A 117,609-nucleotide genomic window follows, 5' to 3' on the forward strand; every position below is an offset into this window, starting at 1 on the left:
TGGGAAACACAAGTACAAAGTTGTCATAAAAAATTATAGAAGAGCGAGCGCATGTTCCAGGTGCTGGAATAAACAAAGGATAGGTAAAATGTACAGTTATTCAGTCAAATAAAGTGATATAATGTTTTCTATACCAGGGATATTTTCAACACTCAATACAGTATTCTTATGAATGGTATTGGAATAAGAATCTATGAGCACATTTTTTCTATAAACTAATCTGTAAAAATATCACATTTTAAAAAATTTATTTTAAAACATAAAATAATTTTAATTTACGGACAAAACTTATTCTTATAAGTTTTGCTAAAGTTTCACGAAGTTCGAAGGGAACCTATCATCATGTGACACGTATCCACAATTATAAAAGCTTACTCTTCTTCTCTATCAATTTTTTGAAGACATCTATCTACCTCAACCTAAACAAAGACCAAACAATGTATGATCTTTCAGAAAAGCTAGACCAACAGCATTTGAAAAGATTGATTAATTGCTGCAAAAATATACTCTAAAAGATTGATTAAGGGAGACAAGATTATTTCTTACATCTAACATAAATAATTTATCTTCATAAAGTGGGATAAATATAAATGATTTGCGAGTTATTTTTACTGATAATAGGACATTGACACCCATATTGCATGTTTAAAATGTTTTGCTTTAAGTGTTGAATAAATTTTAACGTTTTTGATACACAACGATTTTTTGAAGTTAGAAAGTAAGAAATTTGTCATCTAAGTTCTATTTTTATCTCAAATAAAAAATAACCTATTTCATATTTATATTTGGTTTTCCTTTCTTCTATTCAAAATTTTCTCTTAGACATTTATATTTATTCTTTGATGAATCTACAGAGTATTTTTTATAATGATTAATAAAGGAGTTGAAGTGTGTAGTGTGTTAAAGTGAAAGTATTATAACTCGTATTAATGCTTAAAATATATTTTCCATTAATTTTCCTCATTTAAAACGTTATTTTTTAATCTTAAACAACATTACTTAAGGTAATCCAATTAAAGTGTTTAGCTTTGAGAAAACACACTAAGCAACTGTATTAAAAACTGAAGATATTTGATATCTTTCACAATTATGTACAATTCTAATCAAGTGATATATTGAAAGGAGATGTTTAGAACAAAAGCTTATGGAGCTAAGTAATATTGACCATAAATGTGCCCAAAAGGGTAACTGCCACCCAGCTTAGCTAAATTATAAGGAATATAGCCATAAAGTCTCTGTTTGAGGATAAACCAAGAAAAGGGATCCTCATAATTCTGCTTACAAAATAAACATTCCTCAATCTTATAACTGATTGTTATATACATGATTATCATACATTACAAATTTACAACCTTTAGGCTGCTTGCATGCTCACACTTGATTCATGGCTCAAAACCGCGGATTCGGCACCTTCCTCCTCCTCGGTAGGAAGATCATCGGAGTGCATTTCCGGTTGCTTAAGGCTCCGGACAAACTCAGTGAACAAAGGAAAATGCTCTGGAGAAAAGAAAGATGCTCCCATTCGCTGATATGTGAACAAGTCCAATACATTATCTCCAGATAGATTCTTCTTAATTTGTTCAAACCCCCCCGGAACACCAGATTCGGAAGAATTTTGAGCAGAAACCTTCACCTCATGCTTTCTGCAAGCTGCCATAATTTGAGAAAGCAGCAATTCAGGGCTACAATGGTTTTCCTTAGGTTGTTTTGCATCAGAAAGGTCTATGCCGGGTAATATCATTTTGCATGAGTTCTTAGCAAACATCTGTGCAACTGGTTCATAGCCATCCTTGTTAGCTGTGTTATAGAACCCTGCGGTTAGCTCTGAAGGATGAGATCGAGTTCCGTACCAAGAGTGCATAAGTGGGATTTTTCCATATACTGTCACTCCAGAGTCACCAAAAGTAGAAGATGCCATTGATAGGAGGCAGTCTCCATGAGCTATTAGCTTATTGGAATACCAGGAGAGGAAAAAGTCCCCATATGAGGACTCCCAAGAAGCCCCATCATTAAAGAAGCCACTGGAGAATGGTGACTGATCATAGGTAGGTGCATCATGTGGACCACCGAGCCCCCACAAAGGATTGCCAGATGCTTCAGCATGTTGCTTGAGAAAGCTAAGCATGTTTTGGTCATAACACTGGAATTCCCCAGCTCCTTGAGTTTTACTAGGTAGCTGATGGTGAGAGGGATAACGTAACTCACCATCTGGTCCTAAACCCATGGAAATGCTCTGCAATATGGCAACAGATGAGGAAATTGTCAGTCATGTATATTCTGAAAGACCATATAACTATTGGAATACATCTGGTACTGGAATGCAAAATATTTACCTTAATCGTAGAGCCCATGAATGGAGAGAATGAAGACTTGAAGCTCTCACAGAAAGCCTGGTACACTTGGACTGGTGTCTTTCCATCAAGAACAGGAAGATCATCAACTGCCAAGGACAGGCATTCTTTGTAATGCTGTCCTGACTTGTCTGTGAAGAAAATATTGGGTTGAGATTCACCAATCTGGGATACCCATTTAGGCAGGGGGATATTTGGCTTTTCAGACCCATGAAAGCATAGAGACACATGGAGATTGAGACCCACTTTCTGGACCATCTCAGCAATAGCAAGATAGCCTGACCAGTCATATTCTCCCATGGTTTCTTTCTCCACAATTCCCCACCATATAGGGAGCTCAACACCTTCAACTCCTAATAGCTTCAAAGCTTTTAGGCCAGCTGCAATGGCTCTAGCATGGTTTATTGAATTGCAATCATAAGAAATTGCATCTAGGGGCAGCCCCACAAATAATCTAACACCATCTACCTGCAACATATTATATTAAGCATGTCAGTTACTTTCTAACACCATCTCCAGGTTGATAACTGCATGTGTTAATAATTGCATGAGATTCAAGTAGAATAATAAATTGTTACTCGGACAGATGCAGTACTTAGTACTGACATCTAGAATTTAGTAAACCTCTAGCATGTAAATCCCCTTCGGATACAACCACCAAAAAAAAAAAAAAAAACTCATAGCTCCCTTAACAGTGATGATGATTAGGTTATGGATTATCAAGGAAATTTCCCAGGAAGGATGTCAAGAATCAAGATTTAAATTTTCCAGAATACCACTTCGAAGACAAAAAGGGAAAATCACACAAATTCACCAGATGACAAATTCAATGATTGACTTCATTATTTACCCCAACTATGTAACTGAACAAAATAATTCAGAAATCCTTGATATTTCGTGTAATTTAAAGTTAAAAGACAAAAAGTTCAAGTCAAAACTAAATTACAAAATTAATTAATTAACCGTTTCCTTCAGAACCAAACACAAAATAAAATTCCCAATTTCCCCCAGTCTCTCTTCAACCCAACACAACGTGAAAAACAACACACAAAACTCACCGTTTTGGATCTTGTTCCAGGCGCCGAACGCTTGTTCTCCTCTCTAACGGGTTCAGTCCGATGAGCCTTCAAAGTGAAGCTTATCCCAGCCTTCTTCCACCGATTATTCTGACCAAAACTAACTCTATCGTTCACAACCCTGAAATTCTTCAAATTACAAAGTCCCACTTCCCTAGATGGCAAATCGGAGGCTCCGAGCTTCGCTTGAGAGCTTCCAATCACCGAAACCTCCATAGCCAACAACAACAACAACAAGAAAGAAGAAGGTAATAATCACACCAAAATACCCGCTTAAGAAACAATCGAAAATCTAGTCTTTTCAGGATATCCGCTTAAAATTTGCAACAGAATTCACGGAGAAAATAATGGGATTCAAGGAAAGAAGAGATAATGAATATTGCAAAAGTAGCTGAGGGCAAGATGCATATATAAGGATGTGGAAGCTAAAACGCGCTTTTTCTTTTTCCTTTTTCTTTTGTGACCTTTGATTAAACTAAAGAAAAACAAAACCTGCAAAACAGCTGCCACGTGTCCACGTGATAGGAGACCAAAGTAGAGCCGCATAATAGTATTCTTGATTTTGTTTTACATATATAAAATTGAAAATAGCAAACTATTAAGGACCCCAAACAAATCATCATCATCAGTTTTATAAAACAAGAAACTAACATAAATTAATTTTATAAGTATAAAATAGCTCACATATGAGTTCATTTATAAAAAGTTATATCAACTTCTGCAAATAATTTTAATTTATACACAATCTAATTTTAGTTTATGAGTATGAAAAATTATTTAAATAGAATTGCTTGTGTGGGAGATTAGTTGGATAAAATTAGATGTAAGGCTGACACACGCTGATTAATATATAATTAGGAAACTTAATTATTAATTTGTGGTCCTTATAGTTGTGTACTTGCCATGGTAATATGTTGAAAATAAAATAAAAAAATACAAAAGATGATGTTTGGGACCGACACAGGGACATAAAGAGGTACATCAGTTATCCAAAAAGAAATAATTAAGCAGGAACTTTTAACTGTTGATTAAATATTCTTGTGTTAATTAATTTATGTGATTGCAAGAAAAAAATGGCGAGAGAGAATTGGATGGTTGAAAAGTAGGTGGTAACACAAAATTGAGAGTCACAGAATGAATGATAGGTTGTGGATTGACATGAAACATAGGCGATGCTGCGTGTGTGCTGAGTCATATATGGTATTATATGTATTATGTTCTATGTGGTGTGGTTTGGAACATGTCGTGTGGGGTCTTAAGTTTCAGAATCAGATTCAGTTCATTGGTCCATGTTTCAGGATCTGCTTCTGCTTCTGCAGTTCTGGTTTTGGATCTCTCCCCCTATGACTCAGATCAGAGTGGATAAGAGATAAATTGCTTTGGTTACAAACAAATCTTGCAAGTAGACACAACACAGCATCATTTTATTGGTTAAATAAACATGCACCTTAACATTGTGTCTGTTTATTTTTTGCGTATATTTATATATTGTGACACAAGTTGAACCTAAATCTTTTACGTGGCCATTGTAGCTTGTATATGTTCGAAATCCTCCTCAAACGTCTCTTGATTTTGAATTATTGTGGATAAGGTGAAGGTGATGAAATACTTACACAAATGATGATGGAAAGTGGTACTAGAAACTACTGAGGATAATGGTGATCATAGACATGTATGATTTTAACACTGTTGTTTCTCAGATTGATGAGGTTGTTATCATGATATGTCAGTCTAAGGTTTTCTAGATGTGAATTACTAAAGTTTTATATATCAACTTAATATTATTTACTTAGGCTTTAATCTAAAATCATATTAATTTAATTAAAATATTATACTGATTTAATCAAAGTATTGTATTGAAACAAAAAATTTAAGTGGTATATGTTTACATTTTTTACTATTATGACAATGTTGATAATTATTATCAAAATTTCACATGCCTTTTAGATTTATTGCAAGTTATATATTAGTTAAGACATATAGAATTAATTTATAATTGTTGGAAGTTTCTAATTAGCAGAGATAAGACTATCTTATACTAAAAATTATTTTACAATATTTTTTAAAGTTAAATTAAACTTAAAGTTCTCATCTTAAATTCATTTAAAAATTATTTTTTATAAAATAAGAAAAATTAATGGTATTAAAATGAAGTAGTTAAGAAAAAATATATATTAAGTAACAAAGCAAATTTATATTTTTGTTTATTAGGATTTTACTCTTAATTACAATTTAAATTAAATCATTTGACCTCCTTCTTCCAATTTTTTCATTTGACTTCAACATAACACTTAACAAATAATTTTTTTTTTAAGAAAAATAACTTTTCTTTTACATTGTTTTGTTATTTATTTAAGTATCAATTTGTAATTAAAAATATTTTTTAATAAAATAAAAGGAAAAAGCGGTATATGTTTTGAATACTTGAAAGGTATTTGTATTTGTCAAACTATTCTATAATTTTGAAAATAAATCTCTATTTGAATCGGTTAGCAAATATAATGTTCATTCTATTACAAAACGTTTTATTTTTTTTTTCAAACATTATTTGTCTTTGTGAAATAAGTTTAATAAAAACAAAAGTATTTATGTGTTAGTCACCACCGATCCTTACAAAACGTACACGCTTCATATATATCAATATTAATCGGTGATAGTTAATGAGAAGAAGAAGGCTAAGTTGCTTTTCTTTTAGGTATTTGCCAACAAAATATTGATGAGGTTAATTTGTCGTTTTCTTTTTATTTTATTTCAAAATTTGTGATTTTGTGAGAAGAATTACTTTGAGCCGAAAAAATTGAAGAGCATGTTGTAATTTTGTGACTGGTAAATTGACCGAATCAAAATGATAAACATGTTTCTTTTGTTTGTACTTTATTTTCAATCGGTTCATTTTGTACGAGAAAAAAAAAATTGAAAAGAAAAAGGTATTCTTGTAGATTTATTCTATCTAATTCATATGTTCATATTTTAAATTTCTTATATATTATTTTCATCCTTTCACAATTTGTCTTGTAGTTTAGATTGGGTTTAGAAGTTGCTATTATTTTCTTACTTAAATGCATTATTTGAATTACACTACTAGAAAGTACGTGTCTAAGCACACATATTTTTCTGATATATAAGTAAATAGTAGAATGTTATATAGAAAATAATAATATATAGTAGTTTAAATAATAATTATAAAAATACTTTTTTAAATATATATTACATATCGTAGGAGAACTTCATATTAAATATGAGATTAGTGTGAACATGGTGTGAAAAGTAATAATAAATAAAAATCTCATTAATAAAGAAGAAAGAGGTAGATGTTAAAAAAAAGTGTGAAGACAGTGACATTGATGCTGCCATATAAACAAAACAAAAATTAATGCTATTAATACTCATTTAAGACACGTTGGGTGGATAAAAAACGTTGTAAGAATAGAAATAAATCGTTGATGTACCCATTTAATAAAGGTTGTTGAATAGGAAACATTGTAAAATTAGAAATAAGTTATTTATACATAAAATTTGGATGAAGAGATTAAAGTGGGAATATATAGTATTTTGAATAAACTGGAGGTTTCTTACAGTAAACATTAATATATTATATAAAAAATTATAATTTTAATATAAATTTTAATTTCATTAATTTTGTTATAATTTTATTAATAATTAAAATAATAAAATATGTGTTTTGTTTTTATTAATTGTTATGCATATTTTATTAAAATAAATTATTTTAAATAGTAATTGATTTTAAAAGAACATCTGCAATTTTTATTTTGTAAAATATAAAATCTTTATTAGTTTATTGAACATTAATTAAAACTGCCATTTCTTTTAAGTGACAATCATTAAAAGTTAATTTTTTTAAATTGTTGTATTAAACACTAATAAATGTAAATAAATTAAAGACTTTATGTTAAGTTAATATTTTTTTATTATACTAAAAATAAAATTTATCAATATATATTTATATTAAACTAAGTATTTATCTTAAACTATTATCAGATTGATTTAATCTGTATGAAACAAAAGCACTTAGACTTTCTAAATATTAGATTGAAAAGATGTTGTAAATTGTTTCTGTTTTTTTATTATATTTTAAGAATTTAATTCAAAGTCATCAAGTGAGACATGTTGTTTCTATAAAAAAAAAATAAAAAATAGACTATACATATTTATATCATATAAGTTATGAAATTGAGGGTACAAGCTATAAATGTAGATGATACAAAATATGGACAATATATTCTAGATGATAAAAATATATTCAAATGATAACTATTTCAAATATCTTATTTTTTATAAACTCAAGATTTCATGCTTCAAATCAAGATTAGAAATTATATTCTAACTATTGTCACCAATACTAATTATAGATAAGTGAGATTGAATCCATCATAGAATGGTAAAATGATCAGAAGTATAGTATCTTACAAATACAAGAATAGTAGCATTATAACAAAACACTTTCAAATAATTGCATGTGATATAATTAACAAGGAAACGTATTCTTTCAGTTAAGTAGAGAAGTATACAACTAGTTCTTGTGTCTATACTCTACCAAAAAATACTTATGAGAAATAGGATAAAACAATTACATATTTTACATTAAAAATATAACATTTATTTTTCTTCTTATCGTTTAAGGACGGTAACATCAGACAAGTGTCCGTGACGTGTAGGGCATATAGGTGTCGAGTGAGATGACAACCCTAATTCATTGATACAATTCAAATATTGAATCATTCATGTAAAGGCCTTCACATTCTCTTCATCTAAACGTCACTACAACATGAATATGACTTCCACCTCCTACACATTTTATTTTATTTTTTCTTACTTTACCTTAAATATTAATTAAGATTTTAAAAAAATCATGACTACTTTAAAAATTCACGTTTCTTTTAACCTTAACCTTTTTAACGTGAATAAATTCTATTATAAATACTAGACTAATCATGTTAATAGTTTTTTTATTATTCATTACTATTATTATTATGAATTGTATATTTTAAAATGTTCAATGCAAAGATGATTTCAAAGTCTCGTGATCTAATGGTTCCATTCATGAAAACACTGGAATAGAAGAATAGAGATCTGAAATCAAGTTAATAGAAGGTTATACAATTTATAAATAATTTGATTCTTTTTAATCAATTTTAATTGAACATGTGATATATTTTAAATTTATTATTATTTATTATTATTATGGATTGTATATTTCAAAATGTTCAATTTATCTCATATGATGTCAAAATCTCATGCTTTAATGTTTGGATTCATGAAAGCACTGTAATAGAATAATAGAGATTGGTTAAGAAGTAGTTCATTTCATTTCTTCATCTGATTTTTGTAACCATATTTACGAAGTTGGTTGGAACAGATAAAAAAGAAAAATCAGATTTTTATTCTCAATAAGGATGAGGAAGTCCTGGTGGACTGCCCCTAGGAGAGCCCGGTGGGCCACTATTAGCCCACTCAGGATGTCCAATTGAAACAGCTAGAGGGTCAGGTGGAGACTGAAAAGGTTCAGAGGCTCGTGGTGGAGACTGAGGCTGAGCTTGTGGTGGAGCCACTCCAATTGGTGGTGGTGGTTGAGGTGGTGCACCGAAACAATCTTGCAGCAACCCACAACAGCATACTATATAGAAACTGTGAAAGCAGCACTGGATTATTAATGCACGCATATGCATTGTTTCTCTTAAATCGTAAATAGGAAGATAAGAAGAAAAAGCAAAGGTTTACATGATTTAGTATTATTTAAGGTTAGTTGTTGTTATTGATGTAGTGTAGGTCTTAATGCAGAGAAACATGTTACCAACCAAGAGGATATGGTACTACAGAGTCCACTGAAGAAGTTTCCAAGAACCGAAGGTGGTCCGGGACATGAACCTGGATATTCTGGAGGCCCAGCTCCTTCTGGTCGTCTCATTCTTACGTTGCTTGCTGAAGATGAACCAAACACACACACCTATTTACTATTGTTGAGGATGTCACGCACTTAAATTATCCTAAAGGAAAAGACAGGGTTGGATCTTAGACATTTTGCAATTTATATATAGACAACCAAGATATCTGATTGGTTGTTGCCACAGTGTTCTTAAAACACCTTAGAGAAAAAGTGGAGTCTAACTGTCACTCAGACAACTGTTATTCAACCTACCCTTTTCTGTGGCTGGGGGAGACATGAATTTTAAATGGCAACAAGTTTTGGCAATAATGAATGAAAAACTTTTTTTTGGTGTACGAAAGTTAAGAGATGAACATGATCATTGATCAAACTTGACGTGGAAGGGTAGCTGAATTCGCATAGGCACGTTCCTGTGTCTCATCCCACACCAACTCAAACAATGATTTGACCCAATGAACCCCACATAAAGGGAAGGTGGTAGGATTATGAGTTGGGAAAAGGAGAATAAAGCAATTCAAATCAGGAAAAAAAAGTAAGTTGGTGTCGGTTGTAACTCTAATATCTTGATTTCTCTGCACTGAATGCTGCGGACAATAGTCAATAGATTGTAGATATTCCATTACTTTTTCTTTATTGTTTCGTAACTCGATCGAACAAACCATTGGTATTGCATTTTTCACAGTATATAGGTCCACGTTATCATAGATTTTTTCGAGTTCAGAGACTACCATAGACTTTGCTTCATATTTTTAAACATTCTATATTTAAAGGTCAACTCCATCTTACAGGAAGTTTGATCTCACGAAAAAGCACAAGCTTTAGCAGACGATGAGTCTTCAAAAGGTGGAAACTTTAGCAACTCCATCTCTGAAAAAAAAGAGTCCATGACGGCGTGTGTATAGAAGACAAAAACTTTGCAATTCCACCAACTACAATCCAATCACATCTTGGGTTTTCTTCAAACTTAAACATGTTAAATTATACAAACCATTTAATTCCAATTTTACTTTTAGATTACATACGAGTACCACGTCCATCCAAATGCAGACATAACAGATACCATATCAGTATTCGTTGTCAAAAGACAGTATCACTATGTTTCTTTTAAGGTAATCGACAAAATTTGTAATTGGGAATTGCATAAAGAAACCAAAAATCATAAAGAACGTTGTGTATAAGTACTGCACAGTTCACAGGCTTCTGGAAAGTAGAAAATAAATGAAAAAAAAATTAGAAGAAATATAAACCGCCAACACTGTTCCAAAACCTATTTATTAGGTGTTCATCTAACCTAATTGAACTTTGATAAGAAACAAAAAATACGATATACAAGAAAGAGAATAAACCTCTGATCATTTGAGAAAGAAAAGGGAGCAGGAAAATACAATTTGGTTTACCTCCAATGCCATTGGCTTTTAGCAACTGGAGAGCAGACATCATGTCAGCAAGATTTGCAGCTTCATCATGAATACTTGTAAAAAATGATTGGTGTTATACAACAAGAATATTGTTTGACCCTTAAAGCATTCTTGGTTTTTCTTAAGTCCAGCTTTGATGAATTTGATGGTATATGATGGCATCATTTTCCATGTTTCTTCTTTCTCCTTGGTGCGCCCCCACTAGAAGGATCTACCAATGGGCCTGACCAGGTTTGAATATTTGCTTTAGGTTGTGAGAAGTTTGTGGAACTAAATGGAACATCAGGAGGATCAAAAACTGGATCCATGTGATGTGAAGAACCCAGTGGATAGCCTAGAGCTCCATCTTGGTGAGGAGGAGGAAACTTCTCACTCTTGCTCTTAGCATTTGCATGTGTGATCAGCCGCCGTCTCTACAGTAAGAGTTAAAGATTAACACACTTATATTTATATAAAAGTAAATCTGTCACATAACACAATTATCTTCAATAGCCCCAAAATGATGGTGTCAGAACATGCAAAATCTAAAGGCAACCAAAAGCCACAAATATAAAGCATTCAAAAAGATGGTGTCAGAACAGTTCAATCTGCCTGCACTTGATCAATACCAGTTATGGCTGCTGGCAAATATCTTTATTCAACATATAATTAGACAGGAACAATATCAAAATAGCCTTGTGCAAGTTCTTCTAAATATGGAAACAAAATCAACTGAATAAATTAATAAGTTGTGAAAATAAGGAGGATAAAGAAACAAGCTTCTACATAATTGCTTGCAGCCAATTGAAAAAATAAATAAGAAATAGATATTCATGTGTGTTTAAGTGAAAACCTACACCATTGCAGCTAATTGATAATTTATTAACTCATCACTTATAATTCAAGCAATATGTAACACTAGCTGGAGAGAAATAGGAGCCTTATCAAACATACATCAATATTTGCTTGTAGTTCAGCATTGGCCTCTGGAACTGGAACTCCCCGCCCAGCTCGCTCACGTGGACGAGATTTCTTGACACCGTCAGCATTAGCTTTACCAGCTGCTCTCAATCTACAAGATGACGATGAAATTAAATACTGAATTTTGTGCATTATATTGTCTTGTAAAAATATATATCTTCTGATGTACTTTCGTAACTTTTATGGAAATAAGCTTTTTATCGACCATTGATGAAATATCATTTAGATGCCAAAAGTAATTTAAGCCACCTTCTAGCTTCTTCATCCCGTAGCTTTGCATCCATCTCCTTGCTGGGAGGATATTTTGGGAGGCTAGAGGGGTCACAGGCATATGGTTTTGTTGTAAAGAACTGCAAAAGAGAACCAAATAACATTAAATTACGGTCTTATATTCAAATTCAGAGACACTTTAAGGATCACTAGCACAAATTTATTCGTCTCAAATTATAAACTTTATACAATTGATTTGACAGCACATGACACTCTAGTTATTGCTTTCATTTACTATGACAAGGAAGCAAGCCCCTTTCTAATGCAGAACGAAGACAAAAAAAAAAGGTTGTTCAGGGGGTGTCAAGTCAACACTCCACTGATTGAAGTGTAGTTCATCAGTCAGACATGGAAATGTTAATTTTAGTTTACCATGATTTCCATACCAAGTTTTACGTAATCAAGGATCATTGTTTAACAACCAAAAACAATGGCAACTCAGAAAGTCAGATAATCAAGCTTAAGTTCATAGTTGCTAGTTTTATGGTATAATCAAAGCAAAAGTGATCCATGCTACTAAAGTAAGCTTGAGTTAGATAAGGATTCTATACCCCAGGTTTGGTAAATTCGTACACAAGCACAACAGATTGACACAGGAAACTAGAGCCAATCAGGCAATTGAATTCAGCATATTAACCAGGACAAGAGAGAAGTCAAAGCTTGTTAATAAGCAAGCAATTTCGCTAAGCCATTCTTCAATACTTTTGAAATATTATACTCTAACTAGACAGGATGACAAATCAAAAATGGAACTACCTAGGACATGGACACTACGTAAGTTTCAGAGTTTAAGTTGAACATAAACCTTAGTGCATGGCTAAATAAGTGAATTGGACAGCAACTAGAACCTGGAAGATTCTTTTGTTTCTTCCTATTAGAATTTCCACAATCATGCACTTACAAGACGAACATTTTCATAAAAGCATGCAAGACATGTTCGAGAAAGAGGACAATAATGGAACCAAATTTCAGAGCTTCCAGTGTTATGACACTCATAACACCAATGTTAATTAAATAATTAGCAGAAAGATGCGCAGAGAGCACTGTATGTTGCATTTGGGTGGAGCATAATACAGAGCCTTAATGGGCATGACTTGAACGATTGTGTAGCTTCTTTGAGTAGGTTTTCTCTTTCTTTTGATGATTCTCATTCGTTCTCTTGATAAGGTGTATTCCTTTTTTTGAAAGTGATAAAGTGTGCTCCTAAATCTCCCTTCTATTGTTAACTTTTTTCTATTTGTCTTAATAAATTTCTTCTTTCTCCATGGTATATTTTGTTCTAGCTATGAGTGAAAACAAAAACACGTTAACTAAAAAAATGTGCAATAGGGAAATGAAGAAAAAAATCCAACTTATCTAAGAAGGCCTCTGCTGGTATAGTATGGAATATATATATTCATGGTTCTTGCATTGGAATATAAATATGACAAAAGGTGTTCTGTTATGCAGTTGTAGCATGGCCATGGAAGAAAAAAATGATAAAAGCATAAGAAATTAGGCGACTTTACAACCTTTACTCAATTAAATTACTATCTTACTTCACTATGCAACGCAGCAGTGGCAGTCAAACGTTCATCTGGATCAATTGAGAGAAGGGTGTCAATAAGTGGCAGGGATGATGGAGGAAAATCTTTAAATGTCTCTGCAATACACCGCTTGTATGACTGCTGGGGCTTAAAAATGGTAGCATGTGGCAACTTTGATTTCTTCCAATATTCGTCAGAAGGAGAACCACATAGCTTAAATATCTTGTGTAGTTGTTCCACCTACAAAATATGAAGCATGCTAACTATATTAGTAAAATACTACGCACAAATATCACGAACAAGTAGACGAAAATTGAGAAGCCTTGGACAACAAAATCTTGCTCATAGATTAGTCAACAGAATCTATATAATGTATTCACCATAGAGATTACCTCCGTTCGACCAGGCATAATAGGCTTTCCAGCCAATAATTCAGCAAGAATGCAGCCAGCACTCCAGAGGTCCACTCCTACACTATATTCAGTGGCCCCAAGAAGAAGTTCTGGAGGTCGATACCATAATGTAACCACTCTACTAGTCATAGGGTGCTTGTGATTAGGATCAAAGAAGGAAGCTAATCCAAAATCAGCAATCCTAAGATTTCCATCATTATCAATAAGAAGGTTTGACCCCTTTATATCACGATGCAGCACATGACGGTTGTGACAGTGCTCCAGTCCAGAAAATAGCTGATGCATGTAACATTTTACCTAAAATACCCAGATACAAACATATAATAAGGTCCAGCTCAAGTAAGTAATAACAATAAAATGTAAAAGACTTTTGAATCATATATTTTAAAACTAAAGATAAACACACCAATACCTGAGATTCTGTGAACTTAATTGCCGGGTTTGTGGCAAGTCCAGCCAGATCATGCACCATGTATTCAAATACAAGATATAAACTGCACGACATTCTAGAAGTCACTAAGCCTTCAAGTTTGATGACATTGGGATGATCTAGACGACGGAGAATCAAAATCTCTCTAGCCATGAACTTCACACTTTCAGGCTCCAAATTGTCAAAACGGACCTTCTTTAGAGCAACAATTTTTCCCGTCAAAGAATCCCTAGCTTTGTAAACATTGCTGTATGTACCTTGCCCGATCTGATTGAAAGATAGCAAAATCACCAACAAGAGATTTAATATTTGTCAGGCAAGTAGCGAGGAGAAATAACTTTTACACAATTTGTTGGAAGGTTTTTAAATTTACAAATCCCAACCCCAGGAAAAAAAAAAAAAAGGAGGCTAAACTCCAAATTATTACTTTACCAGTTGCCCTTGTTTGAAAAAAGATGACAAAAAACCCTTCTAAAGTGGGAAATTACCCATACTATGTTAAAACAGAAAAGGGAAACACAACAACATCAACACCTCGTTGAAGGAAAAGTGCAATGGAGAAGATAACAAGAGCTCACACATTGTCAAAAATCAAATCCAGTCAGCAAGAACATATCACCATATCAGCAAACTATAATTCGCAACAAAATTAAATACTGTTGAGTGAATCCAAGATGTTCTTCACCTTATCAAGCTTCTCAAAGGTGTCAGCTCTCCGGGGCGTCAATCCGTTGATGGCTTCACCGGCAACCTTAGAGAGCCAAGAGGGCCACCCTGCTGCAACCTGCTCACCATGAACATGGTTAGGTGGGTTGCTCAACCTCGGATTCGGCTTCGGCTTCGAAGATCGCCTCCTCTCTCCCCTTGCCCTTGTCCTCTTCTCCTCTCTTTCACCCTCCTTCTCCTTCTCCTTCTCAATGTTCTCATTCTCAACAACCTCTGCTCTACTCACCTCAGCTTTTGCCTCTCTCACTTCCCCTCTCCTTTCCTCCCTCAAAGACTCTTTCCCAAACGCACACCCCATCTCTCAAAATTTCTCATTTACTCCCCTCACTACCACCAGCCACATTTTTTCTCACTGTCTCGTCATCCAAACACTCACCACAACCATTCACCCCTCCAAAACCCTAATCATAAATCTCGAAAAGCTAGACTGTGCAAGCAAACGCTAATTCTAAAGACCCTAACTTTGGCAGACAAAAGTGAGATAGCAATGATTTGGAGACACCCCACAATTTGTGGTGCAGTCAAAGAGAACAAAACCACTGTTCCTTCTTTTCCCCTTAAGGTGGGTCTTTTTTAAATTTTCTTTCTCCCTTTGGCACTGTGATATGGAGGAAGATCAAAGTTGAACAGAAACAGTTGAAGTTGAGTCTTACCAGATTCAAAGATCAGTGAAAAGAAAGGAATGTTTTAGAGATAGAAAGAGAAAGAAAAAAAATGTGAGAGGGTGGATCTCCCTTCCTTTTCAACTTCTCTCTCATATCCATGATGGTTTCTGTATTTATTTTGACTAAAAGAAGAACCAAAAGGTTAGCAAAGACCTGTACCTATAAATAATACCCTGAGTTATGGTTGAGGTGTGTCAATGTTTCTCTGTGCCAAAGTTTTATTTTTTTCTTTTTTTCTTTTTAATAATGACCTTTGACAGTAGTTAATTAACTAATTTATTTATTGTATAAGTAAAATATAAAATAAAATATTGTTGGAAAACATTGGTGAGTGGTAGTAGTAGGAAATAAGGTTTTGTTTTACTTTTTGTGTCTGTTTTGGTGGTTTATAACTTGGAGGTTTGAACATTGCTTTCAGGAAGAAAATGGATTGTGAAGTTGGTCAAAATTTATGATAAAAATAAAGGAAGATCAAATCACGTGCTTACAAATAGTACCAACAAATACTATAATATATTTCTAGCTACCCCAATATTTTTTTCTTTTAATTTTTATATTAGTACTGTATATTCACAAATATATTCAGAAAGACTACTATGCAAAATTTAGGTACTTTTTCTTAAGATAATTGTTTTTTTTATATTAGTTTATTAAATTTAAAATGTTTCTTCCTCCTCTCAAAATGTCATCCGAGCGATTTAGACTTGTAGTTAGAAAACAACTATTATTCTAGGTATGAAATTACATATTCTAAAATATAATAAAAAATTAATTATAACATATTTCTTTTAACTATATATTTCTAAAATTTATTTTCAAAAACATATCTAAAAACAATTAACAAAATATAGAAGAAAACAAATTCAAAAACTCAATTAAAACTTCTTTGTCTTCACATATCACATATGAAAACTATTTTTTTAAATGACTGTTTTATTACATGTTTAATAGCTGTTATTTTGGGATAAATTTCAATAATTATAAAAGAAAAGAGAAAGTTTTAAGTAGTAAGATTAATTTGGTTTGGATGATAAGATTTTATTATTACTCAATATACAATATAGGAATTATGTAGTAATCAACGTCGTATAAATATCTTAATTTTTTTTTTCAGGTAGCACCCCGTGTAATGTTTTTCAAAGAAGAAATTATTTAGTTTATCTGTTATTTAGTTTTTAATGTATTATTTTTTCAATTATTCCTTTATATTTTTACTATGGACTGAAAATTACTCCAAAAAACCCGGAAAAGTTAAAATAAATATTTACTTAAAATTATCTAAAAAGTATATATATATATATATATATATATATATATATATATATATATATTCATTTTATTCAGTTGGAAGAACCTTAAACTATTATTATATTGGGAGATTGGAGTGTAAGTTTTAACGACGTTATTATATCTTGTATAAAAATTAATATGTTACATTAATCTAAAATATTTATGAATCTTAAGTTTTATAAATGATCCATTATCTGTTCTAGTAGAGATAAACATGTATGTATTATTAAATTTAATGCGATTTTTCATATAATAGATTTGGTGAATTCAATTATATATTCCTTGTAGTGGTTTTTAATATTAACCATATACACCTTATTCTGAGAAATCTAAATTTTCAGCTCCTAATTAATTAAGATGCATACAAAAAGAAGTTTTTATGCCAAAGAAGTCCAATTTAATTTATGATAATAAGAATGTGTAATTGTAGTTTCTTTAAGTGTGCATTTAATAATCCACCCACCACGAAAATAAAAACTCTACATGCACCTACCATTGCTTTAAGTAATGTATATTTATTTTTATTAAAAAAAGTAATATATGTTAGTCTCAATAATTTATTACTAAACCAGTCTTGATTATTTTACAGACAGTAAATATCATAAAGTAATAAAAGAAATCGAGTTTTTTGGGTAACAGTAACATCGTAAATGCATGAGAGTGAGAAGTGAAATAACTTGAGGTGAAAGAGAAGCAAAGATTATGAAATGGCTCCTCACACCAAATGAATGACCCAATTCAATCCTATGTATCAGAATTTTCACAATCATATCATCAAATCAATCAATGCCTTTAATCTTATCAAATTGTTTCACTCCCATACAGTTGCACCACACGCTAACAGTGACACTTCGTCAACGCCACTCATTATCTATCTTCGCTGCGCCTCTCACCCTAAACACCACCACCGCCGTCGCCACCACCACCACCACCATCATGGCCACCAGTTTCCAACTCTCCGATGCTTCTCACTCTCTTCCAATTTCACCGCACCACCTCTTGATCGTCGGTCCCGGCATTCTTGGTCGTTTGGTCGCCCAAATTTGGCGCCAGGTTAACAATAAACTTGCATTTTTTTTTATTGAGTTTAAGTGTACTGTAATTGTCAATTAAATTTTCAATTTTGTTATTAATTTATTTCTGTTCGGAGACTAATATGACAATATCTTCAAGTTTCGAAAGCAACATGACATTGGATGGACAATAACATGTGTTTATTTTGAAGCAGGAATATCCAGGTTGTGAAGTTTATGGACAAACAGTAACCACTAATCATCATGAGGAGTTGTCTAAAATTGGTATTAATCCGTCTTTGGAATGGACCAAAGGCTCCCATAAATTTCCCTATGTCATTTTCTGTGCTCCGCCTTACCAATCCTCAGATTACCTTGGTGATCTTAGGTTAGCAATCTTAATCGTTGAAATTTAAATTAAACTTTTTTTTTTGTAGAAAATAAAATGGGTATTGTAATTCATGTTTACGAGTTGTGTTTTTCTTCTGAACTTATGTGGTGGACTGTCTACCAATCAGGCTGGCTGCATCAAGCTGGAATGGTGAAGGTTCTTTTTTGTTTACATCAAGCTCTGCTCCATATGATTGTAATGATAATGGATTGTGTGATGAGGTTGGTCTATAACATTCTTTGATCGTTGTCTCACACTCTTTCATAGCTTAATTTGTGCCATTGGTCCTATTAGTTAGAAGCATAACATTGTAGAAGAGAAAAACTAAGGCTCTCTCTAACACATCACTTGTTTTCCTCATCTTTAGACGCTTAACATTGTAGAAAAGAAATGCTAAGATGCTCTCTGACAAATCGTTTGTTTTCCCCATCTTCAAATGCACGACATTGTGGGAGAAAAAGGCTAACACACGCTCTTACACATCACTTGTTTCCCTCATCTTTAGATACATAACATTGTAGAAGAGAAATGCTAACATTCTCTCTTACACGTCACTTGTCCTCCTCATCTTTAGATGCATAACATTGTAGAAGAAGAAAGCTGACAGACTCTCTCCAACACATCACTTGTTTTCCTCATCTTTGAATTCAAAACTTTGTTGAAGAGAAATGATAGAGTTAACACTTCCCGTCATACGCTTTCAAATATGTTCTCTGTTGCTTGTTAAGATTTATTAAAAGTGACAGAATTGTGTAACTTTTCGTTTCTTATTTAATGAGTCTTTTTTGGAATTTTGAGGACACTCTATAACGCTTACAGTGAATGTTGATAGCAGTCCTTGTTGTTTTCCATGTTTTAGGCGTGGGTGTGTCAACAATGTATCTTTTTCTCAAGGTTATGTATTTATTTATGTGCAGGATAGTCCAGTAGTGCCAATAGGGAGGAGCCCCAGGACCGATGTCCTTCTAAAGGCTGAAAAGATAGTGCTTGAGTTTGGTGGTTCTGTTTTAAGACTGTCTGGACTTTATATATCCTTTTTAGAATCCTGTTTACCAGGATTTTTCTTACTACCCATTTATCTATGTGGTTATTTCTATTATGTTTATGTCTACTGTCTGCTTCCAACCTTGACATAATTTTAAACAAAGTAGATAAAGGCCCACATATTTATTGGTTAGAGAAGGGGATTGTTGAATCTCGCCCTGATCACATCCTGAATCTAATTCACTATGAGGTCAGAATTTCAACCCATCTTATTCATTATGTAAATTAACATGATAGTGTTCATTTTAACATACATCGTGTCATAAAGATATTGAAGTTCATCGTATATGGGGGTTACCATCTAAGCCAATAGATGTTTCATTCATTCACGTGCTTTCTCACTTCCCATCGCACTTACATCTTTTGTTTCATATTTGGCATTTCACCATGAGACCAATTTGAGTTCCTTAACAAACTAAAACATTGCAATTGTAATCTTCTGATGGTCATTCAGTATTCGTTAATATGGAAAGTTGATTAGGTTATTTAATGTGCCGCTTTCCGAACCAGGATGCAGCTTCCCTCACAGTTGCAATTTTGAAGAAACAATTTCGTGAGCGGATTTTCTTGGGTTGTGATAATCATCCCTTATCCAGGTTAAATTACATTCTATCCCTTGAGTATGCAACTAATGTCATGGAGACAGTAATTGCTTCTTCCTATCTTAAATTTGTTCCTTTCTCTCCCTGACCCTTTCTAAATGTTGTGTTGTTCAGGCAAGAAGTGATGGATCTAGTATACAAAAGTGGGAAATTTAGTAAGAAGTTTGAGAAATTCACAGGTAAATAAATAACTACTCTTTTTATTTGTGATTGGTTGGTTTGAGATTGAAAACCAGTAGTAGATTAAGGAACCATAATCTTGCATTAATACAAAAATGGTAGTCATGATGACCTGTTTTTCTATCTATTTTTAAGTGATATGCTATCAATGTCACTCGTCATTGTCAAAGAATTGTTGAGCCTTTGTACATTTTCTTTGCAGGAACTGATGATCCTCTAGGCAAGAGATTAAACAACTCCAAAACCCGCCAAGAAGTAGGGTGGGAGCCAAAGTACTCTAGCTTTGCTCATTTCCTTGAGACCATTTGATTCTTCACGCAGTATTTTCTCTGTGATGACTTATCATTTATCACTTCTATACGAAATCACAAACACTTTATAGATTGATTGGTATCCATTTTTTTTTTTATTGTAAATTCGTACTTGACAATGAATGTTGGCCTTGCTGTTGTGGGGGTGATAAAAACTTGAAGGAGTGCATTTCCAGATTTAGATGAAAACTAGATTTTAAACGTGCTATATATGTTTTTATATATAGGGTTTAAAATATGTAGTAACATATTAAATAAAGGTATATAAATTAAAAAATACAAATAATATGTGTGTGTCTATATATATAATTTTAAAATCTAAGTATTCATTTATTTATTGTGAATATCTTTACATTTTTTTTTTTACTTTTTGTGCTTATAGTAAATAATTTTTTTATTTTATTTATCGTAAATAGTGAGTTTCATTTTTAAATAATATTTTTAATCACTTGAAAGATATTAGTTTTGATGGTGTTATTTTGTTAGAATTTTAAATTGGTTAATCTCACTTAAACTAAACACTCCCTACCACCACTGTAATAAGATTCTTAAAGTTATTATTATTATTATTGTTACATTTTTTTCATTTTAATTTCGTTATTTGTTATATTTTAAATTTATTAAACCATAATTTCTTAGAATAAATGGTTTATATGTGAAGATTATTATACGCTCCAAACTTTATTTTTTACAATTTAAATATTATAAATTATTTATATATAATACTTATTATTTATGGATTACTATTTTTAAGTATTATCACATCTTACACTGCGTATGTTTCTTCTTTTTTTCCTAAATAAAAGCAATTTCATTAATAATAATAACTGCATCACTATTGTGATTTAAAAAAAAAAGGCTTAGTCGAATAGTTATTATTTATATCAATTAACAATTGATTTAGTTTTAATTAACTTTTTTTTTTGTTAAATCTTTATCCTAAACTCAAATCAAACAATTTGTGTTCATAAACACCCAATAAGGGTATATTTCACAAAAAGTTATCTGCTATAGCTATGATATGAGAAGAGTGTATCCTATTGGATAGTGGATGCAACTGGAAAAGCCACGTCATCTCATCGGCACCATCCATTTGGATTCTCCTTCCTCTCTCTCACCATTTCCAGTTTTCCACTTCATTACCAAGTTAACCACCATCATCACTTTCTTTCCTCTTTCATTTCCCACCTCACAATTCTCTTCGCTCTATTTTGCACTCTTTTTCTGCTCCTTAATCTCTCTGTAAACTCCTTAACTTCCAAAATGTCCCTCTGCTACACTTCCAATTTCATCTCGCTGAACCATCAAAAAAGCCTTTCCTTCACCTTCTCGTCGGACTCTCCTCGCTTCATCAACCTATTTTCAGTTAAGCATCGGAAACCACACCACCCCATTAAGTTCACCGCTGAAAGATTCAAACTTTTTGCCTCTCTGACGCCATCTCCGCCCACTGAGACCGCCCCATCAAGTTACAGGAGCAAAAGTCCTAAAGATGTTAACGTCTTGGTGGTGGGTTCAACTGGGTACATTGGAAAGTATGTGGTGAGAGAGTTGGTCAAGAGAGGGTTCAACGTCACAGCCATTGCTAGAGAGAGGAGTGGAATTAGGGGTAGTGTTGACAAGGATCAGACGTTGAATCAGTTAAGAGGGGCCAATGTGTGTTTCTCGGATGTGACCAATCTGGATGCTTTGGAAGGGTCTTTGAACAGCTTGGGTAATTCTTTTGATGTTGTGGTGTCGTGCCTTGCAAGTAGAAATGGAGGGGTGAAGGACTCTTGGAAGATTGATTATGAGGCAACAAGGAATAGCCTTGTTGCTGGAAGAAAACGAGGGGCTTCACATTTTGTGTTGCTTTCAGCAATATGTGTGCAGAAGCCCCTCCTTGAGTTTCAGCGTGCCAAGTTGAAGTTTGAGGATGAGTTGATGAAGTTAGCTGAGGAGGATGGTGGATTCAGTTATAGTATAGTGAGGCCAACAGCATTTTTCAAGAGTTTGGGAGGTCAGGTTGAGTTGGTGAAGGATGGGAAGCCATATGTCATGTTTGGAGATGGGAAACTGTGTGCTTGTAAGCCTATGAGTGAGTCAGATTTGGCTTCTTTTATTGTAGATTGTGTGCTTAGTGAGGATAAGATTAACAAGGTGTTGCCAATTGGAGGGCCTGGAAAGGCGTTGACACCACTGGAACAAGGGGAGATGCTGTTTAGGCTTTTGGGGAAGGAGCCAAAATTCTTGAAAGTTCCAATAGGAATAATGGATTTTGCCATTGGGGTTCTTGACTTTCTGGTTAAAGTCTTTCCTTCACTGGAAGATGCTGCTGAGTTTGGGAAAATTGGAAGGTACTATGCGGCAGAAAGTATGTTGGTTCTGGATCCTGAGACAGGAGAGTATAGTGCTGAGAAGACACCCAGCTATGGGAATGATACATTGGAAGAGTTTTTTGCTAGGGTTCTCAGGGAGGGCATGGCTGGTCAAGAGCTAGGTGAGCAAACAATATTTTAAGACGGCTGTGGTTAGATATGTATGAACACAATAAGGCTAATAGAGAAACCAGTTTTGTTTCTGTAAATGCATGTATTCAGCTAGAGTCATTGTAATATTTCAAGTTCAGACACTGCTGAAAGAAATTCAAGTCCCTAGAAATGAATTGTTGAAGATTCATTCTTAAATCGAATTGCACTATCATTCCCCTGTCAATAAATCGTTTAGTGCTTTTGGCAGCTGAGTTTGATGTACTAAAACCAAGTTCATTTTAGTTTTGCATATGAATGTAGTGTTATATTTCCTTAAATATACTACTACATAAATTCGCCATGCCTAATTGTTATTGTCACTTTAATGTTCAATATATGAACATGGATGTACTAAACCCTATTTTAAAGCAGGCTAGGGGAGTAGGATTTGCACAATTAAATTTAGAAGCATTAACCATATCACTTGTGCTTGATTGATTAGTGATAAACATTTTTTGCTTTTGAGGGAGAAAGATAATCGGATAATTCTTTTCAGCACAAATAGAATGAAAAATACAACTGGGTCCATGGAGACATCGTTTACACTTCACAAACGGGAGAAATGCTAGATGCACATTACTTGACACAACTTTTCAATATGTTCATTATTACTAGATGGAATTCATATGAACTTGCTGAATATGGAGTCTAACTGCATCATTTAGCAAGACTCACATGAATTTCCTTCAATGACAAAGAATATGTGAAAAGAATGTGTTCCTATCATCCATTTTCACATATGGTCAACACCTTAGAAGAAACTCACAAAGACGAAAAGGGTATTCACACCAAGCTATGAATATTAACTCCACACACTGATTTAGTGAACAATGCGGCTCTTGAATGCATATGTATATGCTGAATGGTTCGTATTCCTTCCATCTACTTGGGAACTCGACTGTGAATGGTGAAAGCTGAAAGCCAGATGAGCAGAACAGTGACAATGCTGCCAAACAAAGCCACAGCTATGGAGCCAGCAAGATGCCTACAGAACTTGTCGTAGACATTGCAAACTTTTATCCAACCCAAATTACTGTTTCCCTTTAAACCAATATATGCTACACTTCCTGCTGCTCCTGTTGCTGAGGCTATTATCCCCAGTACTAGCTGTACCAAGTCATGGTGAACAACTTATCATAATTTCTTTATTTTGGTTTTGTATGTAAAGCAAGAAAGTTAAGAAAATAAGATGAATAGCAATGTGGAAAGAAAAGTTAATTGATCAATTACTGTATCCCAGAAGATAAAGTTGAGGAGGAACTTCAGTTTGAATTCTGGCTTCTGGATGACAGCGATAGAGGCTAGAGCAGAAACAAGGGCATAGAGGCCAGAGACACTGAATGCAGCCACAAAATATCTGCATGCATATCAATTTGTCGAGGTAAAATTCTCATTAAGTGATCTTTAGAAGACGTATTTGACAAAGAGAAGAAAAAAAACAAAGATAACTAGCCTTCATAACAAATTTATGTGAATGGAGACTTAGGACCTTTAAATTAAAAAACCAGAAAGAACATCTTGAAAAGAGCATAACACAGAAAAAAACAAAACGTATACTCACAGAGAAGGAAGGAGAAAAAACTTGACCTTGTGTTTGTAAAGCAGGTAATAAAGCCATTTGATCAAACAAGACCATTGTATTCCATTCTAATTATCTCCCAGAGCTCAATAATTTAACAAAAAACAAAGTAGTGAAGGGAAACTTTTATCTTAAGGTTGTTATGCTTCATATTCTCAGTGATTCCTTGTTGCCATTGATTCTTCTTCTGTATGAAGATACTTGATACCATATTACAAATAACCACAAATAGTAAAGCTGCAAAGAATTTGAATGATTCTCAACTTACACAAAAGCTGGTGTGTGTTTGAACTTGGCTGGCTGAGGTACAAGGGTACCTTGGAAGAACACTACCTCAGTTTGATCACTGGAGACAATCACTCCAAGTGCCACCACTGATGCCGCCAATAACAGAAATCTGAGGATTACATCAACTTTAAAATAATCCACTCCAGCCGGAGGGGGTGGAGTTGAAGATGATTTGTACTCAATGTCTGTAGAAGCCATGGAGTGGTGCTTATCAGCAAGGTGAGTACTGAAGTTGAGTAGACTTAGTGGGACTTGCAAATTGCAACTTTGAGAGATGCAGAGTGGAGATAATTGTGCAATGAAATGATCTATTTCCTTATATACACATACATAGATGGATTTGGCCTTTGTGGGAAGCCAATTGAATCAAAAAGATATAAAAGCAAATGAGTTGGAGTTCCCTGCAGACTAAGTGATATGGTTTCAACAGTTGCTTATTAGTTGTGCATGTGATTCAGTCTTTCTCCTAATAACATTAACATGACATGATATCATTCACATATAATTGTATTTTTTAAATTCTATCTGTCAAAGAGATTTTATGTTAAGTTGGTTTTAAATTTATACGTAAAATGTTAGCAACTGAACCTTGTTAAGATTACACAATTTGAGGTACAAAACAAATGTTGGCTTACATTTACCAAACAATGACCAGAATATTACTAAGATGGGTTATTCATATTTTCTTAACAGCTTTGATGGAAAGTTGAATGTTAGTTTTAACTTCCTTTCAAATGCTTAATCAAACTTTAGTGTTCTGCTTAGAAAATATTCAACACTAACAATGTTTTAATATATCTTTTTAAAATCGTGCAATCATAAATGGTCAATAAGTTCATTATCTTTTACAACAATCAATTGAAAAGAGACATTAAAACCTATTTTTTTATATTGAATCCTACTTGGTGCCAATTAATTTCAGCTCAATATATATTCATTGGTGGACTCCTATAGATTGAGTGTGGATAGTCCACATTCTATTGATTCTAGTAGGTTTTATGGTTTTCTCCCGTTTTAGGTAGGTTTTAGATTTAGAAGAAGGGTAGGTTTTTAAGAAAAAAAACTGTTTTATCCTTTCACTAACCCCTTTGTTCTGAAATTATTTGACCTACCTAGAAAGAGTTATATTTCCAATAGCATCTAGAAACCTACCACCCTTTTTCATGAAACCTAAGATATGTTTGGTATCTCATCCCATATGTATGTTAAAAAAACTTAATCAAACCTAAATACTTTATATGTGTTTAATTATACATATGCAAATAAACTTTAAAAAAAAGGTTCATATATTTTTGTCTCTTATAATGAAAATTGGAATTAGTCTATTTTTAAAATTTTAGTGTCTCAACTTTAAATATACATGAATTTAGTCTTTTTTAACGAAATTTTGTTAAGTTTATTTGTGATTTTAAACGTAGTATTTGAGTTGTTTACACTATTTAACACATTTTCACTTCAATGTTAACTCCAATATTATCATAAACCGTATTTGAAACGTCAAATCAACTTAAACAAAATATGGTTAAAATGATTAAATACACATATTTTTAAATTTAGGAGATTAAATTGGACAAAATTTTTGAAGAAAAAATAATTTTAATTTTCATTAAAAATTAAGAGATAAAAAACATATTTACACTTAAAAATATTCCATTGCTCTGTCTAAGTAAACAAGAATACAAGAATCTCAATTTTATCTCTCTTTATAAATTGATTGAACAGGAAATCTAAGCCTATGCTAATGTTAACCAACTTTCTATTATGTTTATGTAAGGGAATGATAAGGTAGTGAATATATTTAATTTTGTTACGTATTAGATTTAAAAATAAATAAATAAACATTACACTAAAGAAAATGACATTATTAAATGTCAGAAGATATATATCTGTTTTTTTTTCATATCAATTTAAAATAAAAGTTATAAAGGTATAATTACATAAATGTCAAAATAAGTTATTAAATAACAATTGTATAAATATGAAATGATTGTAGAAAAGTAAATGCAAGTGCAATATATAATTGTAAACCCTAAAGCGGTAATGTGGAAATAAGTGAATATCAATTTTATATTTTGCTTATTAGATTTCGAACCCTAGTCCTAGCTGTTACCAGACTTCTAGTAAACATATGCTCATAGTCAAAGCCCTAATTAATTTAATCATGAATTCTGGATTTTGTTGGCTAAATTCAAGTGCTTAATCATGCTCACTTCAACCACACAAAAAGTTTCAATTCATGTTTTTCTTCATCAATGCTGACCAACACTGATCTGCACTTACATGTATACAATAAATTAATCAAATTGTAATGTTGATTAAATTATTTCTATAGAGTTGGACTTTCAATAAATTAGACATCAATGTCTAAATTGTTGTATAAGATTGCAGTAAATTTAACCGGTTTATTATCCTACAATATTTTATATAATTTTTGTGAAGATGTGAAAAAAGGGTAGGTCATACAATTACAAAATAAAATCAATTAATTTGTTGAGCAACTGTGTGATTATTAAATAAAATTCAATCTTAAGCATTATATCATTAATTATATGGTCTAGATTTTTTTTTTCTCATTTTTAAGTACTGTTTCCAATTTATAAGTTCTGTACGTATGAGTTTGTTAATATACTCTGTTATTACCTTTATTTCAGATGAGGTATATGGTTTTGAAAAACTTTAATTTTTATAATGGATTAAAAATATTATTAAAACTAATATATGGAATAATTCTTATCTTATAAGTTAAGTTAATTTTATAAAATTTGGTTAAAGTTTCTTTTGATTTCTCATAAGTTTTTCTCAACAAGAAAATAGTAAAAAATAAATAAATCTTCCATAAATTAAGGTTAGTTTATACAAATATTTAAAAGAAGAAGTAATTAATTGTTTTATGTGATGAGCAATAATTTTAGTTTTAGAAGAGTAAAAAGGTGAACCATTGGCCAAAATCCCCAAAACGCCACCGTATAGAGGGTGCAATCCCACTTCCACCTAGTCTAGCCATTCCTTCCCTCTTTCAATCAGTTTCAATCCGTTGTGGAAGGAAAACACAACATAGCATAGCAAAGAAGAGAAAGAAGCGCGAAAAGAAGAAGAAGAAGAAAGAGTTGGAGTTTGTGGTCTGAAAAATGGGGAGCGAAGAGGAGAAGGGGGAGTTCTACCTGAGATACTACGTGGGGCACAAGGGGAAGTTCGGCCACGAGTTTCTTGAATTTGAGTTCAGACCCGACGGCAAGCTCCGTTACGCCAACAACTCCAACTACAAAAACGACACAATAATCCGCAAGGAGGTGTACCTCACTCCCGCCGTTTTGCGTGAGTGCCGCCGAATAGTCGCGGAGAGCGAGATCATGAAGGAGGACGACAACAACTGGCCGGAACCCGATCGGGTGGGACGCCAGGAGCTCGAGATTGTCATGGGGAACGAGCACATTTCCTTCACAACTTCCAAGATCGGGTCTCTCGTCGACGTTCAATCCAGTGCGGATCCGGAAGGCCTTCGCATCTTTTACTATCTTGTTCAGGTCACTCACATATCCCATTTTCATATCATTCTGTTGCTGCTAGGGTTTTACTTCAGTTTCTGAAATTCGGTTATAGATATCTAGGAAAAATAAAGTGAAATGGAATTTAGTGCGCCGGCTAAATAATTGCTTTGTTACCGGAATATTATATGCAAACATGGTGTTAATTGTATGGGCGGGTTATAGGTGTGGATGACTAAGGGCTGCCTGGAGAACTTCTCCGTAAACCTGGCTTATACATAATCTTTTCCTTATGCTAAACCTAGCTTATACATAAGCAAATATGTAAAATCTCGCTTGTTTGGCTTCTCCAAAATCGGATTTTTAAAGTAGACATATGTTTTTCTTGTGGAAGTTGCTTGTGCAGAAGTACATCCAAACAGACTGTAAAGGTTTTGTTTGTTAGACCTTTTTTTTTTATCGGCAACTAGTTTGTTAGACGTTTTTTGGCCTGAAGGAAACTAGTTTCTTCCAAACACATGTACATTAGACTCCCTCCTAATGGAAAAGCAAACATGCTATGTGTTTGTTTGGCTGCTTTCAAGAGTCACTTTCTGAAAGTGCAGTAGATTAGGTTGTGTCCCTGAAGAGTACACATAAGACTGTCAGAATTTTATCATGGATATGCTTAAAGCTTGGTGTGCATACCAAGAAAACCGGTATCCTGTACAAATTAACCTGCTTTGTTAACAAAACTTGATGGTAATCAGCCTGCCAAAGCATTTTCAGTTCTGCCACCACCACTCAGCCCGAGTTAAAATTGTTATGTCGGAATCTTGTTCCTTAGGAGAGCTAACTTTTGAGCTGAAGCTTTATTCCACAAGGTGAAACATGTTTTGAAGGTCCTTGCTAGCCATTTTAGTGGCTAGCAACCCCTCCTCACTACAGGAGCTATTGCGGTTTAGAGTAGTGGCTGTAATAAACCAAATAGTGTGCTATGTGTTGATTCCAGAAAAAACCCATCTGAATAGATACATTCACTCTAGGGCTTTTCATGGGGCACTGTTGCTGGGATTTCAATTTCCAAAACTAATTGTTGTACGAAATCTAAGGAAGCAGTATGACTATCTCTAATTGATATGTGCAATCTAAATACAGAAAATATGAAAGCATGTACTGAGCAATGCCCAATTCATTAGGATACAATGATATCAAAAGAGATTGTGCATATCTTACTGCCCTGCTTCAAACTCATTAAGTTCTTAGATTTCTCACTTGCATATAAACGAAGTGTAATTTTATGTTAAAGCAACTAAAATTTATGACTTCTATTGCTATACTTGCTGCCCTCTAACAGTTGCATGATGATAAAATATCAGAGCATCAGTTACGCTTGATGATCCACTTGTTTTTTCAAATCCAGAAAGCCTTTGAAATTATCAAATAGTATGTTAGAGTTACAAATTTTATCTATTTGTTTATTATTAAGAAAAGTTATCTTCATGAATCATTCTGGAATGTTATTCTGGGTCATAGCTTGCCCTTTGTTTTGTGCCAATTTTACATGTTTAATTGTAGTGAAATAAAGAACGTTTCTATTCAGCTGTGAACTTAAAGTGGTTTTAGGTTCGATCAAAAGACAACAGTCTTGTGGTTATGCAATTTGTAGTACTTTGAATTATTATGAAAGACCAAATTATTCCAGTGTTTTATGAGCAACCATTGATTTGTTCAGTAGTGAGTCTATGAAAGAATTTATTGGCATTTAGGTTAAAATTAGGACTCCCAACAACATAAATACTTTCCAAGTACAGTTATTGGTATCAGATTAACCTCAAAATCCCAAATGAAAAATAAAACAGCTTAAAAACCGAATAGAGCTATCAGCCTTTGACGAGGGTCTATGAAAATTGGTAAGATAGTTTTACTAGTATATAACTCTAAAAAAACTGGAAATAAACTCACCTGATATTAATCTATAAAACCGGCTTGTAAGGTGAAGTTTGCATCTACTTATATAATATGAAAGTTTTATCTCTAGGTGATGTGAGATTTCTAACACACCCTCTTATGTCGAGATATATACATCTCGTGCGTGGGACTAGGCATTAATGGGTGGTCCGATAGCGGTCTAATAACAAATGAAATTATATGTCCAAGAAACAAAAATATTGTTAAGATAGGCTTTAAACAATGGCTTTGAATGTTTTATAGTTCTTCATGATATGTTATTATTTTGCTTAGTCCGTGATCTTTAGTTTCGTAGAGGACACTCTGGGAAACAATAGCAGTTGCTCTGCTCATTAGTTTGATGAATGCTAGATTTTCCTTCTGTCAACCTGTGCCTTTGGTTTATTTTTTTTATATTTACTGTTTGCAGGATTTGAAGTGTTTTGTCTTCTCTCTCATTTCTCTTCACTTCAAGATCAAGCCTATATAAGGTGTTCGAAATATTATGAGTTCATCCTCAATGTGTACTTGTGTCACAACCATCAATTTTTTCGAATGGAGTTTGACATCTGATAGACTGACTTATAATCATGAATATGATTTGGTTCTGTATGAAGTGCTTATTTTGGATTTGAGGGTGTAACCCTTGTTGTACCAAAGTGTTGATTGGATTGTTTTATGCATGGCTTCGTTATTCTTTCTTTCCCTTGCTTCCACGTCTGAGGTTGGAAATGTTACATTTCGAAGTAATGCGTACTTTTTTTTATCAGGATTTATCGGCTCGGAATTGGGTCGAAATTTACACATTCTATTTGAATAAGATTTAAAAATATATTTTAACTGAAATCCATTTTTTAGACTTCATTCAAATAACTATTTATCATATTCTATCTCTCTATTTCTTTTTAAATGGGTTTACGGCAATAAGGTCATCGAATGCAAGGGTTGATCTTATTTTACCTTTTGTGAGTCGTGTTATCGTTTAGATTTACCTGCAAGCTTTGTTTTAATGCAATTACCTTATAGGTCTGCATATTTATAACTTTTTATTTACATTTTAGTTTAAGTAATGAGTAATTTTTATATGACTATGTTTCATTTAAGATTTAGAATTTTATTTAAGTCCTTCTTGTATCATATTAACGTACTTTAATTATATTTATATGTGATATGAGATATGGTTGGTTCAATTTCATAGATGATTAGCTGCATAATTTTTGTGTATAAATTAGTTAGATAAATTCTTGACCATCTTGTGATCAATCATGTATGAATATTCGTTTGATTAGCTTAGTAATATTTCTCCGGTGTGGGGGAATTTCCCTTGTATTCTTTAACTTAGTTTCTTCTTAAAATGTTGTTATTTCATCCAATTATAATTTGTTTTGAAACTAATTTAATTTCACAAAATTAGTTTTAAAACTAAGAGTATTTTCTCTCTCTCTCTCTCTCTCTCTCTCTCTCTCTATATATATATATATATATATATATATATATATATATATATCCTTAATCTTATTTCTAATAAATATGTATTTTGATTTTTTTAATACTCCTCTCCATCTTCAATATGGGGCATGGAACGTAGAAAATGTGTTAGATGATCGTTTCAATGTACTCATTAAAACAAAATCCATATATTCATCACAGTTTGAGTTTTAATTAGAAGAAAAGTGAATTAATTGTATAAGAAATAAAAGTATTTACTACTATAATTTGCAATTATGGTGTACTTACAAAAAAGAGTAGTAAATGTATGTTTCTTTCTCCCCCCTGAGTCCGATGATATAATACTCCTCTTTTTTAGTTGGAGTGTATCAGCAATTTACATAATAAAAAAAAAAAAACCCATGATTTATTGATTTTAATTTAACCATTTTGGGGATATAAGGAATTTGAAATTTAATTGAATTTAAGAAATAATATTATATAATATTTAAAAGCAAACACGGAACTTGTGAGTGAGTGGAATTTGTAAGGATGGGTGATGTTCATCCACCTCTGCCCATGCTCATCAATGCTTTCGAATGAAATATCGTTTGCTTGAAGGACCATCTTCTTATCATAATCTGTGACGTGCATGTTTGAGCCAGAAAACAAAACAAAAAAAAAAATGAATAAGAATACTCATAAATGATGTTGTTGAGAAAGAGAAATAACTAAACGGATTCGACAAAATCATAGTAATGCATCTAATTTTTACATACCAAGTGTCGTTTTTGCATTGTTCAGTTTTTCATTTGACATCAAAAGAGGCTTTAGGACTTTTAGATCCTCGTCCCCAGAAGCAACAAAAGAACCCACAATCTTTCACACACCAATTAAATGAATAACATGCTTACGTTATAATCTATAAATATGATACATATATAGTTTGATGAAATAGAAAAAAACTAAACCTTTTATTTGAAGTTAACAAGTCATATCATATATGAACATATATTATGGCCATATTTAAAGGTAGTGGTATTAATATAATCAGAGTGGCACACATGGTGTGTGGAACTGTTGTCTTATACTTTAGCATCAAGATGATGCATGGTGATGGATGAATATTGTCACCATTCGACAAAGCTTTTCTGATTTGGAGTGTAGCGTGTGCAACTGTTGCCCTACGTTTTTGTAGCAATATGATGCAACTTAGTCATGATTTAGCAAAGTTACTACGCATGAGTTTTGTCATGTATGAAAATAACTATTTCTCAGTTTTGAAAAATGATTCTTACAAAATTTTAGAACCACTTCAACCTAATGCATAGTGTTAAAATCAATTTGAACACATTCTAAACTATGCTTAAACAAATGAAAGATAACCCAATCTTAAAAGCTCACTTTTGAAAACTTAAGAAACACTCCAAATTCTCTTATGTATACAAATTTGAGTCCTCATGCATCTATTCCAAAATAGTCCTGATATATCTAGTCTAAAATGGTTCTGACACATCTTGATCAGGACAACCTACCAATTGTGTAAAGTTTTATACATTTAAGCCAAGATGATTTTGATATATCTTGGTCAGGACAACCTTCATAGTGCAGCCGTAAGATCACACTGATTGTTTAAAATATATAAAATCCTTTTTTAATGTACTAACATCTGTTGATTGTCCATTTGACATTAAACAAATCAAATTTTGCGGAGTGTAGAGTTATACAAGTACATATGTAATAAATGCATCAATTCAATTCTTGCTATGCATGGTGACTCTTCCATGCTGTCACAAATGTGCATACTTTTCCACGCCTTAATTGCCATTCCACACAAACTGTATGGGATAAATGAATGAAACCCTCATACCCCTTTTATCAGTAACATTACCAACTTCCCTTTTCCCACACTATTTAAAGTCATATATTTTCCCTTTGGCCAACACTTCACCACAAGGCTTCATTTTTGTTACTAGAATGGAGGGTCAGAGAAAGGGTAGTTTGAATGTAATGGAAGGGAGTGAGGGCAATGCCAAAGGATGGTGTGGATCAGTAGTGAGAACTTGTGATTTGTTTTTGAGGCTTTTTGCCATTCTACTCACTCTTGTGGCTTCTGTTGTCATTGGGGCAGATAAACAAACAGCTATTGTGCCAATCAAATTTGTGGAATCTATGCCACCTTTGTATGTTCCTGTTGCTGCTAAGTGGCATTACTTGTCTGCATTTGTGTATGTTCTTTCATTCCTCACTTTTTTCTGTCTTGTGTTTTCTTCTGTTAATCTTCATTCCAACAATGCCAATTACACTGCACTTAGTGGATTAGAAAATGTTAGTAATTAAATATTGTTGCTGTTGAAATTTGAATTTGTTGATTTCTTACTGTTTTAATTGTAGAAGCACCCTTATACAACAGTGTATTGTTAGCATGAATGTTCTTACATGTTGATTGAAGAGGATAATACTGATATTTTTGTTGAAGCTTGTCTGTCAAATTAATAGATAGATCAAAGTTGTGTAGATAAAATAGCAGTGAATCAAATTCATTGAAGCAACCAAATATTATATATTCTGTCTACAAATATTATGAAGAATTTAAGAAAATATTATGATTTTTTTAAAATTCCGTGTCGTTTGATTAGTAGTGCAAGATGATTGAAAATTTGTAACAATATCTAAAACTAAAAACGTGTTCTCTCTAGGAATTACAGAGAAGACAGAAACACTAGAATACAAATAAAACAGATGGAAGAAAATTGACATCGAAGTTGATTAGGTTAGGTGTTTGACACGTTAAAAACGCCCATACTGAAAGCGAATAATGTTGAAGAGAGAGGAATGAGTTAATGATTGTTATAAAAATAATATCCAAAATGTTTCTGCCAAAGCATGTTGTACCCATAAATAATCTTAGCAGTTCTATTTGACCTAAACCATACTGCATATAATTTCATTTTAAAATCTATTACCCATCATTAGGTACATTATACAAGAACATATCTATCTGAACTCTTCGTCCGAAAAAACTTTAATACACAGACTATATTGGACTTGTATGAGCCGATCACAAAGACTAACCATCAACTCTCATACCGCTAAACAAATATTGCAAACTTCATTTTTTTATCTGTATGTATCACATTATTTATTGTATTGAAATACCAGAAATATGGCAAATGCAATTGACACAAGTTTCATGTATTAGGTACTTTGTGGGGGCAAATGCAATGGCATGTGCATATGCAGCATTGTCTCTGTTGTTGAGACTTGGAAACAGGCGTAAAGGGATGGAGACAGTGATCACTGTGTTCGACACATTAATGGTGGCTTTGCTCTTCTCTAGCAATGGAGCTGCCATTGCAGTTGGCCTACTTGGCTTGCAAGGAAACTCACATGTTCATTGGAACAAAGTGTGCAATATATTTGGCAAATTTTGTGACCAAGTTGCTGCTTCTCTTTTCATATCACTCCTTGGATCGATAACATTCCTCTTGCTGCTTCTGCTTCCTCAACTTTTCAGACTTAAACAAACTACCTAGTTAAGGTGTCTTGGGGTCTTTACTAAATCAATAAGTTTGGTTAATTACTTATCCATTACTTTATTATATATTCCACGAGTGAGAATTGATGTTAGTTTGGTGTCACCCCAAGTCATAGATTTCACTGTGATGCGTGTTAAAAACTTCTTTAAGAATGTTTGATGGGTTTGTATCACATAGCTTATTAGTGCATGTTAGCAAAAACCTTCTTAACTTTCTATATTTGTCATTTCAGTATATTAAAAATCCATTTTCACTTAAAAAAATTAAGGGGAGGGAGCTCCCTAAAAAAAGGTGATTTGTGATTGAAATATTCGGAAAAAAACTATAGAAACATATTTTTGAAAAAAATTGTAGAGCAGTAAAAAGAGCAAGCAAGATTCAATTGACAGTACCAGTATCATGGTTCTCATAACACAAGAAAAACAAGATTCATATAACATCACAGAAGCAACCAAACTTAACCACTAAAAATTGTATTGTTTTCTGCATTATTGAGGATTTATGTAGATTAACTCGTGTACAAAGGTGGAAGAGATTGTTCTTACGGATAAATGAACAGTATCTTCACACACAAATCCTCTGTAAAATAATCTTGAGGAAGCAACATAACAATCAATTACAAGGAAGGTAAATGATTCATGCAATGAAGAAACCATATTGAGTTGTGTTGATTAGATTCAATAATGGCAAGACAAGCACGCTTACTATCAATATTGTGATGAATAAATTCAGTTCAATAACACAAAAACAATCAATTCCCCTACTTCAATACATCACTGGCAAGCACAATTACTAGCAACTCGGGATGTTCAAACACATTGCCCTATATACACATGTTTGTATCAGACCAATTAGTGGCTCATAACATTACCACTAGACCAAGAAAATTTAGGCCACAATACATCATTAATCTTGATGATGATGATGATGAATCAAATGAGGCTCTACAATAATTGAGCCATAAATCAAAAGATCTGTCTCCAAAATCAAAAGAATCTAGTCATTGAGGAAGAACAGGAGGAGCTATTGCACGAGTATTGTATGAGTTGCAGTGACCACATTTATGCCCAATGATGTGGAAGTAAACTTCAGTTGTGTCGTTGCAGTCATTACAGAGTATCCAAACCTGAAATGGATGCTGCTTAGTTTTCTAAATCTTCTGATAGAACCATGATATATATAAGCATGTCTATAAAAGGTGTATTCATACTTAAAAAGCAAGTTTCATGCCTAATTTGTAGATTTTCACAGAAAGCAATCAAATGAAGATAAATAGAAGTAGCATGTATTCAACATGAGTAAAAATCTACCTTTCTGTTCTGATAGTCCTCAGGCATGACAGTTGCTTCAATCTAATATACCAAGAAAAAAGTGAGAAATCATTATTGCAGATCATTTCTTTCATGTAAATAAGCTTTACCAGATAATTGCACATCATAAAAGCCAACAAAACAAGTGAAAAGAAAGCATTATAGGGTTAAATTTAACCAACTACCTCTTCATCGATTCTCTTCCATGTCCTAGACATGTCAATTACAGACTTGGAGCATATGGGACAACAATACCTGATCCATTTATATTACCAAGTCAATTCAATGATTAGGCATAGATATTGTTATGTAGAACAAAGAATTGTTGAATGGTTAATTCTCACTGGTCACGCTTTATCATCTCGTGGTAACATTCAGAATGCATTGTGTGGCCACATTTCATAACAGCAGTGTCTTTCAATGAGTCAAAAAGGTACTATACAAACAAAAAGAAGCCATGTCAGAAGCAAGACCCTTTTGTATTTCTAACGACACAAAAGTAAAAAATCGTTCTTTGATTGAAGAAATGAAACAATGAAAGAGGGGAACAAAGCACGCACCTCATAACAAATGGGACAATGATGCCTCATGGAGTTTTCCACACACAAATGATTATCCCGCAGACCATTTGAATAGCAAGACCCTGTTAGTAGTATTCAGCAATTGATTTGTTAAAAAATTTAGTAACTAATGTGTGATTGATTATTAGATATGACTCAAGATTCCAAAGAGAAGCAATGGTAATGTGATAATGAATGCATACCACACTTCTTGCAGTGGAAAAAATTCTCACGACCACCAACTCTGTTCCAAAATTCATCACCAAAATTAGTAGCATGTCATAAAGTTGGATGACTTAGCACATATGGGAGGATTTATTCAAACAAACAGCCAACGCACCTGCATATCCCACAATCATCACAATGAAAATGTTCTTTCCCGGTCTGCATAGTGTGTAATGGAAAACACTAGGATTAACAATCACAAGCCATAGAAGTAAAAACCAAATTCCATATCTCAAACATGTTCATCTCCAAGATACACGAAGAAACCAATGTAAAAGTAAAACAATCATATTAATGAGGCAAAATTAAAAATTTAATCATATACTACAGATTCATTCAGTGACCCCTTACCTCATCATCGAAGAATTTGCAGATGCTGCAAAAATATTCTCCCATTCTGACACCGCAGTTCGTACAAACTTGGGCAACCTTCAAAAGAAATAACAGAGGAAAACCAATATCACCAAAAAAAGAAAGAAAAACATACAGTTCCAAATCAAACTGGGAATAGGTATTAGATACACACTGGCTGCTCTGTATCGCAAACTGAACAAACAACCTGAAACGGCATCACAATGAAAAAACCATATCACCATCATTTCGTGTTAATGTCACAACAACAACGAAGGCAGTGTGGAAAACGACAATAAAGTTGGAAACTTACATGTTCAACATCCTGGCGAACGAGTTCGTGGCGATCGAGAGGTTTGCTCAGCATGCTCTGATGAGTCAGACCCATGTCAGATAGAAGAAAAAAAGATAAGATTTTTGAAATGAAACCCAGAAAAAAAAAAACCGAAGGGGTTGAACAAGAATACCGTTGCGTCGTTATGACAATGACGGCAAGAGTAGAGCTCATTGCAACATGGAGCTCGAATCCTGCATCTTCTTCTGTAATGCTTGCACCTACAAAACCCCACCAACATCATCAAAGGACAAAACTTAGTTCCTTGGATGTTTTTGTGCTATTTTCTCAAATAAAAAATCGATTTTTACTTCGATAATCCATGACATGAAAAGCTTGGATTAAAGAACTACACGAATTAACAAGAAAAACTTCAATTTTGATCGACAACAATAGAAACATCATCTAAGAAACTTTGTGTAGGTTTTATCTGAAATGGTGAGATTCAAAACCCAATGAAAGAATAAGATGAGGTACCCGTATCCCATCTTCCCAAAATCAAGACGTTCAAGGACAGAACGTTCCATGAGTTTTGGAAAAGAGAGGGTGAAGAGAAGGCTGAGAGGGGGGTTTCTGCAATTGGGAAGATTCTGTTTTTGATGATGTTGGTTTTGGCTTGTCTTGATATTGAGAAAGAAAGAGAAAGAAGGAGCAAGTCATTGCTGTTCTTGTTATTATTACTGTTACGATACGGTGTAATTTTTTAATGAAAAAAAAAGAAAAAGAATAAATCTTTGGCTACAAAAATGGGTAAGGAATAAAATAAAATGTATCCACTTGCGAAGAGAGAGGATAAGGTGGTGATGGTGGGAAGGATCGGCATGGCGGAAAGAGAAGATGATGAGTGTCAGCAATAATTAACCCAGAGAAATCTGACCGTTGGATCTTCCAAAACCAACCATCAAAACCGTTTTATTCTGTTGTGTTGTGTTATGATGTGTCATGTTATGTTATGTTTCAGTGTCTTTGGAACAATTTAACAGCAGTTGCAGTACCATGATGATACATCCAACTCAGGTATGAAATGTCAAATTCTTTTAAGTTATAAAAGTGAAAATGATTTTAAGAAAATAGTTTTTAATTTATAAGAATATTGGTTATAATTATCAAATATTAATAGAATAAGTTACCCAACATGATGGGCAATAATAATAAGCATCTCCACTTAATTCTGCATTGGAACTCGATCATGGCCGAAAATAATCCAAGTTTTTGGCCAAGTTCAATGCATATATGTAGGCATGTTCTTTCCACGTAAGAAACAAATCTATCATAACGTAAAGTGTTGGCGAGTGATGTCATATACAAGTAGTTTAAACTTTACTTTTAAAAATCCAATTTTCAAGATAAAGATTATTGTATGTTGCGAAACAATTTTATTTTCTTAAATATATTTCTGTTCCTTCATTTTTAATGAATTTTAAAATTAGTTTATTTTAAAAATTTTGATCAATCTAGTCTTTTATTTTTTGAAATACATAAATTTAATTATTTTAATCAAATTTTGATGGGTTATTTGATGTTTTGTAAGTATTTCAAGATTGTATTTGAGTTGTTTATATTGTTTGATATATTTTCGCTTTAATATTAAGTCAAATATTATTATGAAACGTGTTTGAAATGTCAAATAAATTTAATAAAATTTAATTAAAAAATCTAAATTTATGTATTTCAAAATATGAAAGACTAAATTAATTTAAGTTTCGAATGTACTAACTCGAAAGTTAAGGAACAAAAACATATTTAACATTTTTTTATATATTTATTGAATTAACTTATTTCAATAAACTTAGTCAATAATAAAACTGTAATAAATATTTTTTCCTAACTATTTTCTCTAGATTTTATTGAAGCTAGTACCTAAATCGAAGGGCAATTACTAAAGCAGTTTCTAACTGTAACCAGCTATTAAATTTTGTCGTTTTCTTCCATCAGTATATGCAAGTAGTTGTGAAGCTACAATTATAGCATACCTACAAAAATAGCGAATTCTGTCTCATCTAATTACACATACACAACACAACCCATTATTTTTTTCATCACTAAACCCTAACGATAAACATCTCAAATCATCGATGTCTCTTCTTCGTGTTCTTCTTATGAGAAAGAGATTTCTTCTTTGTGTTTCATACTGTCTCAATCAAATCATATAAAAGTAGGAAAAATAAACAAAGACATGGATCGTTAGTATGAAAAAAAAAAGACATATTTAATCATTTTAAATTGAAAATGAACATAACTGAAGGAACAAAATCATCCTATAAATGATTTCTCTTTTGGATCTTTAGTTTCAGTTCCTCTAACAAAATGTGGGAAAATAAGTAATAAACTATACAACTTTGGAGACTAATAACTTAGTTATTATAAATAAAAATGCACAAAAAAAGGAAAAATAATTGTATAAGTGCGAATAAAGAGGACAGAAAAAGTGTAACAATCTAAGTAGTCCCTACACTTATATTATCGTCAAATTTCTTAAAAATTCAAATAGAGTAAATATTTATAAAAATGGAATTTCTTACATTTACTATATATTAATTTGTTTCTTAACTTTTGGCATCTAACTTTTTCTTGTGCATTTCGTCACTCTCAATATGTTACATGTATTAACCCGACAGACAGATATTCCTATAGTGGAAAATATATTAGTTGTTATGATAGAAAAAAAAAAATCACTTATAAAAAAGTTACTCTAATAATAAAAGTAAAATATAAATAAATTGTTTTAGTATACCGATATTTATAGTTTAGAATTTAAGATTAAGAATAATTTAAATATATTTTCTTTCTTTAATTTTTAATGATAAAATTGTAATAGGAGTTTTAAACTCCAAAATGAACGATATTTCAAATGTGTTGATTAATCTTGATTATATTATTTTAACCGACTTGAGATATAAATATTGTTACCATTTGTGAAATATTATGAAAATTCTCGATTGGGAATACTCTCTGAGACTTAAATTTTAACCTCTAATAATACTTTAAGACCAGAAGAGAAACTTAAAACTAATAAGAATCTTGAAAAAAATTCTACTTAAACTAAATTTGTAAGATCATACAAAATATATATCCAACCTTTTCTTTTACGATCATCTCTAAATTCACAAAGTATGCAAACAAATAACATCTTAATCAAATACCAAAATTTGATATTTATTTACCTCGATATCTTTTGAGACAAAAATTTGGAATCCTCGTGGGACAAAATAGTTGGGTCAAATGCAATATATGAAAAATATATTTTTTTAAAATAATTTATGAAAAACCTCAAATTAAGCATTTTTATAATTTAATGAAAAGAGAAAAGGATTTAGCCATTTATAAAACCCATTAGGCGAAAGAATTTAAAAGAGTATTTTATACCGATCACACCAAATTCACATTCAAGGCAAAATGAACTGTTCATAACTCATTCTCCTCGTCATTTTCTTAAACTCAATATTAAATATATCAAATAGCTTTTATTTTTGTTTTTAAAACTATTATCTTAAACTTAATTTTAGAGCGAATGAGAAAAAAAAATGCACCATATTTGACTTTTACGTGTTTATGTTGTGTTCTGATTGTGATTACGGCCAACGTCCAACTAAATCCGCAAAGTATTTAAAGTGGTTGATAAAAAATACTGTCTCCAAACAAAAGATAAAAGGGAAAAGCCTAATAGACAAAGAAATGGTAAGGAGATAAAATGGAATAGGCCAAAAAAATGTGAATAGAAGTTTAAATAAAGGTGTAAAATTAAACTTTGGAAACCACAATGGGTAAAAGAATTATCACCCAAATAAGGGTTGAAATCAGTGGAATTTGAAAGTGAAATTATACAATTGTCAAAGTATGAAGAATTACTAATTATATATACAAGGATGCTAGGATGCATATATACAAGATTCCAATAATGTACAAATTCCTTACAGCCCTAGTCAATTTCAATAAAACTGTTCAGCTGCGTGGACCGTTAAGAAATCTGAAGTTTAATGTCCCGGGGCAAACCTCTGGTGCCTATCATATGTAAGAGATATTCACAGCCAATTTCAATCGACATTGATAGGATTTTTCTGATTGTCATTCTCTCCGCTCAATTTGATGAGAGGGGTAGCAAGATCTCTGGATAAGACTATGTTTCCTCTTGAATCTTTGATGCTAGCATCCTGAGTAGAAGGATTCATAACAATTCTGCATGAACTAGGGTCATCTGATCCCATGTCTACGCCATAATAGACCAAATGATCAGCAATGCTATTCCCAGTTACTGACCTGCATAAAATAGCCAAATCGGCATTGCATCGGCAAATTTTTCACAGCCATACAGCGGCAAATTTTTCATATACGTTTTCGTCAGCTTTATGACAGATCAAATAGACTAACCTGCTGCAAGTCGGATCCTCGCCAGATCCATCACAAATCTTCTCCACGCTGTATACAAGGCTACCTAATCCAATGTTATAAAGCCATACCTGCAGTCCGTAACTTCTCAGCTTCTTGAACGATAAAAACAAATAAACAGAAATGAAAAGCATTTCCAAATTCCAATATTCACAAAAATATCTAATGGTGGCCAAAGGACATACAGCAGATGACGTGGTCGTAGCTTTCCATAAACATGCAGACAAACATACATTAATTTAAAAACAATCTAACAGGTTTATTATACAAACTTCATCATTTCATTATGTCATGACTTACCTCTCTGGGGAAATGGTGGTATGTCTTCTGCGGTAAATAATAATAGTATGGAGGCAAATGCGGTACAATATCATGGTCATTTGTGACTCGAACTGTACATGGAACTAGTTCGCTGTAAAGAGAAGCAAAAACAGCATTTCCAACACGAGGTTGTCCAAATGTCATAACTTGGACATTTTTTCATTTTTATTTACCTGTAAGAATGTAAGAATGAAAAAAAAAAAAGAGTAACTACTCTATCCCAACAAAATAGGGAAATCTTAAAAATTGAAAAAAAAAAAAATAACACAAATTTGAAGTTTGAACTTTGGATGCTAATCTGAATAGGTTTCTGGGGTTATACAGAACAGAATTCAAATGATTACAGTGTAATTTATTGAAATGCCAAATTTTCAAAAAAGAAAGCTTTACAGCAAAGCCTTCATATAATGGTTTCTCCAGAAGCTTTTAGGCTTTTAACTCCTTGTAGTATCTTCCACTTGATCTCCTTTTATAAATTATTTTAATTAGAGTTTATGCTGGCCTTCTTCTCACATGACCAAATTAGTACTATACGAATATAATGAAAGTTTTTGTCATTTTCTCATCAAAAGATAATTGTTCTAATATTATTGATCCAAAACATAAATGAACTGACAAGTTTATAAATTAACTGCCGAATGCATAATATAACACTCCACTTTTACCCAAGCCTAGAACCACCTATATAAATTTTAAAATTAAAAAATAAAATGCTCCACAAATATGATAATTCTACAAGAAACTCAGTCCCTGCCAGAGGTGAAATTTAGACAACAATAATGGTGAAAAAAATTGAAAGGGGATTGAGACCATAAAGCTTGGTGTGTGGTGCAAAGAAAATTAAATTATAATTACCGTCAAATCAAGACCACAAAATGAAGCCATTGCCCCTCCCATTGAATGCCCTGTCACTATAATTTGAATATCTCCATAAAACTTCTTTGCCCTTTCTATAGCATCCAAAATTGCAGGACGTATTGTTGTGTTGTGGTATGCAGTGTAAAAACCACGGTGAACCTGGATACGGTTATATAAATATATCAAAACTGACACCAATACAGAGAATTACACAAGGCGAACTTTTACACACCATTGCATCACCCATGCCAGGATAATTTATATCATGCTGCTTCCAGTATAAATCTTCAATCCAATTCTGCAAGCTGTTTAAAAGTGGTTACAAAGAAATCAGTTCAAAAATAAATGGAGTCGTCCCAAAAGTGAGCCAAACAGCTGAAAGACTTGGAACTATTTTCCATCTTACATGTGTTTATGGCCATATTTTTCTCTATAGGAAAATTATTGGCTTTCTCTTTAGATGAACTATGCACTCTTATACTCTCAAAGATCAACAACATAAGTGAACATACGTTCTCTTAAGAAACAAAAATCAATATTTACAGGCTATCAAACATACCAAGCATTTTTTTTCACATGTTATGCTGCCCAGACATAAACATATGAGACCACATGTAACTTTAGAGACAGCAATCTATAATGTACTCGGACAATATTGGTCATAGGCATGACCATCTACAGTATTTCAAAACTAAGGAATGTTGCTACACATAAATATCAAAACAAAACCACCTATGCTTTCATTATTGAAGACACAATTGTGCCAATAATACATTGCACGTGCAGTAAATAAATCAAGTTAAATGCATTTTCTTGTCTAACAACTACATATGCATCCATGTATTCATATCAGTATATATGAGCATTACACAAAATTCACACTTATAAGCAAAAAATTCTTGTTTCTAAAACATAACAGCATCTGTGTCTAGGCATCACATATAACATTGCACAATTATAGATCCATTTTAATGCTGCCTATACAGTTGTGGGCCCACAATTCCATATAAGTAAAATTTAATCTGGTAAGAAAGTTCACCTATGTTCATTTGTTCCTCTGAATGCAATGATAATGGCATGAGGATCCTCGGCCACTCCAACAAATGCCTACAATAGGTAGTGACAATTATATAAAAACAAAGTATACTCGAACAAAATTTTGGAATATTTTTTTCTACGATGAGACTTCACCCACCTGTAAGCAATGCTCGACATCAACAACTAACTCTATCATGTCAAATCCCTGTTTCCATTTTAAAGATCTTTAGACCAAATAATTTAAACGAACAAACAGATTAGTAGGACACTAGAGCATAAATAATTCAAAGCATCCATGACACAAGTGAACATGTCCAGTTAAAATCATTATTCATAGTATCATCACCTTGGTCAAGCCATCACACCTGGTGCACGTCCATGTAAAAAGTTCTGTTAAATCTGACAAGTATACCTGCAAGAACCAAACCTGCATCAGCCCTTTATATAGTTCATACAGAATTCCCAAAGCACAAAAACACATTGGCTAATGCGTGTAACGAAACTTCAGATTCACTACATTGGGTAAGTGAAATTAGCTAAATTCTAAGTCCCACTTTGACCTATTTTGATCGTAGCCTGACCAAGATGGGGAGTATCTCCATCAGGATCGGCACCTCAATTCTTTGTTGTGCAAAGCAGATATGAATTCATTGAGTTTGTTTATCAATAAAAGAAAGTAGCTGAATTAAAGCCGTCTCCAATACTTGTCAATTCAAAATTTATAAAGAATGACAAATCCATATCAGACTTCTAATCAAAGCGATAATACATAATACTGGTCTAAAACCACTTGAAAAGAGATATGGAGTTAAAATACGAAAGTTAAATCACGATACCAATTCCAAAAGCCATGACTGATCCTCCAATTCCGTCAAAAAATTAGAATACAAACAATACACACTACCAATTATAAATGCTCTGCCTACATACATCTTAAAGTTTGAACATGTATAATTCCCATGGAAGTAAAACTCACCGCAGAAGCATATTCCACTAATATTGTAGCAAGAGTATGATTGTATTCGTAAGGATGATTTTTATGCCCAGACTTTAGCCCTGCAAATGGAAAGGGAATTGCATGATTGCACTACAGACGTGAATGACCCACAGTACACACAAAACTAAACAATTAAATGAATTTAAAGATAGAAAAAAGACACAAAAAAATAAAAACAATATCGTAAACCCTACAATAACATTAACACACGAGTAAACTCTTACCTCTGCCATTAGAGAATGCAAACAAACACAAAAGGGTAATCAATATCAACCACCTGGTTTTCCCCATATACTCTGCAATTGAAGTACAGAAAAGTAAATTTCCCACAAACAAAACGACCAATACCAACGAACCTTGGAGGAAATAATTAGGGATATTTTCCAGAATAAAGGCAAAATTAAGGGAGAAATTGAATAGTTTAATACATGTGTGAAAGGAGCGCGGTGGAACGGGAACCGGAATCGCAAACCTCAAAGGCTGAGGTGAGTTTTCCGGTGACAGGCTTTTCTCCAACGAAAGAGCTGAATGAGAAGTAAAAGAGTCTTAACAATAATTTGGGTTTGGAGAGAAGATGAAATACAAAAAGTAAATAAATAAAAGGAGATAAATAGCAAATACGACGCCGCAAGGGTTCCTTTCGTCATTTTCGTGTCGTACTGGAACAGTCTGTTCTGACTCCGTTGGATTAGATTGAATCCATGGATGTGAACTTTGCAGTGAGTTGTTTTAACTTTAAACGGATAACATAATAACGCGATTGTTAAAAAATAATAAATATAGTATTAAATAGGTTATTTGCAGTTCATCACCTCCATCATTCATTACTCTGTTTTTTGTTAGACACTCTGTTTATTTATTAATGGGTTAAATATGTTTTTGTCCCTCAAGTTTTAGCGAAAATTGGAATTAGTTCCTCATCAAAATTTTTGATCAATTTAGTCCTTCATCTTTCAAAATGCGTGAATTTAGTCCTTTTAACCAAATTTTGTTAAGTTTTTTTGACGTTTCAAGCGCATTTCATGATAGTATTTAAATTATTTACACTGTTTGACACATTTTTGTTTCAATGTTAACTTAAATACTAATGTGTTTGAAACGTCAAATAAACTTAACAAAATTTGGTTAAAAGAACTAAATTCACGCATTTTGAAAGATGAGGGACTAAATTGGTATAAAATTTTGATGAGGGACTAATTCCAAAATTTACTAAAACTTGAGGGACCAAAAACATATTTAACCTTTTATTAATTAGTGTTGTAATGGGTGTAATACAGAGAGATTACTACTCTTATGTTTAAATATGATGGACATTTTAATAAATAAGTATACACATAATTTTGAAGTAAAATACAACAATACTATATCTTATACCAAACCAATCAAACCTCATCACTTAAATTCAGACATATTATGTGGTTTTGTTATAATTATTAAGTATCACACTGACACTGTGTTTTTTAAAATGATTATTTAGTCTATTATGTTATTGTTGAATTATATTTAATTTAGTCTATGATTTGTGTCTGAAGTTGTATGATCGTTCATCCTATTTTAAATTGTTTTGTTTTATTTTTTTAAACTAAAAATTTATTTATTTTGTTTGTGTTTGAACTTTGATATATTGATGATAATTTATTTCTTTGTTTAATTACTTTTGTCAGTTTACAACTATTTATTTTCAATTTAAACATGATCAATTGTTATTTCAAATTATTTGCATCGTCTAATATTACATTTACTTCCTCAATAAATTTATAAAATAATATAGTGTCAGGTAAAGCAACTTATTAAATACATAAATACTACTTTTAAAATATAATTTAATTTTGTACCATGCTAAGTTTCTTTAACTTAAAATTATAAGTAGATGTATCCTATTGTTTAGTTTTGGTCAAAATATTTGATTGTGCCTTATCTTTTTTATTTATTTATCTTCAAACAAAATAGTTATATATATATATATATATATATATATATATATATATATATAAGTGGTTTTATTAGAACATGTATAAAAGAATGGTTCAAATAATGTATGGTAACTGACTATTTTCTTTTGGTTGCATTATATTGATTTCTCTTAATTTTTAGGTTTTATACAAATCTCATTTTGTTTTAAAAATATATAATTTTATTAATGCACTCTTTAAATATTACAATTATACTCTTTAAATTTAAATAGTATTATAAAAAATTCAATAACGGAGACCATTATGGTTTAAAAACAAAAATATTAATTTGTAAAAAATATTAATAATATTAAAAAGCGTTACTGTAGTTTATATAGTTTTTCGAAGAAGAAACACAGTGCCACCCCATTTTTTAACAGGCTTCATACTTTGGGCCTAGGTAGTTGGGCCTGAGCGGCAAAGTCCATTTTGATATCAATGGCGGGAAATTTCCCATTCCTCTTCTATGTGGTAACCGCACATTTACGCTTAATCGAACGGCTACGAATCCCGCAACTACCTACTTTCCCCAATCTTACAACTACACTGCGACTTCAAACTTGGAACCCTCTTTCAATTTATCTATCTATCAAACCCTCGTTATCGATTTCGGAATCCATGGCGAGACCTTCCAAGCCCAACTCATCTTCGGACGAAGCACTCTCCAATGCTTCGAGTTCATCCGAGGAAAAGGAGCTGGTCAACGAGCAGATCAACGAAGAGGAAGATGAGGAGGAGCTTGAGGCGGTGGCACGCTCTGCCAGTTCCGACGACGATGACGACGAAGGTGCTGCTGGTAATCCTCCGGATTCTGATGAAGATCCAGCTGGGGATGATGACCAGGTCAAACTCCACTTACTATGTTGTTCGTAGCTTGTAGTTCTTACTCCTTCTGCTTCATTCCTCTTTGCTCATACTCTAGTTGCTTCCGAAACTGTTGTTTATGTTTGAAGTTGTGCGTTTACTTGCCTTGTGGGACGGTGAAAAAGCTGTGCATGCTGGAGACCTAGAGGGAGGAGGATGTGCTCGCGAATTTAACTTGCTTTTGGTTGTTTTGTATGTGATTTTTTTTGTTGAACTAAGAGTTTGAGGACAAGCCTGAGCATTTGTTGTCTGACTTCAGGGTGAGGATAATGTTGATCCGGCAATTAGCAAGCGAGAGAAGGCTAGATTAAAGGAAATGCAGAAAATGAAGAAACAGAAAATCCAGGAGATACTGGATGCACAAAATGCGGCCATAGATGCCGACATGGTAAGTCTAGTTCTGGGATAATCCAACTTCTGTTTGTATCACGGTGTATTGATACGATTGTTAAGTAAATGAACTGACATACAATTTAATGCAGAATAATAGAGGAAAGGGGCGTCTGAAGTATCTCTTGCAGCAGACTGAGCTGTTTGCTCATTTTGCGAAAGGTGATCAAACTTCTTCTCAGAAGTCAAGGGGAAGGTATGTTCCTAAAATTCATGTGAACTAGGCCATGACAATTTCTCCCCTCCTTTCCCTTTGCCCTTACTCTGAATTTTATTATATTTGGCTTCTCGGTGACACCATAAATTATGTGTTAAAAAGTAAGGTGGTCAAAATAGAAAGGGAGAGACTAACAAAGTCGTAAGTTGTGGAATCTTAACACAGGGTAGTAGGATCTTACTGGACTTATAAATATCATATAAATTCTATGTATGCGTATAAAACAGCATAGATAATAAAAGTAAAAAGCCACACTTTAAACAATTAATCATATTTAAATCCATTATAAGTGTAAGAAAGAAAGCATCGTAACCAAGTCATAAAATAAATAATAAGTCACAACTCATAATTCATGAAGTCATAACTAACAAAACAAAACAACTTAAATGCCAAATACTTAAGTAGTCTGAAAAAAAAATACTGACCATGAAGGCAACTAGATGACTAAAGCGTAAACCTAACCTAACTCTAATACATACAAATCTTTCAAATCAAAACCAAAAGTCAAGGGATCATCATTTGCTCCACTTCATCTCCTTCACAAAGAACCTCGGGAAGAACATCCTTAACCAGTTTGTTGGAGGTCCCACATTGGTTATAGATCATCCACTTGTTCTCCAACTTGAGCTTGAATCAAGCCTTCATTATCATTTGAATTTGGAGTATTGTTTTAACCTTCATTGTCATCCTTTGGATCACCCTTTTCCATAATTCACTCATCATCGACTGGAAGATCTTCTTGCTCAATTTGGAATTAACCATGACAAATACATCATTCATAATATCCTGTTTTGAACAATCTGTTCTCTTCACGTGGACCTAATTAATTCAAATGCAAACATATAAACAAATACTAGTAAAACAAGCCTTTTTGTTATTTCAAATGTCAAAATTTTAAAATATTACCATTTCAAATCCACTCCAATTATGCTCACATCCAGAGGAGCTGCATGTTAAACTGAGAATGTGTATGACAAACATTTCAATTTCTTTATTTTCATCTCCATACGTGTCCCTCCAAACTGCTAGTCTTCTTCCCAATTGCATTAACAGCCAAGGGATTACCAAACAGCTTGTTTTAGTTCTTAAAATCTTCAAGTTGCATATCAATTGAATGTTGTTTCTCGGGATCAACCACCATCTTTTTTTGTATACATACCAAGAGACCAATTTTAACTCCTCTATTACTTTGAAATTAGGAGTATAGTGCAATTCAGGATTGAGAAAATAGCCTACTGAGTGCAAAGACCCATGGAGCTGCCTGTCCCACCTTTCATCAATAGTATTCTATTCATCTTCATATCTAAAAGTAGAAGAATAATTTAAGTTAGAGTTCAGTAATTCACCTCTCTCTATTAATTGAAGAATACTTTAAATTAGAATAATAGGTACCTTAACCCTATTAAAATGTTTTTGTATCTTTAGCTTGATCCATTGACTTATAGATGAAACCATGGCTGGTTTCTGTTTTGAATCAATCATTCATAACCCTTGAATTAAAGGGAAGGCACCCTTCAAACAATTGACAATATTCTTCCAAAATTATTTAGGCAAAACCACATCCTTAATTGATTTTCCATCTCTTGTTCTTGCAAACGACCATCATTCCATTCATCACTTGTAAGCATTCTAATTAAAAGACCCCTATTCTCATTAAGACCTCAACAAATCTCTTCCATTTTACAGTGTTGCGGCAGAGAAAAGCAGAGATGCTGTAGAACAAATATAAGTATTAATTTGTATACCTTTTGGGATCGTCAGTTGATGAACACGTATCTTCTCTCAAATCTTTTAGCATCAAATTAACGAAGTGTGTGCACGTGGGTCCAATCAAGCTTCTTTCGTTCTTCATCACTATCTCACCAATAGCTTTATAATTGGCTTTATTGTCCATCATAATTTGAACAATGTTCTCTTCACCAAACTCTTCAACAATGTTTCCATCATTTTTAAATAACTTATCAGTTGTTTGAAATGACAAATGTATCAATAGATTTCATAAAGACAATTTACTTCAGTCCACCCATCAGTCATTAATGATGCAACTTGTTTTATTATCATGCGTCTTTGTAAACTTCCGAAGCACTCTTTGCTGCCTGAACCTCTTCCTCCAAATATTTTATGCTGATCTTGGGGTATGAAGGGTCCTTAAATCAAGCATTCACCCAAACACTTTGCTTCTTGCCGCATGAAATGTTAACATTTTCGTAAAAAAACCTTGCTATGTCCTTTCAAGCAGTTTCTCTTTGATCCTTCTTAAATTGTTCCTTAATTGCGGCCTATGAGCTAATTCCCCTCTATCTGAAAATATTGTTGGTGCTGCCCACATCAACACCAATTCAAACATCTATTTTTTTCACTTCCGATACAATTTTGCAGGCACCCCCTTTTTATTTCCTACCAAGTGCTTGACGTTATCAACCACTGCGGTTAAGACTTTGCACAGTATTTGCTTTGAATTTTCCTTGGATCAGCACCAAGATATACGTCATGCTTACAAACCACATCTGTTTTACTGACAGGAGAATTCTTGGCACTGCTTTGAGTCAGTAAATTTTTTCAAAGGCACTGGCAATGCCATCATTGACAGCAGTATCTGTAGAAGGAGGATTAGAATGCATGTTGATGATGCAACAAAGTAGAATTTAAGACAGGACAGAATCACAAAGGGGACCTGAGCAACACAAAAATGCAGTGGTTTGACGTGAATGAGTGAAAACAAAGGGTTCAATTGAAAACAAATGTTTGAACAATGTCTGTGCCATATGTGTAGACAAATGCACATGCTGTTTGCATAATAGAAAAATGTGCGAGAGCAGAGAGGACAAGTACTTGAGGACGCTGAGATCAGTCCAAACCGTTTTTGTAGAGGAACAATGCCGCTAGCAAAGCAAAGAAGAAAAGGTGTCGAGGTTTCAAAGGAGCCAAGGGAGAGCAATTGATGAAGACATGGAATTGTTTTGTCCGTTTGTGAGTCCTTTACGTAGATGAAAAATCGCACAATGTGACTTTTATGTAGCCATTGGGCTGGGGTTTTAATCCAAAACCCATTTTATTGGATTCCAAAATTAGAACCACTTTCGTGCTCACTCAAGTTGGACAATGCCACCGTTTTTGTGCGTTAGCATATCAATCTCATCAATTCTGACATTTCATGATTAAATGTTTTTTTGGACTACAAAATCATGGAATTGTGCAAGTCCACAAGTAATCTCGCAATGTCTCCATTACTTCAAAGTTTGATATTCTTTTAAAGGGTATTTTAATATATAATTCCTGTATATTAGTGGGCTGTCTAGGAAATTTAGAGATAAACTAGCATATCTAATCAAATAATGATACGTAGTTCCTACATGCCCTCTAGGGATTTTGGTTAGAGGGAGGGTAGGAATTTTTATTAGAGATTATACTTGGCTAAGAAGAGGTGAAGGTAATGGTTTTACAAATTATTTTTCTTTTATATTCTTGAAATTTAAAATTTCAAAACATAAGTAGGGTATTTTAGTCATTATGGTTGAAATGTTTTAACTCCCTTTTCTCTCTTCTGCAAATCCCCTTAATATTGAATTGGGAGGAATTGGACGAGAAAGGGATGCTGATTTCAGATATGAGCCCTATAGAGTTGAAAATGACTTGGTGCTGCTTAAAAGGGTTTATTCTAACATTTGATTTGTATAATAAGGGGTCGCCATGCATCGAAAGTCACTGAGGAAGAGGAAGATGAAGAATACCTTAAAGAAGAAGAGGATGGTGTCGCCAGCACACGTCTGGTATCGCAACCATCATGTAAGTGCTATTTTTTATTTTTGAAGTTGTGCTTACTTGCATGGACTGAAGGCTCTACTCTTTAAATTCTGATCTTGTACCTGATGAATTGCATATTTGTTAGATGGTTGCATATTTGTTGTTGACATCTGATGAATTGCTCTTAAGTCAACACCTTTTGGTAGGGGGAGGTTGTTCATGTGACATGAACGTTAATTGCTTGTTTTTAATTTATTACAGGCATCCAAGGGAAGATGAGGGATTACCAACTGGCTGGACTAAACTGGCTCATACGATTGTATGAGAATGGGATAAATGGAATTCTGGCTGATGAAATGGTATGTGTTTTGTGGGCTTGCAGTTGTGCCAAACTGAATTAACTGTATTATATGCAACTGCTTTGTCATAAATAATTTGATATCTGATCTTACCCAGAGGAGTAAGGCTTTTATGTTACTGACGAGTTGGTTTAAAGAAGTCTTGACAAATAAATCTGATTTGTAGGGACTTGGTAAAACGTTGCAAACCATATCTTTGTTGGGTTATTTGCATGAGTTCAGAGGAATAAAAGGCCCTCATATGGTGGTTGCTCCAAAATCTACTCTTGGAAATTGGATGAATGAAATTCGGCGCTTTTGTCCTGTTCTTCGTGCAATTAAGTTTCTTGGCAACCCTGAGGAAAGGGTAAGACCGTCTTTTCAAGGTTGAATTATTTTGGACAAGGTTGACACTTAATTTTACCTGTTTTTCTTGGTTTTGTCTTGTTGCAGAGACATATAAGAGAGGAACTTCTAGTTGCTGGCAAGTTTGATATCTGTGTCACCAGTTTTGAAATGGCAATCAAGGAGAAGTCTGTGTTGCGTCGTTTTAGTTGGCGTTACATAATTATTGATGAAGCTCATCGAATCAAGAATGAAAATTCCTTGCTGTCAAAAACAATGAGACTATATAGTACAAACTATCGCCTCCTTATTACTGGCACACCACTTCAGGTATTACTTGTACTATCTGCATCACTGTAGTCATTTGAACAACTTTTTTTGTCATTGTCATTTTTATTTAATTTATTGGTGTATAGAGACTCTCTTAACATGGAGGTGGTGTGATGCCAGGTTTTTTCAAAATAATTGTAATTAGTATGGTCTCATTTGTATTCTGTACTGATTTCAGTAAGCTTCAAGTAATGAAACTGCTAGTCGTGATGGAGGGTTGGTCTGCATTGTTGAAATTCTTAGTTTGTCTTTTTGTAGTGATGGATGGGAGTGAATAACATCAGTTATGGAGATAGCTATTAGAGTAAGGAAAGTATTCAAAATACAATTTGTAATTCTTCTGGGAAACCTTGAATGAATGGTATGTAGCAAAATTTCATTAGAGATGGTGCACTGGGTATTATGTGTTCTGATTAGATTTTTCTTTAACAGTCAATTTAGATTGATTTAAACTGACTAAAGAGTTAGATTGTTCATAACTTTGAATTTGTTAAAACTTAAGTGCTGTTCTTTGATGTGTTTGGTTTTCAATTGTCTAGAAGCTTAGATTTCTTAATTATGTACCTTTTTTTTTGCTTTATTTTGAAATTTATCTTTTCTTTTTTCTTGTATATTTCATCAAGTATTTTCTGGTGCTTATTATCTCTTTTAATGGTGCAGAATAATCTTCATGAACTCTGGTCTCTTCTCAACTTTCTTCTTCCCGAAATTTTTAGTTCTGCTGAAACTTTTGATGAATGGTTTCAAATCTCTGGTGAAAATGACCAACAGGAGGTTGTTCAACAATTACACAAGGTTAGTTACAGAACCTTCTGTTTATATGTTGAAAGTCCTGAATGTTAATCTGGCAAATGACTGACATTTTCACTTTCTATGTTTAAGGTCCTTAGGCCATTTCTCCTTCGAAGGTTGAAATCAGATGTTGAGAAAGGGCTGCCACCGAAAAAGGAAACTATTCTTAAAGTAGGCATGTCCCAGATGCAGAAACAGTATTATAGAGCATTACTTCAGAAGGATCTTGAAGTTGTAAATGCTGGTGGTGAAAGGAAACGCCTCCTGAACATAGCTATGCAACTACGCAAATGTTGTAATCATCCATATCTTTTCCAAGGTGCTGAACCCGGTCCTCCCTACACAACAGGAGATCATCTCATTACAAATGCTGGTAATCTCATACCTATATTAAGAGGGTGCTGAAGTTCTGGTTTAGGTTGATCAATAAAATTTGAGATTATTTGATTTTGTAAAAAATTGTTTCCAGGTAAAATGGTTCTTTTGGATAAGTTACTTCCTAAATTGAAAGAGCGTGATTCTAGGGTCCTTATATTTTCTCAGGTCAGTTCTTTTTTTGTCAGAATGCGATTCTTGTCAGAATCCTTATATTTCCTAAATCGTTAATGTTTTACATTCTGCAATCTGTTTTTCTTTGCTCTCTTTTATTCCTGCCTTTCAAATATTCTTCTGTCCCTAAGTTTTTTCTTTTCTCCTCAGATGACGAGACTTCTAGACATACTTGAAGATTATTTAATGTTTCGTGGATATCAATATTGTCGCATTGATGGAAATACTGGTGGGGATGATCGAGATGCTTCCATTGATGCTTTCAACAAGCCAGGAAGTGAGAAATTTGTCTTCCTGTTATCTACTCGCGCTGGAGGTCTCGGAATTAATCTTGCTACTGCTGATGTTGTCATTCTGTATGACAGTGATTGGTCAGTATTTCAAATAGTCGTGGATGCAGTCATATGATTTATATCTGTATCTAAAAATTACTTTTACATGGTTGGTGGTTTACAACAGGAACCCACAAGTTGACTTGCAGGCTCAGGATCGTGCTCATAGGATTGGTCAAAAGAAGGAAGTTCAAGTTTTTCGTTTTTGTACTGAGGTTAGCAATTTTAAACTTCGTTTTGCTTTTCAATTCGTTATTCGCTCTATTTGTTAGCACCTCATCTCCTCATGGTGATGGTACAGTATACAATTGAAGAAAAAGTCATTGAAAGGGCCTACAAAAAGCTTGCACTTGATGCTTTGGTGATTCAGCAAGGGAGATTAGCTGAGCAGAAGAGTAAGGATTTGATGGATGATTTTTCTAGTTTCCTTGCTTCAAGATTTATGAATTGTCTAATATGATTCCATTGGCTTTCATGTGCAGCGGTAAATAAAGATGAGTTGCTTCAAATGGTTAGATTTGGGGCTGAAATGGTTTTCAGTTCCAAGGATAGTACAATTACAGATGAGGATATTGATAGAATTATTGCTAAAGGAGAGGAGGCAACTGCCGAGCTTGATGCCAAGATGAAGAAATTTACTGAAGATGCCATCAAATTTAAGATGGATGACAGTATGTACCTATGACTACCTATTTACTTAATTTTTCTGCTGTTAGTAGTTTAGAGTTACTAAAACTGATGCTTTCTTTTTGTAGCTGCTGAGCTTTATGATTTTGATGATGAGAAGGTAAAGATGACACTTTGTTTTAACTTTTGACTAATTTTTGTTGCTCTGTACTCAACCTTCTATCCCCGTCCCAGTTATCTATTCAACTGACATTGGTATGTCAATTTCCTTTTTTGTAAAGGACGATAACAGATTTGATATTAAAAAAATTGTTAGTGAGAACTGGATTGAACCACCAAAAAGGGAGCGGAAGCGCAAGTAAGCATTTCCCTTTACATTCTACACATCCATATTGATTTGATATTTTGTTTTTATGACATGGTATACTGGTTTTCTTTTTCTGGGCTTTCTTGCTCGTAGCTACTCAGAGTCCGAGTACTTCAAGCAAACAATGCGTCAAGGTGGTCCTACTAAACCAAAAGAGCCTCGTATTCCTAGGATGCCCCAGTTGTAAGCTTCTACACTTTCATTTTTTTCTTAACGTAACACCTCTGTTATGTACTTATAACTTTTTCTTCTTTGACCTCCAGGCATGATTTCCAGTTTTTCAACACACAGAGGTTGAGTGAGCTGTACGAAAAGGAAGTTCGCTGTCTCATGGTAGGTGTAGGAAAAATGAATTTGCTTGTTCACATTTTTAGGTTTTGAGTTTAGCTCAATGAGTTGGTATTGTTTGGTGCATTATTGTTTTAAAAATTTCAGCAAGCACACCAGAAGAATCAGATAAAGGACTCAATAGATGTTGATGAACCAGAAGGTAACTGGTCACTTTCTAGACTAGTACTTTGACTCCTCCTTTCGACATGTATGTCTTTAGTTTTAATTGTGATGAAATGAATGTTTAGAGGTGGGAGATCCGTTGACCGCCGAAGAGTTGGAGGAAAAAGAGCGCTTGCTAGAAGAGGTGAAAATTTTCTCCATCTTTTTCAAACTACACTTTGGTGGGGACTATTTTTTTAACATTGGTATTTTGTTTATATAGGGGTTTTCATCTTGGAGCCGGAGGGATTTTAATACATTCATTAGGGCCTGCGAAAAATATGGCAGAAATGATATAAAAAGTATTGCTTCTGAGATGGAAGGAAAAACTGAGGAGGATGTTGAAAGATATGCGAAGGTCTTCAAAGAAAGATACAAGGAATTAAATGGTATGTTACAGCCAATGTGGCCATGGAAGAATCTTTTGTTAAATATTTTAGTGTGTAAATTAGTTGCTTGTTTCATATACCCAGCTATTTGAGTGATTGAGATTTTTATTTATTTTATGCCTTGTGGTAAAATTCAGCACAAGTCTTTATTATTCACATAGTGGGATAAGACTTTGTTGTGTGCAGGTGTTGATGTATCAATTTTAGCTGGAAATTTGTCTGGAATGTAAACTGACTTGTGCATTTTGAATCACTGCAGATTATGACAGAATTATTAAAAACATTGAAAGGGGGGAGGCAAGAATTTCTCGGAAAGATGAGATCATGAAAGCTATTGGGAAAAAGTTGGACCGGTACAAGAATCCTTGGCTAGAGTTAAAGATACAATATGGGCAAAACAAAGGGAAGTTGTACAATGAAGAATGTGACAGATTCATGGTACACATTTTGCCTTTCAATTGTTTTTTGTTTCTAGGTCTAGCTCCACCATCCTTCTATGGGTTTCTAGAAAAGTTATATTTGCTGTAATTTTACAGATATGCATGGTTCACAAACTTGGCTATGGGAATTGGGATGAGTTAAAGGCGGCATTTCGAACTTCACCCTTGTTTCGATTTGATTGGTTTGTTAAGTCTCGCACAACTCAGGAATTGGCAAGAAGGTGTGACACCCTCATTCGTCTGGTAGAAAAGGAAAACCAAGAATATGATGAGAGGGAGAGACAAGCTCGCAAAGAGAAGAAACTTGCTAAAGTTAGTTTTCTTCATATTATGTGTAAATAGTATAGAATTCAAATATTAATTTTTTTTTCATACTTAAATTTAACAAATCTCGCAGAACATGACCCCATCAAAGCGTGGTTTGGCAAGACAGACAGATAGTCCATCTTTGAAGAAGCGGAAGCAGTTAACAATGGATGATTACGCTAGCTCGGTATGCATTTCTTCTAAGAGTTGTTACCTCTTGGATTACATAAAAGTTTTCTGCATTTCTTTTATTGAAGCAATCATATTTTTGTGGCAGGGGAAGAGAAGAAAATAAATGGACATGTGTTCTCTATATTAAATGGGATAAGCAAAGAATTGTAGGGTTTTACAGACATGACAATTGGCGGCTTGCCAACCTCTTTTTGATTTACGTAGGCTCCCAATATCAGTTGTATGGCTAGTTAGATAATACCATGTAGAAATCGGATATTGTAAGAATGTAAGTATGTATAATCTACAAACAAATCCTTAGATTTGAACAAACTAGTTCAATGAAATATATGTAATTCTTATTTGTACTGTTTTGAAGTTGACTTGCGTTAAGCTAACGTTTGGAAATTATTATTGTACCACCAACCCTTTCAATCTCTTTTCGTCCAGTAAATCAAAGAAGTAAAACTCCTTTGCATAGTAAATGATGAAAGCAAAGACTCATGAGAGATATCCATGATGTAACAAGCGGTATTTTTCACATTTCATTAATGTTGGTGTCAACATCTTCATCGAGAAGGGAGGGAGAAGATTACCAGACAAAAGGACGAGGGAATGACCCGAGTTATTGTTTATATTATTAAAAATATAATTATTATTTTGTAAAACATGTTAACCGTAAATCTACATGTTGGTTTGACCTGAGTTTATTTGGGTTTCGCTCTAAACAAGTAACAACATAAATTATTCAAAGCAATTTAAGTCACACTTCTTAATTTAATTTGATTCATTTTGCAAAATTATTGACCCATTGAACTGAATTCATTTCAACCCGTCTAGAAGGATAGGTGGGATAAAATAAATAATACAGATAAAAGGGGAAAAAATTCTCAATTATTTTTTTAAAATTAATACATTTAAAGGTTCGAAACATGTTCCACACAACAGAATGCGATGTCCTCTTCAATTTCAATTATAGCTTTTATCCTATAACGAACAATGATAATTTTCGCTCCCTTCTATTCCCACATAAGAAAATATCTAGTGAGTCACGTGTTGATGTCGTGCAAAATATCAGTTCAAATAATGACCATTTTCCTCGCTAAATCGCTTGAACCCTTTTGTTTTGTTTATTTGAGTGTGCGTGGGTGGGATTTTGTCACGAGGGTATCACAACCACACTGTTACATTACATGTGAATTTGCTTGTATTAGAATTTAATTAATTGTATTTTTTGGGTCAAAACTATGTCTAGATGAAATTAATATTCTGCATAAAACATAATTTATCATGAAAATTACTTATTTTGAAGCCCTTTTACCTTTATCCCAATAAACGCTATTAAAACATATATAATAATTGTATGATATCATTCTTCAATTTATCCACAGACAATTTTAAAGCGTGTAAAATATCCATGCTATTACTAATCACTAGAATTCTATTGAAAACCACTATATACTTTTTCCATATGAAAAGAAGCAGAAACAGTTCTTTAGATAACCTGCAAAATCTGAGGAGGACAAGTGATTAATTAAATGTGGATAAGAACAAACAATGGTTTAACTAATTAATTACTATGTGGTTGTTTACAAGTTTGGAGGTTTGCAAGAGATGAAGATAACAGAAGAGTGAAGTGGAAAATAATTTTTTTTTTTTGGTATAAGCCGAAAACATAGACTCAGACATACAACAGACAGTGTAGGAGTACATCATGTGACAGCAATCCACTAAGCTCCCCTCATCATACAATACAAAGCAAATAAGAGGGGCAAAAAATTAGAAGCGCCTTTGCTGCTCTAGCCACACATGAACCTAGAAATCGTTAGTACATAGACATGGCTCTTCAATTCACATTCTGCACCATCATCATTACATTTAAATACCCCAATCCACACTAACTTCTCCCCCAACCCCTATTTTTCTTCTTTTTTTTTTTGTCTTTTTCTTTCAACTGTGTACTGTTTTCCTTCACATGGTGATGACTAACAAGTTGCATTCAAGACACCCAACACAGTCTATCCTCTGACTCAACCATACATGATCAACAGCAAGTTGGTTGGTGTTCAGTTGTGTCTGTTCAGTCATTTGTAGCATCGAAGCTACCCATGGCATTTGCTTTCTTCTTCTCTCTCCAATTCTCGCCCCACACTTTTGCTTCGGCCACCGCACGCTCTCGGTCCAGGTCACGGTTCCACGGAGTCTCTCTGGCTCTTGCAGTATTTACAGGGCTGTCTCTCTGAGACTCCTGCCTTTCATAATCATCCAATCCCCATTTCCTCCCTGAGCCTCCACCGGTGTCCATCCTGCTGCCTGACTCAGTCCCGATGCTTGCATCCCTACCGTCTCTCTTCCTGAAGTCAGGAGAGTTTCGGTGCGTGGAAGGAGAACCTAGCCGACGGTCAGGACTATCCATGCCGTCGGCCAGGCTCCTTCTGTCATCCCTCATCCTGGGGGTTGAGGGACCAACCCTGTTGGATTGGTTGGCTGCATTTGGATCATATGTCTGTGAGGCCAGATATGTGAGAGCAGTCACCACATCCCCAATCAGAGGCCTTGTAGCAGCTTGCTCCTGCAGACACATTGCAGCAACTGCAAGCGCTTGATACAGTCCTCGCATCGGGTAACGGCCTTGAAGTAGAGGGTCAGCCATTTTCGGGAATTTCCGGCGGTCCTTGAAGAGAGGCCGTGCCTACAAAGTTCCATTTCCCAAGAATATGAAGACAAATTTGTTGTGTTAATTTAGAAGTGAATCACAATGCGAACATACAAACTGGTTTACATCATGTATGATTCAGAGAAATGATAACAACACACTATTTATCATTCAATGGAATGAATGTACTGGAAATTAAAAAAAAACTGGTGGGTGTTGTTGCTTCTCATTTATTGATCTCCATTCATGGTTTTGTAGTTTTCAACAAGCTTTTACCAACAGTAGAGTGCATTAAACGAAGGGTGATAGATAGATAGAGAGTGTTGTGAGCATTTCTTATGGCCTAAAACCACAAGGGTGATAAGATGTGAATACTTACCCATGCAACAAGATTGTGCTCTCCATGTGCACGTGTATTGTCAATAGCCTTGCGCCCAGTAATAAGTTCAAGGAACACAACTCCAAAACTGTAGACATCAGATTTCAGAGTTAGCTGACCAGTCATAGCATATTCTGGGGCACAGTAGCCGTATGTTCCCATTACTCGTGTCGATACATGAGTCTTGTCGCCGACTGGACCAAGTTTTGCCAGCCCAAAATCCGACAACTTGGGATGGTAACCCTCGTCTAGGAGGATGTTGGATGATTTTAGGTCTCTATATATCACTGGTGGATTTGCCTTGTCATGCAAGTATTCCAATCCCTTTGCAGCTCCAGCTGCTATCTTCATCCTAGTGTTCCAGTCCAGAGGCTCCTTGTCAGGAGGAAGATCTGGAAAAGGGAGTCAGAGTAAGAAATTTCTGACGTACAATATTATGAGAAAACACTTGAATTATGCGTAGTAAGATAAGTTGAAATAAAGTTAGAAAATCTCTTCAAAAATGCACCGTAATTTTACCAGAATTTTAACATACAGATGAATATTTAGCTTTCTTTATCTTTAACCAATTGGAAAAGTATTCAAGCCAAAAAATGACATTAAATTACCACGTATTGTACAATATTTATGTCTTAGCTAATGTGATTACTACAAAGAAGATTGATTGAATGAAAATGATTGATCAAGTTGATTGTGCAGAATACAAATACCATCCTAAACCATCTAATGTTGCCAGACCAAGCCCCCAGCCATGTTCAATGCTACCATTATTGAAACCAAATTCAACTAAAAACCTCATTACTCCTACAGTTCTACAATGGAATTTAAGATTCTGCTTCGAACTACATTACTAATTCCACACCAACAATCTAGTTTGAGGAAGAGAGCCATGCATCAAAGATTTTTCCTTGCCAATGAGAAATCATAAAGCATAAGTCTAAACGGTTTTCCTACTTCAATAACCATCAACGAATTAAGCTAATTAAAAACAAAAAATATCTATTTAGCTGCAAGCATGTTTGTCTATGCCCCAAAGCGAAACACTCCCTTACCCGAAGGGTGTAACGACACCTTGTGGTCTAATCCCAAAACTATGGAAGGCACACTAACTGTCAACCAATACAAACTTGTGCATCCCATAGAGCTAGAAAGATAGAGGCAAAAATGGAAGTCTAACATAGATTATTCAGAAACCTTTTTGAATTCGTATAGGGTAAAAATTCCCAGAATCCTCAAACTCAATTCAACCTAATAGTAAATTATTAGCTACAACCACAATTCTTACTATCCTACTCAAAATGTGGTATATGAAGAGATGACAGAAAATTTTGCGCATGAATGTATACTCCCTTTACTCCCCTTTCCATGATAAGTTAGATAAGCAATAGTAATATACTTCTCATTTGAGATCAACCACTTCTATCTGCAAGTAAGAAATTTAACTTCCACCGTAGATTTAGATCATTATTTTCCAAAACATTGAAAGGGTACCCTAATATAAGTGGCAGATTTTGAGGGCTATATTTTGTTAGCATATTTTGAAGAAACAATCTTTTTTTGCCAACATCCTGAGAAAACTTGTGAAAGAGAAGGTTAGTTCTATAGAAAAAAAAAAAAGGATCTTTTCCAAAACATGTGCACATAACCATTGCCATGTGGTTTTTGGAAAATAATCTGTCAAATTAATTTCTATCCCATCACCTAAATAAACAAAGTGAAAAGGATAAAAATCCAACAGAAAAGTGTTCAATACTCTAACAGTAAAAGACGATACATGTTTGAAGGTAATACCAAGTCAAAAGTAGTAAGAGAATTATGTGATAAAAATGGAATTTGGTTTATTTAACAGATTTCAACAACTGACAGAACTTACACCATGATTTTGCAAATCTAACCATTAACAATGTTCCCAAGTCATAAATCATAAAGTATCAACAATAGTGATGCACTAAAACATATTCATGGTAGTCCTTGAATCCTAGATGTCCACCCAATTTTACAGTAACAGTCGACTGCTCATGCCTTTGAACAATGCAACATCATGTAAACATGACACAATTTGCAAACAGTATATGTATAAGGCAACAAAAAGAATAGCATCCACCACACAATAGTTTAAGGTACCTATTGATAATCTATGATCTTTATAGGGGAATTCTATCATTCAATTGGAATCTATGATGTTTTTTCAACGATACATGATCTCCTGACATACACAACACACTTTCACTAGCTAAAGTAGAAGATAAACTGTTAGGTACCAAGAATAGAAATGGGAAGAGAAGAAATAGAACAAAAGAGGAATAGAATCTACAAATCTACAAGATGGAATAGAACAGCTTCCTTTTACCTCCTCCTCCTATTTATTTACCTCTAAAATCCAATCTAACTGTCTAGCCCTTCTACTCACAAATTACAGTAACTTTCCTAACTCCTAATATAAATTGATTTGTAGAAATAGAAACATATGACGCATTCTCTCTCTCTCTCTCTTTCAAAGCCTCAAGAATCATGTAATTTATTCCTTGAAGTTTGAACCACGTGATAACAATCTCATTTGTTTTCTCCCTGTTTTGTATCACATACAGTTCCCCCCATTTTAATTAGAAACGACACAGTCAAAGCACACAGACATAATTCTTTTGTTTGATAACAGTGAAATTTAAACCATAGAATGAAAGAAATTTCCCAAGCAACAAAGAATCCTACAATTCCCTTCTCTACTTTATCCTATGAGTTATAGCAGTTTTTTGACATTTAAAAGATTGAACCAACTTGAAATATAAAATTCAATACTTTTATGATAAGAAAGCATAATAGTTCAGGAAGCAATGATGACAATTAAAAAAGAATGCAATCTGACCGTGTAAATGATCCTCCAAAGACCCCAATGGCATAAATTCATAAACAAGCAGCCGTTGATCACCATCTGCACAATAACCAATTAAATTCACTAGATTGGGATGATGTAAGAGACTGAGCATGAGAACTTCCACCAAAAATTCTCGATTTCCTTGGAGACCATTTCGATCTAGCTGTTTTACAGCAACTACCTGCAAAGACAATTATTTCATTATTTCATCAACAAAAAGTCAGACAGAGGCAGAGTTATAGTAACAATGCAAAAATCAAATGGAAAAGCGACAATTGACAGGCAAATTTTGAAAGCTGCGCATGCAAATTGAAAAATGATAAAACCTTTCTACAAGAAAGCCATAATGCTGAGCTTCAGTATCTGTTAAATCCAAAATGTTCATAGCAGATGTCACAACTTACTTGTCCTGTGCTCTCGAGGCGACCTTTGTAAACACGTCCAAAACCCCCTTCGCCTAGCAAACATTCTGGCCTAAAATTCTTTGTAGCAGCTGCAAGCTCTCGGAATGTAAATGTTTGTGCAGCAATATGGGCTGTTGGGCCATCCTTTGGAACCGGTGCTTCCTTCTTAGCATCTGCACCACTTCGTGATGATTTCGATTTATCTGAATAGATAATCAAAGATAAGATCGAGCAAAAGCAACAGAAGAACATCTGATAAACTAGAGAATAAAAATATGTACTGAAGGTGATATCACAGCATTATACTGCTAAACTTATAATTACATGTAACACTTAAACCCAGCTTAAGTTTCACCGATTTAAGTTTCAAATTGCACAATGAAAAGGTCTACTTCGTTAAATCATGCACCGGATCCTGCCATAAGTTAGAATGTTATTCAACTAGTTCTGAAAATCCCAATTATCCAGCAGCACAAATGCCAGGCCTGGAAGGTAAAGTTTTCAGTACCTATCTTCTGAATGAACTAAGTTTTTCTTCAGACAAGGGCATTCTGTACAAATCATCTATACTAAATTTCTATAATAAGGTACCAGACTACCACATTGAACAATCTACAGAAAATGCAGCAATTGGACTGGACCAAGCATCTGTCTCGCATCCCAGAATTGTGAAAAGGGCAAAAGGAAAACGTTATGAAACAATGTGATATACTTGTCATATCCAAAGGCAAGGGCAGATCCCCAGAGATGTAACTAGAAGCCTCTGGTAGGAACAAAATTCAATTAAGTGAAGATAAAACATATCCACTGCCAACAAATCAGTTCACTGACTACACCAGTACGAGACAACCTCGGATGAACCAGATCAAAGCAACCAACGACTTGGATTGAAGAAGATGGCCAGAAAAGCCAAGAAAAGGCACTCAAAAGGGGAAATTGAGGACAATTGAAGCAAGCGAGGGTAGCAGTGGTTCAATCAAAGAGGCAACAGAAGTCTGAGAAGGAAAGTAGCAAAATTAGGAGCCAAACCTGTGTTTGCTCTGCTGGGGTGATGAGACTGAGGAACAAGAGAAGCAGCTTCCTTAAAAGAAGAATCCTTGTTGGGCACCTCCTTGACCCTCACCCCACCACTGTCCTCCTTGTTGGATGATCCAAAACAAGGAAAACACCCACCCATATCAAATCCAAGCAAATCAAAGCCACCCCTTACAAAACCCACCAAGGAATAATGCCTTTCATAACAACAAACCCCTCAAAATCCTGCAACACACTCCAACTCACACTCACACCCACACAAGACCAATCTCGGAAATCGCCACCAAGCACTTCCCTTTCCGCTTCTACAACTCACAGTGGATGCCTCAGAACGTGATCCTCATCGACACCAACTTGCCCCAGAAAGCAGATCAACCAATCGAAGAAACTGGTGAGGTGAAACACAGCACAAGGTAAAGGAAGAATAATAAATAATAAATAACTAAAATAAAAAGAAAAGAAAGGCCAAATATTTATATATATCTATGTGTTTTTGATATAATAATAATAAGAAGAAGAAATAAAAGTGTAAGGGAAATTTCAAATTTGGAAATTTGAAGTGGAAATGGAAAATTGTAATTGGGGTGGTAATTACTAATTAGGGAACACAGTTGCAACTCAACAATTGCGTTACACAATCTCTATTACGAGGTTGTCATTGGATTTTCGGTGTTGCTACGAAGTTTCACTTTCACCCTGCAACTCTCAATAATTACAAACATGTACATGTACATTTGTAGTTTTTAATAATCATCATCGCGGTCGGGAAGTGGGTCCCACCCTTACCATGTGTGATGGGCATTGCTAACACATGTTGAACTCCTCCAGCAACGACATACATCTTTGATTTTTCTTTTCCTTTTCTGTGTCCTTAAATTTTTAATTTTGACAACAGTTTTCATAATCTTTTTCTTAATCTGTTTCTGGGTTTTAAACTACAATTACTAATGCACGTTATTATGTTTGAATTTTTAACTATAAAAAATAACCACTCTCTATAGAATCAAAGAAAAAGCCAGTGAGGAGAGAGGAAAAGGATGGGGGCAACATATAATGGTTGATCTACCCACTACCGCAAAATTGTACTATTCCAATGAGTATTTTTATAAATTGTACTAAACTTTTTAAATTGAAAAAAAAATACTATATGTGTATGTATTGGAAATTCAAATTAACAATTTTTAATTTAAAATGGATATTTTAAACCGATGATATAATATGCAAAAAGAGTATTTTAGATGATTTCTTTCAAATATGGAAGGAATCAAATTGAGTAGCAGTTCAATTGGACCAACAATATCCATTCTATAATTAATAATCAAATGTGAAGAATATTCAAGGTACAACTTCAATGATTTAGTCTTGCATTACATTGTTTTAAACTTTAAATTAGTGTAGATATAAATTATAACTAAAATACGTGTACTTAAGTATAAATAAAATAATGCATTCATATATGAAAAAGGATTCAATATCAAACCTTCTAACTCGTGATATATAGTTTATCATGGCATGATTAACAATTTAAAACGTGTTTTTATATATTTTATCTATACAAACTTTTGTGTTGTTCTAAAAACAAAAAGGTCTAATTAGATTTTTCTTTAATTAATATATTCACTTCTCTTTCTTTTTTTTCGTAAGTGATGTGTGTATAATATGAACCTAAAACTGTCTTTGTCACTCTTGTATATATATATGAACCAAACTAATTCATGATAAATGTATTCATTTAAGGAATAAAATAGTTTCACAAGGTTTAAATATGTTATCTTTGCTATTATAATAATACATTTTTTTCAGGGTAAAAATCTCATTTATATAAACTCTTAACTGACATTTTAAAGTTCATATTTTCAACTTTTTTTTATTGAACATTAAAAATATATTGTGTTGATATTTTAAATATATTTTTAATATATTACAAATATATTACGAAGGTATAATAGAGAAACAACATACACAAAATCAGAAGAAAATCCAAATTCTTTTAACAAGGTAAAATCCTCTTGTGATCATAAACACATGCATTTTATGTGTCACACATTTCATAATATTTTTTTTCTAATACTTCTTCAATAGAGTAGTTAAAGAAAGGTGTGATATCATTTATGGCATACTATAAAATAAAAAAGGAAACTAAATTCATTGAAGAATATTGTAATATAGCATATCAGTATTATTTTTGTGAAGAACTATGTAATTTATACTAATTTCTCTCTCTGGTTTATTTTATTTTATTTTATTTTTGTTAAAATCCTTAGTGAGTTGTTGACCAGTCCTTTTGTCTAGGTTTGAAATGGTGAATTGATGTTGAGCATGAATGTGGCCACAACATTAAACAAGAAATGGAACTGAGAATTAGTTTTTTTTTTTTTTATTGAGAGGTTTTGGTGACCTAATTTGTTTGAGTTTGGTGTTTGCCCCATTAATTATTTCTTTTGTTTTGTTTTTTATTTTGTTTACGCGCATTGCATTAGGAGTCCACACGTGAATCACGGAGTTGTTCAGTTAACGTAGCTAGCTGTGAATTTCACAAACACAACTCTTCTTTTGCTATCAAAATTATAAATTATTTTAATTTAAGTAAATGATTCAATCTCGTGTTAAAAGAAGATGTAACCCATCATCTCCATATTTATTTAATTAATACAAGAAAAAATAAATTTAAAAAGTAAAAAATGTTAGAAAAGAAAAAGAAGTCATGTACAAATCCATTTTAAAAAAATGCATCCAAAAATAACTCGTGAAAATATAATTAATTGCAGTTCTTCAAATTTGACTTCATATTTTTCAAAACACGACTTACTTTATTTATTTATATATATATATATATATATATATATATATATATATATATATATATATATAATTTAATAAATTTAAATCAAGAATAGGGCACGACTTACTTTATTTATATAACTTTTTGAAATTTATCTAAGTAATATTGATTTCTAAGTAAACAATGATTTAATAATAATAATAATAATAATTCTAGAATGTAAATTGTATCGAGTTAGGTTAATTAAACCAAGCATTTATCAAGTTTACAATTAACTCGACTATGATTTGCTGGCACTTATGATTAGAACAATTAAAGAATCAAAAAGTACAAGCTACCAATATTTTAATCACTATAATCATTTACAATAGGGAGAGATTGTTGTTATTCAATTTTGATCCCATTCTATATATGCTTTCATGGCTTCTGTTTTATTCACCAAATAGAATAACATTTTCAATACAATATTTCATTTTAAACATATGGTTAATTTAACATAACTTAATCATTTGCAACATGTTTAGATAAATATATTAAATTATTTTCTTACGAATGTGCTCATTTAATACGTGCAAAATATTATTTTGGATTTTTTCTATATTATTCTCTCACGATTTCTTATAAAAAAAACACACACACGTACTCTTACTCATAGTAATACGTTTTAGAAAAAAATGTATATATAATTTTCTCCATTTAGTTATGTTTGTGATTCATTTATGCTATATTTGAAAACCCAATAACATTTATTTGTGCAATATATCACTTCAAAAGACATAAAAGTTGTTTGAAATTACTCATTAAAAATATTAAAAACTGTGAGCTTAAAACCAATAATTTAGTTATATTGGAACAATAAATTCTATGGTATGCCTTATAATATTATTTTTGCAAACTGAAATAGTGAGTTGCACATCTTAACTAAAATATATTATTGTAAAGGGCTGACTATAACTAAATAGTTGCATAATAAAACACAGATAAATAATATAAATAAAATAAACAGCAAAAAGCCAAAAGGATAAAAAAAACAGTTTAGCCGAAGAGGAAAACGGGGAAGAAGGGGTGAATATAAAGAACAGAGAGACCAAACAGTGCCCTTAACGAAGCCCAATATCATGCCGACATGTTTTCCTGTTACTGTTTTAAAGTCAATTTTGGACTTTCATTTTCCAATAATAAATGAAGAAGATTGTATCTATATCATCAATCATCATCAATATAAAAAAAATAGTAAAATTATATATTGAATTCTATTTTTTACTTCCATCTTTTATTTTTTATATGATTTAGTATAAATTATTATTATTATTTTTTAAATAATAGTATATTAATCAATAATTTATATCGAATAAAGTGAGAGAGTAAAATACGTGAATTTATTTATTGTAAAAAACAATTATATATATATATATATAAATATATAAATATATAAAGAGAATATATTTTTTTTACATTTCATTATTTCAATTTTATTCTTAATTATTTTATAAATAATTTATTTTTAATCATTATTCTAAAAAAATATTTTGTTTAAACCTTAATTTTAAAAACTTTTTATGTGTATATATTTTATTTTTTCAATTTTACATTTAATAACTAATTTAAAAATTAATTGTATATTTTTTATTGATCTTAACTTAAATTTTTATGAAAACTAAAAAATGCAAAGACGTGCCTACATGTTCTTTAGTATATACTAACGTAAACACAGGCGCGATAGCGCATGTGTGTACGCATTTTTTGAATTATATTAATAATTAATGATATTATAATGTTATTAAGTTAATAAACAAAATAAAAGTATATTTATATAAAATAAAGTAAAATGTATGGAGAAAATATAAAAAAAATAATTGTTGATGAATAGTAAGAGAAAAAATAAGAAAGAGATAAGTAAATAGTTTTATAAAAACTTGAAAAAATAACCGTTAATTTTTAAAAATTTAATAAATAATTAAATTATAAAGGGTAAAGTTTGAATTATGAGATGTAGACACAAAAGAGGGAATTCTCTTTATATATAGTTATAGATAAAATCAATAATAATTGCAGTTATTTTTTCAAAGATTGTATATTGGTAACCACTTTTTAAATTTATTATATGAATTTAATAATTATTATATATTATTTTTCTCTTTTATATCCTTTTTAGAAAAATCAATATATGATAAAGAATATTATACAATAGATACACTAATTTAAGAAAAACATAATAAAACGTGTAACAGACACAGATGCATGTATTTTTTTTCTAACAATAATAAAACGTGTAACATGCATGTATTTTTTTTCTAACCTTTTCTATTTGGGTCAAAATATTAATTTCTATAGACTAAATTGGAATTGTACGCTAAATTTTGTCTTCAATCTTAAAAACAAACTTTTATGTCGAAATTAAAAGTATAATTTTAAAGTTAAACTTATAAGGAAAATTAAAATTTCTTCAAATTAAAATTAAATTAGTTATATATTTTCTTTTAAGGATCACTTTTACATATAAAATAAATACGAGCATCTTTTTTCTTAATTATTATTATGAAATAGAGAGGATCAATTTCAGATATATTAATTATTAATTTTTTAATACGGTTAGTTTATCCATCATAAAAACTATTAATGAGATACACACTCATTTTTTCATGAAAATGAAAAAAGAAAAAAAGTTATCAAAAGTATAAGTCATATGCACTGAGTAAAAAAAATGTTCTTTAAAACAGCCTGCATGTAACGTCGTTAAATATAGTCCAATGTTTAAACCATTTAACTCTCTATATATATTTTTAGAATAATGAAATTAACGAGGAGGTTATATTTCTTGTTGCGATTAATTAAATTAATACTTTGCTAACATGGTTAATGAATTTTTACATTCTCATAGTTCATGTCAATATTTTTGACTCACGAGCATGTCAAGTATGGTATTTCTGATTTAAAATAATTTTAATTTTATTATTATCAAATTTATAGTTTGCTTTTAGTCGGTGTGAAATTCAGAAGTCTGAGGTTTAATTCTTGTAAAATTTAAAAGTTTAACTTCAATTTCTACGAAGTATTCAATTTTAGTTTAATTAAAATACATCGAAAAATGAAAATAACATAAAATTTATGACCTTATAATATTATTGATAGGAATGTTAATTCAATAAAGATCAAATAATGACCTTATAATATTATTGATAGGAATGTTAATTCAATAAAGATCAAATAATGTATAAAATAAACTGCGTCTCTTTTCCATATGCTTTTGAATTTAACAAAAATAGTTTGAATTAACATAAATACAATATTAACAAAATTTACAGTCAACGCTGTTGAAACAATATTATAAAGACGCCTTCATATGCGTCATCAACTTTGAACTCGTGCAAGTAAAACATTTATTTTTCTTTTGCCTCGTTACAATTTTACATGCAATTTATAGTTAATTATAAAATATTTTCTATAATTAAATTGGAAAATAATTTAAAATCATTCAATCCTTTTCATACAATCAAAATTGAAAACAATTATTTTGTAATAATATTAAATGATTTATCATTTTTAGACATGTCTTATTTTTTCTCTCTCCATATAAATGGAAACTTTTTTTTTTTTGTATATCACGAAAAAATCTTATAAAAATGTACAAATGAAAACTGTTTCAAATGATTCCGTGGGAGTGTGACATGTTAAAGATAATTATGTGGAAAGAACAAATTTCTAAAAGGGAAAAATCTTGAATAGCAATGTGGTGGGTGCCAATAGTAATGCCCAAATGCTTTCACGAAGCAGGCTTGAGAGACATAAGCTCATTTCATTGCTGGGCTAAACCTAAATGAGGCCCAACATAGTTTTGTGTTCTGATGACGGGCACTTCTCCCTGCACCTCCAACACTTCTTCTGTACCTCCAAAAGTTACGATTATGCCCTTCATTAAAATACAGCTGAAAGTGGGTAGGGACCCAATAAATTTCATTTACTGCGTCGCCAACTTCTGTACCCCCAAATAGTATTTCTTCTCCCGTCTATCTCTGTGTGTCACTGCGCCTTCATTTAAAATTTCTCACTTTCATTCTCGTTTCATTCTCGTGTGGTCACTTTCTCAATTTCATTCTCGTGGTCCTGACGTCCCTGATCATTCATTTCTGTGTGCTTCATTCTTTCATTGTCTGGTGGTGGTGGTCCTCTCTAGGTTATGTATTTCTTGGTTGTTTGAAGAAAGGTGTTATTGTGAGTAACCTGCATCCACTTATCTCTTGGTACTTTCGTCCTTCTGTCCAGGTTAGAGCCTTAATATCAGTTGAACTTATTTTTTTCTGGTTATGATGTGAAACGGAATTCGTATTCCGTTCCTTAAACTATGAAACAGCTTTCGCATTCCGTTTCAAAAAACATCACTTAATTTTATATGAAACGGATTCCGGCATCCGTTTCACACTTTTAGGAAACGGATTACATAAGCCGTTTCGGGAAAAATTGAAAGTTTTGTGGGAAACGGAATACGAATTCCGTTTCACAAAATTGTGAAACGGATTCTGTAATCCGTTTCAAAAAAAAAAATTGCGAATATTTTTCCGAAACGGATTACAGAATCCGTTTCAAATTTTGTGAAACGGAATTCGTATTTCGTTTCCCACAAAATTTTTATTTTTTCCCGAAACAGCTTACGTAATACTTTTTGGTTCCACTTTATTTTCTTAGATTCTCGTTCTCACAAAGCGGAAACAGAGAGAAAGAAAAAAACGTTTAGGGAAAGCACAAACGAATCCCAAAACCCATTTGCGAAAAAAGCACATGAAATTGGATTGCAAATTCCGTTTCATACTTCCAGGAAACGGATTACGTAAGCTGTTTCGGGAAAAAATAAAAATTTTGTGGGAAACGGAATACGAATTCCGTTTCGTAAAAAAGTGATACGGTTTACAGAATCCGTTTCACTTTTTTACGAAACGGAATTCGTATTCCATTTCCCTAAAATGACTAATTTTTCGTCAAACGGATTACATAATCCGTCTCTAATATTGTGGGGAATGTTGTGTAGTTCGCTATGAGCTGGAGTTTTTTATCTTTTGGCCATGATTTGTCTCGTGAAACCATTTTGTGTTTTGCAATTATGAGATTCAACACCACCCATCCCTATTCCCTAAACCATATACATATTATTATTATTATAATAATAAAATGTTGAATTCTGGAATCAGCTCGGGCAGTGCGATTGGCCTATATTGGCTACTGCATTCCCTTTCATGAATATTGATTTCTATTGGATGGAGCATTTCTGTTTCCATATTGTACACTTTTTTAATTCAATTTAATACTTAATATATATATATATATATATATATATATATATATATATATTATGTATATCACCCAAATACCATTGGATTTGAATAATTGCACTATTGAAAACTAGAATTTCATTTCTTAAAATAATATCAATAAGAAAAAATGTGAGTTGATACACATGATTTGTGCTGTAATTTAAAGTGAGGCCAAATGATTGAGTAGGAGAATTGGATTTTTTGCATAAAATATTATTTGTGGATTTTGTTGTTGTTATGAGCAAGTGGAATGGTTGAGGGGTGCAGGTTAGGGTTCATCGTGAATTTTCTGTCACATGCAATATACTACTCATTCCATTCATGATGGTTTGTAAAAGATGAGATAAACTCAATATACTACGGGTACAATAAATAAGAAACTTGAATTGAGTCGAACACAACTATTAGCCAAAGCCCACTTTTGCCAAGTAACAGTCATTTAAGCAGTAGCACTCGTCAGAAAAGCTCTTCCAGGTTGACGATTTGCCAGTGGTCCATGGCACCCAACAAGCTGCAAGACAGCATCAAGAAATTTGTAAATTAGATAAGCTAAAAATAGACTCACTGAATGCATAATCAAAAATGTTCTTCAAACAAATCCATATCCAAGTGTGAATTAGGTAAAAAAATAAAGGTCCTCGAGCATGAAGAGTAAAATTTCAATATATTCGATTAGTACATCCACATGCAGCTTTTTGTTACCTTAGCATTCACACCATCAGGCACAATCCTGCTCTCTGACTTGTACTTGAGATAATCAGAACGGCTAAGAAATTTAGGTTAGAGGATTGGACTTGGACCTCCTCCTTTAGGTTAGAGGAAATAGGGATTAAAACATAAAACGGGTTTCACATTCCGTTTCGGAGAAAAAACAAAAAAAAAACACCAAAACGGATTTTATATTCCGTTTTAGCATCCTCTAACACGGATTCCACAATCCGTTTTAGTCAAAAAAAAAAAAAAGAAACGGAATGTGTATTCCGTTTCATCTATCTATGAAACGGATTTCACAAACCGTTTCGGTAAAAACACAAAAAAAAAACCTAAACGGAATGTGTATTCCGTTTCATCTATCTAGGAAACGGATTTCACAAACCGTTTCAGTAAAAAAAAATAAAAACCTAAACGAAATGTGTGTTCCGTTTCACGCATGTTAGAAACGGTTCAGTGAAATATTAAAACGAAGAGATCATGTAATCTATCGCTAAAATCAATTAAAATATACACACTTAACTGCGCAAATGGAGAAGATGGGCCTGTGGAGTTGCGCGAAAGGAGAAAAGGAGAAAGGAGGCTGCATGCGGTGGCTGGGGAGAAGAACAGTGTGCACGCTCCGAAGAAGAAGACTCTGTCGAGGTTGTGTGGGAGAAGAGCGGGAGAAGAAGGATTAAGAGTGTGTGGAGGTGTGGAGACTGTGTGGGAGAAAAGGCACAACAATGGGATAAAAGACCTTGTAGCTAGGTCAAAGATTCATGTTGGGGGTGCAGGCTGCAGGGAATCTGCTTTGTTGGGGTGCGTTTTAGGGGTGCAGGGTGTATGACTTCGGGGGGTGCAAAGGAGATGCGCTGAAAGAGATAGTAACTGTTTTTTTACCATGGGCAAACATGGAAATAAATTAGATTTTGGGGGTACAGAAGAATTGATTGGAGGTGCAGGGAGAAGCCCCCTCTGATGACAGATTTCAGGGCTGCTTGATCCAGCTAAGACCAATTGCAGAAAAAGAATAACTTTATTTTCAGCTATATAAAAATAACACAAAATGAGTTAAACAAACCTATAGTTCAAAGCAAAATTTTCTGATCGTCTTCAAGAGTCACTATAATCAGTATTTTACAATGATATTTCATATATAATTAAATACAGTGTTACTATTAACAATTTAACTTTTTAATAGAGGTTCGATTTAGAGACAAATATTGAAAAAGAAATTGAAAGAAACAGACAAAAATATTAGGTATTCAAGTTATAATAAATAAATAATATTAATTTTCTTAATTCTTTTTTAAATTATACACATTAAATTTAATTTATATACATTCTGAACTCGTTTAGTTGAATCCCTTATATACTTATCTTAATGTTTAAAGCTTAAAATTTCATGAATCACTATAATTTCATGAGTCACTACCTTCCAAGTTTAAAATATGCCGGATCACTATAATTTAATCTCGATTACCATGAATAAAGATTCAGAGTTAAATACTAAATTTGTAGAATCCAAATTCAAGTACCAAATCAATCATATATACATATTAAAATTAAAATTTAATATGAATTATAATTCTCGAAAACATTCACACTCTCTTAAAACAGAAAAGGAAAACTTTGAAAAAATGTTTAAATTCTAATGCTATTCAATATTGAATACCAGATTTTCTGTTCTTTAACACAGTAGATTTCGTACAAACAAATTATCAGTTGCAAGCAATTCATTTTGAGGAAAAAACAAAAAGTAGTATATATATTCAAAAGATCATTTTAATTTATTTATTTCAAGATGAGTGTTGGGTGAAAGGTTTCCTTATAGTCTTTAATCTAACAATAAACACTCATTTCAACAATTACAGTTAAAATTGAGGATACAAATTTTATTTTCAATTTTTCCGTAAAACAATAATTAAGAGAAAGGCTAACTGAGAAAAAAAAAACATTAACTCTTTTATGAGCTAAGTCACAATTATATAGTGTCATTTGGATAGCAATATTTTAAATTTTAGTTATAATTTTAATATAATGATAAATGTTGAATCTAATAATGAATGTATGAAGACCTATATATAGTGGACGCAAGAAGATGGTATAACTTTTAGTTATTAGATAAGTAGAATATGTCTCATTCTATTATTCCAAATACAGATATTATGCTTATTATGGACACACACAAAAATAGATATATTGAATATTAGCTTATCTACTTTTTCTAAGAAAAATAACAACACTAACCTTGTTTATTCTCCTTCTTTAGCATCTTTAAATAAATAAAATAAGGAAATAAAAAGCACCCAGAGTTCTCTTTAGTGCATTTGGATTTTATTATCTCAAGCAAATTCATAATAAGGGTTTTGTTTTTCCATTTATAAGCCAATTGCACTGCAAATTACAATGCATGAAAAAATCTTTTAAAATCTTATTTGAATATGATTTTCCTACACTTATAAAAGTAAAAGATGACAATATATAAAAGAAATATAGGACTTGATGGTGGGCATATTTCACCCTAAGTCCTACAAAGTAAAGAGAAGAAAAATCTAGATGATGACTCCACATTAGAGGATGATACAAAAATGTCTCCATTAATCCTTTTTCTTATTCTTTTTGCTCTTTGATTTTTTTTATATGAATTAAAGCTTTTATTTCCCGTCTTTTGTTACTAAAACAAAGGACCAAATAAAATATGGTAATTAAAAATGAAAATAAAAATAACGTTCCATCGTAGTATTGTACATAGCAAGAAGCATATGGAAGGGCCAGACAAGAAATTACGTGTAGACGTTGATGGAACAACACTAGAATAAGAATATTTGTATTGGATGGGAAATTTATCCACTTCTATATGCACATATCAATCAATTTACGAACATATCCTTCTTTACAGATGATAAAGACCCCAACACACATACATAAATCCATGCTTGCCACGTACACCCCCATTCAATTTCGCTAAATTTTCAATTTTTCTTATGCATGGATGCTCATCATCACCCTACGTAACTCAGAATCCTCATTATTAATCATTGGAGTTAAAACCTCTTTTATTTTCTATTCCACTCCAAAAAAAAATTAATTTTTTTTAACATTGCACTTAATTCAGAACTATCACACGTAAGAAGCAACCAATCACACATTAGATGCACTTTCATTTCAATATAAGTAATCTTTCCAAAAAAAAAATTGTTTGCCACCTTCTTTTAGAAATTTTAAATAGTCGTTTCAAACATATTAATTATAAATATGAATCAATGGATACGTAGAGTAAAAAATATACCCGACTTATAAATTTGTTATAATTAATAAACTTATTAGCATTCATAATATACGTGTACAATAATTTATCAGTCTATATATATATATATATAAGCGAAACAATGCATCCAAACTCAAGATTATATTGAAGTAGAGTCTCTAGATATTATTGAGTAGAGTGAAGATCGAAAAGGCCGCAGGAGCAAGAAGAAGAAGAAAAAAGGGTAGGTTGTGAGATTATAATACAACTAAAGCAGCGTTTGCGACAAGGTGTGGGCATTGAGGTAGAATGTGAGGTGAGGTTGTGTTTGTACGAGGTTAATGTTCTAGAGCCATAGAGCACCAGCATCTCTGAGCATTTTCTTGAGCGAGCCATTGAGGTGAAGGGTCATGACAGTGTTGGCTGAACCCACGAAGGTGCCACCAACGAAGACCGCAGGAACAGAAGGGTTGCACCCGAGTCTCATGAGAGCCCATTCCATTTCCTTCCCTCTCGTGTCTTCATCGAGTTCGTAGATCGCTGGCCCCACACCCTGCTCGTAAAAAAGCCTCTTTATTGCATGGCTCATCCCGCACGAGCTCTTGCTGAAGATCACCACTGCCTTTTGCGATGCCAACTTCGTTACGCGCTCCATTTTTGAATGTTTGGATTAGGGTTTGGTTTTGTAGATGTGAGGAGTGAGTGAGTGAGGGACATATATAGGGATGAAAGGGTGGAGATTCTAAAGAAGGAGATATATAAAAATGTTGAAGCTTCTTCTCTTTGATTTGAGAGGGACTTGTGTGGTGTCTTAGTTGCTACTTGTGTCACAGAGAATCTACTATGCCATCAAGATAAGCCAAACACTGTCGGAAATGGGACCACCTAAGACAATTAACACTCTTCATTATTACGTGGGTTTCATGGTGCGTTAAGAATGTCAACTTTAATTGGGAGCAAATTCTAAAATACTCTCACACTCTCTATATTTCTTACACCAACACTTCTACGAGTAAGAGTTCATTTTTTAAATTATTAAAGTAAACTTATCAGTAAAAATATGACGTATTAAAAAGTAATAAATTTACTAGCTTGAATCGGATTTGAACTATTTTTTCTTTTTTGTGGCATGTGATGGTTCAGTCTTGTTAGCTCTATAATATTGTTTTCAATTTAATTTAACATAAAAGATCTAAGGTGACATCATTTTGTTATATCTTTAAAGTTAAGCAATATATAATACTTTGGAATACGTTAAGAATCTCTTTAATAGTTGGATAGTAGGGTAATACGTACCACGTGGGATGAGCATGGAGGTTGACACATGGCAGATACGGATATAATTCCATTCCTTTATATATATATATATATATATATATATATATATATATATATATATATATATATATATATATATATATATATTAATGTTAATATGTATGTCGTAAGTATTAGAGACGTATGAAGGTAAAAGTTGAAGTTGTAGAAAGGAAGGATTTTGGAAAAGGTGGATCTTAAAATAAGAACCTTTTTGTTGTAGAATTACTGCTTCATAATTTCTAGTTGTTTTACGTAAAAAAAAAAAAATTGAAAGTGGGAATACACTTGTTTTCAATTTTCAGGCTGTGAATTGATATGTACTTGGGGATGTGACTTGTATTAGTGAAACATTATTAATATTTTTTACATTAATTATTGTTTTAATGGTATACGTTTTATTACATATCTTAATGGTCGCGTTTAATTCGTGATAATTCACTAAGTTAAATTTTAAGTATTTCGTTATTGTTTTTACTAACAAAACAACAAAATTGTGGACAATTTTCAATGAACCAAATTACAAATTGGCAAAGGAATTTAAATTTTCTCATTCCGTATTAGTAAAAGAAATTTCGGAAATAATATGAAAATTAAATTATTTAATTTTTATATCTTAAATCAATATAGTTATAACTCAATAAATACAAACCTTTTTAAAGTGTTGAGTGGCAGACATGGAGATAAAAATACCGAAGTAGAAAAGTATAACATTGTAAGCGCCTGTAGCTCAGTGGATAGAGCGTCTGTTTCCTAAGCAGAAAGTCGTAGGTTCGACCCCTACCTGGCGCGTGCTTTTGCCACCTTTTTATGAGCTTTTAACATTCAATTTTTGTATCTGGAAATGTTGAGAGTCACGGGCTGTGTTGAGACTCAAGCAGGTTCACGTGGAATGAACCGCTGAGTGCACGTGTTAAATGCTTAACTATCTATGACGGCAATTAGTAGACAAACACTAGTCTTTGATATGATTTACAAAATATTTATGTATGATGGTACATATTAATGAAATTGCAAAATAAAAATAATATATATATTTGAAAGAGTCATGGCTGAGAAGAAGACAAATATTAATGGTTATGGGTATGGAATAAATAATAGTAATAATAAATGCGAAAAGCCCCTCATGATTCATGATATATATAGAATCGTTTTTCTATAAATATATATTAAAGGGGATATTGGGAAGAAGAATAAGATATTTAAGCAGTGATGGTTAAAAAAGTGGGAATTAGTGTATTTCACCCAATTTAGACACCTTACCCTAATTTGTGATGCCTGATCCGCCATTTTATTTCTCTTTTTCAATTCTTTCTAGATTCTATATAAAGCTAACAACATTATTCACCGACTCTATTCTAGGGATGGCAACGGGACGGGGCGGGGACGAGTTTCGCTATCCCATACCCATCCCCGCATAAAAAATTCATCCCCATCCCCATACCCAAACCCAACGGGTATCAAACTTTTTTCCCATCCCCATCCCCACCGGGTAACGGGTATAATCTCGTACCCATACCCGTACCCGTGTTCTAACTACTTCAATATTAATTTTTATAAAAGAAAAAAAATTACGGTAAAGAAAACATAATATTATGAAATATTCAATATTAGGAGGATTTTCTTCGATGCCAAATACCTTAAAATAAATTATAATTGTTTATATTTTATATTAGAATACCAAATAAAATTTCATGCGAACCAAAACATTTGTTAAATTTGCAAACTACAACATTGATGAACTTAGTTGATAAAATTAAAAAATATTTCAAAAAAATATAAAAGGAAAACAAATATTTAAATTAAAATATATTTTAAATGTTTGTTTACTTCAATTTTTTAAATTCTAATGAATATCTTTTTTATACACTAATAAAAGTTATAATATATCACTTGATCAAAATGACACAAAGAATAAATAATAAACATAATAATAAAAGGAAAACAAATATTCAAATTAAAATATATTTTAAATGTTTGTTTACTTCAATTTTTTAAATTATAATGAATCTCTTTTTTATACACTAATAAAAGTTATAATACATCACTTGATCAAAATGACACAAAGAACAAATAATAAACATAATAATAAAATTTTGACATAGATTTTGTATCTTTTGAACTTCAATATATGTTGGATAGTGACAAAAAAATATTCATAGCAATTACATTAAATTTTTATATTGTAGTAAATAAAAGTTATTTATACAATTAAAGTGGAAAAAATTACAGTATGATTAATAGTGAGTTATAAAATAACAAATAATTAGATAGAATATATCGAAATATTATTCTACATGATGAAAATAAACAATAAATAAAAATATTAAAAGACTAACAAATGTGTGTTTTAGAAATAATTTGAGAGACTATCGAAAGAAATCGCACAAAGGAAATCAAATGTATAATTAAGGTATGATAAAATGAAAAATACCTTACAGAACTAATTATTAAATTATGTTTGAAGTGGTTAAAATTAAATAGAAATATCATTAGTGACCAAAAAATTTGTCATTAAATTACATATAAATTAGTAATTAAATTGGTCACTAAATCAAGTACAGATTCGATTATTGAATCGGTCACTAATTTAGTCATTGATTCAGACAATAAATCAACTACTACCACCAATGACGAAAAATAGTGACTGATATGGGTTACTGACTAAATCAGTCACCATTTCATGTTTTTCTTGTAGTGAATTATCATATACTATTCCTAAATATCATTATATATATATATATATATATATATATATATATATATATATAATTTTAACCACTTCAAACAGAATTTAAAGTGAAAAAATTACATTATGATTAATAATGAGTTATAAAATAAAAAATAATTAGATAGAATATATCGAAATATTATTCTACATGATGAAAATAAAAAAAATAAATAAAAATATTAAAAAACTAACAAATGTGTGTTTTATAAATAATTTGAGAGACTATCGAAAAAAATCACACAAAAGAAATCAAATGTATAACTAAGGTATGATAAGACGAGAAATATCTTAGAGAATTAAGAAAACTTTTCAAATATTAACATATAATTAATGGTTGAAAAATAACGAAAATTATTTTAATGAAACAAAAGAGTTCTTCAAATTAAACAAAAATTAATAATAATAATAATAAGTAAAGAATTTTTTTATATTATCTTAAATTGAGAGTATAAACATTCTCATGTGAAAGAAAAATTTATAATAAATAAAAATATTAAAAAATAATATAAATATTCAAATGTGAGGCATAATTTTTTTTAATTAACATACATCATTTTAACATAATTACATAAAGGTTATGATAAGATAAAAAATATATTGGAGATGAGAATGAGTTTCATGACAAATGAAATAATTAAAAGAAATAAAAAATAGAAAAAAAAAATATATATATATAGGAGTTACTTGATTAATTGTGAATATTTTAATAATTTAAACGAGAATGGAGATATGGCGGGGACGGGTATTATGGCGGGTATATGTACATCCCCATACCCATCCCCATACCCAACTGAAAAAGTCGGGGATTCCCCATACCCATACCCATACCCAGTCAATGCGGGGATTCCCCGTCAAAACGGGGACGGGTTCGGGCAATACCTACGGGGACGGGTTTATTTGCCATATTCCCTCAATTATATCATTTTAAACAGTTTCAAATTATTTAAACTACACAAGCTAATGAATTTAATAGTCTCTCTTGCTTGTTTTTGACGGTTGAATTTTTTCTTTCAAATTTATAAAATCTACCATTCAAACTAATACAGAAATTATTATACAGAATGACTTTCTGATAATAGACTGAATCAATATTAAAAAAAAACAGTATTTAATGTGAAAAATCTAAATCATATATAAATTGAAAATCTAAATTATCAAGTAAAAAATCTTATATACTTTTTTTAATATTAATATTTTTAAATAATTCTAATTATTCTTATATTTTATTCGTCAGGTTTACTAAAACCAATCATTAGTTCTGTTGAGTTTGTCGATATAAATTCACAATAAATATTTATAACAATGTGACATAAACTAAACTCATAAATAATTACACTTTCTCTAATTTAAAATTATAAGATAATAATTATATTTCTTTTTCATTTTTATTGAAACTTAAAATTTGTAGGAATCCTTAAATCTAAGCTTTATATCGAATAAAAATGAAAAAAAAAAAGAATTTTATATAATGATAAAAATTCATTGAAATTTTTAATTGAATGTGTCAATTTTTTTATGTGAACTGAAATATGTATTGTTAATATTGTCTTTTCCTCGATAATTCTCTTTCGAAAGATCTAATAAATTTGTTTTATGGGTTGATCTAATTTTATTTGGAAAGAAACATTATTAGCCAAATTTTAGGTTTTTTTTTTATTTTTTTATTTCAGGGTCTGCTTGAAGTCAAATTTGTAAATATGAGTTTGTTAATTTTCTTGTTTGCCAAATAAGATCAAATTGTCAGGATGAAGTTGTCTTCCACCCAGTCGTTTTTATTTTTTTTTTCTTTTTTTAAAAGTAATGTCGTTCTTACGTAGGACGATTTGTATGTTAAAAAAAAGTGAAGTCGTCCTGGTGTAGGCCGACTTCACTTTTCAAGTTTTTTTTTACGAAATTAATGAATTTTGATTATTTCTTAATTTAAATTTATTGGAAAAATAAATAGTAAAAAAATTAATAAAATAAAATAAATATTAATATATTTTAATATTAATTAATAATTAAAATACAACAATTAAATAAAAGTGAAGAATTAAAAAAAGAATACGTAAAACTGCAACGTTCAAGAAAGTGAAATTGAACAATTTGAAAAAAAAAAAAGAAAAGTGAAGTCGTCTCTTTTCAATTAACATAAACTGTCCTATTAGAGGATAACATTGTTTTCTTGAAAAAAATAAAATAAAGAGAAACCAACTGAATGAATGACAACATCACCTCTAATATCGTACTTTGACTTGACATCTTGATCCTATTTTACAATTTTGTGATCAAAGATATCCTCAAATAAAAAAAGCCCGAATAAAGCCCGAATTTTATGTGCGAGGAAAGTTTTAATAATTTTTTGAAAACAAAAATTTGCATGTTGGTGCGCTTTAGCTATAGTTGGTGGGTCTAGTTGTCGCAACAAGACGTGGTATGAAATCCATACACAAACGCATCAAAGGTATATATGAAATTCTGTCGTAGTTTTGGACGTGAACATTAGCTGCTCCCACCCTAGGGATTCCTTTAGCAAAAACCAAACAGGGTCCCAAACAAAGACACCTACCCTTAAATTTATCGGAATTTTCTAGAGAGCACAACCCAGCTATTCATACCAGTAGTATGAAGTTATGAAACAGCAATTAGCCAGTTATGTTTTTCTTAATTACCATAATCATATAATTAAATCCACTCCTATTAGTATGCGATTAATGAGGAATGAAAAATTTAATAATTTTCAAATATTGAATTTTTCTTAGTTAGAACTTGCAGTGATCCGTCATTGTAGTCAAATTTCCCTTTCTAGAATTGGATGCCAATCTTAATAGCAAGAAAGAGGTCCCAATGGGATAAATTCAACTTACCTTTCATGGTAGCAGATGCTTCCAACATAGATAAGGAAAACCCCAACAAAATTAAAAAAAGTTATTTTATTTATTATAATGGCAAAGATGATAATGTAAAAAGCATTCACATTCTAACTACACTCAGATCAATTCTCACAAAGCTAATTTCTCTTATGTAACACTATTCCTTATTCCCCAGTTGTTACATGATTTATGAGAGGGATGTGCATGCACAGTTTTTTTTTTTCTTCTTCTTTATTGCCGTACCAAGCGCAAGGATACTCCTTTTTTTTTTCCGTATGCATGCATAGATATGGATTCGTTAGAATGAAAAGAAAAATGAATAAGTCACTTTCAGACAAATGATCCAAGAAAATTTAGAAACCGACCCAAATATCTAATGGAACATTCCCCTCCTTTCTCCTCAGCCACACTCTCCTCCTCTTTTCTATACTCACTAATTTTTGTTGTCGACCAGAAATATGATTAATTTATACGGTGCACACTGTTGTTTTATAAATCAATCCTGTTAATATAATTTAAATTACAGTCTAATAAAATTTATTGTTTGTTGTGATGTATTCTCTCATGAGAACCACACTTAGAGTCTAATGTTTATTCCCAGCAAAGCAACCGTACCATGTCCTCAAACCCCTATATAAGCAAACCCCATTTGGCTCCTAGATCATGCACACAACAAACCAAAACCTCAAGTACCTCTCCTTCACATTTCTACCCACATTTGCTAGGTTTCCCTCAGCACTTTCTGCATTCAAAACTTGAGACTACATTGGTTAACCCTTGAGACTACATTTGTGGACTTCACCAAGCAGCAGCATAATGGATAGAGTGGCACAGATGGTATCAGAGAAGCCAGTGGTGATCTTCAGCAGGAGTTCCTGCTGCATGTGCCACACCATCAAAACCCTCTTCAGTGACTTTGGAGTGAATCCAAATGTTCATGAACTTGATGAGATACCAAGAGGGAAGGACATTGAGCAAGCTCTTTTAAGGCTAGGGTGCAACCCCTCTGTGCCTGCTGTGTTCATCGATGGTAAGCTTGTTGGTGGAACCAATGAAGTTATGAGCCTTCACCTAAACCGGACCTTAATCCCTATGCTTAGGAACGCAGGTGCTCTTTGGGTTTGATAAATCAATATTAACCTTTCTCATCAGCCACTAAAAATCTGTTTTGGTTTCATGTATAATTATGGTGAGGTTATATGTAAGGCCGGCCAGATCCATTATAGGATGCATGTATATTAGTACAACAGAGTTTATGTATGTGCTGCTAATTTCTAATAAATAATGAGGCTAATTAACTTGACTGATAAAGGTGTCATTTAATTAGCCCTTTTTGTATTGAATGTAGCCTTGTGTTTTAGCTAATTATAATAAACTGAATGAACTTGCAGATGATATAAATTTCAACAGCTTGTTTAATAATCATGCTACAGTGAATAGTGTGGTTTATCAGCATTTTCACAGAACTGACTTCAGAACAAGGCAAAGATGCAGAAATGTGTTTTGACTGTTTTCTACAACAATCATTGGACTCAAAATTAAATAACAGAAGGAATGGGATGACACAAATGAAAAAAAGTAATGTGTTGGTGTGAACATTAAGCAAAATCCTTCCATGCTCTCTTTTTTCATGTTTTTCATATCAGAAAAAGAAATCAACAGAATTTCTCTTTGGGAAGTGGCACATTGTGAGACTAGAATCATAGTCCATGTGATAAGGCATTAAGGCAACAAACGGTGTCTTGTTCTTTCACATAGTTGGTGAGGGACAATCACAGAATGGAATAAATCTATTAGTACAAGAAGTGAGTGCGACATGTCAGTAACATTAACATGGTTCCTCTGTCACATCAAATAGTTATATGCCCAAGTTAGGAAAAAGACAAGGTAGAGAAAAACTAATTGAGCATATCATCAAGTTAAAGAGCCTCTTTAGTCTTTCAGATTAAGGAAAAGTGGTTATATTCTAGAGATAAAATGTACTCTGGATATGTCCATTATGGAGTTGGACCCCCTCCAACACTATCTGTTTCCTGGAATTATATTATATATACAATAAAACGATATGAAAGAATATGTAATCCAGAATTATTCTCCTTGTGAGACAGATGAAAATGAAAAGCACTAGTTAGTGATAAAATTAGCATGCAAAAGTCATAATCATATTTTGCAGATGAATAACTGTGTCACTTTTGTACAACTTTTACATAATATTATTTTAAAATACATTCACCTCAAAAGTCAAGGTTGACAAGTATTTTATATTCCAGCTGGCCATAGTATAGCCTATGCAAGTGTCACAAATTTGGATGCCCTGTTCACGAAGAATGAAAATTGTCAATAACATTTTCTTGACAGTGAACACATTTCTTAAATGATCTTACCAGTAATATAGCATCAACAGTTGGATACTCACTAGTTACGGAATGACACAATTGCATCATAATATTGATCATGTGATAAATTCAAGTCTGAAGTTGAGAATTCTACATTGAGTGAAGGTGAATGATATGAAAAGTATATAAAAGAGAAAAAATTTACAAATTTAATGTCTTAAAACATTTAGTGAAAGATGGTGTCTACTCTCTTAACCCTCCCTGTGTTAACTTCTATTTGAAGCAGACACAATTTGAGAACCAAGCAACTTGCATTTTGTAAGCAACTTCTATTTCCAATATCAGTGATGTGCATTTAAAAACAGATTCTTTAGCAGATATTGGGTTTCTATAATCAATGTAAACATCAATCATTGTATTTCAGGAAGAACATGGCTGCTTCACATTTCCTACTTTATCGAGCCCTGTAAAATCCAAAACCTTCATAAGAATCCTATTTCAGTAAAGAAAAAAAATTCCGTGCAAATTTACCAAGATTACATGAAACTCAAATACATCACATTCTTATTCAGCTATTTCGTCAAACATTTTCTGTGCATAATTCCTATCACCATTTTTCAATGTTCAGTGGTTTAAGAAATAATTTTCAAGATCCCGCTTGCAAGCGAATAACTTTGATGAATGACTGATTCACGCATCATAAAAAATGGATAGATGTAAGTGCATATGATTTCTTTTTTATTTGCTAAATTGGTAGGAGAAGACAAAAAATATGTTTGGTGTTCTAAATAATTGCTAATGAAAAACAAAAAAGAGAATATTATTAGAAAAAACAAAATTATTTGTAATTCTCATCTTTACTGTACAGCCTCTTGTTCATTTGAACCATTTATTCCCCTATCATAAACTTCCATAGATTCGAACTCGTTAAAATAGGTACTTTAGGATTCACAGAAAAATAACAATGTCATGTTCCATCAGTAAACTCTCAATTTAAATAAGAAGTCTAAACTTTATGTTTTACATTATTTCTCTTTGAAATGTTTATTGGTTTTTGGGATGTATATTTTGTCTTTTTTAAATTTTATTTGTATAATTGTATAATTTCTATTTTCTAATAATAATAAATGATTGCATGCACGTAATAATCAGGTAGATTTTAGATTTTAAATTATGTTCATTTAAATTATATTTACTATCTATTTAAAAGATATATCCGTATAAACATCTTTTTAAATATTTAGTAATGTATTGAATATATATATTCAATCTTTAAAATAAAGAATTATGGATTATATTTTAATAAAATGTGAAATGTTTTAAAAATATTGTAGTAAAATGGTAAAATATTAAATAACATTTCTCTAAAACTTGACAAGTATTATGAACTTTTAACTTTTGGATGAAATTCTCAGTTAAGATAAAACCAAAACTAAAATTAAAGTTAACTTCTTTACATTAAAACTAACTGTATATTAGTTACCTGGTAGAATCTTTGCTATATAACTTTAGAAAAATTGTTCTTAATTTGTACATTAAGTAATTAATGAAGAAAAAAGTTAAATTTATAAAAAGTTTGTTTCAATTTTTTAAATAGTATTATTATATTATAAGGCTAATATCCCAATTGTATCAATTTATAGTAACGCCAAAACTGTTTTGTTTTCTTACAAAGACAAGTCCAATCATAGAAGATGAACAAAAATTAAATGTCACAAATAAGAAACCACTTTTGTGCTGTTGGTGATCCTGGACATAGAAAATAACATGAATCAGATTAAAGTGGAGAAGAAGAAGGAGGAAAAGTGATTGATGATGATGATGATGAACCACAATCTCAAAGACAAGACAACGCTTCATTTGGGTTTGTGACTGTCTCTTAACTTAGGGTCACTACCCTTACCCACAGGGTACACACGTGGTGTGTCATAAATGCCATCTTTTACCTCATTTTTCTCTCACACAAGTGACCAGAAACACACCTATGCATGCATGCAGTCAACAATCACTGATGCACACTGGACCCACCCTATCTCTTTCTGTTTTTATTCACTCCACAATTTTTTTCTAATTACTTAACAAATAAATATCCCAAGCATTTGATTTTCAATACAGTAAATGATTTATTTCTAATCATCACTCCATGTCACTTGAACTGTATAAAGATATGTAATTTTCTACTGATTAAAAACATTAAACAAAAAAGTTACATTTTTTATGCATAAGATTCTTTCCGAGCAGCAGCACTATTTAAAAAAAATAAAATAAAGAATCTTCTTCTCTGGAAAATCATATGAAAACCCATTTGTACACATTTTAATAAGCGTATTTATTTTTTAAATTATCAAACATGAATATTTATCTGACTAAGATGGATGTAAAACTTGGATGGAAGAAGAATTGACAATATTCAATGTATAATGTATATCATCTCTCTTTCATGGTTTTCACCTCTTCCCCATTTTCAGTTTGATGTTGTTGTGAGATTTTCTTCATTCACAGCACTAACACTATATACGTGTGGTTTGGACTTTGTTTTCACCCTGTCGGTGAGGATTGTTGTGTTATTGTTTTCTTTGATTTGCCATTGTGAGTTTGGACTTTGAAAGTTTTCTAATGGGCAAGTGAAAAGGAGCGATCTTGATTTGCATTCTAGTTAGGGAAACTCTTTGTTTGACTTTGAGGATAACGTGGTCACCCTTTTTGGAGTTTTAGTGCTCTTTTCAACTTGTTTCTTGCTTCACTCAGATTTCAGCACTGCTTTGAGCTTTGAAGAACAAAATGTTCGGCTTCTCTCGAAGGCATATGAAACTTGGCAGGTGAAAATATTTCTTTTACCTTTTCCTCTTTCTAATTTGAAATTAATTTCTTTTCATGCACCGGTAGGTGGTGAGGTAGCACTAGTTCTTCAAGGGTAAGGGTATATTTGGGGAAACAACTTAATTAAGTGTTTATTGAATAGAGTCTATCTAAGGTTGTTTCTCTAATCAAAGAGAGAGTAAGGTTAAACCATTTTCATATTTGTTTCAAAGGTTATATTCAAGAGTTTATGTCATAGAATGAGTTCAAATAAATTGAAAATAAACTCTTTCAAAACTGATTTTGTTATTGTTGTGTTGTCTCAGTCGATTGAAGGTCCAGCTTTCTGACACTCCCCAGGGAACTAGAAGCCCCATCAGGCATCACCAGAAACGAAATGTAAACTCCAATGTCATTTTTCCAGCTTCATTCCCTATGTGGGGTTGAATTTGTAACAATGAGGGTTTTCCACTGATAAAGCTTCTTATAGGGAGAAGGAGCTGCAAGGACAAGTGGTCATTCTGAGGAAATTGACAGCCAGTTTTTGTCTGCTACAGCTGAGATGCATACTAGTACATCAGGGAGTTCAGAGAACTGGATGGTGTTGTCAATTGCAGGGGAAAAACCCACTCCTAGATCTTATGTATGTAATTTTTATGATTCTTATTATTTTTAATGTTTGGTCCTGGTCATTTTCTGGAAGTCTTATGTCATGACTTGTGTGCAGTTTTGGTTAAGATTTGACTATTATTCTTTGTGAATAGCATGCTGCAGCTGTAGTTCAGAATAAGATGGTAGTGGTTGGTGGTGAATCAGGGAATGGATTGTTAGACGATGTGCAGGTAAGGGTACTGGGGACATTGTTCCTATCATATGAGCATCGATGTTAACATTAGATGATTATTTGATTCTTCATTACACAAACTGAGATCTGGATACAATTCATTGTTATTACCAGGTGCTAAATTTTGACAGATTTTTGTGGACCATGGCGTCCTCTAAGCTTTACTTATCGCCTAGCAGTCTTCCTCTAAAGATTCCTGCTTGCAAGGGGCATTGTTTGGTACTTTAATCTATGCTTTTTACAACATATTCGCTGAATGCTTACTTTAATCTATGGTTGCAACTACATTTATTACGGTCTTAATTTTATTGTGTTTGATGATGATAATTTGACCAGGTTTCTTGGGGGAAAAAAGCACTCCTAATTGGAGGGAAAACAGACCCAGCAAGTGACAAAATTTCTGGTTCACCCTCTTCTTCACATATGTAATAGCTTTGTCCTCGTTCATGAGCAAAACTGTTCTAATTGTCATTCTGGTTTTTTTTAGTATGGGTGTTTGATACAGAGACAGAGTGCTGGTCCCTCATGGAAGCAAAGGGAGACATACCGGTAATCAATTTTCTTATGATAAAACTGCAATATGAGGAATTGAAATGTTAGGGCATATGCTACTGGATTGCAATTTTCGTATCTTGCCCAATCATATCACTTAGTAAATCATAAATCATGGTAATCATTATAATATGTATTACTCTGTCTAGGTTCAATAAAGAATTTACATATAAATAAAATAATTAAGAAATTGTCTCTTTGTATTTGTTGCATTCATTCAAGTAAATTTTGAATCTGTGGTGTAGTTGAATTGCAGTTTTCAACATACATACCTCTATTTTATCCCTCTCATTTAACTGAAGCAAGTCTTCATCAAATTGTCTGGAAGACATGATCTGAAACAGTTGCACACAAATAATCTAAGAAGTAGGAACTAATTCTATAGTGAGAAAATGAAACATTGCCTGATCTAATGTCTCATAATATAGTTTCTTCTATTTGAATCTCTTTAGGCAGTACTGACCAATGTTTTGTTCTTGGCAGGTTGCTCGCAGCGGCCACACGGTTGTGATGGCCAACTCTGTTTTAATAATGTTTGGAGGAGAAGATGCCAAAAGGAGGAAACTGAATGATCTACATATGTTTGATCTCAAGTCCTTGACATGGCTTCCACTTCACTACACGTAATTGTGTTTATACTTTGTTATGATTGATTTTAGTTTTTTGTTAAGTTCAAAAACTAAAGTTTCGAATTTCATGTAACTATCTGCTGATAAGGACTTGATTTAAATGTCTAGTTGCTTTTGATAAGTAATGCTGTTATATCACATACAGGGGAGCAGCACCTTGTCCAAGATTCAACCATGTGGCAGCTCTTTATGATGGTAAAATTCTATTTATATTTGGAGGAGCATCAAAATCCAGGACCTTGAATGACTTGTATTCACTTGACTTTGAAACAGTGAGCTCTCTCTCTATATTTAGTGAAACTTTTTTATTCCTCAAGATGAAGACTAAATGCTCATTCATTGTGTAATCAATGGAAATATATGTTCTTTCAGATGGCATGGTCAAGAATAAAAATACGTGGTTTCCATCCATCTCCAAGGGCTGGTTGCTGTGGTGTGTTATGTGGCACGAAATGGTATATTACAGGGGGTGGAAGCAAGAAAAAACGTATGCTTTTTAATGGAGGAAGCATTTATTTGTGCATACTATTTATTTATATCTTCTGAACTTAACTTTTTACACTGCAGCATCAAAAAAAGTAATTTATGCATGAATTTTACTGATTTAGTTCTTGGTTACTATGTTGCATTGGTTTTATTCCTATTATCTTTCTTACCAGTCATCATTTCATCTGTTCATAATAAGAGCACGAGAATTTGAGATTTGGTCTCTGCAAATATCTTCTTCTCTTCCTTCTTAAATTTCTAATGTTCTTTGTATATTTCAGGACACGGGGAGACTTTGGTATATGATGTTGTAAAAAGTGAATGGTCTGTGGCAATTGGGTCACCTCCATCTTCTATTACGACCAACAAGGTTAATTTTTATTTATTTTTTTTTTCCTGCCTGGTTTGCTTGTCATTCATCTGCTGCTACCTCGTACCGTTAGCTCACTGTGCATTTATTGACATTAATGTTTTTAATCATTTGACGATTATGATAAAATCTTTGGCTATACTTTAGTTTTGTATGCTTGACTTTATACAGTATTTAACAAGCATGTTTTTTGATATCTGCTATGATAGCAGGGTTTTAGCCTTGTACTCGTGCAACACAAGGATAAAGACTTCCTTGTTGCATTTGGGGGATCCAAAAAGGAGCCATCAAATCAGGTTTGACTTAAATGCATAAAGTTGTTGTATGAGTTAATTCTTATGCTACCTTTAACCTTTTTCTTGATTGTATTAGGTGGAAGTGTTGATTACAGAAAAAAATGAATCAAGAAAGCGACCAACTTCAACCAAAGGTCAAAGATCTTTATTACTTGAAAAACATTCATTATCTGCTGGATTGGCTTCTCAACTTAAAAAGGACTCTTCCCAACATTTGATTGACTCTGTCGTGCGACAAAATCTTGCATCTGCAATTGAACACGGTTCTGAAAGGAAATCTCTGTCTGAAACCCTTCTTGAACAAGATTCCAATTCCCTCCGTACCAAGACCTCCCTTCGCAGGCAATTTGATCATCATGAAGAATACAATCCAGATGTAAGGATCAAGCATTCAGAAGATGACCCTGGTAATCAAATGAGATCAAGTGGCTCCAAGACCAACATGGAGGAACAACAGGTCTCAGTATCTGGAAATTCAAATCAACAAAACCTCGGTTTTGAAAACCCTTTGCTAGAAAGTGATGATGTGTCATTCCCAGAGAATGGTAAATCAGGATCACTGTCTGCTGCTTCAAGCATCCATCATTATCATGAAACTAAAGTGGCTTCCCTGATGAGAAAATTTGGCCTTCTGGAGGGGCAATTGTCAGCTGCATTAGCAAGCAGAGAAGCTGCGGAGAAAAGCTTAGCATCTGCCTTTAAAAGCCGGCAAGAGATGGAGAAAAAATTATCTGACACACTGAAGGAGATGGAGTTACTGAGAGAGAAACTGGTGAGTGCAGAGTTATCTCAAGAAGAAGCTACCAACCTTTCAAACTTGGTCCATGCTGACAATGTAAGGCTTGAGCATGATGTGGCTTTCCTCAAGGCTGTTTTGGATGACACTCAAAAGGTATATAAACCCTTTCATTTGATGGAGGTACTTGCATTGCATATCTTTATAAAATTTTTGTTGACTTAGTAAAATCCTTTTAGTAGGAATTGCACTCAACCAGAGGGGTTCTTGCAGCAGAAAGAGCCAGGGCATTCCAATTACAGGTATATCCTAGGATTGATTACGAAGCTTAAGTCTTTGTTGTATGTTTTGGTAAACCATATAGTTTTTGTTTTGTATGTCCAATTATGATGTTCAAATTGAGGTTCTGTTTCTGTTTGTGATGGAGTTTCTGTGCCATAAAAGTCTTGCATATATTTTCACTAGTGATTTTCATGTTCTCACCATACTTATTGTATGCATAGGTTGAAGTTTTCCATCTCAAACAGAGACTTCAATCAATAGAGAATCGAGCCCCTACTCCTAGGAAACCTTTTCACGTGTAATGCTTTGCAAAGTCAAATGATGTCATGCCTATCAACTTCAGCACAAATGATGAGACAATGCTTCTATGTTATGTGGACACAATCTATCAAGGGAAGTGCAATTGGATAATGGTTTTGAAGACCTACAGAGAGAAAGAAGCACAATTCATAGAACTTCCCTTTTGGCTGAGGAAATTGGTTCTGTATTCATGTTTTTTAACCACTGAGCTTCACCGTTCTTGATAAAGAGTTCATTAGTCCTAGTATAATCAAAACGTGGTCAAATAAATGATAATTAAATAAGCTGTTATTTTTCTTGTAATGTTCTAAATAACAAATTAAAGTGAATTTTTAACTGATCAAGTTAAATAAAATTTTAAATTAGCATAAAAATGTGACTAGTAGCATTTTAAGGACTAATAGTTAGAAGATAAATAAATTATCATTGTATTTAAATTTTAGATTGAACAAAAATAAATCTATTGGAATTGATGCGGTAATGAAGGTATAGGTAGTTTGTACAATATCAAGTTTTGTTCATTATGAATAGAAAACAAAAAGAATGAACCAATGACACTGTAAGACATGAATGTGAGTCAATTATAAATATCACTATCTGGATTGGATTGTTTGTTTCTTTCCACATATTCTATTCAATTCAACTTGAAAGTACTAATAACTAATCATTAAGCAGTGCATGCATGATTAAGTTTTTCCATTTTCTTTTTCTTTTTCATGAAACTCTATTTACTTGAACAATTCATTAAAAATTAAAATTCAAAAGATTATCAGAATAGTTAGAAAAAAAGTGAAATGACCAATCCACAAGGGTGGTGACCAAAGAAAAGCGATAAATGAAATACGTAACTAACTTTTTATTTTGTATCAACTAAATGAAAATTTATATTTTTAAGTTAAAGCATTTCAAAATTAGAATATATTGTTGAATAATGTTCGAAATTGCATATAACCGTAAATCTAAATCATGTCAAAAGAATAACATTAAACATATTGCCCAGCATAAAAGTTGATTCCAAAAGCAACTCCAGACCAAATTACATAAAAACAAGCAATTGGAATCATTCTGGAAGTAATGAGTATTTAGAGTTGTAAATGTAGAAAAGATATCAAATGATGAAAGGAACCCACATGCACATAAATTTGAGGTCAGAGAGATTTAAACAACCCCTTTTAAAATGTCTAGCAATGATAAAACCTAACTTCTGTTGTCACTCATTTGAATTGTAGCACATTTTATTCTTTTACCTAACTAGACAATAAAGAATAAAGAGAAAAAGCTTACATGGAACTTCACCTTTTGACTTGTGATCAAAACAATTAAAATGAACAGTTGTTTTACAGGGTTACAGAAAGTGAAAGTTGACTGTCTACAGTTTTCACTTGACTAACTTTTTAACAAATATATCATAGCTTTTACAAACATTAAAAAGAAAATAAATTTTACAGCGGACATAAGGCAAGCTTCCAGCTGAGACATCTTTGGCCTCACAAAATGGAACTCAGCCACTTAGCCAATGTCCGATCATCCTGGACATGAAATTTCACCATCTAATCCATATATTCCATATTTATACAGCCTTAGGGTACGAGATGCAACAGTATGAAATGCTTTGTTTTCTGATGCAAACACTTGCAGTAGTTAAGGCAAACCGAAGCCAAGCTTGTAATTGTACGCCACCAGGGGTAACTCTCGCCCTACTGTTAATGTCATCTCAACATTAAACTATTTCCAGGGTAGTTTCCTCATCGTCATCATCATCATCAAAGACTTCCTAGGTACACTGATATTCAAAGAAGTTCAGTCTCGTCTTGATCTCCGTCAGCATCTTCAACATCATTGTCTTCATCTTCTTCAGGTGCATCAGGATCCACCCCCTACAAATGATGCAATTATCTTTGCTCAACTTTTCAACTCTATCTAATATCATCCTCATCAATTAAATTATAATTTTTTACTAGACCATGCATCTATTCCAGATAACATAATCTAAAGAGTGACCAATGAGTTTAATCAGTTGAGACTTTAGAAATATATAATCAATCAAGTATCAGACTTATTTAGAAAAACACACATGTTAAATAATAAATAATAAGAACAAACCTTCATTTGCTTCTCTAAACGCTCTAAACCCCGTTTTGCTGCTTCATTCTGGGTGTTTAACCTGCCATTTATGCAAAATGTTAGGAGTATAGTAAAGACATCAAGAACTAGCATGCAGCACATGAAGATCTTCAGCAGTAAGGATAGGATCAGTTGTTAACTGCAACGAACTTACAACATGAAACAGTGGGGAGGAAATGTTTATTATACTACCAAATTGTTACACTAAGAAAAATCATAGTTGAAGTATATTAACTAAAAACATAGCATGTGCTCTTGTAGTCACCCCTCAATTGTTAGGATATTTTAGGATGTAGGGTCCAGACTCGAGTTAAGCTAATTTAATCCGGTGGATGCCAAATCAAATTTTTCAATAACACCTTGAAAGATACTTTTGAAATACGACATCAACCTTAATGCAGCCTGATAATGTGACAAAGCCTCCTGCAGCATGTTAGTGGCGGCAAAGACTTGTGCAAGTTTTACATGAAGAGAATCGTCAGCCCAGTCTTTAAGATATCGCTCGAGCAGAGAAACAGCATCTCCATTTCGGCCCTCGATAACATGCAGCTCGGCCAAAGCTAGTGCAGCTCCAAGGTAACCAGGTTCTAGTCTTAATGCAGACTCATAAAACTTTTTTGCCTGTATGAAGAATGCATTATATTTCCCACATACGAAATCAAAGTACAGATAGTAGTCTATGGATACTAATTTTAAAAAGCTGATAAGTTACCTTTTCTCTGCCACCAGAATTACTGGCATGCACATCACCTACTAACTTTAAAGCCTTAGCTGACTGAGGCATTGCTTTCATTGCTTCTCTTGAAGCATATAAAGCCTCTTTGATTTTAGAAAGGGCCAAATATGTATGAACCAAACCTGAAATATTCAGATTCATGTCAAAAGCCTACAAATTTCTAAATTTTCTATCATCAGCACTTTAAAGTAGATATTGACAGCAGAGTACATGAGCTGCAGGAAAGAGATGCAATTCACGCAGCACTATATTTTTCCAAGTATAAAACTAAAACCTTGATATGAGCGAATATCTGGTCTCAATTCTTGAGCTGATCTGAAGGCAGACACAGCTGCTTCTGCCCGTTTCATAGTCAACAATAAATTTCCCTGAATAATCTCAGCATGTAAGGAAAGGCTTATGCATCATTCTCTACAAACAATATACAGTAAATAAACCCCCATGTAGCATGGGCCATGCCCCATATACAAAACCATATTTATTACCTTCATTATATATCCTGGTATGTGTCTCTCATCAATCCGAATACTCTAGTTGCAAAATAATTAGTCAATTGTGAGCAATTTTATAATAGATAAAGTGCAGTCCAATCTGCATCAAATAAAAATACAGACCTGCTCAGCATATTGTAATGATTTTTTCTCATCTTTCCTTTCCCATAAAACAGATAGAGCTACAAAAACCTCTGGTCTTGCAGGATCAATATTCAATAAATCATGCACCAACTTATTCAGCTTTGGATAATCACACTTAAGCTTTAGAAGCATTGCATACTCATCCATATATGTTATGATGTATGGATCAATTGATCGGGCCTGTAATCACCACATTAACAATATAATTATAAGCTCAATAAGTGCATGAAAGTATGTAAACAGTACAATTATAGATAAATGTATTAGCCTAATAAGGTACAGATCTGTATTACCTTTTCAAAATTCATAATGGCCTCTTCATTCTTTCCAATGATAGATTCAACCTTCATTCACAACATACATGAATTTAGAGATTAAGCGGCCAATTCAAGGAAACTTCATGCAGAGGTATTTCTTATTAAATAAATTCAGGCAGTCAACTCAGAAATTGCATCAATTGTCACTCACAAACTTGGCTCCTCTAAAGTGAGAACTTTAGAGAAAAGTAGAAATTTTAATCATCAATGAAAAAATTAATAGTTGATATTAAATACACGAGTGTAACAAAAATAGATTTGATAAAATCTGCTCTCTTAATTTTCATTAAGGGTTAAGCAATTTTATTTTTCTCACAAAAGGGAACTACTTGCTTTAGAGGAACTAAATCCATTGAGAAAAATACTAGCTACAGAAAGCAAACCTTTCCTCCTGATAGTCCAAAGGAAAAAATTAGAAATAGGTGCAACATCAGTATGGTTGGAAGGTTACATTGCACTAGTTATAAATCACTGCAGCAAGCCTAACCTTTGCCATCTCAAGTAGTAAGTGTGTATTATTAGGGAAACGCTGTAGAAGATCAGCAAAGAGCTCCAATCCACCTGCCAAAATTTGAAACAGAGTAAAACTGGATGTGTCAGTGTTAAACACACATCAGAGACAACAAAGTACAAGCAAATGAAAAAATAAATATCTGCTATCATCAAAATCTTGTCCGAGTTTGACAAAAAAAAAAAGAAAAAGAGGACAATAAGCTAATGCAGCGAGCTAGATAAATAATTCACAGTACAATTTATCATTTTGTACATTTTGAGTGGCAGAAATTGACCCCAGGGCTATGCCCATAAAACACATGACTTATGAAATTCTTCAGCTGCAAACATCCAACACAAGCATGCAATAAATAATTAGATGGTTCCTTATTAAATACAATATCTCACCCTTGTAATCATTTGAAGCCATGCAACATTGAGCTTCAACATATCGCTGCAAATAGAAAGAGGAAAATTAATCAGTAATTGCAAGTTCCCACAGTTTGCCAGCCCCGCCATGTACAAAAAACAATCCATGAGACAGATGATGCCAAATTTAAAAGAAATTGAACCAAAATCAAGAACAATATAATTTTACAACTTTCCCATGCCTGTATTTATAGTCATTTTCTTTGGGAATAAAATCATGTGATATAGAATACACCCTTTTTCTGACAGTTAGTATCTTACAGGATAATGAAAAGTACATTGACAGACAATATTTATTATACAAATCAAGAAAAAGGTTGGGCTTCATTAACTAATCCTCACGCCTCAATAGATATTATTCTGAACCAGGCTACGTGTAGGGAAGTTAAATCAGAATTGACTATTGATCACCAGGTTATAGAGAATTTGATAACCATGTTAAGAGCTAACTTTCCCAAAGGAAGTTAGGTAGGGCTCACGATAAGTTTCATCACTAAGAATAACTTAAGTAAGAAAGAAAAATATAAATTAAAAAGTATAATCCTTCCTCCGAAATCATTCTCGCGCATAGAAAACCAAGAACATCATCCTTTAGCAAAAGAAACTCAGTATCTGGCAAGACAATTGATAAGTGTATATAAATTCCATTTGAAATGACTGGAATTTATATTGCAACTGATCATTACATTGATATATGGATACCAACAAAACAAGCTCATATATTCTAGATATACTACCAAACCGTAAAAATAATCTGTAAATACAAATATTCATTTATTCGTTCTTAAGACTAGCAGTTCTCTTTTATTGCTTCTCAAGGATTTGATGAAACATAGACATGGTGCAGGTACAATGATGCATTTACAGAGGCTTAACTAAAATGAAAAATCGCTGAAGTGATAAATGGTAGCAAGTACATCACAGCTTGTAAACAAACAAGAATTTTAGTACTATGTATAACTTACTTGAAGCCATCGACTTGCGTCAGTATGATCAAATGGAGCCCTAGCACTTCTATTTGGAGTCTGAAGGTAAATTTTTGAACACCAATTAGATTCTTGGAGGATAAATTACAATTAAATTGTAAATTTGCAAATTTATCTACTTAACTTCTAGAAACTCCATGCATAGAATAATCACATTATAAAGAAAGGTTATCAGGCCACAAAACAGATAAACTATTCCAATGAGGTCAAAGCACATGTTCAAATAGCAGAAAAATAGATCACAGTACACGAACAAATTTAGGTTAACAGTTGTTTGTGCCACCTTCTGTCAACCTAATAATCTAATTAACAAAAGGAAAGAAACCAAAACCCATTGAAGTGATTTTTTTATCCCAGAGGGCCGAGTCTTATAAATACCCAAACCTCCTTCCTCAAAAATAGAAAAACACATCAGTCTACTTGTAAAGTTTCTTCTTATAGCTGAGGACACAATTGCCTAGAGAAAAGCAAGAAAAGACATAATTTAATGGATACCCAATTCCATTGCAAATCAAAGAATCATCTCAAAGTTGATCAAAGGCCGAATCTCTATTATTTGGCTTCAGTAAAAAAAAACAAAATTCTTTCAGCTTTTTATCAACAAACCTGAGGAAACAATGAAATGATATCCTTTGCAGTCGATCCCAGTTCTGCTAAAGCTGTGATGGCCTCAAGTATATAAGGGCAATGCCTGGCAAAAAGACATCAACAAAGAATTTTATCTTAAACTCAAGTAGCAAATCAATAAGTAAAAATATAGATCATATGAAAGATGCAAATGCACAATGCTTAAAAAGCAAGTAGCCACCTGCATAACTCCATAACACACTTAATGCTACCCAAAAGAGAAAACAAACAGTCAAAATTAAAAGAAATAAAAATAAAAATAGAAGAACAGAGAAAGAGAAGTCAAACCACCAAAAATAAAAGAAGAGACACAAAAGAATAAATTGAGATTATTTATACGGCTGTACAGGACTTCTAAAAGCAAGCTTCTTGCCTTCTCACCCTATATCAAAATACAGTGCTTGACTACTTCAACACCTTCATAAAAAATTTAATAACTGTGTGTAAGACAACAAAAAACAAATATGTAGCTAGATGAACAACATAATTGTGTTTGCCAAGAGCAAATGCCATCAGTTCAGACATAGGGACGCTAGTGGACATCAAGCCTGACTGCTGAAGGTCAAAATGCAATATAGTTGCAACAAATCAATAAAAACAGATAAATAGATCCATAAATATCTTTCAAAGATAACCCCATGGGTGACATATAAAAGGTGTAATCAGTGTATGACATATTTACAAACCTTATACAATCTTTGTAAATAGCAACAGCAGCTCGGCTATGCCTAGAAACTCGATATAGTTTCCCTAATAACAAATTCATTGCCAAATTTCTAGCTTTGTTGGGAATTCCTTCCATCTGTAATGAGAAAGTGGCATAGATAACTCATAAGGAATGAAAAACTGAAAACAAATCAAGAATGTAACACAAAATTTCATGACATTTGTTTCTCATTAAAAAAACTTCACATCCTTGTCTGACAAAATATGCACAAAGTAGCCATTAAAGGCTAGTTGTTTCCATTGTTAATCCCTCCATAAATAGAGAATTGGTAATCTTCCAGTTTACACCAACACGAATTTTTTTAATTAAAAAGAAAAACATCAACGAACATGCACTCTTATGAGTCTGTTCTGTGGAAAGAAGAGAATAGAACAAACAAACCTCAACTAGAGCTGCTTTATTCTCATTCAGAAAACAGTGAGATGATGCAATTTTGAACTTCACCTGTTAAAGAGATAAAAGAGAAAAACACTATAAAAACCTGGACTTGCAAAACCTTACAAATTAAAAGCACATCAAATCAACCCCAGCCATCATGGACCAAAGAAACACTAACACCAATTTACCTCATTCTCATTGATTACTGATCCATTGCAAGAATTTGGAGACGAAGATCGGTTCGACGACAATGAACCTCGAGAAGTCATGCTCTGTTTTGGAATCATCTTGTAGTATTGCAATGCTTGTTTATAGGTGTGCTGTCCATCAACAAAAGACATTAAAAAAAAAAATGAGAGAGACATCACCTCTCCCCCCAAAAAAACAACTTTTGAAGTACCCATTAAACAAAAATTTTGAAATAACAGAATCACAAATAAGTAATTGTTTTCAACTGCATAAGCATAACGGAGAAAGAGTTAGCACAGTCTCTTACAATGGCTCTACGATACTCCCTTTCACGAAAGAAAGAATCACCAAGTAGCACCTGAACAAATTAATAAATTAAAAATTAAAAAAACCAAACTACAAGCTTCAACGAGCTCCTCAAAGATTAAAAATTACAAAACAAGATAATTATTTTTCTTTTAAAATGAAAAATTGCAGAGACCAAGCTCTCAGTTTTGAGGTGTGGGGCAGATTCAGCATTTGCAGCAGGAGAAGAAACAAGAAAACAACCCTGTTCATCACAGAGACTTCAGATTAGAGCTCAAACTCATAAATAAATAAAAAACAACCATTTTTTGTGCGGAATCAAAATTTCAAATACGAATTGGAAGCACAAGAACAAAAGAATAAAGATTACGAGCATCTGAGCGGAGTTGTAGAGGCCATTTTCCAGAAGAGTGGCGATTTGATCTTTCGGAACTTCCATTGTATGTGCTCTTCTACGAGCACTCGGCTCTTCTATTTGAAATCTTCACTCTCTCTCTCTCTCTTCTCAAAGGGCTTCAACTCGATGCAATGCAAACAGTAACAAACTAACGAGGTTCTGTATCTCTCTCTGTATATATATGAAAATATTTGAAATTTGATTTCATCAATAACGCCCTAAAATTTTGAAGACTTGTTGGAATTTTTTAAATTCAGGGGAATTTAGCAAAAAACACTTTTTCTTAAAAAAATAAAAAATATTCAATGATAAATAAAACATCGCTGTTAAGAAATTTAAAAGTTGGATAATCAATAATTATCTCCTTTTTTAAAGGACAAGTCTTGATTGAGGATTGCTTGAATACAAAAATTGTATAACCAACACTTTATAAAATTATGTGGTAAATATAACAAGTCACTTGCTATTCTTTTTTATTATGCCCTAAATATTTGCATAAATTAATTTTCGGTGACACTTAACTGTTACCTAAATGTAACATGTTACTTGAAAAACTTAACGGTAGGTATATTTGAGACTTGTTTACTCCTATTTAACTTTTTTATTTTTATTTTTTTGAATTTATAATCAAGGAGAAAAGCGACATATTTGGAAAAAGTGAAATAATATTTTTCATAGCATTTTGTATACATTTTTTTAACTAAATTCACCACAAGGTTGTCGAATTTACTCATAGGTGTTAATTGTGAGTTTCTAACTCAAGTGTGATGCAAATAATTTTGGATTAGAGGGGAGTTATATGAACTTCACAATTTTCACTTAATATTAATATTTTCCTTAAAAGATGCAAACTAAGTCTCATGTAAGTGTTGAACTATATTTATTAACAGCAAAGTCTATCTATTATTGAAAGTTTCTTATTAATTTTCTTTCACTTGTTGTGTTACATAATACACATATTTTATCAGTTACACAATAAGGTATATTAATTGATCCCAAAAAAAAACACAATAAGGTATAGGGATGGCAACGGGGTGGGGCGGGGACGGGTTTCACTATCCCATACCCATCTCCGTAAAAAAAATTCATCCCCATCCCCATACCCAAACCCAACGGATATCAAACTTTTGTCCCATCCCCATCCCCACCGGATAACGGGTATAATCTCGTACCCATACCCGTACCCGTTTACTTACTACTTTAATATTAATTTTAACTAATTTTTATAAAATAATAAAAATTACGGTAAAGGAAACATAATATTATCAAATATTCAATATTAGGAGTATAGTTGTTTCTTTGATATCAAATACTTTGAAATAAATTATAATTGTTTACATTTTAGATTAGAATACCAAATAAAATTTAATGAGAACACAAACATTTATTAAATTTGCAAACATTAATGAAACCTAGTTGATAAACTTTAAAAATATTTTTTTAAAAAAACTATAAAAGGAAAAAATATTTTTAAAAAAATATAAAAGGAAAAAAATATTTAAATTAAAATATATTTTAAATGTTTGTTTACTTCAATTTTTTAAATTATAATAAATCTATATTTTATACACTAATAAAAGTTATAATACATTAGTTGATCAAAATGATGCAAAGAACAAATAATAAACATAATAATTAAATTTTAACATTATCTTTTGAACCACAATATATGTTGGATGGTGGTAAAAAATATTCATGGCAATTACATTAAATTTTTATATTATAGTAAATAAAAATTATTTATACAATTATATTGAAAAAATTAAAGTATGATTGTAATGAGTTAAAAAATAAAAAATAATTAGATAAAATTTATCAAAATAGTATTCTACATGATGAAAATAAACAAAAAATAAAAATATTAAGAAATTATCAAATGTGTGTCTTATAAACAATTTGGAGACTATTGGAAGTAATCACACAAAAAGAAACAAATATATAATTAAGGGTATGATAAGATGAAAAATATTTTAGAGATCTAAGAAAACTTTTCAAATATCAACATATATACTCAATGGTTGATAAAGAAATGACGCAAAGAACAAATAATAAACATAATAAAATTTTATCATAGATCTTGTATATTTTAAACTCTAATATATGTTGGATGGTAATAAAAAATATTCATGACAATTACATTAATTTTTTATATTGTAGTAAATAAAAATTATTTATACAATTATAGTGAAAAACTTAAAGTATGATTGTAATGAGTTAGAAAATAAAAAATAATTAGATAAAATTTATCGAAATAGTATTCTACATGATGAAAATAAACAAAAAAAATATTAAAAAATTAACAAATGTGTGTCTTATAAACAATTTGGATACTATTGGAAGGAATCACACAAAAGAAAACAAATATATAATTAAGGGTATGATAAGATGAAAAATATCTTAAAGATCAAGAAAACTTTTCAAATATCAACATATATACTCAATGGTTGATAAAAAAAATGACGCAAAGAACAAATAATAAACATAATAAAATTTTATCATAGATATTGTATCTTTTAAACTCCAATATATGTTGGATGGTGATAAAAAAATATTCATGACAATTACATTAAATTTTTATATTGTAGTAAACAAAAATTATTTATACAATTATAGTGAAAAAATTAAAGTATGATTGTAATGAGTTAGAAAATAAAAAATAATTAGATAAAAATTATCGAAATAGTATTCTACATGATGAAAATAAACAAAAATAAAAATATTAAAAAATTAACAAATGTGTGTCTTATAAACAATTTGGAGACTATTGGAAAGAATTGCACAAAGAAAAAACAAATGTATAATTTAGGGTATGATAAGACGAAAAATATCTTAGAGATCTAAGAAAACTTTTCAAATATCAACATATATACTCAATGGTTGAAAAATAACAAAAATTGTTTTAGCGAAATAAAAGAGTTATTGAAATGAAATAAAAATTAATAATAATAAGAAAAGATTTTTTTATATTACCAAGTAAATGAAATGTTTATGCTATTAAACACTTAAATTAAGAGTATTAAACATTCTCATGTGAAAGGAAAATATACAATAAATAAAAATATTAAAAATAATAGAAATATTCAAATGTCAGACATAATTTTTTTTAATCGACATACATCATTTTAACATAATTACATAAAAATTATGATAAGATAAAAAATATATTGGAGATAAGAATGAGTTTCATGACAAACCAAATATTTAGAAGAAATAAAAAATAAAAAGAATATATAGGGTTACTTAATTAATTGTGAATATTTTAATAATTTAAACGATGATGGAAATATGGCGGGGACGAGTATTATGGCGGGGATATATTCATCCCCATCCCCATACCCATACCCAATTGAAAAAATCGGGGATTCCCCATACCCATACCCATACCCAGTCAATGCGGAGATTCCCCGTCAAAACGGGGACGGGTTCGGACAATACCCACGGGGACGAGTTTATTTGCCATCTCTAATAAGGTATATTAATAGATCCAAAAAAAAACGCACAAAAAGATTATAGATTAAAAAATGATGTTATAAAAGTATGTTGAACATGCCGGGTAAATCTAACATATATAATTTATTATAATAATGTTGAGGTTTTATGATGTCACACAAGGATGTTGAAAATAAATACTTAAAAGATTTTAAAATTAATTTTTTTTTCTTTTTCCGTATTATTTATCTCCATAATATATTGATTATTATTAATTTTAATATTTTAAAATATATTAGAAAGACATTTAAAATTATATTTTTCATGTTCAACAGAAGATAATACAGACAAAACTAATATGTTTATAACATGTATAAATATCAATAATCTTAATGTAATTCTTTTAATTCTTAAATATACTTTCAGCTAAATATTTTGATGTCCTAACAAATTTTTACATACATTTTACATTTACTATTTTATCTTTCTATATCTCTCTTTATAAGTATAAAAGTAAATTTTTTAGTGATTAAAATATCCTTAAAATTAAGTTATCTATTAGCACGATTCCTGTTAAAATACATTTTCCTAACTTTTATTATATTTAATTTTTGTCTCTTGTTCTTTTTATTTACAATTGATCCTTAAAAACTTGTTTCTATTAAAATTAGAATGGCGTAATGTATAAACTAAAACTATATTTCAAGAATCACAAATTTAATTTAGGACTTAAAACACCAACTTTGATAAATATTATGTCATATCGTCTTGACACAACAAGTTCACAAATTACTCTATAGTTTTTCGTAACAGTGTTAATTGTACTTTGGTATTTTTTTCAAAACTAATCACCTTTTGTAATAAAAAATAAATAAAAATCATAGTTAGGCCATAAATATGGCACTTTTTTTGTCAAGTTTATGATGATTATTATTCATGGATATGGACTAAAATGCCGCATGAAATAAGGTATGCTGTGAAACTAGTTATTTTCAAAAACTAAAATAAATTTGAAGTTATAAATTAAATGTATGGATCAAAGAAAATTGGTGGAATTAATTAAGAAAATTGATGGTGATTTACAAAATAACAATTTTCTTAATCTAGTTTTATACAATGTAAAAATTAAAAAAAAAAAAATGCAGAAAAGTAGATATATTGAGTTTGTAACACGTGTGGTCTTATCCGATGGATATTCGAGTTTTGCATTACTTGAGTTGAGACTATGTTGAGTTTCGTAAGGTTTCTGCGAAAATGGCTTCTTCTGTCTCTGCGTGTTTCACTCCGCAATCCTTCGCTCGGCGTAATGCCAATCGCAGCAAAATTCGAAACCCTAAATTCCAGAAACCAGTTGTCCCCGGCGGCGAAGCCACCACCTACACTCGTCTTCCGCTCAAGCACGACTATTCCTCTTCTTCCCCTCTCTCACCTCCCGAAATCAAGCTCTCCGAAGCGACCCCACCCATCGACCACCTCCTCCGCAATCGAAAACGGCAAACTCAGCGGCAACAAGGCGACGTTTTCGAAGGCAATGCCGATTCCGAACCTGAAAGCGACGGCGAGGTCGAAGCCTTCGAGTATTCGGGAGACGAGAATGTGGAGGAAGAGTCTTCGAGCGAAAAGGAGAAGGGGGTGCCGGCGGTGATGCGATGCTTCGACCGGGCTAAGATATATGTGAAGGCGGGGGACGGCGGGAACGGTGTGGTGGCGTTCCGGCGGGAGAAGTACGTGCCGTTGGGGGGGCCTTCGGGGGGCGATGGCGGGAGGGGCGGCGACGTGTACGTGGAGGTGGACGGGGCCATGAACTCGCTGCTTCCGTTTCGGAACAGCGTGCATTTCCGGGCAGGGAGAGGGTCCCACGGGCAGGGGAGCATGATGAATGGAGCAAAGGGGGAGGATGTGGTGGTGAAGGTGCCACCTGGAACCTTGATTCGGATGAGTGGAGAAGATGATGTGTTGTTGGAGATGGTGTATCCGGGACAGAAAGCTTTGGTATTGCCTGGTGGTAGAGGAGGTAGAGGAAATGCTTCTTTCAAGTCCGGGGCTAATAAGGTCCCCAAGATTGCGGAGTATGGGGAAGAGGGTCATGAAATGTGAGTCATTTTACCCTGCATAGCTAGGACCCTTTAGTTTTGTGAAACAGACAACATTTTTGTTATTAAGAAATAAAACAGAAACCATTGTTGCAAACCAAAGGGTTATCAATATGTGAAGGGTACAATTTGTTTTGTAGACATGAAAGCTACCATCTGTGTCTTGCATTTAGAAAGAGAGAACAAGTTTGCTGGAACCGTATGAGAGTTATGTTAGAATGATGGTTTCTTTTGATCAGGTGGTTGGAGTTAGAACTGAAGCTCGTTGCGGATGTTGGTATAGTTGGTGCTCCGAATGCGGGGAAAAGTACACTTTTGAGTGTTGTTAGTGCTGCAAAGCCGGAGGTGGCTAATTATCCCTTTACTACACTGCTTCCGAATCTCGGTGTTGTTTCCTTTGACTATGATTCAACCATGGTAGTTGCAGACCTTCCAGGTCTTCTCGAAGGGGCACACCGAGGTTTTGGTTTAGGCCACGAGTTTTTACGCCACACTGAGAGGTGTTCTGCCCTGGTAGGCACTTTTGAGTAGAGATGCTTTTTTGTTGATTTATATAGGTAGACATAGCTAAAATTCAAAATCTTTTTTCTGGTAGGTTCAATTTTAGAGTTACCACACAGATTCTAGGGGTTAAGAAAACTAGAACAGGAGTAGATTATAAGTATTTTCTTTGCTTAACTTCTTTTTCTTTTTCTAACAACCAATCTGTGACATCATTGGATTTTTTTTGTCTGCTTCTTATGTTTCTCACCCTGAAAACTTCTGTTTAGTTTAAGACAATATATAATTGGTTTCAGGTACATGTTGTTGATGGTTCGTCACTGCAGCCAGACCTTGAGTTTGATGCAGTTCGTCTAGAGCTAAAACTATTTAATCCTGAACTTGCTGAGAAGCCTTATGTAGTTGCTTTTAACAAAATGGATCTTCCAGAAGCATATGAAAACTGGGAATCCTTCAAAGAAAATTTGCAGTCTCGTGGGATCACACCTTTTTGTATGAGTGCTGTTACAAGGGAAGGTACTCATGAAGTTATCTGTGCTGCGTATGAGCTTTTGCGTAAAAGTAAAGAAGAAAATGAGGAATACGAAGGTTACAATTACTTTTAAACTTATTTTATATACTATTGTCAGATCACTTGAACACTCTTTTTTCTCTAATAAGTTCTTTGTGTTTGGACAAATTTGACCTTGTTTCAGATGGAAAAGATATGGTAAACTTGAATCATGTAGCCGATGCAGTACAGAGGCAGCGGAATGCATCCATCAGTGATTTTGAGATTTTTCATGAGAATGATTCAAATATTTGGCATGTAGTTGGATCTGGATTAGAACGATTTATTCAGATGACAAATTGGAGGTAGGTTAAAAATGTGATGAGGACGGGAGTACATTCCTCAATAAATTTTTGTATCACCAATTTATTTTGATTCTTTCATCTTAAACACATATTTATTGAGGTGTACCATCTTATCGCATTGAATAAATTGTGTTGAAATTATTACCCTGGATTCATTCTGTATGTGTCTACAAAACCATTTACCATCACTGATATGAAGCTTCTTGCACAGCTTTTCATGTTTTATGTGAAGATTTCAGAACAAAAAATACTCTTGCAATAATCATAGTGTGAAAACATTTCAAATTCCATCATTCTCTTGACTAGTTCTTGATGTGTTAGAAAAAAAGTGTATTAGGACAAGCCTTATGCTTGAAATTGTAAAACCTGTTTGTGTCTAGTTTCATTGAGATATGTGGATCTCTTAACAGGTACGTTGACTCGGAGAGAAGATTCCAACATGTTCTTGAGGCTTGTGGTGTGTACAAATCTCTCATGAAACTTGGTGTAAAGGAAGGGGACACGGTAGTTGTTGGAGAGGTGTGTCTTTTGTTTCTCTTTAGCGTTTCTATTCACTACAATCCTTGATAACACAATGAACAGTGATTGATGTTAACGTATGGTTTAATAAATGAAATTTAGTTACCCTTAAATGTGGAACATTATTGATCCCTACTTCGAATGACAAAACATAACCTGGAAACATGTGGAGCTGGAAAAAAAACTCAAGAGATCCATACGCAGTTCTGCATGAAACTTTTCTACAATCTTTTGTGCCATTTCCATAATATGAATACCCAATGACCTTTTATTCTGCTTCTTATCAGTTGAAGATGATATGGCATGACTCCTCGGGAAATTCTGGTGCGGCTAGGATGAGGAAAATGTCCTCAGATTCATTAAAATGGGCTGAATGGAAGTAATGACACTCAATTTTGGTGATTCTATATTCATGTGTATTGCAATTATGCCATAGGTAAGGGGAATGATGTTCTTGTAATGATTTTATACTTTCATCCATGCTATCCTTAGAATCTTGTCAACAATCTAATTTGATCCCATGTATAATTTTTTTTTTCCTGGATTCTGCGTATGAGCTCCTATAACATACAATTGAAGAGGTGACAAACTTGGGTTCTTTAACCTTTCCTCGATAAGGATATCATCACATTTTCATTTTTATTTATTTGTGTGTATTTTGGATATAATCTTCAACATCACTGTTATTGTAGTTTATTTGACAATATTTTCAGACAATGGTATTTTATCTTTTTGTGATTTTGTGAAATCATCAGTTGGGGCTTTATCCATCTTGAAATTAATTTTACTTCTCGTTAATGATCAGCTGTGCATGGAGGAAGCAAATTCAATCGTAATGAGGTGACATTGAAGAGGATAGAAGTCATGAAAAGCTGCATCAGAAGCATAAAGGTAATGCAAACCATTACATGCTCGCCCAGTGATGGTATGATGCTGAGTGCATTTACGATTCAATTTTCTTATCTTTGACTTGAGGGAACTCTTCATGAACAAAGAGTCATGTATGAGGTAAGACAGCTGTGGAGCTCATTAAACATTGTTGGTTCTCTTAAATTGGTTTAGAACAGATAAATTGCTTATGTAATTTTATGATGGTGTATTATAAATTATTCTGTACAGAATCTAAAATTCATGACATGATTATATCCTCATTCTTGAGAGACTACTTTCACGTGGTTTGGAAATTTCGATGAAACTAAAGAAGCAGTTGAATTTCAAGTTTCACTTGAAGTCACCATATAAGCAACTGGATTGAGATTGTTATATTTTATCTCTAACGTGTTTGTATCTTGGTTTACTGGCTTGTTGACTAAAATATGGTTGATAGACTATCCTGTTTCTTAAAAGAATAAAACTGTTAATGGATGTTGGGGAAAAATCTGTAGTGCTAGCCAATTTCCTTCCCTTAATTATCAATGTCTACATGTGGCATCACAAGGTAATAGCCTAATATTATGGCTAAGACATGTTCTCATTAATAACTTATAAGTGTTTTTTTTAATCGATGTTACTTTTTACAAACACTTTCATTGGTATCTTAACATTTGTGATGTGTGATAGTAGTGCTTTTTATTTTAATTTTGCTGCCTCGGGCTTGTTTGGTATGTTTTATTTTCCTGACTGCTGTGGCTTGTAAACCCAAACACCTACTGTTTCGGCTGAACTATATTTGTGTTACCTGAACTTCCAAACAGAGATGTTTGAAGATTTATTTCATTCTGTTAGGGTATATTTGGATAACGTTTTTTGTAAATATTTTGGAGAAAGAGAAAAAGAGAAAAATTATATAAAATTTTATAAAAATTACAACAACTAAAGCATAAATTAAAAATAAATTTATATAAATTATATGATTGAGTTTTGCAAATCAGTCTATGTATACATTAATTTTAATTTATAAAATAATAATAATAATAATAATAACTTGAAATTTAAGTTAGACAAAGAAATAAGGATGAGAGTAAATTAATAGAATTAGACCGTGAATAAAAAGAATGATAATTTCATATTTTTGGCAGGTATAGTTGTTAAATAGAATTATTTTAAAGTAAAGAAAACAAAGACCAAGTTCCAGGGAAGCGCAACATTTATTTGCAATAACATACATGTAAGACATATATTGTGAAAACTCTTCTTTTATGACCTTCAATTCTTCATTTTTTTCACTATGCATGTGATAGAGCGAAAATGATGAAAATGAAGAAAAAGAACAAGAAAAGTGGAGTTATTGGACTAAGGGAAAAAAGATAAAAAATGAAGATAAATAAAAGAAAATTTTTGAGTGATCGAAAGAGTGTGATAAATAAAAAAATACATATATATTTTTTAATTGATAAATTATAGGATTATAATTTTGTTCCTATAGTTAAAATTAATTTAAATAATTTTAAAATAAACTTTAAGTGATTACGAGTTATAAAATGATACTTCAATTGATGAATTTTTTTATATTAAAATATCATCGATTAAAAGTAATTTAAAATAAAATAATTATTATTAATTTATAATTATTTTTGATATTTAATTTGTACACTACTATTTTTACTTTTAATTATATTTTGTTTGTATTATTTTATATATATATATATATATATATATATATATATATATAAAATTATTTACGAATGAGTATATTTGTAATGATGTAATGAATTTAAAATATTGTTAAACAAAGTTGTAAATTTATATCAATAGTGGAGAATCGATTCTTCAAAATTAAACAAATAGTAGATTTCGAAATTTTGTGCTTCATTTTGAAGCATAATCAAATATAATCCAAACCCAATTAGAATTAATTATCATGCAAGGATAGTTTAGACATTATACTCTTTCTAACGTGATTTTCTCCATATTTCTCTTCAAATTTGGGAGATTAAACTTTTCTTACCGATCACCTCTCATTTTCTCAAACATAAGTGTTCACCCATGTCAAAACTAACATTAATAGTTTACATTACCTTCTTTCAATTAACTAAAGCATCTTTAATTAAAATTAAAAATGTGGAGTAAGTAATTGACTTTACTATAACTTGTCTTAACAAAGTTGTGGTAAACTTGTTGAAAAACAACCGACAAACAATAAAACTTGAGCCAAAAACATTTGAGTAGTACTGAAAATATTCACATTTCTAATTAGTCAATTCTGTTTAACTAGCTTAGCATCAGCAAAGATATATACATATTTAATATTTAATATGATGTCATTTCAACGTATTTTGTGGTGGTCACGGAAGGAACAAAACACCACGGCACATAATTAACTAAACAAAGGTAAAAAGAAGCAAGAACTTAAAAAGCAAAAAAAAAAAACAGATTGTGTCTTGAACTTTGGTTGCAAAGTGGGAAAGAAGCAACACAAGTGTGTTTATGAACAGATAGAAGCTGAAGCTGAAGCTGCTAAAGCAAACACGACACAAGTTTGAACCAAAAGTTGCTTATTACAACATTTCTCACTTCAACTCCATTTCTCTATTTTTCGTCAAAGTCCAACCAAACATTATCCCTAAATGCCGGATCACCTTTAACAACAACAAAAAAAAAGTATGAGTAATTTGTTTTGGAGAATGTGCAAAATTCTCTTCTAACAGTAAAGCTCTTCATATTGTTTTGCACATACATCTATTTCTTTGCTTATAATATTAACACACTATAAAGACAAGAGACAACAAGAACCTAAGTGAAGTAACACACACACTAAATTATCTTAAACAAGGAAAATATTGTAACTCCAAAACCACTTAAAACACAGTAGACAAATGAAAAGTAATGAGAAAAATAGAGTACTTTTGTGCTTACTTTTACTATTGTGAAAACAAAAAAAAACAATCTATTTTAGGGATATGCAGAGTCCCTTATAAATAATGCATCATTTGCCAACCCAACCAAAACACATCTTTTGAGATGTCCCTGACTAACCTTTCTTCTTACCAAATGGTAAGTTCCAAGACTATTAATCCAATCATCATATTATATATATTGGAAAAAGAAAAGTGATCGGTCATTTTGGACAAAAGCACCAAAATGGTGCAATTTTGTCTTTAAAATCATCAAAATGGTTTAATTTTGAAGTCGTATCTCGGAATGATTTTATTGTACTAAAGTTGTACCAAATTAGTACGATTTCGATTTCGATTAAAATTAAAAAAAAATCACAACAAACTAAATACATACTAGTTTGGTATAACTTCTTCAAAAAATAAAATCGTATCAAATTGTCACCACTTCAAAATTATACCATTTTAGTAATTTTGAAGTCAAAATTATACTATTTTGGTAATTTTGAAGTCAAAATTACACCATTTTTTGGCTTTTACAGGTAATCTTGACTATTAATCTATGATAATCATGGCTTGTATGTTTAAAATTAGTGTCTCTAATAAAAATAAAAACATGGTCTTAACAAATGAACACCTCATATGTGTTGTGTCTGTGTATAATAATATAGTACATATTCTGTCATAATGTCACTCATGATTAAACTCATTTTTCTCTTCCTATGCATTGAACTATGAAACAACTAAAGCAATGCAGTGAACAGTGTATGGCTAAAAGAAACTTCTTGCTTTTTCTTTGTTTTTGAGTTTATGCATGTCAATATTTTTGGTTTGTCTTGGTACAGTAAGAGCATTGATACCAATAATATCTTAGCTTCAACACAGGGGACCCAAATGAAGCTAAGATATGAGTATCTTTCGGCTGCTTGAAACTTTAGTGGAAGAGTCAAGGGTTCTTAGAGTCAAAACCCAAATGATTTCTTAATCAAAGAACTGTAATTGAGCCGTTTGTGATCTCTTTCATTTTGGTCTGGTGTTTGAATACTTTTAACTTGCACTGTTTAGAAAAATTGAGTGGGATCAGTGCAAGTTTAATCGAGCCAACATGGTGTTAGTGATGACAAAGCATTGGGAAAAATGTTAAAAACAACAAAACGGCTTGACCCTTTTGATATGATTAGTGGCATGCTATTTCCAATGCCACATAGAATGATTTTGCAGGCTTAATTAATTAAAGAGAGTAAAATTATACTGCAACAAGAGCTGTGAATCAATAAAGTGCTGGCCCACTATAGCTTTTGTCTTGTGGGGCGGTTTAGTCAACTTCAATTTGCATGCTTCGTTTAAGCTTTTCGTTGCCCTTTTTGACTAAACCTTTTTCTATTGCCTTTTCCAGATCACTACTCATGTCTCTCATTATCAGACTTTATTGAAAATTGATCTAACACAATTTGCAGAGTACATGTGTATCCAATGTTTTATCAGTATCTATTTTGTAACATTTCACTTGCCCTTAAGCACTCTCTCTTCAAATTTGAGATAAAACAATTTCATAATATATAAATAGCTATAAATTTCAGTTTACAAGTCAGTTTTGTATGATTAGATTAGACTTAAAATTCATTTCTTAACACAATTGGCAGAGTAAATGTGTATGCAATGTTTTATCAATATCTATTTTGTAACATCTCACTTGCCTTAGGACTTTCTTGGATATCCCATGTTATACAAATGGGTGCAAACCTTATCTTACAAACAGATCTTCTTGTAGGGTTGATGTAGGCTTTAAGTCTATTTATTAACATAGTATCAGAATTATGATGAGGTTGATCTAGATTGAAAATTCACTTCTTAACATAATATTAAAACCATGGGTCGGAGCCTATCCTAGTAAAACTTATGTTTGTTGGATGGATTATGTCACCCACTATCTATACCGGCGTGACTGCAGGTACATTATGCTGCTGTCAAATTCTGCATGACCAAAGTTTGAACTGTGGTTAGTGTTTTGTCACAATTTCACATATATTTTTTAAAACCTTATACGTAACTATAAAAAACATTTGGTTAAAATGTTTAGTATAAAAACACTTTGAGCAAACCACCATTTTACTATTTGAAAGTGTAAAACTAGTCCCTGAACTGATAAAGTTTCTCATAAATCCACGAAAGTGCAGTTTATTAATCACATTACTTACTGTGTAGTAATAGTGATATATATTGAGAAATCAGAAGGGCAGTAACTGGTGAAAATTAGGGACATGGATGAAACAACTTCAAATTTCATATATTCTTATCTGAATTTTTCTTATTTTGAATGACTAATATGACATTACTATGTACTTTCACAAATCAAAATGGTGGGGTTTACTCGAAAACTGTTATTGAACATTCTAGAATGCAATATCTGATTTGTGCTTGAAAGATCCAAGACACAAACAAACATAGGAATAAAGTTTAATCGAAAGGGAACTCTGCTAGAAACATACGTTTTTGGCATGAAAGAAGCATTTACAAGAAAATCTGATATTTTATATTGAGTGGTTTCGGTAATTTAACACTCATTCCTTTACCAACTTAACTTCATTATTGTGGCATGTGCTGTGAACTACTACCATCGGTTCTGCCTAACATACGTAAACCATTCATGACACAACAGTATTGAAAATTCTACCATTGAAAGATGAAAAAACAGACAAAATTAAGAATTTAACATGTGAGCCTTTCATAAGACAACCTATCAAATTATTGAATAATGTTGATCCTGGTCAGATAATTTTAACTGCTCCCTTTGAAAACTATGAAGCAAACAAGAGTTCACTATGTAATTGGTTGATTATTATGCATAAGAAGGTTTCACATGTGTATATTACATGCAACTGGTGAACAACTTGCTAAGATATAGTGACTCCAAATTCAAAGATTGGAGCCTCTCAAGGAGTATGCAGACAAATAATGCAGTTGCTTGCATTTTCTGTTCTCTATAAATGCCACTACCTGAACCATATAGTTTATGATCTTATGATAGATTTCTTTCTAGTTTATACATACATACATATATATATATATATATATATATATATATATATATATATATATATATCAAATATCATAAAAGTTATAATAGGGTCAAGCCTTTTTCTTCTGAGGCGTATGTGTATTAGTTTTTCAATATTGTCTCTTGTGCTGAAAAAAAGAACAAAATAGGAGTAAATCATCAATTTCATTCTTAAATTATTACATTTTCCCTTTAATGATCCTAAAGTAAAAGGCACTACTTAATTAGTTATCAAAGTAAAGAAAATCATATGAAGTAGTCTTCTAACTAATTAAAATCCCCCACATGGGTACTTTAACTGTACTGAAATACTTCAACTTAGGAACTTAAAATGATGAATATTCCATACTTCAGAGAGAGTTTCAATAACTTTAAAGACTACTCAGGAGAGAATAACACTTTTTGAGAGAATTGGTGGTTTATTCAACATAATAGATTTCAGCTGGAAGAATTTCATGATTAGCCTGGCCTTTACACATGAACTGATACACATAAGGATTCAATTTTGCCAATGCTAATCAAATGCCAATACCTTGCATGGACCAGATGCAATAATTGGCTCACTAAACTTTTCATTGTTCACCAAGTTGGAAAGCTAAGGTAGATCTATTTTTTAACTTACCACGGTAAATCAGTTGTTATGCTTATTACTAAGATACAGCAAAACCCATTTTGAATATCATTGGAACAATGAAGAAAATGATTGTTGCAGGTTGTAGAGCTCCACTTAAAGTATTTGGCAAGTAAAGGGAATCTTTATTTTCACCATTCAGTTTA

The 117,609-nt window shown here is 32.3% G+C and overlaps 16 protein-coding genes and 1 non-coding gene across 21 annotated transcripts; 9 read left to right on the forward strand and 8 right to left on the reverse strand.

Moving 5' to 3' along the window:
- Positions 1 to 1,087: 1,087 nt before the first annotated feature.
- Positions 1,088 to 3,828, reverse strand: LOC114187837 (inactive beta-amylase 9). The gene is made up of 3 exons (XM_028076215.1): positions 3,410 to 3,828; positions 2,334 to 2,819; positions 1,088 to 2,233 (listed from the first exon to the last, which is right to left on the reverse strand). The coding sequence occupies exons 1-3, from the start codon at positions 3,641 to 3,643 to the stop codon at positions 1,355 to 1,357; spliced, it is 1,599 nt and encodes a 532-aa protein (XP_027932016.1). The 5' UTR covers positions 3,644 to 3,828; the 3' UTR covers positions 1,088 to 1,354.
- A 6,149-nt stretch (positions 3,829 to 9,977) lies between these two features.
- Positions 9,978 to 15,873, reverse strand: LOC114188026 (probable serine/threonine-protein kinase At1g54610). 2 transcript variants are annotated; one of them, XR_003605369.1, is made up of 8 exons: positions 15,035 to 15,873; positions 14,332 to 14,616; positions 13,899 to 14,216; positions 13,519 to 13,746; positions 11,960 to 12,060; positions 11,684 to 11,801; positions 10,730 to 11,163; positions 9,978 to 10,199 (listed from the first exon to the last, which is right to left on the reverse strand). XR_003605369.1 is itself a non-coding variant. In XM_028076510.1 (7 exons), the coding sequence occupies exons 1-7, from the start codon at positions 15,371 to 15,373 to the stop codon at positions 10,912 to 10,914; spliced, it is 1,641 nt and encodes a 546-aa protein (XP_027932311.1). In that variant the 5' UTR covers positions 15,374 to 15,873; the 3' UTR covers positions 10,474 to 10,911. The 2 variants fall into 2 exon arrangements, 1 of the variants encoding a protein (XP_027932311.1); XM_028076510.1 differs by lacking the exon at positions 9,978 to 10,199 and having other exon boundaries at positions 10,474 to 11,163.
- A 1,894-nt stretch (positions 15,874 to 17,767) lies between these two features.
- On the forward strand, positions 17,768 to 20,779 carry LOC114188028. The gene is made up of 8 exons (XM_028076512.1): positions 17,768 to 18,083; positions 18,259 to 18,431; positions 18,562 to 18,655; positions 19,352 to 19,462; positions 19,579 to 19,668; positions 19,989 to 20,074; positions 20,195 to 20,259; positions 20,463 to 20,779. Exons 1-8 carry the CDS (start codon positions 17,817 to 17,819, stop codon positions 20,567 to 20,569), a joined length of 993 nt encoding a protein of 330 aa, XP_027932313.1. The 5' UTR covers positions 17,768 to 17,816; the 3' UTR covers positions 20,570 to 20,779.
- Positions 20,780 to 21,593: 814 nt separating this feature from the next.
- On the forward strand, positions 21,594 to 23,237 carry LOC114188027 (divinyl chlorophyllide a 8-vinyl-reductase, chloroplastic). Its single transcript, XM_028076511.1, has one exon. The coding sequence runs from the start codon at positions 21,835 to 21,837 to the stop codon at positions 23,068 to 23,070; it is 1,236 nt and encodes a 411-aa protein (XP_027932312.1). The 5' UTR covers positions 21,594 to 21,834; the 3' UTR covers positions 23,071 to 23,237.
- A 223-nt stretch (positions 23,238 to 23,460) lies between these two features.
- Positions 23,461 to 25,389, reverse strand: LOC114188029 (CASP-like protein 1D1). The gene is made up of 3 exons (XM_028076513.1): positions 24,929 to 25,389; positions 24,312 to 24,438; positions 23,461 to 24,188 (listed from the first exon to the last, which is right to left on the reverse strand). Exons 1-3 carry the CDS (start codon positions 25,144 to 25,146, stop codon positions 23,964 to 23,966), a joined length of 570 nt encoding a protein of 189 aa, XP_027932314.1. The 5' UTR covers positions 25,147 to 25,389; the 3' UTR covers positions 23,461 to 23,963.
- Positions 25,390 to 27,907: 2,518 nt separating this feature from the next.
- LOC114187136 (protein mago nashi homolog) lies at positions 27,908 to 31,067 on the forward strand. Its single transcript, XM_028075277.1, has 2 exons — positions 27,908 to 28,472; positions 30,793 to 31,067. Exons 1-2 carry the CDS (start codon positions 28,077 to 28,079, stop codon positions 30,850 to 30,852), a joined length of 456 nt encoding a protein of 151 aa, XP_027931078.1. The 5' UTR covers positions 27,908 to 28,076; the 3' UTR covers positions 30,853 to 31,067.
- A 2,553-nt stretch (positions 31,068 to 33,620) lies between these two features.
- LOC114188947 (CASP-like protein 1E1) lies at positions 33,621 to 35,563 on the forward strand. Of its 2 annotated transcripts, none has more exons than XM_028077624.1 (2): positions 33,621 to 33,973; positions 34,993 to 35,563. In XM_028077624.1, the coding sequence occupies exons 1-2, from the start codon at positions 33,642 to 33,644 to the stop codon at positions 35,324 to 35,326; spliced, it is 666 nt and encodes a 221-aa protein (XP_027933425.1). In that variant the 5' UTR covers positions 33,621 to 33,641; the 3' UTR covers positions 35,327 to 35,563. The 2 variants fall into 2 exon arrangements, with proteins under 2 accessions (XP_027933425.1, XP_027933424.1); XM_028077623.1 differs by having other exon boundaries at positions 33,634 to 34,018.
- Positions 35,564 to 35,973: 410 nt separating this feature from the next.
- Positions 35,974 to 39,000, reverse strand: LOC114187233 (E3 ubiquitin-protein ligase MIEL1-like). The gene is made up of 12 exons (XM_028075425.1): positions 38,587 to 39,000; positions 38,243 to 38,330; positions 38,089 to 38,145; positions 37,951 to 37,983; positions 37,776 to 37,853; positions 37,540 to 37,583; positions 37,403 to 37,443; positions 37,200 to 37,282; positions 36,984 to 37,075; positions 36,825 to 36,894; positions 36,640 to 36,681; positions 35,974 to 36,455 (listed from the first exon to the last, which is right to left on the reverse strand). The coding sequence occupies exons 1-12, from the start codon at positions 38,634 to 38,636 to the stop codon at positions 36,330 to 36,332; spliced, it is 804 nt and encodes a 267-aa protein (XP_027931226.1). The 5' UTR covers positions 38,637 to 39,000; the 3' UTR covers positions 35,974 to 36,329.
- A 2,856-nt stretch (positions 39,001 to 41,856) lies between these two features.
- LOC114189106 (lipase-like) lies at positions 41,857 to 46,427 on the reverse strand. The gene is given in 12 exon segments (XM_028077813.1): positions 41,857 to 42,366; positions 42,478 to 42,566; positions 42,796 to 42,977; positions 42,980 to 42,989; positions 43,672 to 43,833; positions 43,907 to 43,979; positions 44,714 to 44,781; positions 44,870 to 44,917; positions 45,059 to 45,124; positions 45,689 to 45,768; positions 45,934 to 46,005; positions 46,138 to 46,427. Coding segments are annotated over 11 exon segments (1,068 nt in total). The 5' UTR covers positions 46,001 to 46,005; positions 46,138 to 46,427; the 3' UTR covers positions 41,857 to 42,143.
- Positions 46,428 to 48,179: 1,752 nt separating this feature from the next.
- On the forward strand, positions 48,180 to 58,732 carry LOC114187607 (ISWI chromatin-remodeling complex ATPase CHR11). Of its 2 annotated transcripts, XM_028075896.1 has the most exons (25): positions 48,180 to 48,504; positions 48,785 to 48,913; positions 49,008 to 49,111; positions 52,815 to 52,918; positions 53,138 to 53,235; positions 53,402 to 53,581; positions 53,668 to 53,889; positions 54,550 to 54,684; positions 54,772 to 55,054; positions 55,151 to 55,224; positions 55,381 to 55,601; positions 55,690 to 55,777; positions 55,864 to 55,957; positions 56,045 to 56,233; positions 56,318 to 56,349; positions 56,471 to 56,547; positions 56,650 to 56,739; positions 56,820 to 56,889; positions 56,992 to 57,046; positions 57,135 to 57,193; positions 57,272 to 57,437; positions 57,697 to 57,875; positions 57,974 to 58,189; positions 58,275 to 58,370; positions 58,461 to 58,732. In XM_028075896.1, exons 1-25 carry the CDS (start codon positions 48,280 to 48,282, stop codon positions 58,476 to 58,478), a joined length of 3,204 nt encoding a protein of 1,067 aa, XP_027931697.1. In that variant the 5' UTR covers positions 48,180 to 48,279; the 3' UTR covers positions 58,479 to 58,732. The 2 variants fall into 2 exon arrangements, with proteins under 2 accessions (XP_027931697.1, XP_027931698.1); XM_028075897.1 differs by lacking the exons at positions 48,180 to 48,504; positions 48,785 to 48,913; positions 49,008 to 49,111 and adding an exon at positions 51,714 to 52,102.
- A 1,254-nt stretch (positions 58,733 to 59,986) lies between these two features.
- Positions 59,987 to 66,390, reverse strand: LOC114187608 (serine/threonine-protein kinase PBL27). The gene is made up of 6 exons (XM_028075899.1): positions 66,296 to 66,390; positions 65,695 to 66,088; positions 64,666 to 64,868; positions 64,253 to 64,442; positions 61,390 to 61,781; positions 59,987 to 61,046 (listed from the first exon to the last, which is right to left on the reverse strand). The coding sequence occupies exons 2-6, from the start codon at positions 65,840 to 65,842 to the stop codon at positions 60,435 to 60,437; spliced, it is 1,545 nt and encodes a 514-aa protein (XP_027931700.1). The 5' UTR covers positions 65,843 to 66,088; positions 66,296 to 66,390; the 3' UTR covers positions 59,987 to 60,434.
- An 11,444-nt stretch (positions 66,391 to 77,834) lies between these two features.
- On the reverse strand, positions 77,835 to 78,461 carry LOC114189067 (monothiol glutaredoxin-S10-like). Its single transcript, XM_028077773.1, has one exon. The coding sequence runs from the start codon at positions 78,384 to 78,386 to the stop codon at positions 78,078 to 78,080; it is 309 nt and encodes a 102-aa protein (XP_027933574.1). The 5' UTR covers positions 78,387 to 78,461; the 3' UTR covers positions 77,835 to 78,077.
- Positions 78,462 to 79,767: 1,306 nt separating this feature from the next.
- Positions 79,768 to 79,840, forward strand: TRNAR-CCU. Its single transcript has one exon. It is a non-coding gene; the product is annotated as a tRNA-Arg (tRNA).
- Positions 79,841 to 85,275: 5,435 nt separating this feature from the next.
- Positions 85,276 to 85,974, forward strand: LOC114188953 (monothiol glutaredoxin-S4-like). Its single transcript, XM_028077631.1, has one exon. The coding sequence runs from the start codon at positions 85,448 to 85,450 to the stop codon at positions 85,754 to 85,756; it is 309 nt and encodes a 102-aa protein (XP_027933432.1). The 5' UTR covers positions 85,276 to 85,447; the 3' UTR covers positions 85,757 to 85,974.
- A 3,351-nt stretch (positions 85,975 to 89,325) lies between these two features.
- LOC114189077 (acyl-CoA-binding domain-containing protein 6-like) lies at positions 89,326 to 94,564 on the forward strand. Of its 2 annotated transcripts, none has more exons than XR_003605549.1 (15): positions 89,326 to 89,786; positions 90,093 to 90,165; positions 90,257 to 90,409; positions 90,531 to 90,608; positions 90,725 to 90,829; positions 90,947 to 91,013; positions 91,098 to 91,159; positions 91,646 to 91,785; positions 91,937 to 92,063; positions 92,164 to 92,278; positions 92,559 to 92,647; positions 92,860 to 92,943; positions 93,020 to 93,835; positions 93,919 to 93,981; positions 94,183 to 94,564. XR_003605549.1 is itself a non-coding variant. In XM_028077785.1 (15 exons), the coding sequence occupies exons 1-15, from the start codon at positions 89,749 to 89,751 to the stop codon at positions 94,261 to 94,263; spliced, it is 2,088 nt and encodes a 695-aa protein (XP_027933586.1). In that variant the 5' UTR covers positions 89,329 to 89,748; the 3' UTR covers positions 94,264 to 94,564. The 2 variants fall into 2 exon arrangements, 1 of the variants encoding a protein (XP_027933586.1); XM_028077785.1 differs by having other exon boundaries at positions 89,329 to 89,786; positions 93,922 to 93,981.
- Positions 94,565 to 95,377: 813 nt separating this feature from the next.
- On the reverse strand, positions 95,378 to 102,765 carry LOC114189209 (anaphase-promoting complex subunit 7). The gene is made up of 18 exons (XM_028077922.1): positions 102,578 to 102,765; positions 102,383 to 102,451; positions 102,209 to 102,259; positions 101,901 to 102,032; positions 101,716 to 101,778; positions 101,294 to 101,409; positions 100,587 to 100,671; positions 99,960 to 100,019; positions 98,974 to 99,019; positions 98,561 to 98,634; positions 98,050 to 98,100; positions 97,736 to 97,936; positions 97,607 to 97,651; positions 97,396 to 97,489; positions 97,098 to 97,243; positions 96,777 to 97,006; positions 96,365 to 96,425; positions 95,378 to 96,138 (listed from the first exon to the last, which is right to left on the reverse strand). Exons 1-18 carry the CDS (start codon positions 102,644 to 102,646, stop codon positions 96,052 to 96,054), a joined length of 1,680 nt encoding a protein of 559 aa, XP_027933723.1. The 5' UTR covers positions 102,647 to 102,765; the 3' UTR covers positions 95,378 to 96,051.
- A 4,466-nt stretch (positions 102,766 to 107,231) lies between these two features.
- LOC114186630 (GTP-binding protein OBGC, chloroplastic) lies at positions 107,232 to 111,225 on the forward strand. The gene is made up of 7 exons (XM_028074592.1): positions 107,232 to 108,126; positions 108,366 to 108,639; positions 108,924 to 109,215; positions 109,323 to 109,482; positions 109,893 to 110,001; positions 110,289 to 110,437; positions 110,807 to 111,225. Exons 1-6 carry the CDS (start codon positions 107,288 to 107,290, stop codon positions 110,382 to 110,384), a joined length of 1,770 nt encoding a protein of 589 aa, XP_027930393.1. The 5' UTR covers positions 107,232 to 107,287; the 3' UTR covers positions 110,385 to 110,437; positions 110,807 to 111,225.
- Positions 111,226 to 117,609: the final 6,384 nt, after the last annotated feature.

Source organism: Vigna unguiculata, chromosome 6 (genome assembly GCF_004118075.2).
Source record: "Vigna unguiculata cultivar IT97K-499-35 chromosome 6, ASM411807v1, whole genome shotgun sequence".
In the NCBI taxonomy this organism is placed as follows: Eukaryota; Viridiplantae; Streptophyta; class Magnoliopsida; order Fabales; family Fabaceae; genus Vigna; species Vigna unguiculata.

Coding starts and splice junctions, on each gene's coding strand:
- LOC114187837 (XM_028076215.1), bottom strand. CDS start 3,643: ATGGAGGTTTCGGTGATTGGAAGCTCTCAAGCGAAGCTCGGAGCCTCC. Junction 2,820..3,409: donor CTGGAACAAGATCCAAAACG/GTGAGTTTTGTG, acceptor AATATGTTGCAG/GTAGATGGTGTTAGATTATT. Junction 2,234..2,333: donor TCATGGGCTCTACGATTAAG/GTAAATATTTTG, acceptor GCCATATTGCAG/AGCATTTCCATGGGTTTAGG.
- LOC114188026 (XM_028076510.1), bottom strand. CDS start 15,373: ATGGGGTGTGCGTTTGGGAAAGAGTCTTTGAGGGAGGAAAGGAGAGGG. Junction 13,747..13,898: donor TTATGCCTGGTCGAACGGAG/GTAATCTCTATG, acceptor CATATTTTGTAG/GTGGAACAACTACACAAGAT. Junction 12,061..13,518: donor CTGCTGCGTTGCATAGTGAA/GTAAGATAGTAA, acceptor TCTCTTTTGCAG/TTCTTTACAACAAAACCATA.
- LOC114188028 (XM_028076512.1), top strand. CDS start 17,817: ATGCCTTTAATCTTATCAAATTGTTTCACTCCCATACAGTTGCACCAC. Junction 18,432..18,561: donor GATTACCTTGGTGATCTTAG/GTTAGCAATCTT, acceptor TCTACCAATCAG/GCTGGCTGCATCAAGCTGGA. Junction 19,669..19,988: donor TGAATCTAATTCACTATGAG/GTCAGAATTTCA, acceptor TTTCCGAACCAG/GATGCAGCTTCCCTCACAGT.
- LOC114188027 (XM_028076511.1), top strand. CDS start 21,835: ATGTCCCTCTGCTACACTTCCAATTTCATCTCGCTGAACCATCAAAAA.
- LOC114188029 (XM_028076513.1), bottom strand. CDS start 25,146: ATGGCTTCTACAGACATTGAGTACAAATCATCTTCAACTCCACCCCCT. Junction 24,439..24,928: donor AAACACACACCAGCTTTTGT/GTAAGTTGAGAA, acceptor ATATGCATGCAG/ATATTTTGTGGCTGCATTCA. Junction 24,189..24,311: donor ACTTTATCTTCTGGGATACA/GTAATTGATCAA, acceptor GACTTGGTACAG/CTAGTACTGGGGATAATAGC.
- LOC114187136 (XM_028075277.1), top strand. CDS start 28,077: ATGGGGAGCGAAGAGGAGAAGGGGGAGTTCTACCTGAGATACTACGTG. Junction 28,473..30,792: donor TCTTTTACTATCTTGTTCAG/GTCACTCACATA, acceptor TACTGTTTGCAG/GATTTGAAGTGTTTTGTCTT.
- LOC114188947 (XM_028077623.1), top strand. CDS start 33,642: ATGAATGAAACCCTCATACCCCTTTTATCAGTAACATTACCAACTTCC. Junction 34,019..34,992: donor CATTACTTGTCTGCATTTGT/GTATGTTCTTTC, acceptor TTCATGTATTAG/GTACTTTGTGGGGGCAAATG.
- LOC114187233 (XM_028075425.1), bottom strand. CDS start 38,636: ATGGAACGTTCTGTCCTTGAACGTCTTGATTTTGGGAAGATGGGATAC. Junction 37,444..37,539: donor GATGATTGTGGGATATGCAG/GTGCGTTGGCTG, acceptor ATTTTGGAACAG/AGTTGGTGGTCGTGAGAATT. Junction 36,682..36,824: donor GGAAGAGAATCGATGAAGAG/GTAGTTGGTTAA, acceptor TTGGTATATTAG/ATTGAAGCAACTGTCATGCC.
- LOC114187607 (XM_028075896.1), top strand. CDS start 48,280: ATGGCGAGACCTTCCAAGCCCAACTCATCTTCGGACGAAGCACTCTCC. Junction 55,055..55,150: donor TCATCTCATTACAAATGCTG/GTAATCTCATAC, acceptor AATTGTTTCCAG/GTAAAATGGTTCTTTTGGAT. Junction 55,778..55,863: donor TTTTTCGTTTTTGTACTGAG/GTTAGCAATTTT, acceptor GTGATGGTACAG/TATACAATTGAAGAAAAAGT.
- LOC114187608 (XM_028075899.1), bottom strand. CDS start 65,842: ATGGGTGGGTGTTTTCCTTGTTTTGGATCATCCAACAAGGAGGACAGT. Junction 64,869..65,694: donor CCCCAGCAGAGCAAACACAG/GTTTGGCTCCTA, acceptor TTATCTATTCAG/ATAAATCGAAATCATCACGA. Junction 64,443..64,665: donor GCCTCGAGAGCACAGGACAA/GTAAGTTGTGAC, acceptor TTGTCTTTGCAG/GTAGTTGCTGTAAAACAGCT.
- LOC114189067 (XM_028077773.1), bottom strand. CDS start 78,386: ATGGAGCGCGTAACGAAGTTGGCATCGCAAAAGGCAGTGGTGATCTTC.
- LOC114188953 (XM_028077631.1), top strand. CDS start 85,448: ATGGATAGAGTGGCACAGATGGTATCAGAGAAGCCAGTGGTGATCTTC.
- LOC114189077 (XM_028077785.1), top strand. CDS start 89,749: ATGTTCGGCTTCTCTCGAAGGCATATGAAACTTGGCAG. Junction 89,787..90,092: donor AGGCATATGAAACTTGGCAG/GTGAAAATATTT, acceptor GTGTTGTCTCAG/TCGATTGAAGGTCCAGCTTT. Junction 92,648..92,859: donor CTTCTATTACGACCAACAAG/GTTAATTTTTAT, acceptor CTATGATAGCAG/GGTTTTAGCCTTGTACTCGT.
- LOC114189209 (XM_028077922.1), bottom strand. CDS start 102,646: ATGGAAGTTCCGAAAGATCAAATCGCCACTCTTCTGGAAAATGGCCTC. Junction 97,937..98,049: donor CCATTATGAATTTTGAAAAG/GTAATACAGATC, acceptor TGGTGATTACAG/GCCCGATCAATTGATCCATA. Junction 97,490..97,606: donor TACCAGGATATATAATGAAG/GTAATAAATATG, acceptor GAGATTATTCAG/GGAAATTTATTGTTGACTAT.
- LOC114186630 (XM_028074592.1), top strand. CDS start 107,288: ATGGCTTCTTCTGTCTCTGCGTGTTTCACTCCGCAATCCTTCGCTCGG. Junction 108,640..108,923: donor CTGAGAGGTGTTCTGCCCTG/GTAGGCACTTTT, acceptor AATTGGTTTCAG/GTACATGTTGTTGATGGTTC. Junction 109,483..109,892: donor ATTCAGATGACAAATTGGAG/GTAGGTTAAAAA, acceptor ATCTCTTAACAG/GTACGTTGACTCGGAGAGAA.